At 45.0% G+C, this 144,179-nt stretch overlaps 1 protein-coding gene across 6 annotated transcripts; it reads right to left on the bottom strand.

The window, feature by feature from the left end:
• Positions 1–4,011: 4,011 nt before the first annotated feature.
• Positions 4,012–102,108, bottom strand: vath (Vacuolar proton pump subunit H). Of its 6 annotated transcripts, none has more exons than XM_045693601.1 (14): positions 101,877–102,107; positions 97,622–97,772; positions 89,920–90,019; positions 80,121–80,210; positions 71,815–71,928; positions 67,709–67,813; positions 58,759–58,815; positions 42,607–42,704; positions 38,859–39,051; positions 34,491–34,669; positions 33,601–33,726; positions 24,466–24,567; positions 21,930–22,043; positions 4,018–4,879 (listed from the first exon to the last, which is right to left on the bottom strand). In XM_045693601.1, exons 2-14 carry the CDS (start codon positions 97,723–97,725, stop codon positions 4,810–4,812), a joined length of 1,452 nt encoding a protein of 483 aa, XP_045549557.1. In that variant the 5' UTR covers positions 97,726–97,772; positions 101,877–102,107; the 3' UTR covers positions 4,018–4,809.
• Between the last annotated feature and the right edge of the window lie 42,071 nt (positions 102,109–144,179).

Consider the following 144,179-nt stretch of genomic DNA (forward strand, 5'->3'; position numbering starts at 1 on the left):
GTGTATAAGAGGTCATACAATAAGTTTTGTAGTGATTCATATGTTGATGATGTAAATAATATTTGTTGGTCTGTGGTGTGTAATGAGGAGCAACCAGACGTTGCACTGGACACATTTATTAAATTGCTTATTCCAGTTACTAATAAGCACCCATTAAGGAAATGACTATAAAAACTGTTAAATCCCTGTGGATTGATGAGGAATTGAACAACTGTATGGTTGAGAGGGACGAGAGGGATGAGAGACGAGAGGGACGAGAGGGATGAGGGACGAGAGAAGAGAGGGATGAGAGGGACGAGAGGGACGAGAGGGACGAGGCAAAAGGAATATCAAAGGTCTGGCTGCACAACCGATTGGTAAACGTGCTGCAAACGGAGAAATCATGTGACTAAACTGAATAAAAAGAAGAAACTACACTATGAAACAAAGATAAATGACAAAGAATGATAGTAAAAAGCTTTGGAGCACCTTCAATCAAATGTTTGGGGAAAAAAGGGCAAACTCAGCTCCATCATTAACTGAATCAGATGGGTCATTCATCACAAAACCCACTGATATTACCAACTACTTTAATGAATTCTTCATTGGTAAGATTAGAAAATGTAGGCATGACATGCCAGCAACAAACACTGACACTACACATACAAGAATATCTGACCAAATTATGAAAGACAAGAACTGTAATTTTGAATTCCGTAAAGTGAGTGGGGAAGAGGTGAAAAAAGTATTGTTCTCTATCAGCAATGAAAAGCCACCGGGGTCTGATAAACTGGATGGAAAATTACTGAGGATGATAGGGGACGATTTTACCACTCCTATTTGCCATATCTTCAATTTAAGCCTACTAGAGAGCAGTGCCCTCAGGCCTGGAGTGAAGCTAAAGTCATTCCGCTACCCAAGAATAGTAAAGCCCCCTTTACTGGTTCAAATAGCCGACCAATCAGCATGTTACCAACCCTTAGTACACTTTTGGGAAAAATGGTGTTTGACCAGATACAATGCTATTTCACAGTAAACATATTGACAACAGACTTTCAGCATGCTTATAGGGAAGGACATTCAACAAGCACATCACTTACACAAATATAGAAGCACAAGCATTTCGCTACACTCGCAATAACATCTGCTAACCAAGTGTAGGTGGTTGTGGTGTCTCTCTTGTTGTGATGTGTGTTTTTTCCTATAAATATTTTTTTTTAAATACTGGTTCCCAGCAGTACAGACAGCCCCTCACAACAGACCAGTGGCTCTATACTGGTTCCCAGCAGTACAGACAGCCCCTCACAACAGACCAGTGGCTCTATACTGGTTCCCAGCAGTACAGACAGCCCCTCACAACAGACCAGTGGCTTTATACTGGTCCCCAGCAGTACAGACAGCCCCTCACAACAGACCAGTGGCTTTATACTGGTCCCCAGCAGTACAGACAGGCCCTCACAACAGACCAGTGGCTTTATACTGGTCCCCAGCAGTACAGACAGCCCCTCACAACAGACCAGTGGCTTTATACTGGTTCCCAGCAGTACAGACAGCCCCTCACAACAGACCAGTGGCTCTATACTGGTCCCCAGCAGTACAGACAGCCCCTCACAACAGACCAGTGGCTTTACACTGGTTCCCAGCAGTACAGACAGCCCCTCACAACAGACCAGTGGCTCTATACTGGTTCCCAGCAGTACAGACAGCCCCTCACAACAGACCAGTGGCTTTATACTGGTCCCCAGCAGTACAGACAGGCCCTCACAACAGACCAGTGGCTTTATACTGGTTCCCAGCAGTACAGACAGCCCCTCACAACAGACCAGTGGCTCTATACTGGTTCCCAGCAGTACAGACAGCCCCTCACAACAGACCAGTGGCTTTATACTGGTCCCCAGCAGTACAGACAGGCCCTCACAACAGACCAGTGGCTTCATACTGGTCCCCAGCAGTACAGACAGCCCCTCACAACAGACCAGTGGCTTTATACTGGTTCCCAGCAGTACAGACAGCCCCTCACAACAGACCAGTGGCTCTATACTGGTCCCCAGCAGTACAGACAGCCCCTCACAACAGACCAGTGGCTTTATACTGGTTCCCAGCAGTACAGACAGCCCCTCACAACAGACCAGTGGCTCTATACTGGTTCCCAGCAGTACAGACAGCCCCTCACAACAGACCCGTGGCTTTATACTGGTTCCCAGCAGTACAGACAGGCCTTCACAACAGACCAGTGGCTCTATACTGGTCCCCAGCAGTACAGACAGGCCCTCACAACAGACCAGTGGCTTTATACTGGTCCCCAGCAGTACAGACAGCCCCTCACAACAGACCAGTGGCTTTCTCTCTAATTCTCTTTCTCCATGCCTCAGGACTACCTGGCTTGATGACTCCTTGCTGTCCCCAGTTCACCTGGCCATGCTGCTGCTCCAGTTCCAACTGTTCTGCCTGCAGCTATGGAACCCTGACCTGTTCACCGGACGTGCTACCTGTCCCAGACCTGTTGTCCCAGACCTGCTGGAACCCTGACCTATTCACCGGACGTGCTACCTGTCCCAGACCTGCTGTTTTCAACTCTCTAGAGACAACAGGAGCGGTAGAGATACTCTCAAAGATCGGCTATGAAAAAGCCAACTGACACTTACTCTTGTGTTACTGACTTGTTGCACCCTCGACAACTACTATGATTATTATTATTTGACAATGCTGGTCATTTATGAACATTTGAACATCTAGGCCATGTGCTGTTATAATCTCCACCCGGCACAGCCAGAAGAGGACTGGCCACCCCTCATAGCCTGGTTCCTCTCTAGGTTTCTTCCTAGGTTTTGGCCTTTCTAGGTAGTTTTTCCTAGCAACCGTGCATCTACACCTGCATTGCTTGCTGTTTGGGGTTTTAGGCTGGGTTTCTGTACAGCACTTTGAGATATCAGCTGATGTAAAAAGGGCTATATAAATTTGATTTCATTTATACTGGTCCCCAGCAGTACAGACAGCCCCTCACAACAGACCAGTGGCTTTATACTGGTTCCCAGCAGTACAGACAGGCCCTCACAACAGACCAGTGGCTTTATACTGGTCCCCAGCAGTACAGACAGGCCCTCACAACAGACCAGTGGCTCTATACTGGTCCCCAGCAGTACAGACAGGCCCTCACAACAGACCAGTGGCTTTATACTGGTCCCCAGCAGCACAGACAGCCCCTCACAACAGACCAGTGGCTTTATACTGGTTCCCAGCAGTACAGACAGCCCCTCACAACAGACCAGTGGCTCTATACTGGTCCCCAGCAGCACAGACAGCCCCTCACAACAGACCAGTGGCTCTATACTGGTCCCCAGCAGTACAGACAGGCCCTCACAACAGACCAGTGGCTTTATACTGGTCCCCAGCAGTACAGACAGGCCCTCACAACAGACCAGTGGTTCTATACTGGTTCCCCAGCAGCACAGACAGCCTCCAATTCTCTAATGGAGAGAACTCTGTCCTGAAAGAACTTGTTGTTCTGAGGCTCATCGATAGGCTCTGTATATACAAACACCATGCTCTACCAACTGAGCCACAAGGGACCAGGTATATATACACGTTTGATCATAGTTACGGTTGCTCTATTACAATATTACTTGTCAACTGCTCTCAGGTCTCCTGCATGTGTGTGAGTTGCAATGTCTGTTTCAGATTTGTATAGGTTTACTCCCAGATGTGGTCAGTTTCTGTTCAGCGGTGATTTTCTTGTAGACGCTCTTCACCAATGTTAACCACACACACACACACACACACACACACACACACACACACACACACACACACACACACACACACACACACACAGCTGAGGTCTAAGTTGCCATGGGGATGCCTACCCAGTGGTCCAATGTTTGACAGAATGTTAATAAGGACCTTCAGGTTTCAATGGCCTACAGATTCATATACACACATCTTAAACTAACCAAGGCACTTCATAAAATAATATAATTAACGGTAAATGAGCCATGCCTGCAGGCAACAAACAGACGCAGTGAAGAAACAGTCTACCAGTCCTTCTAGATTACACTTTATTGGAATGCATACTCATAACGTTTTAACAACACATAAGTAACTTTATCAATTTTACATTTATCACAACATCAAGTACTACTCAAATCACTGACATCACTTAGCTGTGAGGTCACTTCACATAATATCATTAATAAACCACAAGCAGGAAATCAAGCTACAGTCAGTAGAGAGGAGACCAGAGGAGAGGAGACCAGAGGAGAGGAGACCAGAGGAGAGGAGAGAGAACAGAGGAGACGAGAGAGACCAGAGAGGAGGAGACCAGAGGAGACAACAGAAGGGTAGAGAACAGAGGAGACGAGAGGAGAAGAGAGAGACCAGAGGAGAAGAGAGAGACCAGAGAAAAGGAGAAGAGACCAGAGGAGACAACAGAAGGGTAGAGAACAGAGGAAAAGAAAACAGGACATGTACATGTAAGTAGAGCCACACATTTTAACTCATCATGACATAAACTGGACTGTTAATTTCATTGGACGACACACACACAGTCAGCCAGTAACACACTCAGTCAGCCAGTAACACACTCAGTCAGCCAGTAACACACACAGTCAGCCAGTAACACACACAGTCAACCAATAACACACTCAGTCAACCAATAACACACTCAGTCAGCCAGTAACACACTCAGTCAGCCAGTAACACACTCAGTCAGCCAGTAACACACTCACAGTACAGCCCACTACATGTCTGTATGACCCAGACACCCAGTAGGTTTCATGCAGGGGTCAGGGGTTAGAGTTCAGCTTCTGGCGGCCATGGCCTGTAGTCAGGGGTTCAGGTCCTAACGGCCACAGCCTGTTGCTGCTGCTGGTCTGATGACTGGAGCTGCTTTCCCAGGTACTCCCTGCAGAGGAAAGGAGAACGTTCAATCATGCATAATGTATCTTCCATAATCATTACTATAGTATGGACCAGGTACTCCCTGCAGAGGAAAGGGCAGAGGTCAATCAATAAGACATTCAAATCAGAACAAAAACGTGACATTTAAATTCCTCTTTTTTTATTATTTCACCTTTATTGAACCAGGTCGGCCAGTTGAGAACAAGTCCTTTATTTAACCAGGTCGGCCAGTTGAGAACAAGTTCTCATTTACAACTGCGCCCTGGCCAAGATAAAGCAAAGCAGTGCAAGACAAATAACACAGAGTTACACATAAACAAACATCCAGTCAAATAACACAATAGAAAAGTCTATACAGTGTGTGCAAATGTAGTAAAATCATGGAGGTAAGGCAATAAATAGGCCATAGTGGCGAAATAATTTCAATTTAGCAATTAAACCCTGGAGTGATAGATGTGCAGAAGATGAATGTACAAGTAGAGATATTGGGGTGCAAAGGAGCAAAAATAAATAAATAAATAAATAAATAAATAAATAACAATATGGGGATGAGGTAGTTGGATGGGCTATTTACAGATGGGCTATGTACAGGTGCAGTGATCAGTAAGCTGCTCTGACAGCTGGTGCTTAAAGCTAGTGAGGGAGATATGAGATATGAATTTGATCATATTACTCCAGTGCTAGCCTCCCTACACTGGCTTCCTGTTAAGGCAAGGGCTGATTTCAAGGTTTTACTGCTAACCTACAAAGCATTACATGGGCTTGCTCCTACCTATCTTTCCGATTTGGTCCTGCCGTACATACCTACACGTACGCTACGGTCACAAGACGCAGGCCTCCTAATTGTCCCTAGAATTTCTAAGCAAACGGCTGGAGGTAGGGCTTTCTCCTATAGAGCTCCATTTTTATGGAATGGTCTGCCTACCAATGTGAGAGACGCAGACTCAGTCTCAACCTTTAAGTCTTTACTGAAGACTTATCTCTTCAGTAGGTCCTATGATTAAGTATAGTCTGGCCCAGGAGTGTGAAGGTGAACGGAAAGGCTGGAGCAACGAACCGCCCTTGCTGTCTCTGCCTTGCCGGTTCCCCTCTTTCCACTGGGATTCTCTGCCTCTAACCCTTTTACAGGGGCTGAGTCACTGGCCTACTGGTGTTCTTCCATGCCGTCCATGGGAGGGGTGCGTCACTTGAGTGGGTTGAGTCACTGACGTGGTCTTCCTGTCTGGGTTGGCGCCCCCCCTTGGGTTGTGCCATGGCGGAGATCGTTGTGGGCTATACTCGGCCTTGTTTTAGGACGGTAAGTTGGTGGTTGGAGACATCCCTCTAGTGGTGTGGGGGCTGTGCTTTGGCAAAGTGGGTGGGGTTATATCCTGCCTGTTTGGCCCTGTCCGGGGGTATCATCGGATGGGGCCACAGTGTCTTCTGATCCCTCCTGTCTGAGCCTCCAGTATTTATGCTGCAGTAGTTTATGTGTCGGGGGGCTAGGGTCAGTCTGTTACATCTGGAGTATTTCTCGTCTTATCCGGTGTGTATTAAAACATGCTCTCTCTAATTCTCTCTTTCCCTCTTTCTGTCTTTCTCTCGGAGGACCTGAGCCCTAGGACCATGCCTCAGGACTACCTGGTATGATGACTCCTTGCTGTCCCCAGTCCACCTGGCCGTGCTGCTGCTCCAGTTTCAACTGTTCTGCCTGCGGCTATGGAACCCTGACCTGTTCACCGGACGTGCTTGTTGCACCCTCGACAACTACTATGATTATTATTATTTGACCATGCTGGTCATTTATGAACATTTTAACATTTTAACATCTTGACCATGTTCTGTTATAATATCCACCCTGCACAGCCAGAAGAGGACTGGCCACCCCTCATAGCCTGGTTCCTCTCTAGGTTTCTTCCTAGGTTTTTGGCCTTTCTAGGGAGTTTTTCCTAGGGAGTTTTTCCTAGCCACCGTGCTTCTTTCACATGCTTTGCTTGCTGTTTGGGGTTTTAGGCTGGGTTTCTGTACAGCACTTTGAGAATATCAGCTGATGTACGAAGGGCTATATAAAAATAAATTTGAACTTTGATTTGATATAACGTTTACATTGTCAGGATATGTTACTGGGGGAGAGAGGGTAATGTATAACGTTTACATTGTCAGGACATGTTCTTGTTAGCCATCAGGGATCTTCTAGGAGGAGAAGAGACACAGTCTGGTATCAATAACCATGACAGCCTTGAGTTGGGGAGGAGTGAGCACTTTGGGGTAGAGGTCAGGTCAGATGAAGTGAAGAAGAACAGATATCACTAAGGTTCTGCATTGGCTGTTCGGTTGTGGAGGAGGAGACTCAGCCTAGGAGAAAGGGTTAAATATCAGTGCTTGTGTGAAATGTTTTTTGTCTGAATTACAGCTGTAACGACCCTTTGGGAAGAATTAAACTTGGTTAAGCTTCTCTAGTGTCCGTGAGTTATTTACTCTGAAAAATAAGAACCTAACACTAGCAAAGACTTATAGATGACCTGGAGCCAGTGGGTTTGGCGACGGATATGTGGTGAGGGGCAGCCAACAAGAGCATACAGGTCGCAGTGGTGGGTAGTATATGGGGCTTTGGTGACAAAACAAATGGCATTGTGATAGACTGCATCCAGTTTGCTGAGTGGAGTGTTGGAGGCTATTTTATAGATGACATCGCCGAAGTCAAGGATCGGTAGGATAGTCAGTTTTACGAGGGTATGTTTAGCAACATGAGTGAAGGATGCTTTGTTGCAAAATAGGAAGCCAATTCTAGATTTAACTTTGGATTGGAGATGCTTAATGTGAGTCTGGAAGGGGAGTTTACAGTCCAACCATACACCTAGGTATTTGCAGTTGTCCACATATTCTAAGTCAGAACCGTCCAGAGTAGTGATGCTAGACGTGCGGGCAGCGATCGGTTGAATAGCATGCATTCAATTTTACTTGCATTTAAGAGCAGTTGGAGGCCATGGAAGGAGTGTTGTATGGCATTGAAGCTCGTCTGGAGGTTTGTTAACGCAGTGTCCAAAGAATTTTATTTTAACTTTATTTAACTAGGCAAGTCAGTTAAGAACAAATTCTTATTTTCAGTGACGGCCTACGAACAGAAGGGCCAGCAAATCAAATCAAAGTTTATTTGTCACGTACGCCGAATACAACAGGTGTAGACCTTACAGTGAAATGCTTACTTACAGGCTCTAACCAATAGTGCGAAAAAAGGTGTGTGTGTGTGTGTGTGTGTGTAGGTAAGTAAAGAAATAAAACAACAGTAAAAAGACATTTAAAAATAAGAGTAGCAAGGCTATATACAGACACCGGTTAGTCAGGCTGATTGAGGTAGTATGTACATGTAGATATGGTTAAAGTGACTATGCATATATGATGAAAAGAGAGTAGCGTAAAAAGAGGGGTTGGCGGGTGGTGGGACACAATGCAGAGAGACCGGTTAGCCAATGTGCGGGAGCACTGGTTGGTCGGCCCAATTGAGGTAGTATGTACATGAATGTATAGTTAAAGTGACTATGCATATATGATAAACAGAGAGTAGCAGCAGCGTAAAATAGGGGTTGGGGGGGGGGGGGCACACAATGTAAATTGTCCGGGTAACCATTGGTTACCTGTTCAGGAGTCTTATGGCTTGGGGGTAAAAACTATTGAGAAGCCTTTTTGTCCTAGACTTGGCACTCCGGTACCGCTTGCCATGCGGTAGCAGAGAGAACAGTCTATGACTGGGGTGGCTGGGGTCTTTGACAATTTTTAGGGCCTTCCTCTGACACCGCCTGATGTAGAGGTCCTGGATGGCAGGCAGCTTAGCCCCAGTGATGTACTAGACTGTACACACTACCCTCTGTAGTGCCTTGCGGTCGGAGGCCGAGCAGTTGCCGTACCAGGCAGTGATGCAACCAGTCAGGATGCTCTCGATGGTGCAGCTGTAGAACCTTTTAAGGATCTCAGGACCCATGCCAAATCTTTTTAGTTTCCTGAGGGGGAATAGGCTTTGTCGTGCCCTCTTCACGACTGTCTTGGTGTGTTTGGACCATTGTAGTTTGTTGTTGATGTGGACACCAAGGAATTTGAAGCTCTCAACCTGCTCCACTACAGCCCCGTTGATGAGAATGGGGGCGTGCTCGGTCCTCCTTTTCCTGTAGTCTACAATCATCTCCTTAGTCTTGGTTACGTTGAGGGATAGGTTGTTATTCTGGCACCACCCGGCCAGATCTCTGACCTCCTCCCTATAGGCTGTAGAGGTCGACCGATTAATCGGAATGGCCGATTAATTAGGGCCGATTTCAAGTTTTCATTACAACTGGTAATCGGTATTTTTGGCCACCGATTTGCCTTTTTTTTTTTACATCTTTATTTAACTAGGCAAGTCAGATTAAGAACATATTCTTATTTACAATGCCTAGAAACGGGGGTTAACCTCTATGGGCTAGGTGGGACGCTAGCGTCCCACCCACTCAGCAGCCAGTGGAATCCTGTGGCGGGCTATTCAAAATCCTTCGAAATACTATTTCTTCCATTTTTCAAACATATGACTATTTTGCAGCTATTTAAAGACAAGACTCTCATTAATCTAACCACACTGTCCGATTTCAAAAAGGCTTTGCGGTGAAAACATAGATTATAATAATCTGAGGACAACGTCCCGCAAACAAGCATTAGAGTAGCATTTCCCAACCAAACATTAGCGTCACTAAAGTCAGAAATAGCAATAAAATAATCAATTACCTTTGAAGATCTTCTTCTTTTGGTGATATAAAAGGCCCAATCTTCACAATAAATGGTCGTTTGTTCTATCAAATCCATTTTTATAGCATAACACGAAACATTTCCGAACCGGCTAGTGTCATGAATTCTGATTCCTTCAACTTTGGCCGAAGCATTCGATGTAATTACTCCCGCTAAACTGACGTTTATCCAGTCATGGTTAGCTTTGTTGCAATCTCCTGTTTGCCAGTAACACAACCATACTTGATTGTTCTTTTTGCGGGACGTATTGACCGAAAATACCTGATTCGAACACACCTAACAATGACCTCCTTGCGCGCCAATGATATGACCAGTGCTTCGTTGATTGACTGTATTTCGGACCAATCACCACTGATCGTCTTGAAATCTACCTTGGCAGATAGCCAATGAGCTAAGGTAAACGCCAGTATGAAATGGTAATACCCTGAATGACCAGCTCTTGAACGAAAGCCGTGCGTAACGCAGCCATTCGCCATTGAAACTTCCAGCCGCCGGAGCCACATCTGTTTGCGCGCAGCAGTTTTGAGTAGAGATATTTTCCAGCTATTTTATCGTTATAATTATGGCTAGTAAATCTGTAAAATCTAAGGCTAAGTCCGGGTATACAGATGTACAAGACATAATAGATGAAATAGATAGAGATAGTGAAACGGAGCTTCTTGAAGAAGAATCTGATTTTGAGTCCAGTGTGGACTCGGAATTTGAGGACATGTTTCTGCATGGAAAGGACGCGATTTTGGACGGGTGAGTAATATCAAATGTTGATAATATCAAATGTTATTCTTTTGAGTTGTTTGGAGATATATATATATTATTTTGTATGTATTTATTTGACATATATATGTAATGAACTGTGTGAAACACATGGCTAAACATTATGAGTGCGTGTCTGTGTCTGTATATATTAGATACATGTACAAAAATATGTATTTTATCTAGACATGGCCTTTCCAACTCTGTATATAATCTCTGTATATCTAAAATATTTTTTCCATGTATTTTATCTAGACATTGGTTTCACAACTCTATATATAATCTGTCTGTATATATAAAATATGTTTTCCATGTATTTTATCTAGACATTGGTTTCACAACTCTATATATAATCTGTCTGTATATATAAAATATGTTTTCCATGTATTTTATCTAGACATTGGTTTCACAACTCTATATATAATCTGTCTGTATATATAAAATATGTTTTCCATGTATTTTATCTAGACATTGGTTTCACAACTCTATATATAATCTGTCTGTATATATAAAATATTTTTTCCATGTATTTTATCTAGACATTGGTTTCACAACTCTATATATAATCTGTGTGTCTGTGTCTTCACAGTCCTTCTGATTCTGATTGGGAGCCCCCACTGCCAAGGTGCCCATCCCCCACAGGAGCTGGTTCATCTAGCCGGACCCCTGCTGTCTCCGGCTCCACACCTACCCCCACCCGGCCAGGTGTGAAGTCTGTGACAAAGAAGAGGAGATGGGGCAAAGCTAAGCCAGCAATCAGAGAGGAGGAGGGTCGTTGGCACTCTGTGACGGTGGACGTTGTGGGCCCACCACCTCCAGTATTCAGACCTAAAAGGCCACCAGGACCTCAGCTGGACATGACCTCCAACTACAGCCCCATGCAACTTTTTCAACTGTTTTTTACGTCTGCAGTGATTGATTCCCTTGTCTTGAACACTAATAAATATGGTGCAAAGAAGCAGGCAGGCAAAAAAGATGCATGGAAGCCTATTTCCATGACAGATATTTTCTGTTATTTATCTATGGTCATGTACATGGGTCTAGTCAAGCTGAAAACCCTGAAACAGTATTGGAAAACTGCACCCCTCTATCAACTGCCTTTCCCCTCCACTGTCATGTCGTGTAAAAGGTTTCTGACAATCTCACGGGCGCTTCATATTAGTGACCCAGAAGTTGACGGGGACAACGACAAGAAGCGAGGCACAGCAGGGTATGACAGGCTATGCAAAATTAAACCTCTCTACCACAGTATGGTTGAGGCCTGCAAGACCTATTTCCAGCCCGCCCAGAACCTGTCCATAGATGAGAGAATGGTAGCCTCAAAGGCCAGAATCAGCCTAAAACAGTACATGCGTAACAAACCAACTAAATGGGGTTACAAACTGTTTGTTTTGGCTGATTCTGCGTGTGCATACACGTGCAATTTTTTTGTTTATGAGGGGAAGAGCAGTTGTGCGACCGGTAAGGGACTCAGCTATGACTCTGTCATGGCATTATTAGATTTTCAACTGCTGGGGAAGGGCTACAAACTGTTTGTGGACAATTTCTACACAAGCCCTACCCTGTTCACAGACCTGAGGAGGTTGGATATGTGGGCTTGTGGCACCATTCGGCCCAACAGAGTGGGCTTTCCTAAAACCAAGGTGAACGACATGCCTAAGCGGGCTGAGCGGGGTACCATGCGGTGGATCCGTGAAGATGGCCTTCTCTTTGTCAAGTGGATGGATACCAGGGAGGTGGTCATGTGCTCCAGTATCCACAAGTCCTTCAGTGGAGATCAGGTCATCAGGCGTGTGAAGGACGCTACTGGGGCATGGACAGCCAAAACTGTCCCCATTCCTGCAGCCATCAAAGACTATAACAAGAGCATGGGGGGTGTAGACCTGTCGGATGCACTTATAGGCTACTATAATGTGCTACACAAGACAATGAAATGGTACAATACTTTTTTTTATCATTTTATCGACATTGCTGTTGTCAATTCATTTATCATGCAGAAGGAAATGGCCAACAGCTGTGGAAAGCCCCCATCTCACAGCTAGCCTTCCGAGAGCTGCTAATCCAGGAGCTTGCTGCCTACAGCAAGACCACTGCAGCACCTTCTGTCCCCTCTAGTTCTTCTGCTCCTTCAACCAGTGGTGTTCACCTGCCTAAATTCATCTCTGCAGGCATGAATGTGCCTCAGGGCAAAAAGGGCACAGTGGGGAGGCGACGCTGTGCCCTTTGTCACAGGAAATGCCCCATCACCTGCACTAACTGTTCAGTAACCCTCTGCTTTACAGCAGAAAGAGACTGCTATGGGCCATGGCACAAGCAGCACAATTTTGTGTAGTGGACTGAGGGTCCTCACAATACTGTACATTTAATGTATGTAAATGGTTACCCTTGTAATTAAAATTTTTCAACATTTTATATTTGTATTTTTTTGGTACTTTATTTGAGTGGTGTGTTAGAATATAATTTTTGTATTTTGTATATAGTTTTTACATCAAAATGTATCACTGTACCAATTTGGCCACTTGGGTACATTTGGGTACATTTGTGTGGGACACCTGGATGACTTCATGCTCAATGTCATGTAGCTCGCTCATTCCTGAAGATATGTTTATGAAACTTTTCTCAGATACTGTTGCCCTCTTACATTCTGCATAGAAATTATCCCCAGCATCCTATCTGAATGTTTGGCTGTTCCTTTTCAGTTGAAAGATGGTGCAACAACAATAGAAACCAGAAAACGTATGTTTGTTTCCTTGTATTTTCTTCTACCAGATCTATTGTGTTATATTCTCCTACATTCAATTCACATTTCCACAAACTTCAGAGTGTTTCCTTTCAAATGAAACCAAGAAAATGCATATCCTTGCTACTGGGCCTGAGCTACAGACAGTTAGATTTGGGTATGTCTTTAGGCGGAAATTAAGAGAAGTGGGGGGGTAGCCCTAACAGGTTAACTGCCTTGTTCAGGGGGGATTCGTTTTTGCAACCTTCGGTTACCAGTCCAACGCTCTAACTACCTGCCTTACATTGCACTCCACAAGGATTAACAGGCTGACTACTTGTTACGCGAGGGCAGCAAGAAGCAAAGGTAAGTTGCTAGCTAGCATTAGACTTATAAAAAAACTATCAAGTCATTTAGGCAGGTTGCCTTTGTGTTCTTGGGCACAGGGACTATGGTGGTCTGCTTGAAGCATGTTGGTATTACAGACTCAATCAGGGACATGTTGAAAATATCAGTGAAGACACCTGCCAGTTGGTCAGCACATGCCCGGAGCACACATCCTGGTAATCCGTCTGGCCCCGCAGCCTTGTGAATGTTGACCTGTTTAAAGGTCTTACTCACGTTGGCTACGGAGAGCGTGATCACACAGTCGTCCGAAACAGCTGATGCTCTCAAGCTTGCCTCGAAGCGAGCATAGAAGTGATTTAGCGCATCTGGTAGGCTCATGTCACTGGGCAGCTCGCGGCTGTGCTTCCCTTTGTAGTCTGTAATTGTTTGCAAGCCCTGCCACATAAGACGAGCGTCGGAGCCGGTGTAGTATGATTCAATCTTAGCTCTGTATTGGAGCTTTGCCTGTTTGATGGTTCGTCACAGAGCAAAGCAGGATTTCTTATAAGCTTCCGGGTTAGAGTCCGGCACCTTGAAAGCGGCAGCTCTACCCTTTAGCTCAGTGCGAATGTTGCCTGTAATCCATGGCTTCTGGTTGGGGTATGTACGTACAGTCACTGTGGGGACGACGTCCTCGATGCACTTATTGATAAAGCCAGTGACTGATGTGATGTACTCAATGCAATCGGAAGAATCCCGGAACATGTTCCAGTCTGTGATAGAAAAACAGTCCTGTAGTTTAGCATCTGCTTCATCTGACTACTTTTTTATAGACCGAGTCACTGGTGCTTCCTGCTTTAATTTTTGCTTGTAAGCAGGAATCAGGAGGATAGAGTTGTGGTCAGATTTGCCAAATGGAGGGCGAGGGAGAGCTTTGTACGCGTCTCTGTGTGTGGAGTACAGGTGATCTAGAATTATTTTCCCTCTGGTTGCACATTTAACATGTTGATATAAATTAGGTAAAACTGATTTAAGTTTCCCTACATTAAAGTCTCCGGCCACTAGGAGCGTCACCTCTGGGTGAGTGGTTTCCTGTTTGCTTATTTCCTTATACAGCTGACTGAGTGCGATCTTAGTGCCAGCATCCGTCTGTGGTGGTAAATAAACAGCCATGAAAAGTATAGATGAAAACTCTCTTGGCAAATAGTGTGGTCTACAGTTTATCATAAGATACTCGAATCAGGCGAGCAAATTCTAGAGACTTTCTTAGATTTGGTGCACCAGCTGTTGTTTACAAATATGCACAGCCCGCTCCCCCTCATCTTAACAGAGTGTGCTGTTCGATCTAGCCGGTGCAGCGTATATCCTGCAGCTGAATATCCATGTCATCCTTCAGCCAGGATTCCATGAAACATAAGATATTACAGTTTTTGATGTCCCGTTGGTAGGATATTCGTGACGGTACCTCGTCTAATTTATTGTCCAATGATTGCACGTTGGCGAGTAATATTGACGGTAACGGCAGCTTTCCCACTCGCCTTCTCCGGATCCTTACGAGGCACCCTGCTCTGTGTCCTCTGTACCTGCGTTTCTTTCTCCTGCCAATGAAGGGGATGTCGGCCTTGTCAGGTGTCTGAAGTACATCCTGTGCATCCTGCTTGTTGTAGAAAAAAATCTTTGTCTAATCCGAGGTGAGTGATCGCTGTCCTGATATCCAGAAGCTCTTGTTTCCATAAAATACAGTGGCAGAAACATTATGTACAAAATAAGTTACAAATAATGCGAAAAAAAAAAAACACATAACAGCACAATTGGTTAGACGCCCGTAAAACTGCTGCCATTTCTTCCGGCGCCATTTTAGTTTAGTTTAGTTTAGTGTTGTCTCTTGTCGTGATGTGTGTTTTGTCCTATATTTTTATTAAATGTATTTTTAATCCCCCGTCCCCGCAGGAGGCCTTTTGCCTTTTGGTAAGCTGTCATTGTAAATGTAAACTGACTTGACTAGTTAATAAATTAAAAAAATAAAACATTTGAAAGTTCCCAGAATTTACCAACCATAGTCCTGTCCTTACATGGTGACCACACTGCATTGCGTGTGCGAGCGTTGCAAAATAAACGTACACATACATGTTATTCAATCATTGTAGCCAGGCGCTAAAATAAAACTTGGTTCTAATTGTGACACTTGATACGCTGCAAGTCCCACCTCTCCCATCTCCTCATTGGTTTTTAGGAGCATATCCCCACGTAGGTGATTGAAAGACAAACTGAGGTCCACACTCCAGTCCAGTTGTGGTGGTAATGCACTTTAAAGCTGGTTGCCAACCGCCATATAAATTCCAAAGAAGGAGAGATTACTAGAAACTAACTCAGATTACCCTTTTATCTGTGGATTAATTGTCGGAGTAGAGGACCTTGTGCATTTCAGGTAAAATAACAACCCAATGTTAATACCCCAGGACAAATTAGCTAGCAACAGCAAGCTAGCTAGCTAAATCGACATACATGTTCAGTGCTTTTCAACCTGTCCCCAAATTAATATAGTTGGTTCAGAGTTCGTTTTGATATTTCAACCTGCGTGTCCTGATCGCATCTGGTGTGGGTAGATGAAATCAACATGCACGTGATGGCAGACGTGCGAGCGGTCTGGTCAGCATGTTAGTTGTCATGAAAGCATTGAGGCTTTACCAGGAAGGAGAGAACATGACAAACCACACAGAGAGAACATGACAAACCACACAGAGAGAGCGTGTGAGAGAGAGAGAGAGAGAGAGAGAGAGAGGTGATGTAGGAGCCATCCACAGTACAGTATGTATACAGATACAGTGCATTTGGAAAGTATTCAGACCCCTTGACTTTTTCCACCTTCTGTTACGTTACAGCCTTATTCTAAAATTGATTAAATCGTTTTTTCCTCATCAATCTACACACAATACCCCATAATGACAAAGCAAAAACAGGTTTTTAGAAATGTTTGCAAAACTGAAATATTACATTAACATAAAGTATTCAGACCCTTTACTCAGTACTTTGTTGAAGCACATTTGGCAGCGATTACAGCCTTGAGTCTTCTTGGATATGACGCTACAAGCTTGGCACACCTGTATTTGGGGAGTTTCTCCCATTCTTCTCTGCAGATCCTCTCACGCTGTGTGTTGTTGGATGGGGAGCGTTGCTGCTCAGCTATTTTCAGGTCTCTCCAGAGATGTTCGATCGGGTTCAAGTCGAGGCTCTGGCTGGGCCACTCAAGGACATTCAGAGACCTGTCCCGATGCCACTCCTGTGTTGTCTTGGCTGTGTGCTTAAGGTCGTTGTCCTGTTGAAAGGTAAACCATCGCCCCCAGTCTGAGGTCCTGAGCTCTCTGGAGCAGGTTTTTAATCAAGGATCTCTGTGTACTTTGCTCCATTCATCTTTCCTCGATCCTGACTAGTCTCCCAGTCCTTGCCACTGAAAAACATCCGCACAGCATGATGCTGCCACCACCACGCTTCACCGTAGGGATGCTGCCAGGTTTCCTCCAGAAGGGACGCTTGGCATTCAGGCAAAAGAGTTCAATCTTGGTTTCATCAGACCAGAGAAAGTTGTTTCTCATGGTCTGAGAGTCCTTTAGGTGGCTTTTGGCAAATTCCAAGCGGGCTGTCATGTGCCTTTTACTGAGGAGTGGTTTCCGTCTGGCCACTCTACCATAAAGGCCTGATCCTTGGACTACACTGCAGAGATGGGAAAACCTTCCAGAAGGACAACCATCTCCACAGAGGAACTTTGGAGATGTCAGAGTGACCAATGGGTTCTTGGGCACCTCCCTGACCAAGGCCCTTCTCCCCCGATTACTCAGTTTGGCCGGGTGGCCAGCTCTAAGAAGAGTCTTGGAGCCATTCTTCTTCCATTTAAGAATGATGGAGGCCACTGTGTTCTCGGGGACCTTCAATGCTGCTGACATTTTTTGGTACCCTTCCCCAGATCTGTGCCTCGACACAATCCTGTCTCGGAGCTCTACGGACAATTCCTTCGACCTCATGGCTTGGTTTCTGCTCTGACATGCCCTGTCAACTGTGGGACCTTATATAGACAGATGTGTGCCTTTCCAAATCATGTCCAATCAATTGAATTTACCACAGGTGGACTCCAATCAAGTTGTAGAAACATCTCAAGGATGATCAATGGAAACAGGATGCACCTGAGCTCAATTTCGAGTCTCATAGCAAATTGTCTGAATACTTATGTAAATAAGGTATCTGTTTCTTTATTTTCAATACATTTGCAAACATTTCTAAAAACCTGTTTTCGCTTCGTCATTATGAGGCATTGTGCGTAGATTGAGGAAAGCATTTCATTTAATCCATTTTAGAATGAGGCTGTAACGTAACAAAATGTGGAAAAAGTGAAGGGGTCTGAATCCTTTCCGAATGCACTGTACAGACAGACCAAGGATGAACAACTGACTACTGGTTTTTGTTATTTCTGTTGAAATCAGAAACTAATTTAGATCTGGGAAACCAGGTGTACAATCAGTAAATGGAATGGATGAATGAAGTGGCAGCCTCCTATTCCTGCCCTCTCCTTCTCCCCCCTCTCCTCCTCCTCCTCCTCCTCGCTCTCCCCTCCCCTGTCTCCTCCCCCCCTGTCTCCTCCCCCATATTCCCTCTCCTCCCCCCTCTCCTGTCTACCATCTCCTCCTCCCCCACTTCCCTCTTCGCCTCCCCCCTCTTCCCACTCCTCCCTCTTCCCTCTCCTCCACCGCCTTGCTCTCCCCTCCCTCTCCTCCCCCGCAGTATTGTGTAGAAGACCACGTTTCCTATGAGGCAGACAGAAGTCTGTACAGAGTGAGTCAATAGCCATTCAGTCAATCAGACAAAGCAGCAGCCTAGAGACGCTGAGGCTTCTCCTTCAGACTTCAGACCACTAACAGACAAAGGAAGAGAATATTAAACCTGAAGACCTGACTGACACAGAGGATGTCTATACTTTGAGTTCTGAAACATTCCTAAAGACATTCATAATTCTCTACTACGAGCATCTCTGTTTCAGCAGCAGAGCCATATCAATCCACTACCACACTGAAGCCTCACATCAACCCACTACCACACTGAAGCCTCATATCAACCAATACACCCTAATAAAACTAGCAGCAGAGACATATCAACCCACTACCACACTGAAGCCTCACATCAACCCACTACCACACTGAAGCCTCATATCAACCAATACACCCTAATAAAACCAGCAGCAGAACCATATCAACCCACTACCACACTGAAGCCTCATATCAACCAATACACCCTAATAAAACCACCAGCAGAACCATATCAACCCACTACTGTGGGTTTGTACTGTGTATTTAAATACTGGATTCTCAACATAACTCATTCTAATATTTATACTACTGTACAATGCCTTTTAGTTACAGTGCAGACAGTATTCACACCCCTAGACTTTTTACACATTTGGTTGTGTTACAAGGTGTGATTAAATGGATTTCAATTTTCTTGGTCAACGATCTACACAAAATACTCTGTCAAAGTGGAAGAACATTTCAGACATTTGTTAAAAAAAAATAAAAAAATAAAAAAATAATTATATATATATATATATATTAAAAACAAAACAAGTATATCTTCATTAGATAAGTAAAACAAAACAAGTATATCTTCATTAGATAAGTATTCAACCCCCTGAGTGAATATGATCCTCAACACAGGGGTCCCTCAGGGGTGAGTGCTCAGGCCCCTCCTGTACTCCCTGTTCACTCATGACTGCATGGCCAGGCACGACTCCAACACCAACATTAAGTTTGCCAATGGCACAACAGTGGTAGGCCTGATCACCGACAATAACAAGACAACCTATAGGGAGGAGGTCAGAGACCTGGCCGTGTGGTGCCAGGACAACCTTTCCCTCAAAGTGATCAAGACAAAGGAGATGATTGTGGACTACAGGAAAAGGAGGACCGAGCACGCCCCCATTCTCATCAACGGGGCTGTAGTGGAGAGCTTCAAATTCCTTGGTGTCCACATCACCAACAAACTAACATGGTCCAAGCACACCAAGACAGTCGTGAAGAGGGCACGACAAAACCTATCCCCCCTCAGGAAACAAAAAAGATTTGGCATGGGTCCTCAGATCCTCAAAAGGTTCTACAGCTGCACCATCGAGAGCATCCTGACTGGTTGTATCACTGCCAGGTATGGCAACTTCTCGGCCTCCGATCGCAAGGCACTACAGAGGGTAGAGCGAACGGCCCAGTACATCACCGGGGCCAGGCTGCCTGCCATCCAGGACCTCTATACCAGTCGGTATCAGAGGAAGGCCCTAAACATTTTCAAAGACTCATTTTCAAAGCTACCCTAGTCATAGACTGTCCTCTCTGCTACTGCATGGCAAGCGGTACCGGAGGGCCAAGTCTAGGCCCAAGAGGCTTCTGAACAGCTTCTACCCCCAAGCCATAAGACTCCTGAACACCTAATTAAATGGCTACCCAGACTCTTTGCATTGCCCCCCCCCCGTTGTACGCCACTGCTACTCTCTGCTGTTATCATCTATGCATAGTCACTTTAATAACTCTACCTACATGTACATATTACCTCAACTAACCGATGCCCCCACACATTGACTCTGTACCAGTACCCCCTTGTATATAGTCTCGCTATTGTTATTTTACTGCTGCTCTTTAATTACTTGTTACTTTTCTTACTCTTATCCGTATTTCTTTCAACTGCATTGTTGGTTAGGGGCTCGTAAGTAAGCATTTCACTGTAAGGTCTACACCTGTTGTATTCGGCGCATGTAACTAATATAATTTAATTTGATGTGGTACCGGAGCGCCAAGTCTAGGTCCAAAAGGCTCTCCCAAGCCATAAGAATGCTAAACAATTAATCAAATGGCCACCCGGACTATTTGCAATGGCCCCCCTTTGTTTTTACACTTCTGCTACTCACTGTTTGTGTTGTGTTGGATTTTCCCCAAACAATGCTTTGTATTCAGGACATAAAGTCAATTTTTTTTTCAGTTTTACTTATTGCAAACAGGATGCGTGTTTTGGAATATTTTTATTCTGTAGAGGCTTCCTTCTTTTAACTCTGTCATTTAGGTTAGTATTGTGGAGTAAATACAATGTTGTTTATGCATACTCAGTTCTCAAAACTAATATGAACCGTCTCTGGAACGATTAGGCTCTCAAAAACACGATGGTGTTCTCCGTATTTCTATAAGACCCCCACAAGCGTCACGGGACGCGTCTGAAGTTGGTACTGCCGATCTGCAAACTTCTGTCTGTAGCGTCTGAACATTTTGGGTTATATTCTATTGAAAGGTGAGACTCACAAACACGTATATGTTGTTTTGATGAAACATCGAATTTGGCCTGACTGCTATTAGCCCATGGGAACGCATTTAATAACAGAGTACTTCATGGAAAAACAGATGTGTACCTGTTTGACATTTCACTGTATTTTTAGGAGCTAGTAACATACTAATTTCACTACACTCACTATAACAACTGCTAAACTGTGTACACAACCAACAAACCTTGATGTGTGTGTGTGTGGGGGTTAGTGGTTAGTAAAATACTAGTAAGTACTAGTAGTAGCAGCAGCAGTAGTATTAGTATTACTAGTAGTAGTAGTAGTAGTAGCAGCAGTATTAGTATTACTAGTAGTAGTAGTAGCAGAAGCAGCAGCAGTAGTAGTATTAGTATTACTAGTAGTAGTAGTAGTAGTAGTAGCAGCAGCAGTATTAGTATTACTAGTAGTAGTAGTAGTAGCATTAGCAGCAGCAGCAATGGCAACAGTAGTAATAGTAGTAGCAGTAGCAGCAGTAGTAATAGTAGCAGTAGTAGTAGTAGCAGCAGTAGTAATAGTAGCAGTAGTAATAGCAGCAGCAGTAGTAATAGCAGTAGTAATAGCAGCAGTAGTACTAGTAGTAGCAGTAGTTAATAGTAGCAGCAGTAGCAGTAGTAGTATTAGTAGCAGTAGTATTAGTAGCAGCAGTAGTAGTAGCAGCAGTAGTATTAGTAGCAGCAGTAGTAGTATTATTATTATTATTATTATTATTAGTAGTAGTAGTAGCAGCACTAGCAGTAGTAGCAGCAGCAGTAGTAGTATTAGTAGCAGCAGTATTAGTAGTATTAGTAGTAGCAGCACTAGCAGTAGTAGCAGTAGTAGTATTAGTAGCAGCAGTATTAGTAGTATTAGTAGTAGCAGCACTAGCAGTAGTAGCAGCAGCAGCAGTAGTAGTAGTAGTACGTACCAGTTGTGGACCATGAGTTTAAACTAGCACCTGGCAGTAGTAGTACGTACCGGTTGTGGACCATGAGTTTAAACTAGTATCCAGCAGTAGTATAGTAGTAGTACGTACCAGTTGTGGACAGTGAGTTTAAACTAGTATCCAGCAGTAGTATAGTAGTAGTACATACCAGTTGTGGACCGTGAGTTTAAACTAGTACCTAGTAGTAGTACGTACCAGTTGTGGACCATGAGTTTAAACTAGTACCTAGCAGTAGTACGTACCAGTTGTGGACCATGAGTTTCTGCACGGCCAGCAGGGCGTTGTAGCGGACCAGCTGATCTTCATGGTGCATGTGGTTCATCACCAGCTGTTTACCTCCAAGCTGCTCGATCACCCTGACACAGAGATAAACACTGGTTAGACCCACAGACAGACAATATAGGCAGAGGTAACCATTTAATACCTTAGGAAATGAGAACCTTTCTGGTGAAGAACAGAACAGATGCAAACAGCTTATCCATTCATATTAAATCGGTGGGAGAGAGATGAAGAGCTGTGTTAGAGTGGTCTAATTGCAGTGCATTCGTATTCAGACCCCTTGACTTTTTCCACAATTTGTTACAGGCTTATTCTTTTCAAATGTATTACAAAGAAAATACTGAAATATCACATTTACATAAGTATTCAGACCCTTTACTCAGTACTTTGTTGAAGCACCTTTGGCAGCGATTACAGTCTCTAGTCTCCCAGTCCCTGCCGCTTAAAAACATCCCCACAGCATGATGCTGCGACCACCATGCTTCACTTTAGGGATGGTGCCAGGTTTCCTCCAGAAAGGATGCTTGGCATTCAGGCCAAAGAGTTCAATCTTGATTTCCTCAGACCAGAGAATCTTGTGGTGTTGTGGTCTGAATCTTGTGGAATCTTCTCATGGTCTGAGTCCTTTGGGTGCCTTTTGGCAAACTCCAAGTGGGCTGTCATGTGCCTTTTACTGAGGAGTGGCTTCCGTCTGGCCACTCTACAATAGAGGCCTGATTGGTGGAGTGCTTCTCCCCCGATTGCTCAGCTTGACCGGGCGGCCAGCTCTAGGAAGAGTCTTGGTGGTTCTAAACTTCTTCCATTTAAGAATGATGGAGGCCACTGTGTTCTCGGGGAGCTTCAATGCTGCTGACATTTTTTGGTACCCTTCCCCAGATCGGTGCCTCGACACAATCCTGTCTCGGAGCTCAATGGACAATTCCTTCCACCTCATGGCTTGATTTTTGCTCTGACATGCTCTGTCAACTGTGGGCCCTTATATAGACAGTGTGTGCCTTTCCAAATCATGTCTAATCAATTGAATTGACCACAGGTGGACTCCCAACATCAAGGATGATCAATGGAAACAGGATGCACCAGAGCTACATTTCTAAACCTGTTGACCCTTTGTCATTATGGGGTATTGTGTAAATTGAAGAGGAAAAAATTACATTTAATCAATAAAAAAAAAGGTCTGTAACGTAATTGTTTGTTGTTGAAAAAGTCAAGGGGGGTGAATACTTTCTGAATGCACAGTACATAGGGCAGGATGGAGGGAGGAGGAGGCCAGGGAGGTAGAGAGGTAGTGGAGGGAGGAGGCCAGGGAGGTAGTGGAGGGAGGAGGCCAGGGAGGTAGTGGAGGAAGGAGGCCAGGGAGGTAGAGAGGTAGTGGAGGGAGTAGGCCAGGGAGGTAGAGTGGTAGTGGAGGGAGGAGGCCAGGGAGGTAGAGAGGTAGTGGAGGGAGGAGGCCAGGGAGGTAGAGAGGTAGTGGAGGGAGGAGGCCAGGGAGGTAGAGAGGTAGTGGAGGGGGGACAGGGAGGTAGTGGAGGGAGGAGGCCAGGGAGGTAGTGGAGGGAGGAGGACAGGGAGGTAGAGAGGTAGTGGAGGGAGGAGGTGGAGGAGGACAGGGAAGTAGTGGAGGGAGGAGACCAGGGCGGTAGTGGAGGGGAGACCAGGGCGGTAGTGGAGGGAGGAGGTGGAGGGAGGAGACCAGGGCGGGAGGTAGTGGAGGGAGGACGCCAGGGAGGTAGTGGATGGAGGAGGTTGAGGAGGCCAGGGAGGTAGTGGAGGGAGGTGGCCAGGAAGGTAGTATTTTTTTTTATACCCAACTCCAGTCCTCCAGTGCCCCCAACAGCATGTTATTATTGGTAGGTAGAGGGGTAGAGCCCCCAACAGCATGTTATTATTGGTAGGTAGAGGGGTAGAGCCCCCAACAGCATGTTATTATTGGTAGGTAGAGGGGTAGCGCCCCCAACAGCACGTTATTATTGGTAGGTAGAGGGGTAGCGCCCCCAACAGCATGTTATTATTGGTAGGTAGAGGGGTAGCGCCCCCAACAGCATGTTATTATTGGTAGGTAGAGGGGTAGTTCCACCAACAGCATGTTATTATTGGTAGGTAGAGGGGTAGTTCCCCCAACAGCATGTTATTATTGGTAGGTAGAGGGGTAGTGCCCCCAACAGCATGTTATTATTGGTAGGTAGAGGGGTAGTTCCACCAACAGCATGTTATTATTGGTAGGTAGTGGGGTAGTTCCCCCAACAGCATGTTATTATTGGTAGGTAGAGGGGTAGTGCCCCCAACAGCATGTTATTATTGGTAGGTAGAGGGGTAGATCCCCCAACAGCACACAGTTTTGTTGAAGCTCTGACTCAACTCATCGAGGGCTGTATGATTAGTTGGCTAGTTGAATCGGGTGTGCTTGTCCGGGGCTACTGGAGGACTGGAGTTGGTAAACACTACAATAGGATATGGTTACGATCCGATAATAACACTGGTGTATAGTCTATGTGTTCTCACCGTTTCCCCCGAGGGTAGTGTCTGACGTATTCTCCAACATCATGAGCAGCTACAGCAATAACCTGAGGGTCATCAGATACCTCCAACAGACGAGTTAGGATCCTGAGGAGGGAGAACATATAACACATAACTAACATCAGATACCTCCAACAGATGAGTTAGGATCCTGAGGAGAGAGAACAAATAACACATAACTAACATCAGATACCTCCAACAGACGAGTTAGGATCCTGAGGAGGGAGAACAAATAACACATAACTAACCCTAACATCAGATACCTCCAACAGACGAGTTAGGATCCTGAGGAGGGAGAACATAACACATAACTAACCCTAACATCAGATACCTCCAACAGACGAGTTAGGATCCTGAGGAGAGAGAACCACCAACATACACTACATGACCAAAAGTATGTGGACAACTGCTGATCCAACATCTCATTCCAAAATCATGGGCATTAATATGGAGTTGTTCCCCCTTTGCTGCTATAACAGCCTCTACTGTTCTGGGAAAGATTTCTACTAGATGTTGGAACATTGCTGTGGGGATTTGCTTCCATTCAGCCACAAAAGCATTAGTGAGGCTGGGCACTTATAGTGTGTGTGAATTAGGCCTGGCTTGCAGTCGACGTTCCAATTCATCCCAAAGGTGTGCAAGCCAGACAAATTCTTACACACCGATCAACAAACCATGTCTGTATGGATCTCGCGTTGTGCACGGGGGCATTGTCATTCTGAAACAGGAAAAGGACTTCCCCAAACTGTTGCCACAAAGTTGGAAGTGCAGAATCGTCTAGAATGTCATTGTATGCTATAGCATTAAGATTTCCCTTCATTGGAAATAAGGGGCCTAAACCATGAAAAACAGCCCCAGACCATTATTCCTCCACCACCTAACTTTACAGTTGGCCCTATGCATTTGGGCAGGTAGCGGTCTCCTGGCATCCACCAAAGCCAGTCCGTCAGTGCCAGATGGTGAAGCGTGATTCATCACTCCAGAGAACGCCTTTTCACTACTCCAGAGAACGCCTTTTCACTGCTCCAGAGTCCAATGGCGGTGAGCTTTACACCACGCCAGCCGACGCTTGGCATTGCACATGGTGATCCTAGGCTTGTGTGCGGTTGCTCAGCCATTGAAACACATTTCATGAAACTGCCAACGAACAGTTATTGTGCTGACGTTGCTTCCAGAGGCAGTTTGGAACTCGGTAGTGAGTGTTACAACTGAGGCTGAGCCGTTGTGTTACATTTTCTTTGACTTTTTACCCTTTATATCCAATTAGTAGTTACAGTCTTGTCCCATCGCTGCAACTCCCGCACAGACTCGGGAGAGGCAAAGGTCGAGAGCCATGCGTCCTCCGAAACACGACCCTGCCAAGCCGCACTGCATCTTGACACACTGCTCGCTTAACCCGGAAGCCAGCCGCACCAATGTGTCGGAGGAAACACCATACATCTGGCGGCTAAAATCAACGTGAATACGCCCGGCCAGCCACAAGGAGTAGCTTGAGCACGATGGGACAAGGACATCCCAGCCTGCCAAACCCTCCCCAACCCATTCGACGCTGGGCCATGGGTCTCCCAGTCACAGCCGGCTGCAACATAGCCTGGGATCAAACCTGGATCTGTAGTGATGCCTCTAGCACTGCGATGCAGTGCCTTAGAATGCTGCGCCTCTCGGGAGGCCGGCTGTGCTGTTGTTGCTCCTAGACGTTTCCACTTCACAATAACAGCACTTACAGTTGACCGGGGAAGGTCTAGCAGGGCAGAAATTTGACGAACTGACTTCGGAATCCTATGACAGTGCCACGTTGAAAGTCACTAAGTCTTCAGTAAGGCCATTCTACTTCCAATGTTTGTCTATGGAGATTGCATGGCTGTGTGCTCTATTCTATACACCTGTCAGCAACGGATGTAGCTGAAATAGCCAAATCCACTAATTTGAAGGCGTGTCCACATACTTTTAGATTACCTTATTTAACCTTTATTTAAACAGGGAGTCACATTGAGATTAAAAATGTATTTTACAAGAGAGCCCTGTATACGTTACACTAACAGAATAATAAAACATACATGTGTATAAAACAATATAATTCAGCACACAATAACAAAATAAACATATGTAACAAAAGCAATCACATTCAACTACATAGAGGTCCTTAATCAATAACTGAAACGCCTGAGTGACACCAGCACATCTAATTGCACTGAACTCAGCAGATTGTTCCTCAAATTAGGGGCAAAAAACACAACATATATTTTCCCAAATCTATGGACCCTGGAGGGAAATCCATTTAAACTGATGACAACAACAACAAAAAACTAAAATCTGATACCTTATCACACCAATAACTAACATACCTTATCACACTAACCTTAACATCAGATACCTCATCACACTAACCTTAACATCAGATACCTCATCACACTAACAACTAACATCAGATACCTCATCACACTAACAACTAACATCAGATACATCACACTAACAACTAACCCTAATATCAGATACCTCATCACACTAACAACTAACCATAAAATCAGATACCTCATCACACTAACAACTAACCCTAACATCAGATACCTCATCACACTAACAACTAACCCTAACATCAGATACCTCATCACACTAACAACTAACCCTAACATCAGATACCTCATCACACTAACAACTAACCCTAACATCAGATACCTCATCACACTAACATCAGATACCTCATCACACTAACATCTAACATCAGATACCTTATCACACTAACATCAGATACCTTATTACACTAACTAACCATAATATCAGATACCTCACACTAACAACTAACATCAGATACAGTTGAAGTCTGAAGTCTACATTTACATTTACATTACATTTAAGTCATTTAGCAGACGCTCTTATCCAGAGCGACTTACAAATTGGTGCATTCACCTTATGATATCCAGTGGAACAACCACTTTACAATAGTGCATCTAAATCTTTTAAGGGGGGGGGGAGGGGGGGTTAGAAGGATTACTTTATCCTATCCTAGGTATTCCTTAAAGAGGTGGGGTTTCAGGTGTCTCCGGAAGGTGGTGATTGACTCCGCTGTCCTGGCGTCGTTTACATACACTTAGGTTGGAGTCATTAAAACTCTTTTTTCAACCACTCCACAAATTTCTTGTTAACAAACTATAGTTTTCGCAAGTCGGTTAGGACATCTACTTTGTGCATGACACAAGTAATTTTTCCAGCAATTGTTTACAGACAGATTATTTCACTTATAATTCACTGTATCACAATTCCAGTGGGTCAGAAGTTTACATACACTAAATTGACTGTGCCTTTAAACAGCTTGTAAAATTCCAGGAAATGATGTCATGGCTTTAGAAGATTCTGATAGGTTAATTGACATAATTTGAGTCAATTGGCGGTGTACCTGTGGATGTATTTCAATGCCTACCTTCAAACTCAGCGCCTCTTTGCTTGACATCATGGGAAAATCAAAATAAATCAGCCAAGACCTCAAAAAATTGTAGACCTCCACAAGTCTGGTTCATCCTTGGGAGCAATGTCCAAATGGCTGAAGGTACCACGTTAATCTGTACAAAATAGTATGCAAGTATAAACACCATGGGACCACGCATCCATCATACTGCTCAGGAAGGAGACACATTCTGTCTCCTAGAGATTAACTTAATTTGGTGTGAAAAGTGCAAATATAATCCCAGAACAGCAGCAAAGGACCTTGTGAAGATGCTGGAGGAAACAGGTACAAAAGTATCTATATCCACAGTAAAACAAGTCCTATATCGACATAACCTGAAAGGCCGCTCAGGAAGGAAGAAGACACTGCTCCAAAACAGCCATAATAAAAGCCAGACTACGGTTTGCAACTGTACATGGGGACAAAGATCGTACTTTTTGGAGAAATGTCCTCTGGTCTGATGAAACAAAAATAGAACTGTTTGGCCATAATGACCATTGTTATGTTTGGAGGAAAAAGGGGGAGGCTTGCAAGCCGAAGAATACCATCCCAACCGTGAAGCATGGGGGTGGCAGCATCATGTTGTCTAGGTGCTTTGCTGCAGGAGGGACTGGTGCACTCACAAAATAGATGGCATCTTGAGGGAGGAAAATTATGTGGATATATTGAAGCAACATCTCAAGACATCAGTCAGGAAGTTAAAGCTTGGTCGCAAATGGGTCTTCCAAATGGACAATGATCCCAAGCATACTTCCAACGTTGTGGCAAAATGGCTTAAGGACAACAAAGTCAAGGTATTGGAGTGGCCATCACAAAGCCCTGACCTCAATCCTATAGAAAATTTGTGGGTAGAACTGAAAAAGAGTGTGCGAGCAAGGAGGCCGTCAAACCTGACTCAGTTACACCAGCTCTGTCAGGAGAAATGGGCCAAAATTCACCCAACATATTGTGGGAAGCTTGTGGAAGGCTACTCGAAATGTTTGACCCAAGTTAAACAATTTAAAGGCAATACTACCAAATACTAATTGTGTGTATGTACACTTCTGACCCACTGGGAATGTGATTAAAGAAATAAAAGCTGAAATAAATCCTTCTCTCTACTATTATTATGACATTACACATTCTTAAAATAAAGTGGTGATCCTAACTGACCTCAGACAGGGATTTTTTACTAGGATTAAATGTCAGGAATTGTGAAAAACTGAGTTTAAATGTATTTGGCGAAGGTGTATGTAAACTTCCGACTTCCGACAACTGTACTTTATCCCACTAACTACTAACCCAAACATCAGATCCCTTATCACAATAACAACTAACATCAGATACCTCATCACACTAACAACTAACCCTAATATCAGATACCTCATCACACTAACCTTAACATCAGATACCTCATCACACTACAACTATCCCTAACATCAGATACCTCATCACACTAACAACTAACATCAGATACCTCATCACACTAACAACTAACCCTAATATCAGATACCTCATCACACTAACAACTAACATCATATACCTCATCACACTAACAACTAACCCTAACATCAGATACCTCATCACACTAACAACTAACCCTAACATCAGATACCTCATCACACTAACAACTAACCCTAATATCAGCTACATTATTGCCAGCTGTCCCTGCCAGCTGTTCCGGAGCCGTTACTGTCAGCTCACAGTGCTGCTGAATAGAATACATTACATTGTATAGATCGATATATAACTGCTACATTGTGGATAAAGAGTTACCTGTCTAACAGAACACAGAGGGTGTTCTTTAACCTGTTAGGGCTAGGGGGCAGTATTGACACGGCTGGATAAAAAACATACCCGATTTAATCTGGTTACCACTCCTACCCAGTAACTAGAATATGCATATACTTATTACATATGGATAGAAAACACCCTACATTTTCTAAAACTGTTTGAATGGTGTCTGTGAGTATAACAGAACTCAAATGGCAGGTCAAAACCTGAGAGATTCCTTTACAGGAAGTGGCCTGTCTGACCATTTCTTGAACTTCTTTTCCATCTCTATCATTTACTAAGGATCTCTGCTCTAACGTGACACTTCCCACGTCGTCCATAGGCGCTCAGAGCCCGGGAAAAAACAGAATGTCGTCATTCCAGCCCCAGGCTGAAACACATTATCGCCTTTCTCAAGTGGCCGATCAAGGGACACTGGGCTTATGCGCGTGACCCCGACCGCCCCCGCCTTTGCGATTTTTTCCTCTGTTTGCCGAAAAGGAGATTCCCTGTCGGAATATTATCGCTTTTCTACGAGAAAAATGTCGTAAAAATTGATTTTAAACAGCGGTTGACATGCTTCGAAGTACGGTAATGGAATATTTAGAATTTTATTGTCACGAATTGCGCCATGCGCGCGACACTTCTTTACTATTTCGGATAGTGTCTGGAACGCATGAACAAAACGCCGCTATTCGGATATAACGATGGATTATTTTGGACCAAACCAACATTTGTTATTGAAGTAGCAGTCCTGGGTGTGCATTCTGACGAAGACAACAAAAGGTAATCAAACTTTTATAATAGTAAATATGATTATGGTGAGTGCTAAACTTGCCGGGTGTCTAAATAGCGAGCCCGTGATGCCTGGGCTATGTACTTAGAATATTGCAAAATGTGCTTTCACCAAAAAGCTATTTTAAAATTGGACATATCGAGTGCATAGAGGAGGTCTGTATCTATAATTCTTAAAATAATTGTTATGCTTTTTGTGAACGTTTATCGTGAGTAATTTAGTAAAATGTTAGCGAATTCCCCGGAAGTTTGCGGGGGGTATGCTAGTTCTGAACGTCACATGCTAATGTAAAAAGCTGGTTTTTGATATAAATATGAACTTGATTGAACAAAACATGCATGTATTGTATAACATAATGTCCTAGGGTTGTCATCTGATGAAGATCATCAAAGGTGAGTGCTGCATTTAGCTGTCTTCTGGGTTTTGGTGACAAGCGTCCCACCTAGCCCATAGAGGTTAATGGAAGCCTCTCCAACATAATCCAGGTCGAAACAGGAATTCCCCAGGGTAGCTGTCTAGGCCCATTACTTTTTTCAATCTTTACTAATGAATTGCCAGAGTTTCTATGTATGTGGATGACTCAATGCTATACATGTCAGCTACTACAGCGACTGAAATGACTGCAACACTTAAGAAAGAGCTGCAGTTAGTTTCGGAGTGGGTGGCAAGGAATAAGTTAGTCCTAAATATTTCAAAAACTAAAAGCATTGTATTTGGGACAAATCATTCACTAAACCCTAAACCTCAACTAAATCTTGTAATAAATCATGTGGAAATTGAGCAATTTGAGGTGACTAAACGTCCTGGAGTTACCCTGGATTGTAAACTGTCATGGTGAAAACATATTGATACAACAGTAGCTAGGATCGGGAGAAGTCTGTCCATAATAAAGCACTGCTCTGCCTTCTTAACAACACTATCAACAAGGCAGGTCCTACAGGCCCAAGTTTCTACCTTCTAAACAACACTATCAACAAGGCAGGTCCTACAGGCCCTAGTTTCTACCTTCTTAACAGCACTATCAACAAGGCAGGTCCTACATGCCCTAGTTTCTACCTTCTTAACAACACTATCAACAAGGCAGGTCCTACAAGCCCTAGTTTCTGCCTTCTTAACAACACTATCAACAAGGCAGGTCCTACAGGTCCTAGTTTTGTCACAGCTTGACTACTGTTCAGTCGTGTGGACAGGTGCCACAAAAAAGGACTTAGTAAAATTACAATTGGTTCAGAACAGGGCAGCACGGCTGGCCTTTGGATGTACACAGAGAGCTAATATTAATAATATGCATGTCAATCTCTCCTGGCTGAATGTAGAGGAGAGATTGACTTCATCACTGCTTGTATTTATGAGAGGTATTGACATGTTGAATGCACCAATCTGTCTGTCAAAACTACTGGCACACAGCTCGGACACCCATGCATACCCCACAAGACATGCCACCAGAGGTCTCTTCACAGTCCCTAAGTCCATAACAGACTATGGGAGGCACACAGTACTACATAGAGCCATGACTAAATGGAACTCTATTCCACATCAAGTACCTGATGCAGCAGTAGAATCAGATTTAAAAACAGATTAAAAAAACACCTTATGGAACAGCGGGGACTGTGAAGCAACACAAACTTAGGCGCACAAACACACACACACACACACACACACACACACACACACACACACACACACACACACACACACACACACACACACACACACACACACACACACACACACACACACACAGATTTTGTACTGTATATATGTGGTAGTGGTGGAGTAGGGGCCTAAGGGCACACAGTCTGAATGTATTGTAATGTTTTTAAAATTGTATAAACTGCCTTAATTTTGCTGGAACCCAGGAAGAGTAGCTGCATGAACTAATGGGAAACTGCCGAGCAGTTGCCATACCAGGCAGTGATGCAACCGGTCAGGATGCTCTCGATGGTGCAGCTGTAGAACTTTTTGAGGATCTGTGGACCTATGCCAAATTTGGTCAGTCTCCTGAGGGTGAAAAGGTTTTGTCATGCCCTCTTCACAACTGTCTTGGTATGTTTGGACCTTGATAGTTTGTTGGTGATGTGGACACCAAGGAACTTGAAACTCTCAGCCTGCTCCACTACAGCCCTTTGATGTTAATGCAGGCCTGTTCGGCCCGCCTTTTCCTGTACTCCACGATCACCTCCTTTGTCTTGAGGGAGAGGTTGTTGTCCTGGCACCACACTGCCAGTTCTCTGACCTCCTCCCTATAGGCTGTCTCATCGTTGTCGGTGATCAGGCCTACCACGGTTGTGTCATCAGCAAACTTAATGATGGTGTTGGAGTGGTGTTTGGCCACGCAGTCTTGGGTTAACAGGGAGTACAGGAGGGGACTAAGTACACAACCCTGAGGGGCCCTCCATTTTGACATGTGTAACTTTTTAGCCTATATGGTTGTTAGAAATCCATCTAAAATACCTTAAAACAACATATCCACTAATCAGGGCCATCATGCACCACACAAATCTGTAGGGGTGCAAAGTATGTGTAGTTCTGCGTTAACACAACCCCTAATTTTAACTTGCTGCTTAGAAGGTGATGGGGCATCATATTGTGTTAGCTTTCTGCCGTGTTTGAGAAGTCAAAGCCCTTTGGATCAGTTATCTGTACAGCTGCCACTGCTATCTTCATTTCCTTGAATTTGTTCTCAGCCTTTCAGCTCCTCCCCCCTCTTCCTGCAGAGCAGGCAGGCCCGTTGCCGTAGCGACTCCACAAAGACACAGTGTGTAGACATGCTGCTGTCAAACGTTGTTCATTTGCACAATGTCTCTCGTTCACATTTGTTTGAAAATTTCCAAATTCACCAAAAATAACATTACCTATGTATAACTTTATGAGCTGAATAGCCTGTCTTTGCAATTAGTTTATTTTCGTTTGCGCTTATTAGCATATTTAGCTAGCAGCCTCCATGGAAATTCGTTATTACTTGTGCTAATTTTGTTAGCATTCCGGTAATAAACGCCCAAGTGGGCTTTTTTGGCGCCGCCTTGTGTACTAAGCTGGTAATATAAAAAATCCCGGGGTGAGAGAAGGCTGGTATGATGATATGAACATTTGTATCCCGCCCAAACCTAGTGAACACTAGGTGTCTTACTTGAGGAGTTCGTAGTTCTTCTCGTTGAGGCGGACGGCATTCTCACGCCAGAACTTCTCTGACTTGTGGACCGGGCTCCACTCCAGGCGACCGGACTTCAGCTCCGAACTGTATTCATCAAACGAACTGAGAGGGAGAGAGAGACAGAGAGAGAGGGAGGGAGACAGGGAGAGAGACAGAAGGAGGGAGACAAAGAGAGAGAGACAAAGAGAGAGAGACAGAGAGAGAGAGAGAGACAGAGAGACAGAGACAGAGAGAGGGAGGGAGGGAGGGAGAGAGATACAGACAAAGGCAGACAGACAGACAGAGAGAGAGAGGGGGAGACAGAGAGAGGGGGAGACAGAGAGAGGGGAACAAGCTTATAAAACAAGTGAAGTAAACAAATTAGCAGCAGTACTTTGTTGAAGGACTGTCACAGTCTGACAGAGTCTTAGTGCATAAATTTACTCTGGCTATCTACTCCGATTTCAGAGCACTCTCGTCTGAGTGTGCCAGAGCGCAGAATAACTGACGAATTTACGAACGTTCAACACCTGTTGGTGTCAGTTAGCATTGGCAAAAAAGTGTAATGAAATTGTTGACAGCAGCACAGTTACAGTCACCAACGCTCTGGATAACCAGCTCTGCTGGGGCGAGTAAAATGATCACAGTGAGGTGTTCTCTCATTTGTGTCTGGAAGTAGCTAGCAAGCTAGCCAACGTTAGCCAGTTAGCTTGGGTGCTTGACTGCCGTTGTGAGGTCAGAACGCTCGAATCAACCCTATTTTACAAATTTACGAACGCCCAGAGCACTCCGGCACTCCAGATTGAATTTCCGAACACACCCTTAATATAGAGCGATGTTGACCGTATCAGTCTGTCAGGGTGTTAACTGGGTTAGAGGTCACAAACCTGAGGTCCTGAACGCTCTCCCCTAGACTCTCCAGCAGGAACTTCAGGTCTTCAGTGATGTCCTCGTCATCATACTTCTGCTGGTCCAGATTCTCCAGCTGCTTCAGAACCTTGCACTGTATCATGGCCAGGGCATACTCCTGATGGGTCTCCCTCTCCACTGACTTCTCCAACAGGTTCTATAATAATAATAATAGACATACTGAGGGTCTCCCACTCCACTGACTTCTCCAACAGGTTCTATAATAATAATAATAATAATAATAATAATAATTATCATGGCCAGGGCATACTCCTGATGGGTCTCCCACTCCACTGACTTCTCCAACAGGTTCTATAATTACATTTACATTACATTTTAGTCATTTAGCAGACGCTCTTATCCAGAGCGACTTACAGTAGTGAATGCATACATTTCATAAAAAAATTGTAAATCATTTTTCCCCCCGTAATGGCCCACAACCCTGGCGTTGCAAACACCATGCTCTACCAACTGAGCCACACGGGACACTAGACAGCTAGCCTACCATTAGACACTAATGCACAGCCAATCCATCCAACAAGTATACGTTAAGGACAGTAGGCCTATAACGTGACTCTCAGATGAGGTTAAAATTCAGTTAGAAGCATTCGATTTTGCAATGGCATAGGCCTACATTATTTTGGATTTGTGTGCCCTTGAGAACTTTTCACGCTGAAACATAATGAAATGTTACGCAGTAGAGGTCGACCGATTCTGATTTTTCAGCGCCTATACCGATTATTGGAGGACCAAAAAAAGCCGATACCGATCAATCGGACGATTGAAAAATTTTTGGGGAAAAGATATATATATATATATATATATATATATATATATATATATATATATATATATATATATACATACATACACACACACACACAATTACAACAATACTGAATGAACACATTTTAACTTAATATAATACATCAATAAAATCAATTTAGTATCAAATAAATAATGAAACATGTTGAATTTGGTTTAAATAATGAAAAAACAGTGTTGGAGAAGAAAGTAAAAGTGCAATATGTGCCATGTAAAAAAGCTGATGTTTAAGTTCCTTGCTCAGAACATGAGAACATATGAAAGCTGGTGGTTCCTTTTAACTATGAGTCTTCAATATTACCAGGTAAGAAGTTTTAGGTTGTAGTTATTATAGGACTATTTCTCTCTATACCACTTGTATTTCATATACCTTTGACTATTGGATGTTCTAATAGGTACTTTAGTATTGCCAGCCTAATCTCGGGAGTTGATAGGCTTGAAGTCATAAACAGCGCAATGCTTGAAGCACAGCGAAGAGCTGCTGGCAAATGCACGAAAGTGCTGTTTGAATGAATGCTTATGAGCCTGCTGCTGCCTACCACCGCTCAGTCAGACTGCTCTATCAAATCATAGACTTAATTATAAAAACACACAGAAATACGAGCCTTAGGTCATTAATATGGTCAAATCCGGAAACAAAACGTTTATTCTTTCAGTGAAATACAGAACCATTACGTATTTTATCTAACGGGTGGCATCCATGAGTCTAAATATTGCTGTTACATTACACAACCTTCAACATTATGTCATAATTATGTACAATTCTGGCAAATTAATTACGGTCTTTGTTAGGAAGAAATGGTCTTCACATAGTTCGCAACGAGCCAGGCGGCCCAAACTGCTGCATATACCCTGACTCTGCTTGCACAGAACGCAAGAAAAGTGACACAATTTCCCTAGTTAAAAGAAATTAATGTTAGCAGGCAATATTAACTAAATATGCAGGTTTAAAAAGATATACTTGTGTATTGATTTTAAGAAAGGCATTGATGTTTATGGTTAGGTACATTGGTGCAACGACAGCTTGTTAAATCACCCGTTTGGTGAAGTAGGCTGTGATTCAAGGACAAATTAACAGGCACCGCATCGATTATATACAACGCAGGACAAGCTAGATAAACTAGTAATATCATCAACCATGTGTAGTTAACTAGCGATTATGTTAAGATTCATTGTTTTTATATGATAAGTTTAATGCTAGCTAGCACCTTACCATGGCTCCTTGCAACACTCGCATAACAGGTAGTCAGCCTGCCACGCAGTCTCCTCATGGAGTGCAATGCAATCGGACATAATCGGTGTCCAAAAATGCAGATTACGGATTGTTATGGAAACTTGAAATCGCCCCTAATTAAATCGGCCATTCCGATTAACCGGTCGACCTCTATTACGCAGGCATAGTTACACTGTTACATAGTGCATTTTCCCGGATCTCCAAGATCCATGATTCGTACAGGGTTTAAGTATGTTTATTTCAAAGTTCAAGTAAATTGTTAAAAGCTTAATAATGACATAACACTGTGATAAATGTAAGGGAAGAAAGGTAGTGTTTTATGTCACGATATGTGAAGACTAAGCATTAACTCATGAATTATGGACTTTCCAGGCTACAAAAGACATCAATTTGTCTGCAAGACATCAATTAATGTAGGCCTAATCAATGGCTGAATGTCATTGGGCATACTTTTTGGTGTTTTGTAAGAGATGTCTATTTCTATTCTTCAAATGGCGTGAGTAGGCTGGCTATACAAGCAGTTTGGATGATGGAATGTTGGAGTGGACGAACACGCACAGGTAGCCTACTTTTTGAAGTGATTTATTTGACAATCAGATGAAAATATCATGACTGGCTGTGTTCATGCCACTTTAAAAAGGTAATATTTTTTATTTAAATGACGTCTATTATTAAATTCATAAATAGAGACCCCCCCCCGGATGTCATTGCGTAATTCGCACACTGCCCAAATGGATCCAATCAAAAAGGGATAGTTAGGCCGAGGCCTGTTGCCTTCCTGTAGCATACATTAGGTAATTCTAGCAACATTGAAGAATACAAACATGGTGGTGCTAGCACAGACAGTACAATGAGACATATTTCACAGGATGTATAAACGTGAAGCATCCAGTTGGCGGTTCTACTCAGGCGGTTCTACTCACTGCCAAATATGATAGTGAGAGGAAGCCCACTGGCAGGCAGTGGATTTTGGCCAACATTCTGCAAATTCTCATCAATTAAACATTTGATCTCAATAAAGTTCTGTTTCAAAAAACTATAATCTGTTATAAACAGAGTGGACTATGTATTATAGACTTTACCCTTTGCAAAATAGTTTTTTACATGTTTTTTTAAAGCAAGCTGTTTAGGAGCACAAACGCAAATTGAGTTATTGTAAACGCGCACTTCACAGTAGGCGTTCGCTAACGGAAATATGTAGATCCATACTAGAACGCGCCAATGGGATATTGCTAGCGAGTGCTTGGCTCTGCCAACCATGACTCATTTGTCCCATTGGAAACAACAACCTGTGGTCTATCTTGGTTAAGTTATAAAAAATCTTTGGTGCAAGTGCAGTATTCAAGCCTCTGTCATAGTCAGTTGATCACATCCGTGCAGGACAATTAGGTCACTGCAGACAGAGAAAAGTGAATCAAAGTATGAGAAGTCCCTAGCAGCCAACAATCAAAAATTGTAATTGATTGAAATACAAAAGGCAATGTATATTTGACTCTTACTTATAATAATAATAATAATAATAATAATAAATATCATGGCCAGGGCATACTCCTGATGGGTCTCCCTCTCCACTGAGTTCTCCAACAGGTTCTATAATAATAATAATAATAATAATAATAATTATCATGGCCAGGGAATACAGGGTGCTGATACTGGGGCCACCAACAGGGTGCTGATACTGGGGCCACCAACAGGGTGCTGATGCTGGGGCCACCAACAGGGTGCTGGTGCTGGGGCCACCAACAGGGCGCTGGTGCTGGGGCCACCAACAGGGCGCTGGTGCTGGGGCCACCAACAGGGCGCTGGTGCTGGGGCCACCAACAGGGCGCTGATGCTGGGGCCACCAACAGGGCGCTGATACTGGGGCCACCAACAGGGCGCTGATACTGGGGCCACCAACAGGGCGCTGATACTGGGGCCACCAACAGGGCGCTGATACTGGGGCCACCAACAGGGCGCTGATACTGGGGCCACCAACAGGGCGCTGATACTGGGGCCACCAACAGGGCGCTGATACTGGGGCCACCAACAGGGCGCTGATACTGGGGCCACCAACAGGGCGCTGATACTGGGGCCACCAACAGGGTGCTGATACTGGAATGGGACTAAATTGTGTGGTTAACTGTACAAGACTGTGTGTGTTGGGGCCATGGACAGTGGATGGTGAATTCATTATCTGACAGAGTCCTGCAGGATGTCAGACAGGGATAACTACACAACTAGCTAGTGTAACCACCTACCTACCTACCTACCTACCTACCGACCGTAACTAACTAACAGTACGTACCCTGAAGGCAGCCAGTATGATGCGCGTGACCTTCTCCTTGATAGACTCCTGCAGGATATCAGACAGGGCCGGCACCACGTTGTAACGACGTAGCTGCTCACAGAGCTGAGAGCTGAAGGCCAGCAGCCACATACAGAACACCATCTGGTACTGCAGCTGGAAACCACACTTGTTACTGAGCACAGCCGTGATGCTAGAGGGAGGAGAGAGAACAGGGTCAGGGGTTAGAAACACACAGAACCCCATCTGGTACAGGAAAGCACACTTGTTGCTGAGTGATGCTAGAGGGAGGAGAGAGAACAGGGTCAGGGGTTAGAAACACACAGAACCCCATCTGGTACAGGAAACCACACTTATTGCTGAGTGATGCTAGAGGGAGGAGAGAGAACGGGGTCAGGTGGTACAGGGGATAGAAACACACAGAACACCATCTGGTACAGGAAACCACACTTGTTGATCACCGTAGTTTTTTGGTGCATCATGGTTTTATTGCATGGTTTTGGTTATGGAGTTTATAGCTTGAGTTACAGATAACAGCAGTGGTTTGGCTAACTTCATCTTGTAGTGTAGTCAAGCAGGTTAAAGCACTGGACCACTCCAACCACACTAATGATAAAAGGATAACAGATAGAAGGTAGTGGTAATAGCAGTATGCAGTGATTGTAACAATGCTAACAGATAAATACATTATTTAGTATTCAGAGACTAGTAGTAATAGTATTAGATGTAGTAATAGTATCCAGACACTAGTAGTAATGATATTAGATGTAGTAATAGTACCCAGAGACTAGTAGTAATAGTGGTAGTAATAGTATCCAGAGACTAGTAGTAATAGTATTAGATGTAGTAATACTACCCAGAGACTAGTAGTAATAGTATTAGATGTAGTAATAGTATCCAGACACTAGTAGTAATAGTATTAGATGTAGTAATAGTATCCAGACACTAGTAGTAATAGTATTAGATGTAGTAATAGTACCCAGAGACTAGTAGTAATAGTGGTAGTAATAGCATCCAGACACTAGTAGTAATAGTATTAGATGTAGTAATAGTATCCAGACACTAGTAGTAATAGTATTAGATGTAGTAATAGTACCCAGAGACAAGTAGTAATAGTATTATATGTAATAATAGTACCCAGAGACTAGTAGTAATGATATTAGATGTAGTAATAGTACCCAGAGGCTAGTAGTAATAGTATTAGATGTAGTAATAGTACCCAGAGGCTAGTAGTAATAGTATTAGATGTAGTAATAGTACCCAGAGACTAGTAGTAATGATATTAGATGTAGTATTAGTACCCAGAGGCTAGTATTATTAGATGTAGTAATAGTATCCAGAGACTAGTAGTAATAGTGGTAGTAATAGTACCCAGAGGCTAGTAGTAATAGTGGTAGTAATAGTACCCAGAGACTAGTAGTAATAGTATTAGATGTAGTAATAGTACCCAGACACTAGTAGTAATAGTGGTAGTAATAGTACCCAGAGGCTAGTAGTAATAGTGGTAGTAATAGTACCCAGAGGCTAGTAGTAATAGTGGTAGTAATAGTACCCAGAGACTAGTAGTAATAGTATTAGATGTAGTAATAGTACCCAGAGACTAGTAGTAATGATATTAGATGTAGTAATAGTATCCAGACACTAGTAGTAACGATATTAGATGTAGTAATAGTATCCAGAGGCTAGTAGTAATAGTATTAGATGTAGTAATAGTATCCAGACACTAGTAGTAATATTACCCAGAGACTAGTAGTAATAGTATTAGATGTAGTAATAGTATCCAGAGGCTAGTAGTAATAGTATTAGATGTAGTAATAGTACCCAGACACTAGTAGTAATGATATTAGATGTAGTAATAGTACCCAGAGACTAGTAGTAATAGTATTAGATGTAGTAATAGTACCCAGAGACTAGTAGTAATATTATTAGATGTAGTAATAGTACCCAGACGCTAGTAGTAATAGTATTAGATGTAGTAATAGTACCCAGACACTAGTAGTAATAGTATTAGATGTAGTAATAGTACCCAGAGACTAGTAGTAATAGTATTAGATGTAGTAATAGTACCCAGACACTAGTAGTAATGATATTAGATGTAGTAATAGTACACAGAGACTAGTAGTAATGATATTAGATGTAGTAATAGTACCCAGACACTAGTAGTAATGATATTAGACGTAGTAATAGCACCCAGAGGCTAGTAGTAATGATATTAGATGTAGTAATAGTATCCAGAGGCTAGTAGTAATAGTATTAGATGTAGCAATAGTACCCAGACACTAGTAGTAATGATATTAGATGTAGTAATAGTACCCAGATACTAGTAGTAATGATATTAGATGTAGTAATAGTACCCAGAGACTAGTAGTAATGATATTAGATGTAGTAATAGTATCCAGAGGCTAGTAGTAATAGTATTAGATGTAGTAATAGTACCCAGACACTAGTAGTAATAGTATTAGATGTAGTAATAGTACCCAGACACTAGTAGTAATGATATTAGATGTAGTAATAGTACACAGAGACTAGTAGTAATGATATTAGATGTAGTAATAGTACCCAGAGGCTAATAGTATTAGATGTAGTAATAGTACCCAGAGACTAGTAGTAATAGTGGTAGTAATAGTATCCAGACACTAGTAGTAATAGTATTAGATGTAGTAATAGTACCCAGAGACTAGTAGTAATGATATTAGATGTAGTAATAGTACCCAGAGACTAGTAGTAATAGTATTAGATGTAGTAATAGTACCCAGAGACTAGTAGTAATAGTATTAGATGTAGTAATAGTACCCAGAGACTAGTAGTAATAGTATTAGATGTAGTAATAGTACCCAGACACTAGTAGTAATGATATTAGATGTAGCAATAGTACCCAGAGACAAGTAGTAATAGTATTAGACGTAGTAAAAGCATCCAGACACTAGAAGTAATGATATTAGATGTAGTAATAGTATCCAGAGGCTAGTAGTAATAGTGGTAGTAATAGTATCCAAAGACTAGTAGTAATAGTATTAGATGTAGTAATAGTACCCAGAGACTAGTAGTATTAGATGTAGTAATAGTACCCAGAGACTAGTAGTAATAGTATTAGATGTAGTAATAGTATCCAGACACTAGTAGTAATAGTATTAGATGTAGTAATAGTATCCAGAGACTAGTAGTAATAGTATTAGATGTAGTAATAGTATCCAGAGACTAGTAGTAATAGTATTAGATGTAGTAATAGTATACAGACACTAGTAGTAATAGTATTAAATATAGTAATAGTACCAGAGACTAGTAGTAATAGTATTAGATGTAGTAATAGTATTAGAAGTAGTAATAGTATCCAGATACTAGTAGTAATAGTATTAGATGTAGTAATAGTATCCAGACACTAGTCGTAATAGTATTAAATGTAGTAATAGTATTAGAAGTAGTAATAGTACCCAGAGACAATTAGTAATAGTATTAGATGTAGTAATAGTATCCAGGCACTAGTAGTAATAGTATTAAATGTAGTAATAGTATTAGAAGTAGTAATAGTACCCAGAGACTAGTAGTAATAGTATTAGATGTAGTAATAGTATCGACACTAGTAGTAATAGTATTAAATATAGTAATAGTATTAGAAGTAGTAATAGTACCCAGAGACTAGTAGTAATAGTATTAGATGTAGTAATAGTATCCAGTAACTCACCATTTGTTAATAATACTATAAAAGATATAAGGTAATAGTAGGTAGTAGCAGTATCCAAAGACTCACCAGTTGACCCCGTCAGCCTCCACCCAGGCAAATCTGTACTCATTGACCCTCAGCATCAGATGGAGGCAGCCAGCCACACACTGCACATACTGGGAGCTCTGGAGGGGGGAAGAAAGCGCGCACACACACACAAAGTCTGGTCAGGGAAATGGGAAGGGATTCGGAATGACCTGGACATCCATTCTGAAACATTTGTGGTCAACATCACCATCCTCAATCAATCATTACCTATATAGGCCTTTTAACAAAAACATTAGTCACAGTAAGTGCTCAACAGTAACTGGGAAGAGCGAGCAAAGAGCAAGGGAAGAGAGCGGGAAAAGGCAGCAGCAGCAGTAGTAGTAGTAGTAGTAGCAGCAGTAGTAGTAGTAGCAGTAGCAGCAGTAGTACCAGTAATAGTAGCAGGAGTAGCAGTAGTAGTAGTAGCACTACCAGTAGTACCAGTAATTGTAGCAGCAGTAGCACTAGCAGCAGTAGTACCACTAATAGCAGTAGTACCAGTAATAGCAGTAGTACCAGTAATAGTAGCAGCAGCAGTAATAGTAGCAGCAGCAGTAGTAGTAGCAGCAGTAGTAGTAGTAGCAGCAGTAGCAGCAGTAGTACCAGTAATAGTAGCAGCAGTAGTACCAGTAATAGTAGCAGCAGTAGCAGTAGTACCAGTAGTAATACCAGTAGTAGTAGTAGTAGTAGTAGTAGTAGTAGTAGTAGTAGTACCAGTAATAGTAGCAGCAGTAGTAATAGTAGCAGTAGTACCAGTAATAGTAGCAGCAGTAGCACTAGCAGCAGTAGTAATAGTAGCAGTAGTACCAGTAATAGTAGCAGCAGTAGCACTAGCAGCAGTAGTAGCAGCAGTACCAGTAATAGTAGTAGTAGCAGTAGTAGTAGTAGTAGTAGTAGTAGTAATAGTAGCAGCAGTAGCACTAGCAGCAGAAATAGCAGCAGTACCAGTAATAGTAGTAGTAATAGTAGTAGTAGTTGTAATAGTAGCATTAGTAGTAGTAGTAGCAGCAGCAGCAGCAGTAGTACCAGTCATAGTAGCAGCAGTAGTAATAGTAGCAGTAGTACCAGTAATAGTAGCAGCAGTAGCACTAGCAGCAGCAGCAGTACCAGTAATAGTAGTAGTAGTAGTAGCAGTAGTAGTAGCAGCAGTACCAGTAATAATTGTAATAGTAGTAGCAGTAGTAGCAGCATGTTACGGATACAGGTATCCAGTGTGTGTGTATTTCTTTTCTCTCCTTCTCCCCTCACAGGTGGCAATCATCATTCCCCAATCAGTCACCAATCAGTCGCTAATCACAAGACACCTGCTCCTTTTCCATCACCCAATCACATCCCCTTTCTCTTGGTTTAAAAACCCTGTCAGTTGTTTTCTCTGGAGGTCAATCTCTGTGGCTCATTCGCTCTTTGTAAGTTCGATCTCTCTTTTGTTTTTGCACCTACATGTCACTTTGTCCGGTATCCTGTGAGTATTGTTGTGGTGCATGTTTGATGGTGGGAAAAGGGGGTACCAAGACAAGTCGCCCATGGGCATACACTACCCGTAGGAATACTTTGTCTAAGTACCCTTGTTAGAACTGGGTGGACCACCCACTGTATTTTTGGTTAGTTAGTTTGCTGTATTGAAGTAGGCTAGTTTAGGGGTGTTTTTGGATTGTTTCTTTCCTTGGGTCCAGCTCAGCCCCTCTTCCCACACCCCTTTACCATGTGTCTTAAAATAAACCATTAGTGTTTGACAGTAGATTTATGTTGTCTGTGGTTTTTGTTCTCACTGTTCCTTTTCACTGTTATAATTTGCATGAGTTATGTTACAGGTCTCGTTTCCATCCCCCCCCTTAGACTGCAGGGCCAAAGGAATTCGTAACATAAGTGGGGGCTCATCCGGGATCTGTCTTTACTGACGCCCATGCCGCTCGTGCAACTTATTGTAGTGGTTAGTTCCGTGTTGAGCGTCATAGCTGATGTAGCATTAGTGTTTGCTATTTGTTGGCTCTTGTGTAGTACATTTTACATTTTAGTCATTTAGCAGACGCTCTTATCCAGAGCGACTTACAGTAGTGAATGCATACATTTCATTAGTCGTTCAAAATGGCTACATTTGAGTTGAAATCCATTTTTGGATAAACCTTCGTGGGAGGTCGTTGATTTAACCTGTTGGGGATAGGGGGCAGTATTTGCACGGCCGGATAAAAAACGTACCCGATTTTTAATCTGGTTACTACTCCTGCCCACTAGAATATGCATATAATTGTTTGATTTGGATAGAAAACACCCTAAAGTTTCTAAAACTGTTTGAATGGTGTCTGAGTATAACAGAACTCATATGGCAGGCCAAAACCTGAGAAGAATCCAAACAGGAAGCGCCCTCTCTGACCATTTCTTGGCCTTTGTCATCTCTATCCAAAACACAGGATCTCTGCTGTAACGTGACATTTTCTAAGGCTCCCATAGGCTCTCAGAAGGCGCCAGAACGTTGAATGATGACTCTGCAGTTACTGTCTGAAAAACAGTAGCGCATTTGGTTAGTGGTCGATCTGAGAACAATGAGACGGTTGTGCGCATGCACGTCAAGAGTCCATTTTACTTTCTCAGTCTTTGAACGAAAACAACGACTCCCGGTCGGAATATTATTGCTATTTTACGAGAAATCGCTTACATTTATTTTAAACACAGTTTGACATGCTTCGAAGTAGGGTAATGGAATATTTTGATTTTTTTTTGTCACGAAACGCGCCGGGCGCGTCACCCTTCGTTACCCTTCGGATAGTGTCTTGAACGCACGAACAAAACGCCGCTATTTGGATATAACTATGGATTATTTGGAACCAAACCAACATTTGTTGTTGAAGTAGAAGACCTGGGAGTGCATTCTGACGAAGAACAGCAAAGGTAATCCAATTTTTGTTATAGTAAATCTTAGTTTGGTGAGTACCAAACTTGGTGGGTGTCAAAATAGCCCGGCCATCACAGGCTAGCTATCTACTCAGAATATTGCAAGATGTGCTTTCACCCAAAAGCTATTTTAAAATCGGACACCGCGATTGCATAAAGGAGTTCTGTATCTATAATTCTTAAAATAATTGTTATGTTTTTGTGAACGTTTATCCCGAGTAATTTAGTAAATTCACCGGAAGTGTTCGGTGGGAATGCTAGTCACATGCTAATGTAAAAAGCTGTTTTTTGACATAAATATGAACTTGATTGAACAAAACATGCATGTATTGTATAACAAATGTCCTAGGAGTGTCATCTGATGAAGATCAAAGGTTAGTGCTGCATTTAGTTTTGGTTTTTGTGACATTATATGCTAGCTTGAAAAATGGGTGTCTGATTATTTCTGGCTGGGTACTCTGCTGACATAATCTAATGTTTTGCTTTCGTTGTAAAGCCTTTTTGAAATCGGACAGTGTGGTTAGATTAACCTCTCTAGGGTCGGCGGGACGAAATCGTCCCACCTACGTAACAGCCAGTGGAATCCTGTGGCGCGTTATTCAAATACCTTAGAAATGCTATTACTTCAATTTCTCAAACATATGACTATTTTACACCATTTTAAAGACAAGACTCTCGTTAATCTAACCACACTGTCCGATTTCAAAAAGGCTTTACAACGAAAGCAAAACATTAGATTATGTCAGCAGAGTACCCAGCCAGAAATAATCAGACACCCATTTTTCAAGCTATGGGCTTAGGCGCGTGCCCGCTTCGACCGAATGCTTTCTTTTCCTTTGTCTGTTTATCTAAACGCAGATTCCCGGTCGGAATATTATCGCTTTTTTATGAGAAATTGCATAAAAATTTATTTTAAACAGCGGTTGACATGCTTCGAAGTACGGTAATGGGATATTTAGAATTATTTTGTCACGAATTGCGCCATGCTCGTCACCCTTATTTACCCTTTAGGATAGTGTCTAGAACGCACGAACAAAACGCCGCTGTTTGGATATAACGATGGATTATTTTGGACCAAACCAACATTTGTTATTGAAGTAGAAGTCCTGGGAGTGCATTCTGACGAAGACAACAAAGGTAAGAACATTTTTCTTATAGTAAATCTGACTTTGGTGAGTGCTAAACCTGCTGGGTGTCTAAATAGCTAGCCCTGTGATGCCGGGCTATCTACTGAGAATATTGCAAAATGTGCTTTCACCGAAAAGCTATTTTAAAATCGGACATATCGAGTGCATAGAGGAGTTCTGTATCTATAATTCTTAAAATAATTGTTATGCTTTTTGTGAACGTTTATCGTGAGTAATTTAGTAAATTCACCGGCAGTGTTCGGTGGGAATGCTAGTCACATGCTAATGTAAAAAGCTGGTTTTTGATATAAATATGAACTTGATGGAACAAAACATGCATGTATTGTATAACATAATGTCCTAGGGTTGTCATCTGATGAAGATCATCAAAGGTTAGTGCTACATTTAGCTGTGGTTTGGGTTTATGTGACATTATATGCTAGCTTGAAAAATGGGTCTGATTATTTCTGGCTCGGTACTCTGCTGACATAATCTAATGTTTTGCTTTCGTTGTAAAGCCTTTTTGAAATCGGACAGTGTGGTTAGATTAACGAGAGTTATCTTTAAAATGGTGTAAAATAGTCATATTTTTTGAAAAATTGAAGTAATAGCATATCTAAGGATTTGAATAACGCGCCACAGGATTCAACTGGCTGAGTAGGTGGGACGCAAGCCCATAGAGGTTAAGCAACTGGTGTTAAATGATGTTGGAAGAACAAGTGCTTGTATTACCGCTGCCTGAGCCTACTACCCCTGTAGGGTATGTTGCTGCTCCTGTAAGCCCGTTGGTGTCTGAGGGCGAGGCTAAAGCTCCAGCCACATTGTCCTGTTTTTATCCACTCTCCCCACTGTCAACCGGTGATGCCAGGAGGGATGTCCGTTCAATACAGTTCCAACTGGCGGTGGAAGAGAGCCCAAATTAGGCGAGAGAATCTCCAGTTGGAGATGTGTAACATTGAGGCAGAAAGAGACCAGTGGCAGTTGGAGTTCAAAATACACCAGATGGAACAGAGACAGCGAGGCTAGCCTTCGTTTCTGCTGTACCTGTTAGTGAGACGTCCTCACCAGCTGTAGCTTCCAACACTTGACATTAGTAGGCAGATTGCCTTGGTACCTTTGTTCAGAGAGTCAGAGGTTGACTCCTATTGTGTTTTTGAACGTATAGCCGTAGCATTGAAATGGCCTGAAGAGGTATGGTGCCTATTACTTCAGTGTAAATTAACTGGTAAAGGCCAAGAGGTTTTGTCAGCGCTACCTCTTGAAGACAGTTTGAATTATGAAGTGGTCAAAGCTACTGTTCTTCGCGCCTATGAGCTTGTGCCTGAGGCATACCGACAGAGATTTAGGTCTCATAGAAAGTCTTCTAGTAAGACTTATGGGGAATTTGCTAGAGACAAGGGAAATCTGTTTTGATAAATGACATGCTGCTAGCAAGGTAACTGATTTCGACTCTCTCTGGGAGTTTCTTGTTGGAAGAGTTTAAAAATTGCGTACCCGAACGTATTGTTTACCTAAACGAATAGAAGGTATCCTCCTTGTTGGCAGACGAGTTTGTGTTGACGCACAAGAGTGTGTTTTCGGCTCATACTGAAAGTAGAGCCACTGAATTGCCTACTTTTAGTCCTACTCTGCCAGCAGTATATCAAGCACACCAGAAAAATTAGCGTTCCTGTTTCTATTGCCATAAAGTGGGACATGATTAATGACTGCTTCCTGCTAAAACACAAACAAGGGATGCCTATTCGTGCCAAGCCAATAGGTGTTGGGCTAATTCGTACGGTTGTGAGGTCTGAAACGAAAACAGGTGCCTCAGGGTAAATGTAGTTTGAAAGTCCCAGACCGCAGTTATGAACCTTTCATTTGAGGGGTTTGTGTCCCTAACGAATGACGAAGCATCTCAGCGTCCGGTTAAAATCCTTAGAGAAACTGGTGCGGCGCAGTCGTTTATATATCGTTTATATTGTCTGTGTTGCCCTTATCCGAAAATACCTACTGTTAGTTCAGGGTATTGAAATGGGTTTTGTGCCATTGCACTTTGTGAATGTACACTGAGTTAATCAGTGGAATATTCAGAGTGAGGGTACGTCCTATGTTGCCAGTAAAAGGTGTGACCTTTATAATGGGTAACGATATTTCTGGAGGAAATGTAGTACCCGTATTGGATAAAAGTGACCACTCTCTCTCTCCAATGAGCTAGCACAGAGTTATCCACATGTGTTCCCCGCTTGTGCTGTCACTCGTGCTCAGGCACAACAAGTGGGTGACGTGATAGATTTGTCGAACACTGTTCTGTTCAGAGTTTGCTCAAGAAGATGGGTTGTGTGCTACCTCAGATGCTGATCACCTCTGACAAACAGCCCAGGGAAGAATCGAAGTATGTTGAACTTATTGCTGATGCAATACAGTTACCAGTCACTCGTGAGCAGCTGATTGCTAACCAAAAGATTGACAACAGGCTTGCTAAATGTTTTTCTAGTGTTGTCTCATTGGAAGAGGTGAAGCAGAACGTGGCTTACTTCATTGATGGTAATCTCCTCATGCGTAAATGGACATCCCATGTTGACGCGGGCGGAGATTGGAATGCTGTTTACCAAATAGTGATTCCAACAGCCTTTCGACAAAATGTGTTATCCCTTGCTCGTGGTCCGGTCATTTAAGAATCACCAAGACTCATGATCGGGTCCTTCGACATTTCTTTTGGCCAGGTTTAAAACAAGATGTGGCTCAGTTCTGTCGGACATGCCACACATGTCAGATAACAGGAAAACCAAATTGGGTTATTCCTGCCGCTCCTCTTCGTCCCATACCGGTCATAGGTGAACATGTGTTGGACCGTTAACAAAGACAAAATCGGGTAACCAGTTTATTAACGATTATGTGTATGGCAACAAGAGACCCCGACGCCATTCCTCTGAGAAGGATTACAGCTCCGGTGGTGAGTAAAGCCTTAATTAAATTCTTCACAACATTCGGGTTACCTAAGGTAGTACAAACTGATCAAGGTACAAATTTCCTATCAAAGCTCTTCTAGCAGGTGTTAAAATCCTTGTCCATTACGCACCGGGTCAAGCGCATAGCACCCAGAGTCTCAGGGTGCGCTTGAACATTGGCATCAGACACTGAAGTCTATGCTACGTAAATACTGTTTGGAATCTGAGAAAGATTGGGATGAGGGAGTTCCTCTAGTTTGCTGCTCGTGAAACTGTACAGGAGTCCCTAGGGTTCAGCATGGCTAAACTAGTGTTTGGTCACACAGTGAGAGGACCAATGAAAGTCCTTAAAGAACAGTTTTTGTCCCAAGAGTTGTGTACGGGAGAAGAGAATGTGTTGGACTATGTTAGTCGCTTTCGTGAGCGCCTACACCAAGCCTGTGCTCTCGCTAAGGAAGCTCTGGCTTCCTCACAGAGGCGTATGAAAGGACACTATGATAAACAGGCTGTTTCTCGTCCACTACAGCCAGGTGACCAAGTACTGGTGTTATTGCCTCTTCCAGGATCTTCACTGTCAGCTCGTTTCTCTGGTCCTTATTTAATTGGAAAGAAGTTAAGTGAAACTGATGTGCTTCAAACGCCTGATAGAAAACGCAAATCTCGTGTGTGTGTGTGTGTGTGCCACATTAACATGTTGAAAGCATACCACACACGACCCATCAAACAGGTAGATAGTTCAAAAACAGTGGAAGGTACTGCGGTCTCCTCTGCTTCTACTGCTATGATAGTGGACTGTCATATTGATGATGATGATGATGGATTAGAGTTGCGCAATCCTCAGCAGCAGTGCGTTAGATTGCCCAACTCAGAAATGCTGATGTCTCTCCAGTCAGGTCTGGTTCATTTAACGGACGGACAGGCCGACAATAGTGAGGCTACCACAGTTTTCCACGTCTCTTTAATGACGTTCCTACTCGCACAAATGTGTTGGAACATGACATTAATGTTGGAAATGCTGCCCCTATCAAGCAACACCCATATCGTGTCAATGCTTCTAAGAGGAAGATAATGAAGTGAGATATTTGTTGGAGAATGACCTGGCTATGCCAAGTTCAAGCCCTTGGAGTTCTCCTTGCATTCTGGTACCTAACCCTGATGGTACGTCCAGGTTATGTACGGATTATCGAAAGGTAAATTCTGTCACAATGCCAGATTCGTTCCCGTTACCCAGACTGGACGACTGTATCGACACTGTTGGTGCTGCTACTTATGTAACAAAGTTGGACCTCTTAAAAGGTTACTGGCAGGTTCCATTAACCTCACGTGCTTCTGAGATTTGCCTTTATGACCCCAGACAACTTCCTACAATACTGTCATGGCTTTTGGGATGCGGAACGCACCAGCCACTTTCCAACGACTGGTTAACGCCGTATTATCTGCCGTTCCCAATTGTAGTGCATACCTTGATGATCTAGTGGTTTATTCGTCTGAGTGGTCAGATCATGTTAAATCTCTAAGGGTAGTATGTGAACGTTTGGCAGCTGCTTCTCTAACCCTGAACTTGGCAAAGTGCGAGTTTGGGAAGGCTACTGTTACCTATCTTGGCAAAGAGGTCGGCCATGGGCAGGTGCGCCCTGTTGATGCCAAGGTCTTGGCTATCACTGCATTCCCCGCACCTACCAGCAGATGAGAGCTATGCCACTTTTTAGGGATGGTTGGCTACTACCGTAGTTTCTGTAAACTTCTCTGCGGTAGTTGCTCCCTTGACCGATTTGCTCAGTCCAGCAAGATCATTTGAGTGGTCCCCGGATTGTAAGGTAGCTTTTGATACTGCTAAAACACTCTTATGTAATACCCCTGTACTTGCTGCTCCAGAATTTGAACAACCGTTTAAACTTGAGGTAGATGCTAGTGCCAGAGGTGATGGTGCTGTTCTACTGCAGCAGGACAAGAGTGGAGTGGATCATCCTATGTTATTTTCACAAAAATTTAAATGTCAGGCAAACTATACAACCATCGAGCAAGAAGCTCTAGCTTTGTTGTTAGCTCTGCAATACTTTGAAGTGTATCTAGGTTCTAGTGCCCTACCTGTGATTGTATATACTGACCATAACCCCTTAGTGCTTCTCCACCGGCTGTACAACCAGAACCAGCGCCTTATGCGTTGGGCGCTTATTGTGCAGAATTATAATTTGGAGATCCGCCACAAAGGGTTCTGAAAATGTATTGGCAGATGCTTTGTCTCGTGTTTATAAAAAAAAAAAAAAATATCCCCCCTAGGGTTGCTCTTTTAGCGGTGGGAGTGTTATGGATTCAGGTATCCTGTGTGTATTTCTTTTCTCTCCTTCTCCCCTCAGAGGTGGCAATCATCATTCCCCAATCAGAAGACACCTGCTCCTTTTCCATCACCCAATCACATCCCCTTTCTCTTGGTTTAAAAACCCAGTCAGTTGTTTTCTCTGGAGGTCAATCTCTCTGTGGCTCATTCGCTATCATTCACTCGCTCTTTGTAAGTTCGATCTCTCTTTTGTTTTTGCACCTACATGTCACTTTGTCCGGTATTGTTGTGGTGCATGTTTGATGGTGGGAAAAGGGGGTACCAAGACAAGTCGCCCATGGGCATACACTACCCATAGGAATACTTTGTCTAAGTACCCTAGTTAGAACTGGGCGGACCACCCACTGTATTTTTGGTTAGTTAGATGTATTGAAGTAGGCTAGTCTAGTTTAGGGGTGTTTTTGGATTATTGTTTTTTTTCCTTGGGTCCAGCTCAGCCCCTCTTCCCACACCCCTTTACCGTGTGTTTTAAAATAAACCATTAGTGTTTGATGGTAGATTTAAGTTGTCTGTGGTTTTTGTTCTCACTGTTCCTTTTCACTGTTATAATTTGCATGAGTTATGTTATGGGTCTCGTTTCCATCCCCCTAGAGTGCAGGGCCAAAGGGATTTGTAACGTAGTACTAGTAATAGCATCAAAATAAGTAGTTGTAGCAGCAGATGTAGTACCAGCAACAATAGTAGATGTAGCAGTAGCAAAAGAGCATCAGCAGTAACGTAGTAGCAGCACTAAGACAGTGATTGGTTATGTTATTAAACTGATCTGAGGGTTTCAGAGAATAAATCACCTGGGTAGAATTTCAAATGCATTAAAGACATCCTCTTCCCCTCGCCTTATGACCTTAGGGAATCCCCGCGGCCATCTTTGCCATCAGTCCAAACGATTAGCCAGTTAAGGGAAGTTGGCAACGTAAGCCACTCAGCACTCGTTTGTGATCGAGTGTACAATTCTGTTCACGTCGGGGCCTGAAACGCGCCATAATTCAATTAACGATGATTGTAAATCCGCTAAGAAAAGTCATCCAAAACATAAAACCAACATTAATACGGAGAAGTCAACATACAAGTGGAAGTAAAAAATTTCTGTAAATAACTTTGAAATTGTGCTACTAATGCACAAACACGTATCGTAAAAGTAATTATGTTTTTGTTTGGTTAGCTTTTGGAAACAACTGGCGCATACAACTTTTACTGACATCACACTTATACATTGTAATTTTCAATTTATCTGATGGCTAGCATTCGATGGCTGCGTTGTCTTCTAGCCAAGACATGAAATGCATCATTGTTGACAGAGCTTAAAGCACACAACAGCTACAGATGGTTCCATGACGACTGAAAACAGGACTGTGGGACGAACGAGACAAATTTCCAGGCATGGGCGGTCCATTTAAAAGTAATTCATTCTTCCCTTGCCCTGCAAATGTCAATTCATCACACGTCCTCAGTGTTAATTTGAGAGGAGGGGGAGTCTTTTACATGTTTGGAACGCAGCCCAGATGTGTAAAAGCCCCTAGAACAAGATGGCTGCCTGGTCAATAGGGTAGGGAACATGGTGGTCTGGGTAACAAAACCTTAATTTCCTCTCATTCTCTTCAAGCTAGAAGGGCTGTGCCGGTCATGGTATTTTGGATGACTGTAATTGGCCAGCCTTAATGATATTATTTGGGACACCCATTTTGTCCTTTCTGCTCCTGACTGCATGCGATGAAATAGAATGGCAGCACATGCACAGAACAAGCTGTTGCGCAGCAACTCCATGTCTTCCTGAAGCTAAATAATGAATATAAAACACTTCAGTCTAGTTTTTGACCCCATCATAGCATGGAGACTGCACTTGTGAAGGTGGTAAATTACCTTTTAATGACGTCAGACCGAGCCTCGTACTCCTAGACCTTAGTGCTGCTTTTGGATAATGGTGCCGGAGGGGATGGCTTCCGTTTTACGGGCTCCTAGCCAACTGCTATTGTTGTTTCCCGCATTATTTGTAACTTATTTTGTAAATAATTTTGCTGCTACAGTCTTATGACCAAAAAGGGCTTCTGGATATCAGAACAGCGATTACTCACCTCGAACTGGATGAAGGATATACTACTCCTCAGAGACCAGGCCCAAATCCCTGTCAATAGTGTGAAGACATGAGGGCGGAGATCGGGGTGCGTTGTGAGAATTTGTTGGCGAGTGGGTAACCCGCCTCTACCATCCCTTCTATTGGCCAACGTGCAATCACTGGAGAGTAAACTGGATGACCGCCGTTCGAGACTATCCTACCAACGAGACATTGAAAACGTATGTTTTACAGAATCATGGCTGAACGATGACACGGCTCATATACAGTTGGCTGGGTTTTCTGTGCATCAGCACAGCTACAACTGGTAAGACGACGGGTGGGGGTGTGTCTATTTGTCAATAAAAGCTGGTGCGCAATGTATCAAGGAAGTCTCAAAGTTTTGCTCGCCTGAGGTAGAGTACCTCATGATAAGCTGATTATTTCTGGCTGGGTACTCTGCTGACAATCTAATGTTTTGCTTTCGCTGTAAAGCCTTTTTGAAATCGGACAGTGTGGTTAGATAAAGGAGAGTCTTGTCTTTAAAATGCTGTAAAATAGTCGTATTTTTGAGGAATTTGTAATTCGCGCCACGCCTATCATTGGATATTGGAGCAGGTGTTCTGCTAGCGGAACGTCTAGATGTAAGAGGTTAACCTGTTGGGTCTAGGGGGCAGCATTTGCACGTCTGGATAAAAAAAATGTACCCGATTTAATCTGGTTACTAATCCTACCCAGTAACTAGAATATGCATATACTTATTATATATGGATAGAAAACACTCTAAAGTTTCTAAAACTGTTTGAATGGTGTCTGTGAGTATAACAGAACTCATTTGGCAGGCAAAACCCTGAGACATTTTCTGACAGGAAGTGGATACCTGATGTGTTGTATTGACTTTAAACCTATCCCATTGAAAAACACAGGGGCTTAGGAATATTTTGGCACTTCCTATTGCTTCCACTAGATGTCACCAGCCTTTACAAAGTGTTTTGAGTCTTCTGGAGGGAGATCTGACCGAACAAGAGCCATGGAACGATGATGTCCCATTAGACACCTGGCGCGCGAGTTCATGTTGGGTACCCTCGTTCCAATACGTTATAAAAGAGTATGCATTCGTCCACCTTGAATATTATTCATGTTCTGGTTAAAAAAGGCCCTAATGATTTATGCTATACAACGTTTGACATGTTTGAACGAACGGAAATATATTTTTTCCCCTCGTTCATGACGAGAAGTCCGGCTGGCTTACATCATGTGCTAACGAGACGGAGATTTTTGGACATAAATAATGAGCTTTTTTGAACAAAACTACATTCGTTATGGACCTGTGATACCTGGAAGTGACATCTGATGAAGAGAATCAAAGGTAATGGATTATTTACATAGTATTTTCTGGGCGCAGTGCTCAGTATTTTTCTGGGCGCAGTGCTCAGATTATTGCAAAGTGTGATTTCCCAGTAAGGTTATTTTTAAATCTGGCAAGTTGATTGAGTTCAAGAGATGTAAATCTATAATTCTTTAAATGACAATATAATATTTTACCAATGTTTTCTAATTTTAATTATTTAATTTGTGACGCTGACTTGACTGCCGGTTATTGGAGGGAAACGATTTCCTCAACATCAATGCCATAGTAAAACGCTGTTTTTGGATATAAATATGAACTTGATAGAACTAAAAATGCATGCATTGTCTAACATAATGTCCTAGGAGTGTCATCTGATGGAGATTGTAAAAGGTTAGTGCATCATTTTAGCTGGTTTTATGGTTTTGGTGACCCTGTCTTTGACTTGACAAAACATTACACACAACGCTTGTAAATGTACTGTCCTAACATACTCTAAATTTATGCTTTCGCCGTAAAACCTTTTTGAAATCGTAAAACGTGGTTAGATTAAGGAGATGTTTATCTTTCAAATGGTGTAAAATAGTTGTATTTTTGAAAAATTTGAATTTTGACATTTATTTGGATTCAAATTTGCCGCTCTTGAAATGCACCTGCTGTTGATGGAGTGCACCACGGGTGGCACGCTAGCGTCCCACCTAGCCCCAAGAGGTTAAGTAGGAAATACATTTCACAAATTAACTTAACAAGGCACGCCTGTTAATTGAAATGCATTCCAGGTGACTACCTCAGGAAGTTGGTTGAGAGAATGCTAAGTGTGTAAATGGTGGCTTCATGGAAGAATCTCAATATTTTGATTTGTGTAACACTTTTTTTGGTTACTACATGATTCCATATGTGTGATGTCTACAATGTAAAAATAAAGAAAAACCCTGGAATGAGTAGGTGTGTCCAGACTTGACTGGTACTGTATGTGCCGGGGGCTAGGGTCAGTCTGCTATATCTGGTGTAATTCTCCTGTCTGGTGTCCTGTGTGAATTTAAGTATGCTCCTTCTAAATCTCTCTGTCCCCCTCCCGGAGGATCTGAGCCCTAGGACCATGCCTGATGACTCCTGGCTGTCACTAGTCCACCTGGTCTTGTTGCTGCTCCAGTTTCAACTGTTCTCCCTGCGGCTATGGAACCCTGACGTGCTACCTTGTCCTGGACCTGCTATTTTTGTCTCCCTCTACCGCACCTGCGGTCTCAACCAGTAGGGTCAATCAGAGGTTATCTATGAACTCTTGAACAATCTGGCCTTAATGGCCATGTACTATCTCCACCTGGCACAGACAGAAGAGGACTGGCCACCCCTCAGAGCAGGGTTCCTCTAGATTTCTTCCTAGCCACTGTGCTTCTACATCGCTTGCTGTTTGGGGTTTTAGGGTGGGTTTCTGTATAAAACTGACATCTGCTGATGTAAAAAGGGCTTTATAAATACATTTGATTGAAAAGAACGGGTATCGCCATTGACGTCAATGATGGCGTACCCATAGAAGCAAAGCTGGAAGTCAATTCCTTAAAAGTAACCCCATCACCAGTAAATTCATTACATTAACGCAGGAAGTAACCCCATCAATAAATTCATTACGTTAACGTCTATGGGACGCAAGCGTCCCACCCCTGGTACACCCTATCAACAACAGGTGAAATATCAAGAGCGCCAAATTTGAAAACAATTACATTTCTCAAACATACAACTATCTTACACCCTTTGAAAGATAAACATCTCCTTAATCTAACCACGTTGTCCGATTTCAAAAAGGCTTTACGGCAAAATCATAAAGTTAGATTATGTTAGGAGAGTACATTGACAATAGCTGTGTGTAATGTTTTGTCAATTCAAAGACAGGCGTCACCAAAAGCAGAAAACCAGCTAAAATTATGCACTAACCTTTGACAATCTCCATCAGATGACACTCCTAGGACATTATGTTAGACAATACATGCATTTTTTGTTCTATCAAGTTCATATTTATATCCAAAAACAGCGTTTTACTATGGCGTTGAGGAAATCGTTTCCCTCCAATAACCGCCAGTCAATCAGCATGACAAATTAAATAATTACTATTCGAAAACATTGGTAAAATATTATATTGTCATTCAAAGAATTATAGATTTACATCTCTTGAACGCAACCGGATTGCCAGATTTAAAAATAACCTTACTGGGAAATCACACTTTGCAATACAGACAAAGGGCCATGTTGGAGAGATCGAAAATACTATGTAAATAATCCATTACCTTTGATTCGCTTCATCAGATGTCACTTCCAGGAATCCCAGGTCCATAACAAATGTAGTTTTGTTCGAAAAAGCTCATAATTTATGTCCAAAAAGCTCAGTGTTGTTAGCACATGATCTATGCCAGCCGGACTTCTCGTCATGAACGAGGGGGAAAAAAATATTTACGTTCGTTCAAACGTTGTATAGCATAAATTAGTGCCTTTTTTAACCAGAACATGAATTATATTCAAGGCGGACGTTTGCATTCTCTTTTAAAACGTTTTGGAACGAGAGTACCCAACATGAACTCGCGCGCAAGAGTCTAATCGGCCATCACCGTTCCGTTGTCACAGTATAAGACTCTAAAGACTGGTGACATCTAGTGGAAGCCATAGGAAGTGCTCAACAATTGATAAGCCCCTGTGTGTTTCAATGGCATAGGCTTATTAAAGGTAATTCAACACATCAGGTATCCACTTCCTGTCAGAATTTGTCTCAGGGTTTTGACTGCCATATGAGTTCTGTTATACTTACAGACACCATTCAAACAGTTTTAGAAAATTCAGAGTGTTTTCTATCCAAACATGAACAATAATATGCATATTCTAGCTTCTGAGTTGGTGTAGGAGGCAGTTAAAAATGGGCACATTTTTTTCCAAAATTCTCAATACTGCCCCCTAGCCCCAACAGGTTAACGCAGGAAGTAAACCCATCGATGTGTGCTCGTGATTTGTTGATTCAACTCAACTGACATTACAAAAAAATTCCTTCTTTTGCACGAGCAACGGTTATGAGGGTTATTTTATTTTCATGACAGTCCTCATCCACACGGTTATATGGCAATTGTGTTCCAGTCGTTATTTATTAGACTACCCAGCTCCCATGCTGTGTGAATGTAGATATCAGCCAGCAGTATGTCTCAAACACCCCCTACAGACAACTACTCTAACAGATCAGATCAATGAGAGAAGAGAAGCAGCTGTTGTGCAGAACAGACGCGCCCTACCGAGACGCACAGACAGAGCGAGAAGACAACAAAGTGAGAACAGACAGAGAAGTGAATGTCCAGTGACGGTCAGCCCAGAGAAAGCCAGGGTCACGGTCAGCCCAGAGAAAGCCAGGGTGAAACAAACCAAACAGCCATTTGGCAGTACCAGGCCGACCAGCCATGTAGATTAGTGTGTGTTAGGCTGCATCATGTCATACTCACGTCACTGGGGGATATAGTGCCATGCCCTATGGAGTCTGGACCTGTACCATGAAGCTTCTAATGGAGGACAAATGAAAGGAATGAAACTGTAGAATATTGCTTCGAAGAGAAAAGGCATCTCTTCCTGTATTGGAGTACTGTCCTGTATTGGAGCTGTCAAAACAGCTCTCAGAATGGTTACATGATTATTGTGGCTAGTCAGGTTGATATAACAGTTAATTTAAAGTGTTTACTTGCTTTGCAAGAAGAAACATTTCCCTGAAAATCATGTTTACATGGACAGCTGAAATGAGGCTACCTGATGGGACTTTGATAAATACAGAACATCAGTAATCAAAATAAAGGTTCTACCACGTCATTCTGAGTTCAGACACAAAGTTCGTATGTGAAAACAATTTATAAGCTGCATACTTTCAGTTTTTCCTAAATATTTTCACTCCTGCACAAGAGGGAAGCTTGCGCTACCCAGTGCAGGCACAAGATCAAATACACCACAGGAACGATGGATTAAGCTGTTTTACATGTCCTAATCATTCTAAAGATTGTTCAGAAAAACCAGGTGTTTTAATCAGCGGATGCTTACTTTGATGATGACCTTACGCCTATTAAGATAGTCATGTAAACACCTTACTCTGCGTAATGCCATACTCCTTCTGCCAAAACCATAAGACATGCAGAGTAAGGTGTTTACATGACTAATGCCATACTCCGCCAAAACCATTATTAGTGTGCATGTAAACATACTCATTGTTCCTAAATTAATTATTGACTTTGGCATGAAATAAAGCTGTATCTAAAACACTGGTATGTCTCAACGGGTGGTAAATGCTTTGTACAGCTAGTCTGTTTCTAGTCAATAAAATGTCATTAAAAAGGGGAAATCTGCAATTGCAACATCCAGTTTTAGACAAATGAATTATATTTACCTATTGACCCTTGAATAATAACTTGCCTCATGAGCTTGTTTTACTCCTTTGTTTGAAACCATAATCATTGTCAACAAACACTGTATAGTTTGAAAACATGGTTAAAACTTTAAATCAAATCAAAGTTTGTCACATGCGCCGAATACAACAGGTGTAGACCTTACAGTGAAATGCTTACTTACAGGCTCTAACCAACACTGCAAAAAAGGTATTAGGTGAACAATATGTAAGTAAAGAAATAAAAACAGTAAAAAGGCAGTGAAAAATAACAGTAGCGAGGCTACATACAGGCACCGGTTAGTCAGGCTGATTGAGGTAGTATGTACATGTAGACATGGTTAAAGTGACTATGCATATATGATAAACAGAGAGTAGCAGCAGCGTAAAAGAGGGTTGGGGGGGACACACAATGCAAATAGTCCGGGTAGCCATTTGATTACCTGTTCAGGAGTCTTATGGCTTGGGGGTAAAAACTGTGAGAAGCCTTTTTGTCCTAGACTTGGCACTCCGGTACCGCTTGCCATGCGGTAGTAGAGAGAACAGTCTATGACTGGGGTGGCTGGGGTCTTTGACAATTTTTAGGGCCTTCCTCTGACACCGCCTAGTGTAGAGGTCCTGGATGGCAGGAAGCTTGGCCCCAGTGATGTACTGGTCCGTACGCACTACCCTCTGTAGTGCCTTGCGGTCGGAGGCCGAGAAGTTGCCATACCTGGCAGTGATGCAACCGGTCAGGATGCTCTTGATGGTGCAGCTGTAGAACCTTTTGAGGATCTGAGGACCTATGAAAAATCTTTTTAGTTTCATGAGGGGGAATAGGCTTTGTCGTGCCCTCTTCACGACTGTCTTGGTGTGTTTGGAACATTCTAGTTTGTTGGTGATGTGGACACCAAGGAATTTGAAGCTCTCCACTACAGCCCCGTTGATGAGAATGGGGGCGTGCTCGGTCCTCCTTTTCCTGTAGTCCACAATCATCTCCTTAGTCTTGGTTACGTTGAGGGATAGGTTTTTATTTATGCATTCGTGGGAAAACAGGGAGTACAGGAGGGGACTGAGCACGCACACCTGAGGGGCTCCAGTGTTGAGGATCAGCGTGGCGGATGTGTTGTTCCCTACCCTCACCACCTGGGGGCGGCCCTTTAGGAAGTCCAGGATCCAGTTGCAGAGGGAGGTGTTTAGTCCCAGGTTCCTTAGCTTAGTGACAAGCTTTGAGAGTACCATGGTGTTGAACACTGAGCAGTAGTCAATGAATAGCATTCTCACATAGGTGTTCCTTTTGTCCAGGTGGGAAAGGGCAGTGTGGAGTGCAATAGAGATTGCATCATCTGTGGATCTATTTGGGCGGTATGCAAATTGGAGTGGGTCTAGGGTTCCTGGGATAATGGTGTTGATGTGAGCCATGACCAACCTTTCAAAGCACTTCATGGCTACGGACGTCAGTGCTACGGGTCTGTAGTCATTTAGGCAGGCTATCGTGTTCTTGGGCACAGGGACTATGGTGGTCTGCTTGAAACATGTTGGTATTACAGACTCAAATCAGGGACATGTTGAAAATGTGAGTGAAGACACCTGTCAGTTGGTCAGCACATGCCTGGAGCACACGTCCTGGTAATCCATCTGGCTCCGCGGCCTTGTGAATGTTGACCTGTTTAAAGGTCTTACTCACGTCGGCTACGGAGAGCGTGATCACACAGTCGTCCGGAACAGCTGATGCTCTCATGCATGCCTCAGTGTTGCTTGCCTCGAAGCGAGCACAGAAGTGATTTAGCTCATCTGGTAGGCTCATGTCACTGGGCAGCTCGTGGCTGTGCTTCCCTTTGTAGTCTGTAATAGTTTGCAAGCCCTGCCACATAAAACGAGCGTCGGAGCCGATGTAGTATGATTCAATCTTAGCCCTGTATTGACACTTTGCCTGTTTGATGGTTCGTCGGAGGGCATAGCAGGATTTCTTATAAGCTTCCGGGTTAGAGTGCCGCACCTTAAAAGCGGCAGCTCTACCATTTAGCTCAGTGCAAATGTTGTCTGTAATCCATGGCTTCTGGTTGGGGTATGTACGTACAGTCACTGTTCGGGACGACATCCTCGATGCACTTATTGATAAAGCCAGTGACTGATGTGGTGTACTCCTCAATGCCTTCGGAAGAATCCCGGAACATGTTCCAGTCTGTGATAGCAAAACAATCCTGTAGTTTAGCATCTTCATCTGACCACTTTTTTATAGACCGAGTCACTGGTGCTTCCTGCTTTAGTTTATGCTTGTAAGCAGGAGGATAGAATTGTGGTCCAATTTACCAAATTGGTAGGATAGTCGTGATCGTACCTGGTCTAATTTATTGTCCAATGATTGCACGTTGGCGAGTAAAATTGACGGTAACGGCAGCTTTCCCACTCGCCTCCTGCGGATCCTTACGAGGCATCCTGCTCTGTGTCCTCTGTACCTGCGTGTCTTCCTCTTGCAAATAACTGGGATGTCGGCCTTGTCGGGCGTTTGGAGAATGTCCTGTGCGTCCTGCTTGTTGATAAAAAAATCTTTATCTAATCCGAGGTGAGTGATCGCTGTTCAGATGTCCAGAAGCTCTTTTTTGCCGTAAGATACGGTTGCAGAAACCTTTATGTACAAAATAAGTTACAAATAACGTGAAAAAAAACTAAATAGCAGAATTAGTTGGGCCTCCGTAAAACTGCTGCCATTTCTTCCGGCGCCATTTTAGAATGTGCTACCATGGATGATCAGTCCTTGTATCCATAGCTTGGTCTACGAATTTGAGTTATTACATTTCCCCAACTCCATTCCATAACTTTTTAACAAAACAGTGTCGGGCATCACTTTGATATTGTTTGAACAGCAGATTTCCCCTTTAAGCAGCCTTCACCATGCTGTATCGACCAGAACTAACCAAGCGGTAGGCAGCCTTCACCGTGCTGTATCGACCAGAACTAACCTAGCGGTAGGCAGCCTTCACCGTGCTGTATCGACCAGAACTAACCTAGCGGTAGGCAGCCTTCACCGTGCTGTATCGACCAGAACTAACCTAGCGGTAGGCAGCCTTCACCGTGCTGTATCGACCAGAACTAACCTAGCGGTAGGCAGTCTTCACCGTGCTGTATCGACCAGAACTAACCTAGCGGTAGGCAGTCTTCACCATGCTGTATCGACCAGAACTAACCTAGCGGTAGGCAGCCTTCACCGTGCTGTATCGACCAGAACTAACCTAGCGGTAGGCAGCCTTCACCGTGCTGTATCGACCAGAACTAACCTAGCGGTAGGCAGCCTTCACCGTGCTGTATCGACCAGAACTAACCTAGCGGTAGGCAGCCTTCACCATGCTGTATCGACCAGAACTAACCTAGCGGTAGGCAGCCTTCACCATGCTGTATCGACCAGAACTAACCTAGCGGTAGGCAGCCTTCACCATGCTGTATCGACCAGAACTAACCTAGCGGTAGGCAGCCTTCACCATGCTGTATCGACTAGAACTAACCAAGGCAGGCGTTAGATTACAAGCGTTTTGAAGTGTGGTCCTCAGTAGCTCAGTTGGTAGAACATGGCGCTTGCAACCCCAGGATAGTGGGTTCGATTTCCTGGACCAGCCAGACGTAAAAAAGTGTATGCAAGCATGACTAAGTCACTGTGGATAAAAGGGTGTGCTAAAAGACATATCACCAAGTGCAACATTAATAAAGACGGTTATGGGAAACAGCTCGGAGATTTAACCTGTTAGGGCTAGGGGGCAGTATTGACACAGCCGGATAAAAAACATACCCGATTTAATCTGGTTACTACTCCTGCCCAGTAACTAGAATATGCATATAATTATTGGCTTTGGATAGAAAACACCCTAAAGTTTCTAAAACTGTTTGAATGGTGTCTGAGTATAACAGAACTCATATGGCAGGCAAAAACCTGAGAAGATTCCAAACAGGAAGCGCCCTCTCTGACAAGTTGTTGTTCATCTTGGCTCTTTTTATTGAAGACTAAGGATCTTTGCCGTGACGTGACACTTCCTACGGCTCCCATAGGCTCTCAGAACCCGGGAAAAAGCTGAATGATATCGAGGCAGCCTCTGGCTGAAACACATTATCGCGTTTGGATAGTGGCTGGTCAGAGTACTCTCTTTGTACGTATACAGGCTTTCCCGGTCGGAATATTATCTATTTTTTATGAGAAAAATGGCATAAAAATTTATTTTAAACAGCGGTTGACATGCTTCGAAGTACGGTAATGGAATATTTAGAAATGTTTTGTCACGAAATGTGCCATGCTCGTCACCCTTATTTACCCTTTCGGATAGTGTCTTGAACGCACGAACAAAACGCCGCTATTTGGATATAACAATGGATTATTTGGGACCAAACCAACATTTGAAGTAGAAGTCCTGGGAGTGCATTCTGACGAAGAACAGCAAAGGTAATAACATTTTTCTTATAGTAAATCTGACTTTGCTGAGTGCTAAACTTGCTGGGTGTCTAAATAGCTAGCCCTGTGATGCCGGGCAATCTACTGAGAATATTGCAAAATGTGCTTTCACCAAAAAGCTATTTTAAAATCGGACATATCGAGTGCATAGAGGAGTTCTGTATCTATAATTCTTAAAATAATTGTTATGTTTTTTGTGAACGTTTATCGTGAGTAATTTAGTAAATTCACCGGCAGTGTTCGGTGGGAATGCTAGTCACATGCTAATGTAAAAAGCTGGTTTTTGATATAAATATGAACTTGATTGAACAAAACATGCATGCATGCATTTTTGAGGTATTTGAATATCGCGCCACGGGATTACACTGGCTGTTGAGTAGGTGGGACGCAAGCGTCTTCGTTAACGATGCTCCTACGAAGTTTCTAACGATTAACTTAGCCTTTCAGATGCTTTTAGGAAACCGGGCCCTGGACAGTGTGTCGCAATGAAAGCTAGAGAAGGTTACAAAGAAGGTTGGAGTCCCTGTTCCCGAGCTGTAATGTTTACTCAGACAGAGAGGACAAACACTGACAGAAAAATCTAGCTAGATAACCAGTGAATACAGTTCGAAAACATCTAGCTACAGTGGTTTCTCCACTAAAGGTTTTGTGATTATGCTGTGGTACTTAGAGGTAATTTGTGGATTAGTACGGTACCCTGCATCACCACTTCATTGCTCCAGACCACCACAAGGGGGAGTTAGAGCACTGATTATGCTTTTGGGTCCTACTGTGTCTCTGACAATGAATGGGCAACATAAACCTAAATAGAAACTGATAATTGTGCACAATTCAGTATTACTTACTAAAACTGTTACACTAAGGTTTTTATTATTTTATTTTGCTTTTACTGTAGTTGTGTAGCCCACTCCTGACTGGTCACGTTGTACAGCACCTGAGTGGCGCAATGGTCTAAGACACTGCATAGCAGTGCAAGCTGTGTTGCTACAGATGCTGGTTCAATACCTGTGCCGGCCAAAACTTTTTCACGCTCATTTTACGTTATTTGGAAAAAAAATCTGCAGAATATTGTTATTTTGTAAACAAAGTGATTATTAATTTAGAATGATATAAAAGTCCCTTGGATATTCTCACAGATATATTATTAACCCTGGTATTAGCAGGACAATATATGTTGGTCATGGCTCCCAAGTGGAGCACAATGGGATTTCAGTTCTCCAGCTGTATCCACTGAGATAGCACAATGGGATTTCAGTGCTCCAGCTGTATCCACTGAGATAGCACAATGGGATTGCCTTGCAGTTCTCCAGCTGTATCCACTGAAAGCGTGCAAGGTTCAAGGCACGAGGGCAGGGGGTACGGGATGGGCAGCAGAGCCACGCACAGAAGACAGACCTAGCCCATGAGGAAGAGGAGGAGGGTGGGTGGACCCCCACCCCGCCACACTGGGTAGCACCTAGCAACACTTTAAGGGCCATTGCACTAATAATGGCACAGACTAGGGAAACGTTCCCGCTCTTAGTGCCAGTCCACATGTTCAAACTAAAACAATGTAACTAATAATGGCATCTTTATGCTTCGTTAATAAAATAATGATAAAAATACTCTTTCAAAATGCCGATGTTTATTTAGTTATGGATCTATAACAAATTACTATGGGAATAAATGTCACAATTACAGAAATATCCTCCAATCCTCTATATGTAATTATTTGCGGAGAGTCACGTCATAGTCACGTCATAGCTATTTTAGCACCGTTTTGCGCTGCTCTGAGATAAGCATGGGGACTGGTCTTGATAAATCAATTAGATTTTTATTTTGACTGAATCTCCTTTTGGGTATTGGTTAGACTACAATTAGGGTGTAGAAATGTTATGCTCTTAGAGTAACCTTTATTTATCTAGGCAAGTCAGTTAAGAACAAATTCTTATTTACAAGGACAGCCTACTCCTTCCTCCCTGTCGGGGAATTGAACCCCGGTCTCCCGCACGACAAGGGATTCTTTAGCTAAATAGCCCAGTACTGTACTCCTGACCCTTGTACAGAGCAATATTTTCCGTTCCATCCTAACGCAAACCCAGAGTGTTTTTCGTTTTTCTTGTTATAGAAACACCATAATATTAATCAAATTAATCACAAACTCATTGTGGTTACAATAAAGAATGTAAATAAGATGCTGTGTTTATATTTACAGTAATGACGGACAGCTGGCGGCATTTTGAAAACAGGTTTTCAAACACTTGTAGCCGATTAGCAGGACAAAAGACTCTTTATAGCCCGGCTACTATAGTTGTGAACCTTCCTCTACCTGCAAAAAATGACATTGCGATCAAAGAGAACAGACGAAATGGACATGGTTTTCATCAAGCCAGCTTCTTTCTATGGTGCTACCCGTTCCAGGGTTAGGACCACCACGAGAGGACTTTGAAAATGAGCCAGAGCTGAGAGGATCACCAAAAGTAAAGGTTCCAGGGCATTTTCTCAACAAAAAAAATGTATATAGCCTATCAATGTGTAGGCATACTGTGTAATAAAATCGATAATTAAATAAAGGTTAAATAAAAATAATGCTTTATTATCCAAACGTAAAAGCATATACTGTACAGTACTGTATTTTTTCATCAGCATCTTTATGCTTTCTTTAATAAAATAAGGATAAAAATACTCCTTCGATGTTTATTTAGTTATGGAACCATAACAAATTACCATGGGAATAAATATCACTGAATTACAGAAATATTGGAACAAAGCTGTCTAATGAAGGTAAACAAATTGTTGCTCAGTGAAAAATACTCTTTCAAACACACACATGGTCATGTTTTACAGTGCCATTATGGCTATTAGCAGGTAGCTAGACAATAGACATTCCTAGAAAGAAGGTAGGGAGAGAATTCTACCGTCAAATGTATTTCTTAGTTAGGTTGACCGTGATTTAATCCACCAGAAAAGACAAAACAAATAATACAACAAAAATTATTATTATTATTTATCACATCCGACCGTGATGGGAAGTCCCGTAGGGCAGCGCACAGTTGGCCCAGCGTTTCTCTCCCTCTAAAACCAGAAATAAATGTTTTGGCCTTTATTCAGATTACAATCGCTAGAAATAAACCTCCAAAATATAGTTATATATTATCAAGTTGATGGCACAGTCATATAGCCTGGCACCTACATCAAGCTGAGTGACTCACTCATTCATGGCTTTGGATCAAAATAAATAAGTACCAACATTCTGATAGTCTTTAATAAATAAATAAATGTTTGTTATCCTGACCTGGACACCCTGTACAGTACTATAATAGCCCATTATGGGCTATTAGCAGGACAATGTACCTTTACCAACACCTCTGTATTTTGATACTTTGTGGATGGGGCCTCCCGAGTGGCGCAGCTGTCTAAGACACTATTGGTAGGCCTACAGAAAATATATGACGTGACTCTCCACCAATAATTACATATAGAGGATTGGAGGATTCTACATTAAAACCCGGCATGTGTATGTTCGATACCGGCGTGTGTGTGGAAGTTCAGAGGGTTGGAGGGTTATATACCTGGGAGCTGGGTCTGATATACATGTGGTTTTAGTTCAGAGGGTTGGAGGGTTATATACCTGGGAGCTGAGCTGGGTCTTGATCCAGTTGAAGTAGTAGTTGAGGTCACTTCCCTCCATCAGGTCACGACCCCAGGCTGCTAGCTTAGCAATGATCCTGGCCGCCTGGGAGAGAGGAGAGACTACAAGTGAGACCCTAAAGCCAAGCCTGAGCCTGCTCAATATTAAAGTGGAACTGACAGTTTTAGCAACTTCAAATCTTATAAACATTTCATATACACCCCCAGGAACAATTTTATAACTTCTTTTTACATTTTCTGACAAGCGAGCACTTAGATATGGTCATTTTCAGGTTTTCATGAATTCATAGAATGTTTGGGAATGACGTAGAGTAAGGCATTTGTGAAAATTCTACAGCGATATTGAGTGGGAAAGCGTCTGTGCGTTTGGACAATTAATAGACACTGCAGTAAATAAAACCTAATAAAATCATCTGTCTTGTCCAGGACCAGAGTCTACGCAGACTGGTACGCCATAGCCAATCAGAGCTACAGCAGGCCTATATGCAAATAAGCCATTTGCCACACAGGCCTCAAATCATTCACTTTGAACGGACTAGTTAATTTTTTTATTACAGGAAGTAGCAACAGCGTGACTTTAGATCATTAGAACGCATTCACCAAAAGCAAAAAAATACACCTGAATGGATTACTGCAAATAAAAATATGAACTCAGCAAAAAAAGAAATGTCCTCTCACTGTCAAATGCGTTTATTTTCAGCAAACTTAACATGTGTAAATATTTGTATGAACATAACAAGATTCAACAACTGAGACATTAACTGAACAAGTTCCACAGACATGTCACTAACAGAAATTGAATAATGTGTCCCTAAAAGGGGGGGTCAAAATCAAAAGTAACAGTCAGTATCTGGTGTGGCCACCAGCTGCATTAAGTACTGCCGTGCATCTCCTCCTCATGGACTGCACCAGATTTGCCAGTTCTTGCTGTGAGATGTTACCCCACTCTTCCACCAAGGTACCTGCAAGTTCCCAGACATTTCTGGGGGGAATGGCCCTAGCCCTCACCCTCCGATCCAACAGGTCCCAGACGTGCTCAATGGGATTAAGATCCGGGCTCTTCGTTGGCCATGGCAGAACAATGACATTCCTGTCCTGCAAGAAATCACACACAGAACCAGCAGTATGGCTGGTGGCATTGTCATGCTGGAGGGTCATGTCAGGATGAGCCTGTAGGAAGGGTACCACATAAGGAAGGAGGATGTCTTCCCTGTAACGCACAGCGTTGAGATTGCCTGCAATGACAAAAAGCTCAGTCCGATGATGCTGTGACACCACCCCAGACCATGACGCACCCTCCACCTCAATCCAGCTCCAGAGTACAGGCCTCGGTGTAACGCTCATTCCTTCGATGATAACACCCCTCATGAGACAAAACCGCGACTCGTCAGTGAAGAGCACTTTTTGCCAGTCTTGTCTGGTCCAGCGACGGTGGGTTTGTGCCCATAGGCGACGTTGTTGCCGGTGATGTCTGGTGAGGACCTGCCTTACAACAGACCCACAAGCCCTCAGTCCAGCCTCTCTCAGCCTATTGCGGACAGTCTGATCACTGATGGAGGGATTGTGCATTCCTGGTGTAACTCAGGCAGTTGTTGTTGCCATCCTGTACCTGTCCCGCAGGTGTGATGTTCGGATGCACCGATCCTGTGCAGGTGTTGTTACACGTGGTCTGCCACTGCGAGGATGATCAGCTGTCCGTCCTGTCTCCCTGTAGTGTTGTCTTAGGCGTCTCACAGTACGGACATTGCAATTGATTGCCTTGGCCACATCTGCAGTCCTCATGCCTCCTTGCAACATGCCTAAGGCACGTTCACGCAGATGAGCAGGGAACCTTAATTGCCTACCGTCTGTAAGCTGTTAGTGTCTTAACGACCGTTCCACAGGTGCATGTTCATTAATTGTTTATGGTTCATTAAACAAGCATGGGAAACAGTGTTTAAACCCTTTACAATGAAGATCTGTGAAGTTATTTGGATTTTTACGAATTATCTTTGAAAGACAGGGTCCTGAAAACGGAACGTTTTATTTTTTTGCTGAGTTCTGAGCAGAAATGCCTTCTGGAACATGTGAACTTTCATGTGCCTTAATATCAGAATTGTATGCCATCTGTAAATACGAATAAAGCATTTTAATTACGAGCCTAGTTGGCTTAGCCTAGGAAAAAGTGAGGAACCTTCTCACTAGCCATGATTGGCTGAGATAATGGATGGGCTGGACATGCTGAAACGAGTTTCGGATCGGTCTGCCATGTAGCACGCTTTGGTCTATAACATGAGCTGCTCAGTATGTGTAGATAATCCTTGCTACCGCAGCTTTTTTGACAGATATAACGTTAGCCATAGAGAACTGCAAAAGTTTTGCTACTGTTCTCAACAACATTGCTGCACTGAATTTAGCAGACCCTATCGACAAAGATCAGTGGGAAAAAGTTATGGACTACTTTCTGCACACAGTCAGCGTGAACCGGAGTGACTTGACACAACGAGCCAAACAAGCTGCACAAACAAAACGGAAAAGACACAGGACGTCTTAGTTAAAGGGGTTCCAGTCTGGCGTGAAGATTTCATCCATCTATATGAATAAAAGTCTAACTACATTTACAGATAATATTTGTTTCTAATTTTGTCAGTCGTTTTCATTTTAAATTCAAGCATACTGTTAGCTAGCGAACATGATGCGTGTATGATCTGTGTAGTAATATTATTGGTATCTCAGAAATCCATTTGAATTGCTAGTTATAGCCTAAAGTTAGCAAGCTAGCTAGCATTGAACCTAGTTGGTTAGATTTAGCTTCCTACAGATTCATACTACAGCATTTCATGCATGGTGGCTGACTGTGACAATCCATTTGTTTTGCTTGTGCATGGGTTGGGATTATGGTTCATAGTTTAGCTAGCTAGCTACATATCTAAACAAAAAAAGACTCCACTCTGCCACATGATTACATGACCCATCAAGTTAGCCAGGTGTGTCTGGAGGTTACTACGGCCATCTTGTATTTTATGTACATGTCTAGACAATAGTGACCCATCCACTTAGTTAGATGTGGCACATGGCCTCACATGTGAATCCTTAAAGAGATAGATGGGGCTAAGGCTTAAGAGGGTGTGAATGATGCTGAATAGGTGTAGACAAAGAAGAGCTCTCCAGTAGGTGTACAAAAACATTCAAGGGCCATTTTCTCAAAAGTGGGGTTACCTACTTTATCAACTTTCAAAGCAGAATTACATTCCCATTATGGTAGAGAAATTATAAAATTATCTGGCAACAGCTCTGGTAGACATTTCTGCAGTCAGCATGCCAATTTAACGCTCCCTCAAAACTTAAAAACTGTGGCATTGCGTTGCGTAACAAAATGCACAATTTAGAGTGGCTTTTTATTGTCCCCAGCACAAGGTGCACCTGTGTCATTTCTTTTTTTTCTTCTTTTTATTTAACTAGGTAAGTCGGTATAGAACAAATTATTTACAATGACGATCTACCCCAGCCAACGCTGGGCCAATTGCGCGCTGCCCTATGGGACTCTCAATCTCGGCCGGATATGATACAGCCTGGAATAGAGGGTCTGTAGTGACACCTCTTGCACTGAGATGCAGTGCCTTAGACCGCTGTGCCACTCAGGAGCCCATGATGATCATGCTGTTTAATCAGCTTCTTGATATGCCACCCCTGTCAGGTGGATGGATTATCTTGGCAAAAGGAGAAATACTCACTAACAGGGACGTAAACAAATTTGTGCACAACATTTGAGAGAAATAAGCTTTTTGTACAATTTCTAGGATCTTTTATTTCAGCTCATGAAACATGGGATCAACACTTTACATGTTGCGTTTATATTTTTTGTTCAGTATACTTTATACGAAAGGCCATACAAAAATGTAAATGTAATCTTCATGCAAATAACCTTCTGGTCATTCTGAAAACATAAGCAATATGCCTTTGAATAGTCCATCTTTTCCTCCTCTTCAACTTTTCTTAATCTCTCCCTCAGGACACTTCCTTTCACCATTTCCTCCCATATCCCACCTCCCTCCCTCCCTCCCTCGGTGATAGCTGTAGGCTAGTGGGTGGCGTAGTGATACTAACCATGTGGACGGTAAACAGGTCCTGGCGGTTGAGCATGGGAAGAAAGTAGGACCAGGCAGTGCTCTTTGTCTTCTTGGCGTAGTCAAAGAAGATGTTCACCCTCTGGTGGTTCTCCTACAGAAACACAACAGAACCCTGTTTTAACATCTAGTGGTTCTAAAGGAACACAAGAAATCGGTTTTCTCTTCTAGTGCAGGGATATTCAACTCTTAACCTGCGAGGTCCAGAGCCTGCTGGTTTTCTGTTCTACCTGACAATGAATTGCAAACCTGGTGTCCCACTTCTAAATCAGTCCCTGATTAGAGGGGAATAATGAAAAAATGCAGTGGAACTGGTTTCGAAGTCCAGAGTTGAGTTTGAAGTTTCTAGTAGTTCTGAAGGAACAGAAGAGAACCCTGTTTTAACCTCTAGCGGTTCTCATACAGAAACACTAGAACCCGGTTTTAAACTCAGTTTTTCACAATTCCTGACATTTTAATCCTAGTAAAAATGCCCTGTCTTAGGTCAGTTAGGATCACCACTTTATTTTAAGAATGTGAAATGTCAGAATAATAGTCGAGAGAATTATTTATTTCAGCTTTTATTTCTTTCATCACATTACCAGTGGGTCAGAAGTTTACATACACTCAGTATTTGGTAGCATTGCCTTTAAATTGTTTAACTTGGGTCAAACGTTTCGAGTAGCCTTCCACAAGCTTCCCACAATATGTTGGGTGAATTTTGGCACATTCCTCCTGACAGAGCTGGTGTAACGGAGTCAGGTTTGTAGGCCTCCTTGCTCGCACACTCTTTTTCACTTCTGCCCACAAATGTTCTATAGGATTGAGGTCAAGGCTTTGTGATGGCCACTCCAATACCTTGACTTTGTTGTCCTTAAGCCATTTTGACAACTTTGGAAGTATGCTTGGGGTCATTGTCCATTTGGAAGACCCATTTGTGACCAATGTTGCTTCAATATATCTACATAATTGTTCTTCCTCATGAAGTCATCTATTTTGTGAAGTGCACTAGTCCCTCCTGCAGCAAAGCACCCCCACAACATGATGCTGCCACCCCCGTGCTTCATGGTTGAGATGGTGTTCTTCGACTGGCAAGCTTCCCCCTTTTTCCTCCAAACATAACGATGGTCATTATGGCCAAACAGTTCTATTTTTGTTTCATCAGACCAGAGGACATTTCTCCAAAAAGTACGATCTTTGTCCCCATGTGCAGTTGCAAACCGTAGTCTGGCATTTTTTATGGTGTTTTTGGAGCAGTGGCATCTTCCTTGCTGAGCGGCCTTTCAGGTTATGTGGATATAGTTTACGTTTGTACCTGTGTCCTCCATCGTCACAAGGTCCTTCGCTGTTGTTCTGGGATTGATTTGCACTTTTCACACCAAAGTACGTTCATTTCAAGGAGACAGAACACATCTCCTTCCTGAGCGGTCTGACGGCTGCGGGGTCCCATGGTGTTTATACTTGCTTACTATTATTTGTACAGATGAACGTGGTACCTTCAGGCGTTTGGAAATTGCTCCCAAGGATGAACCAGACTTGTGGAGGTCTACCATTTTTTTTCCTGAGATCTTGGCTGATTTCTTTTGATTTTCCCATGATGTCATGTGAAAAGGCACTGAGTTTGAAGGTAGGCATTGAAATTCATCCACAGGTACACCTCCAATTGACTCAAATGATGTCAATTAGCCTATGAGAATCTTCTAAAGCCATGACATACATTTTCTGGACTTTTCCAAGATATTTAAAGGCACAGTCAACTTAGTGTATGTAAACTTCTGACTCACTAGAATTGTGATACAGTGAATTATAAGTGAAGTAATCTGTCTGTAAACAATTGTTGGAAAAATTACTTGTCTCATGCACAAAGTAGATGTCCTAACCGACTTGCCAAAACTATAGTTTGTTAACCTCTATGGGCTATCCGATTTCAAAAAGGCTTTACAATGAAAGCAAAACATTAGATTGTCAGCAGAGTACTGAGCCAGAAATAATCAGACACCCATTTTTCAAGCTAGCATATAATGTCACATAAACCCAAACCACAGCTAAATGTAGCACTAACCTTTGATGATCTTCATCAGATGACAACCCTAGGACATTATGTTATACAATACATGCATGTTTTGTTCAATCAAGTTCATATTTATGTCAAAAACCAGCTTTTTACATTAGCATGTGACTAGCATTCCCACCGAACACTTCCGGTGAATTTACTAAATTACTCACGATAAACGTTCACAAAAAGCATAACAATTATTTTAAGAATTATAGATACAGAACTCCTCTATGCACTCGATATGTCCGATTTTAAAATAGCTTTTCGGTGAAAGCACATTTTGCAATATTCTCAGTAGATAGCCCGGCATCACAGGGCTAGCTATTTAGACACCCAGCAGGTTTAGCACTCATCAAAGTCAGATTTACTATAAGAAAAATGTTATTACCTTTGTTGTCTTCGTCAGAATGCACTCCCAGGACTTCTACTTCAATAAAAAATGTTGGTTTGGTCCAAAATAATCCATCGTTATATCCAAACAGCGGCGTTTTGTTCGTGCGTTCTAGACACTATCCTAAAGGGTAAATAAGGGTGACGAGCATGGCGCAATTCGTGACAAAAGAATTCTAAATATTCCATTACCGTACTTCGAAGCATGTCAACCGCTGTTTAAAATCAATTTTTATGCCATTTTTCTCATAAAAAAGCGATAATATTCCGACCGGGAATCTGCGTTTAGATAAACAGACAAAGGAAAAGAAAGCATTCGGTCGAAGCGGGCATGCGCCTAAACCCATAGTACTCTGAGTGGCCACTTGCCAAAAGCGATAACGTGTTTCAGCCAGAGCCTGCCTCGATATCGTTCAACGTTTTCCCGGGCTCTGAGACCCTATGGAAGACGTAGGAAGTGTCACGTTATTGCACAGATCCTGAGTCTTCAATAAAAAGAGCCAAGATGAAACACTACTTCTCAGACAGGCCACTTCCTGCTTGAAATCTTCTATTATTAGTAGATTTGGATAGAAAACACTCTGAAGTTTCTAAAACTGTTTGAATGATGTCTGTGAGTATAACAGAACTCATATGGCAGGCAAAAACCTGAGAAGAATCCAACCAGGAAGTGGGAAATCTGAGAATTGTAGTTCTTTTGAATCCCTATCGAAACTACAGTGTCTGTGGGGTCACGTTGCACTTCCTAAGGCTTCCATTGGCTGTCAACAGCCTTTAGAAACGTGTTTCATCCTTCTCCTGTTACTGGGCAGAGAATAGGAGCTCAGTCAATGAGTGGACTGCCTGGGACCAGTGAGTTGTTTACTGCGTGGGCACGTTTGGCGCGCCGCTCCTTCTTTTTCCTCTGTAATGAATACGCTATTGTCCGGTTGGAATATTATCGACGTTTTATGTTAAAAAGACCCTAAGGATTGATTGTAAACAACGTTTGACATGTTTCTACGAACGGTAATGGAACTATTTGACTTTTAGTTTCTGGATTTACGCTCACGCGTTATGCCTTTGGATAGTGATCTGAACGCATGAACAAAACGGAGGTATTTGGACATAAATATGGAGTATTTTGAACAAAAAGAAAATTTATTGTGGAAGTAGGAGTCCTAGGAGTGCATTCTGACGAAGATCAGCAAAGGTAAGAGAATATTTATAATACTAATTCTGAGTTTAGTTGACCCCAGAACTTGGCGGGTATCTGTATAGCTTGCTTTGATGGCTGAGCTATGTACTCAGAATATTGAAAAATGTGCTTTCTCCATAAAGCTATTTTAAAATCTGACACAGCGGTTGCATTAAGGAGAAGTATATCTATAATTCTTTAAATAACTGTTGTAAATTTTATCAACGTTTATGATGAGTATTTTTGTAAATTGATGTGATCATTCACTGGAAGTTTTTGTGGGAATACATTTTCTGAACATCATGCGCCAATGTAAAATGTTTTTTTTATATATAAATATGAACTTTACCGAGCAAAACATGCATGTATTGTGTAACTTGAAGTTCTATGAGTGCCATCTGATGAAGATCAAAGGTTAGTGAATATTTTAGCTGTATTTTAGGTTTTTGTGATGCATGTCCTTGCTTGGAAAATGGCTGTGTGGTTTTTCTTGTGAAGTTTATGTCCTAACATAATCTAATTTTATGCTTTCGCCGTAAATCCTTTTTGAAATCGGACAATGTGGTTAGATTAATGAGAAGTTTATCTTTAAAATGGTGTAAAATAGTTGATTGTTTTAGAAAATGAAATTGAGATTTTTGCTGTTTTGTATTTCGTGCCATGCTATTTCACTGGCTGTTGAATAGTGTGTCCCGCAGGTGGGACGCTAGCGTCCCATGTAGCCCATAGAAGTTAAGCTTTCTGACTTTTTAAGACATGTCTTTGTTCTGGAAAGTTTGCTGTTACTTACAACGTCATGCTAATCACATTAGCGCACGTTAGCTCAACCGTCACGGTATAGGGACACCGATCCTGTAGAGGTTAACTTTTTAAGGCTAGGGGGCAGTATTCAGAAGTTTGGATGACTAAGGTGCCCAAAGTAAACTGCCTGTTACTCAGGCCCAGACGCTAGGATATGCATATGCATGGTAGTATTGGATAGAAAACACTCTAAAATTTCTAAAACTGTTCAAATAATGTCTGTGAGTATAACATAACTGATTTGGCAGGCGAAACCCGAGGACAATCCTCATTGGACTTTTCAATGCTTTTCTATGGGAAAGTCTAATAATTAGGACCCAGATTGCAGTTCCTATGGCTTCCACTAGATGTCAGTCTTTAGAAATTGTTTCATGCTTGTTTTTTGAAAAATGAAGAAGTATTCGTATTCTTTCAAAGTATCCCTCAGAAGGACTCTAGTCTTTTGGCGCGCATGAATGAGTGCGCGCTCCTCGTTCTTTTTCTCCGGTATTGAACACCGTATATTCCGTCTTAAATTTGATCGATTATTTACATATTAGGGTACCTGAGTTTGGATTAGAAACGTTGTTTGAATTGTTTGGACGAACTTTACAGGTAACTTTTTAGACTCCTTTGTAGGCATGTTGGGCGAGTTGGAACAGGTGGATTTCTGAATCAAACGCGCCAAATAAATGGATATTTTTGGGATATAAAAAGGACTTTATCGAACAAAGCGACCATTCATTGTGTAACTGGGACCCTTTGGATTGCAAAATGGTGAAGATCTTCAAAAGGTAAGTGATTTATTTTATCGCTATTTTTGAGTTGTGACATCTGTGCAGGTTATGAATTCATGTTAATGCAGAAAGTGGGCGAGGCGCTGTCCTCAGACGATCAAATGCTATGCTTTCGCCGTAAAGCCTATTGTAAATCGGACAAAGTGGTTCGATTACCAAGATTCTAAGCTAAAGAATGGTGTATAACACTTGTATTTTTATGAATGTTTAATATTACTACTTTTGTTTTTTGAATTTTGCGCTCAGCAATTTCACCGGATGTTGTCGAAGTGGGATGCTAGCGTCCCAATGAGCCGAAAGAAGTTAAATGTATTTGGCTAAGGTGCATGTAAACTTCCAACTTCAACTGTAGATGTGTGAAAGTTAGTGTATAAGCTAATGATCCATCATGTATGACATTCCTGGGAGTGTGTAAACTTAAATGTTTTATTACCGTAGCACTTTTGTATTTTCTCTATAGTTATGTACTTGAAAATGTATCAATTGACCAATTCGGCACATTTGGGCAAACTTAATATAAAATATTGTCCAGTACTGCCATGCTTCACTGGATCAATCTGAAAGTTTACACACACACCACCTAGTGGCCAAAATCAAAATTGCAATATTATATTATGGCCTTTCTCTTGCATTTCAAAGATAATGGAACCAAAAAATGTAAACGCATGTTTTACAAGATCTAATGTGTTATTCTCCTACATTAGTTTCACATTTCCACAAACTTCAAAGTGTTTCCTTTCAAATGGTAACAAGCATATGCTTATCCTTGCTCAGTTCCTGAGCTTTAGGTAGTTAGATTTGGGTATGTCATTTTAGGCGGGGAAAAAAAGGGTCAGATCCTTAAGATGTTAACCTCTAGTGGTTCTACTGTCACGCTGGTATAAAAGATTTTGGAGACAGGAGAGAGAATACACAATAAGTTTTAATTTATTTTACCTTTATTTAACTAGGCAAGTCAGTTAAGAACAAATTCTTATTTACAACTGCCTTGTTCAGAGGCAGAACAACAGAATTTTACCTTGACAGCTGGGGATTGCATCTAGCAACCTTTCGGTTACTGACCCAAAGCTCTAACCACTAGGCTACCTGCTACCCCAAATACAACCAAAACAAACACATATACAAAAACACTGGGCTGTACCCAAACAAAAGAGTGAGGATAAACCTGGTTGAACGACTCGGGACTTTACCCGTAATACACAATATATATAGCACGCAGCATAACAGCTGCACCAACGCATAGGTACTCACACCACCAACGGACATGGGAACAATAATGGACAGCCCAATGGAAACCAAAGGGCACACTTATACAAGTACTAATCAGTGGGAATAGGGGACAGGTGTGCGTAATGAAAGTTCCGGAGGGATCCGTGACACCTACATTGAAATCCCCAGACAAAAGTCAATAAGTGAACTTAACTAACAGTAATAACTGTCCAGAGAGATTCAGGGAGGAAGAACAGTAAAAGTTAATAAGTGAAATTATAGAAGGTTATATGCTAATGTTGAGTACCAGACAAAAGTTTGGACACACTTACTCATTGAAGGGTTTTTCTTTATTTGTAGTATTTTCTACATTGTAGAATAGTGAAGACATCAAAACTATGAAATAACACAAATGGAATCATGTAGTAACCAAAAAAGTGTTTAACAATTCAAAACATTTGAGATTCTTCAAAGTAGCCACCCTTTGCCTTCATGACAGTTTTGCACATGCTTGGCATTCTCTCAACCAGCTTCATGAGGTACTCACCTGGAATGCATTTCAATTATCAGGTGTGCCTTGTTAAAAGTTGATTTGTGAAATGTCTTTCCTTCTTAATGCGTTTCAGCCAATCAGTCGTGTTGTGACAAGGTAGGGGTGGTATACAGAAGACAGCCCTATTTGATAAAAGACTAAGTCCATATTACAGCAAAAACAACTCAAATATTCAAAGAGAAACTTTAAGACATGAAGGTCATTCAATGCGGAACATTTCAAGAACTTTGAACGTTTCTTCAAGTGCAGTCGCAAAAACTATGATGAAACTGGCTCTCATGAGGACCGACACAGGAAAGGAAGACCCAGAGTTACCTCTGCTGCAGAGGATAAATTCATTAGAGTTAACTGCCTCAAATATGCTTCACCGTTCAAGTAACAGACACATCAACATCAACTGTTCAGAGGAGACTGCGTAAATCAGGCCTTCATGGTCGAATTCCCGCAAAGAAACCACTACTAAAGGACACCAATAAGAAGACTTGTTTGGGCCAAGAAAAACGAGCAATGGACATTAGAGCGGTGGAAATCTGTCCCTTGGTCTGACGAGTCCAAATTTGAGATTTTTGGTTCCAACCGCCGTGTCTTTGTGAGACGCAGAGTAGATGAACGGATGATCTCCACATGTGTGGTTCCCACCGTGAAGCATGGAGGAGGATGAGGTGTGATGGTGCTTTGCTGGTGACACTGTCAGTGATTTATTTAGAATTCAAGGCACACGTAACCAGCATGGTTACCACAGCAGTCTGCAGCGATACGCCATCCCATCTGGTATGAGCTTATTGGGATCATCATTTGTTTTTCAACAGGACAATGACCCAACAAACCTCCAGGCTGTGTAAGGGCTATTTGACCAAGAAGGAGAGTGATGGAGTGGTGCATCAGATGACCTGGCCTCCACAATCACCTGATCTCAACCCAACTGAGATGGTTTGGGATGAGTTACACTGCGGAGTAAAGGAAAAGCAGCCAACAAGTGCTCAGCATATGTGGGAACTCCTTCAAGACTGTTGGAAAAGCATTCCTCATGAAGCTGGTTAAGAGAATGCCAAGAGTGTGCAAGCTGTCATCAAGGCAAAGGGTGGCTACTTTTAGAACTTCAAATCTAAAATATATTTGGATTTCTTTCACACTTTTTTGGTTACTGAATGATTCCATATGTGTTATTTCATAGTTTTGATGTCTTCACTATTATTCTACAATGTAGAAAATACTAAAAAGAAAGAAAAACCCTTGAATGAGTAGGTGTGTCCAAACCTTTGACTGGTACTGTATATTTGCATCTCATTTGTCCAAATGTAAGCGTGTATAAGTGTGTGCATGTGTGTCTGTAAGCAGGTGTTACCTGCAGGGTATCATCAATTAGGGTGAGGATGTACTGGACAGTCTGCTCCTTAGAGATGTGAGCCATCAGGTTCAGGAACGTCCTGGCACACTGGAGATGGAAGATAATATACCCATTACTATGACATCCTGAAGACAAACTGATCTGAAAATCATCTTGGAGGAAACAGTGAGCTCCAACAGTATTCGGATAGTGAGAGATTTTTTGTTGTTTTGGCTCTGTACTCCAGCACCTTGATACACCCATGCTAACCTCTCACCATTACAACAGAGGAGGTTAGCATTTTATATCATACCCCCAAGACATGCTAACCTCTCACCATTACAATAACAGGGGAGGTTAGCATTTTATATCATACCCCCAAGACATGCTAACCTCTCACCATTTGCACATTAAGAAGTTTCCACCGCCATTTCTCGCATTATTCATTTTACAGACACAAAAAGATCCCACCATGTTGAACGAACAAATTCTTTGTCAGCATTAATACAATTGTACCGAAACGTCTGTTTCCATCACAGCTGCCATGATTTTAAATATGGTATGACTTCACTCACATAACAACTGTTCACTGTGAAGTGGTTATTGACTCGATGTTGTGTATATACTTTTGGCAGAATTCAGTTTTTCCTCCAGGTTTTCTGCAATGTTGCAAACTAGCAACAACAACTCTGCAAAATGTGTCCTACGCAGGGCCGCCCCGCCCATTAGGAAGGATAACGCAGCCGCATAGGGCGGCAGATTGAGCAGAAGCTAAACTGACAAAGACGCACCTCCGACCACACATAACACCTCATATAATTCTATCCCAAAAACAATAAACTTCTCACCCAGTAGCATATGGACTATTAAGTTGAGCACTGATGCCACCCCATGATAAGCAGTGCCCACTTTGCCAAAGGCCTCAAAATATGTATCTTGTATCCTCTCCATGGTGCTGTTGGAGAGACGCATCACTGTGGCGCTCCACCAATGCTCGGTCAAAGTAGTCTAAAGTAATTAATGCAGCCTATAGAGTACCACAGAATGATTCATAATACCCATAAAACCTAGCGGTCAAACTTCTTGCCACAGCTCACATTGATGTGCCATCCTGGATGAGCTGCACTACCTGAGCCACTTGTGTGGGTTGTAGACTCTGTCTCATGCTACCACTAGAGTGAAAGCACCGCCAGCATTCAAGTGACCAAAACATCAGCCAGGAAGCATAGGAACTGAGAAGTGGTCTGTGGTCCCCACCTGCAGAACCACTCCTTTATTGTGGGTGTCTTGCTAATTGCCTATAATTTCCACCTGTTGTCTATTCCATTTGCACAACAGCATGTGAAATTTATTGTCAATCAGTGTTTCTTCCTAAGTGGACAGTTTGATTTCACAGAAGTGTGATTGACTTGGAGTTACATTGTGTTGTTTAAGTGTTCCCTTTATTTTTTTGAGACTGCACTCGTGAAGGTGGTAAACTACCATTTAATGGCATCAGACCAAGGTTCTGCATCTGTCCTCGTGCTCCTAGACCTTAGTGCTGCTTTTGATACCATCAATCACCAAACTGTGAAGGAACTCGGCGTTACTCTGGACCCTGATCTCTCTTTTGACGAACATATCAAGACTGTTTCTAGGAAAACTTTTTCCCCATCTACATAACATTGCAAAAACCTGAAACTTTCTGTCCAAAAATAATGCATAAAAATTCATCCATGCTTTTAGGTTAGACGACTGCAATGCTCTACTTTCCGGCTACCCAGATAAAGCACTAAATAAATTTCAGTTAGTGCTAAACACGGCTGCTAGAATCTTGACTAGAACCCCAAAATGTGATCATATTACTCCAGTGCTAGCCTCTCTACACTGGCTTCCTGTTAAGGCTAATTTCAAGGTTTTACTGCTAACCTACAAAGCATTACATGAACTTGCTCCTACCCATATGGTCTTGCCGTACATACCTACACGTACGCTACAGTCACAAGACGCAGGCCTCCTAACTGTCCGTAGAATTTCTAAGCAAACAGCTGGAGGCTGGACTTTCTCCTATAGCGCTCCATTTTTATGGAATGGTCTGGCTATCCATGTGAGAGACGCAGACTCGGTCTCAACCTTGAAGTCTTTATTGAAGACTCATCTCTTCAGCAGCGCCATGACTCAGTGTAGTCAGGCCCAGGGGTGCGAAGGTGAACGGCAAGGCACTGAAGCCGGTTCCCCTCTCTCCACTGGGATTCTCTGCCTCTGACCCTATTTCGGGGGCTGAGTCACTGGCTTACTGGTGCTCTTCCATGCTGTCTCTAGGAGGGGTGCATCACTTGAGTGGGTTGAGTCACTGACGTAATCAACCTGTCCGGGTTTGGCGCCCCCTCGGGTTCGTGCCATGAAGGAGATCTTTGCGGGCTATACTCAGCCTTGTCTCAGGGTAGTAAATTGGTGGTTGAAGATATCCCTCTAGTGGTGTGGGGGCTGTGCTTTGGCAAAGTGGGTGGGGTTTTATCCTGCCATGTTTGCCCTGTCCGGGTGTAAAGTTGGACGGGGCCACAGTGTCTCCCGACCCCTCCTGTCTCAGACTCCAGTAATTATGCTGCAGTAGTTTGTGTCGGGGGGCTAGGGTCAGTTTGTTATAGCTGGAGTATTTCACCGGTCTTATCCGGTGTCCTGTGTGAATTTAAGTATGCCCTTTCTATCGGAGGACCTGAGCCCTAGGACCATGCCTCAGGACTACCTGGCCTGATGCATCCTTGCTGTCCCCTGTCCATGCTCCTGTTCCAGTTTCAACTGTTCTGCCTGCGGCTATGGAACCCTGACCTGTTCACCGGACGTGCTACCTTGTCCCGGACCTGCTGTTTTAGATTCTCTCTACCGCACCTGCTGTCTAACTCTGAATGATCGGCTATGAAAAGCCAACTGACTTATACTGAGGTGCTGACCTGTTGCACCCTCTACAACCACTGCTATTATTATTATTATTATTATTATTATTATTAAGACCCTGCTAGTCATCTATGAACGTCTTTGCTTTACTGTTGTAATCTCCACCCGGCACAGCCAGAAGAGGACTGGCCACCCCTCAGAGCCTGGTTCCTCTAGGTTTCTTCCTAGGTTCTGGCCTTTCTAGGGAGTTTTTCCTAGCCACCGTGCTTCTACACCTGCATTGCTTGCTGTTTGGGGGTTTTAGGCTGGGTTTCTGTATAGCACTTTGTGACGTCCGCTGATGTAAAAAGGGCTTTATAAATACATTTGGTTGATTAATTGACAAGTTTCATTAGAACGTTTTGTTTCTGGCCATTTTGAGCCTGTAATAGAACTCAGAAATGCTGATGCTCCAGATACTCAACTAGTCTACAGAAGGCCAGTTTTATTGCTTCTTTAACCAGAACAACAGTTTTCAGCTGTGCTAACATAATTGCAAAAGGGTTTTCTAATGATCAATTAGACATTTTAAAATTATAAACTTGGATTAGCTAAACACAATGTGCCATTGGAACACAGGAGTGATGGTTGCTGATAATGGGCCTCTGAAAGCTATGTACAGTTGAAGTCGTGAGTTTGCATACACCTTAGCCAAATACATTTAAACTCAGTTTTTCACAATTACTGACATTTAATCATTTAAATTCCCTGTCTTAGGTCAGTTAGGATCACCACCTTATTTTAATCATGTGAAATGTCAGAATAATAGTACAGAGAATGATATATCAGATTTTATTTCTTTCATCAAATTCCCAGTGGGTCAGAAGTTTACATACACTCAATTCGTATTTGGTAGCATTGCCTTTAAATTGTTTAACTTGGGTCAAATGTTTTGGGTAGCCTTCCACAAGCTTCCCAAAATAAGTTGGGTGAATTTTGGCCCATTCCACCTGACAGAGCTGGTACACCTCTGAGTCAGGTTTGTAGGCCTCCTTGCTCACACGCGCTTTTTCAGTTCTGCCCACACATTTTCTATAGGATTGAGGTCAGGGTTTTGTGATGGCCACTCCAACACCTTGACTTTGTTGTCCTTAAAACCTGTTGGGGCTAGGGGGCAGTATTGAGAAATGTTGAAAAAAATATGTGCCCATTTTTAACTGCCTCCTACACCAACTCAGAAGCTAGGATATGCATATTATTAACACATTCGGATAGAAAACACTCTGAATTTTCTAAAACAGTTTGAATGGTGTCTGTAAGTATAACAAAACTCATATTGCAGGCAAAAACCTGTGAAAAATAGATTAAAAAAAAATGTGAATTTTGTGACTGTACTATTTAGTGTCATTGTTTTATAGATACCATAGTGAGAAAGGATTCATTTCGCAACTCCTACGGCTTCCACTAGATATCAACGATCTTTATAAAGTTGTTTGAAGCGTCTATGATAAACAGAGAGCAAATTAGAATGCAGGGAAGTTGACATGTCGTCACTTCATTTTTTTGCGCCTGCGCATAAATCTGAGAAGCGTGAGTTTGTCATAATTGTATATCTAGACATAGGATAGGTTGTGTGAAAATATTACTGATGTTTAACGTTAAAAATGGACCAAAAGATTAATGCTAAACAACGTTTGACATGTTTGAACGAACGTAAATAGATTATTTACTAGGTTTTTTTAGCTTTTCGGCGTGATTTTACACCCCCCCACCACGTTTTGTGGGAGCATAATGAACGCTAACTACTTGGTGTTATTTGGACATAAATTATGAACTTTGTCAAAAGAAACCACATTTGTTCTGGACCTGGGATTTCTGGCAGTGCCTTCTGATGGAGATAATCAAAGGTAAGGGGATATTTACAATGTTATTATCGATATTAGATGATGCTAACTGTATAGCATAGCTTATTGTTCTTAGCATAGCACCCCGTTTATTGCAAAATGTGATTTCCCAGTAAAGTTATTTTGAGATCTGGCCATTCGGTAGCAATTACGAGATGATAATATATTATTCTTTGAATGACAATATTATAATTTACCAATGTTTTCGAATAGTAATTTTGTTATGTTCACCGGAAGCATTTCAGAGAAGAAAAAAATCTGAATTTCACGCTACTGTAAAATGCTGTTTTTGGATATAAATATGAACTTGATGGAACAAAAAATGCATGTATTGTATAACATAATGTCCTAGGAGTGTCATCTGATGGAGATTGTCAAAGGTTGGTGCATAATTTTAGCTGGTTTCTGCTTTTGGTGACGCCTGACCTTGAATTGAAACTGGATGTTTGTACTTTTGTGGCTATGTACTGTCCTAACATAATCTAACTTTATGCTTTTGCCGTAAAGCCTCTTTGAAAATCGAACAATGTGGTTAGATTAAGGAGATGTTGATCTTTTAAATTGTGTAAAATAGTTGATTGTTTGAGAAATTGAAATTATTAGATTTTTGATGTTTTGAATTTCCAGCCTTGTTAGCAATCCCGTCTCGGGGTTCATTGCTAACCTGTAGCCCCAACATTAAGCCATTTTGACACAACTTTGGAAGTATGCTTGGGGTCATTGTCCATTTGGAAGACCCATTTGTGACTAATGTTGCTTCAATATATCTACATACTTTTCTTCCTCATGAAGCCATGTATTTTGTGAAGTGCACCAGTCCCTCCTGCCGCAAAGCACCCCCACAACATGATGCTGCCACCCCCGTGCTTCACGGTTGGGATGATGTTCTTCGGCTTGCAAGCCTCCCCTTTTGCCTCCAAACATAACGATGGTCATTATGGCCAAACAGTTCTATTTATGTTTCATCAGACCAGAGGACATTTCTCCAAAAAGTACGATCTTTGTCCCCATGTGCAGTTGCAAACCGTAGTCTGGCTTTTTATGGTGCTTTTGGAGCAATGGTTTCTTCCTTATTGAGCGGCCTTTCAGGTTATGTTGATATAGGACTCGTTTTACTGTGGATGTAGATACTTTTGTACCCGTTTCCTCCAGCATCTTCACAAGGTCCTTTGCTGTTGTTCTGGGATTGACTTGCACTTTTCACACCAAAGTACGTTCATTTCAAGGAGACAGAATGCGTCTCCTTCCTGAGCGGAAAGACGGCTGCGTGGTCCCATGGTGTTTATACTTGCATACTATTGTTTGTACAGATGAACATGGAACCTTCAGCCGTTTGGAAATTGCTCCCAAGGATGAACCAGACTTGTGGAGGTCTAGAATTTTTTTTCCTGAGGTCTTGGCTGATTTCTTTTGATTTTCCCATGATGTCAAGCAAAGAGGCACTGAGTTTGAATGTAGGCCTTGAAATACATCCACAGGTACAGCTCCAATTGACTCAAATGATGTCAATTAGCCTATGAGAATCTTCTAAAGCCATGACATCATTTTCTGGAATGTTCCAAGCTGTTTAAAGGCACAGTCAACTTAGTGAGTGTATGTAAACTTCTGACCCACTGGAATTGTGATAGTGAAATAATCTGTCAACAATTGTTGGAAAAATTACTTGTCATGCACAAAGTCCTAACAGACTTGCGAAAACTATAGTTTAACTTTTTATGGATAGGGGCAGTATTTTCACGGCCGGATAAAAAACGTACCCGATTTAATCTGATTATTACTCCTGCCCAGAAACTAGAATATGCATATAATTATTAGCTTTGGATAGAAAACACTCCAAAGTTTCTAAAACTTTGAATGGTGTCTGTGAGTATAACAGAACTCATTTGGCAGGCCAAAACCTGAGAAGATTCCAAACAGGAAGCGCCCTCTCTGACCATTTCTTGGCCTTCTTGATCATCTCTAACCAAAACAGGGGATCTCTGCTGTAACGTGACATTTTCTAACGCTCCCATAGGCTCTCAGAAGGCGCCAGAATGGGGAATGATGACTCTGCAGGCCATGGCTGAAAAACAGTAGTGCATTTGGATAGTGGTCGATCTGAGAACAATGAGACTGGGGGGCGCGTGCACGAGCCGACACCATGTTTTTATTTTTTCGTCTTTGACTGAAAACAGGGTTTCCCGATCGGAATATTATCGCTTTTTTACGAGATAAATCGCATAAAAATTGATTTTAAACAGCGTTTGACATGCTTCGAAGTACGGTAATGGAATATTTTGAATTTTTTTGTCACGAAACGCGCCGGGCGCATCACCCTTCTTTACCCTTCGGATAGTGTCTTGAACGCATGAACAAAATGCCGCTATTTGGATATAACTATGGATTATTTGGAACCAAACCAACATTTGTTATTGAAGTAGAAGTCCTGGGAGTGCATTCTGACGAAGAACAGCAAAGGTAATCCAATTTTTCTTATAGTAAATCTGAGTTTGGTGAGGGCCAAACTTGGTGGGTGTCAAAATAGCTAGCCCGTGATGGCGAGCTATCTACTCAGAATATTGCAAAATGTTCTTTCACCGAAAAGCTATTTTAAAATCGGACACCTCGATTGCATAAAGGAGTTCTGTATCTATAATTCTTTAAATAATTGTTATGTTTTTTGTGAACGTTTATCGTGAGTAATTTAGTAAATTCACCGGAAGTTTTCGGTTGGTATGCTAGTTCTGAACGTCACATGCTAATGTAAAAAGCTGGTTTTTGATATAAATATGAACTTGATTGAACAAAACATGCATGTATTGTATAACAATGTCCTAGGAGTGTCATCTGATGAAGATCATCAAAGGTTAGTGCTGCATTTAGCTGTGGTTTTGTATTTTGTGACATTATATGCTAGCTTGAAAAATGGGTGTCTGATTATTTCTGGCTGGGTACTCTCCTGACATAATCTATTGTTTTGCTTTCGCTGTAAAGCCTTTTTGAAAATCGGACAGTGTGGTTAGATAAAGGAGAGTCTTGTCTTTAAAATGGTGTAAAATAGTCATATGTTTGAAAAATTGAAGTTTTCGGATTTTCGAGGACTTTGTATTTCACACCACGCCCATCATTGGATATTGGAGCAGGTGTTCCGCTAGCGGAACGTCTAGATGTAAGCGGTTAATTAACAAGAAATTTGTGGAGTTGTTGAAAAATAAGTTTTAATGACTCAAACCTAAGTGTATGTAAACATCAGACTTCAACTGTATAAAAAAATTGTTTGGAACATAATGAATTCCTCCTGGACTTCATGAAATGATGAGAAAATTGAGCTTTTGAGTAGTTGAGAGACTTTACAAAGCCCTCTCTCTTCCCATTCCTAAAACCTTGGGACATAGTAGAAGGAAGAAAGGTTGGGTTGTGGAATATAGGCCAGTGTCTAGAAATCTCATTACTCAGTTTATATTGGCGATGAACATCCCTCCATATCTTCAATGTTAGAGTAATAATTGGGTTTTGTTTAATCCTGTCAATAGAAATAGGTTCTGCTATAAAAAGAGAAGACAATGTAAAGACTAAATTTCAAGCCGTGACAAATCAAGCTGTGTGATTAAGTTGCGCTGCCCAGTAATATGATTTAAGGTTAGGGAGGCCAAGCCCACCCAATTCCTTGACCAGCTGTAGCTTTTATAACTACTACGAGCCTTCTTATTTTGCCATCAAAATGTGCCTATTGCTGCATTTAGGCCAGTAAAGGTTTTAGCAGGAATTTTAATAGGAAGCACTGAAAACCGATAAAGCAGTCTTGGTAAGACATTAATTTTTACTGAATCAAACCGACCTGCTAGAGATATAGGGAAGGGCATCCAAGGGTATAGATTTTCAGTGAATTTACTAATCACAGGGAGGTAGTTCAAAGCATATAGTTACCCATAGTATGATGTAATATTAACACCCAAGTAGTGCATGCTTGTATCAGTCCATTTAAATGCAATTGTCATTGATACTTGAGGGTGCATCACCAAAAGGTGATGGTTGCTGATAATGGGCATCTGTACGCCTATGTAGATTTTCCATAAATAAAAATTAATAAAAAGTCAGCCGTTTCCAGCTACAAAAGTCATTTACAACGTCTACAGTGTATTTCTGATCAATTTGATGTTATTTTAATGGACTTTTTATTTATTTTTTGCTTTTCTTTCAAAAACAAGGACATTTTTAAGTGACCGCAAACTTTTTAAACGGTAGTGTAAATAGCGTTAAATTGGCATGCTGACTGCAGGAATGTCTACCAGAGCTGTTGCCAGATAATTTAATAATTTCTCTATCATAATGGGAATGTAATTCTGCTTTGAAAGTTGATAAAGTAGGTAACCCCACTTGTGAGAAAATGGCCCTTGAATGTTTTTGTACACCTACTGGAGAGCTCTTCTTTGTCTACACCCATTCAGCATCATTCACACCCTCTTAAGCCTTAGCCCCATCTATCTCTTTAAGGATTCACATGTGAGGCCACGTGCTATACAGAGTGAGTAGTGTAGTGATCAACCAAATATGTCAATACTTAAAGCGGTGAAAGTAGTAGCCTGCCTATATCCTAATCTGACTTTGGTGTAGGTCCTGCTGTTCACATTACTGTCTCTGGTAAACACATACTATATAAAATCAATGTTTATTTGTCACATGCACAAGATAGAGAAGTTGTAAATGGTACAGTGAAATGGTTACTTGCATATTTGCATAGTAGCGATATAAAAATAGAAAGTGTCCAGATAATAAAATATTTATACAATATATTTATGATTAGATGATGCTTACCCAGACACATTCTACCTTTCTGGGTCATGTGACAGAGGCTAGGCACTACTACTGGGCACTACTCATTTTACCTATATAGTGCACTAACAGCTAAGATGCATGCATACGGTTTTAGTCATTTAAGTTTACATTGAAAGCGCTTTTTCATTACAAAAATGAATAAAACAAATTTAAATAATGTTTTACACTGTTTGGCCCCACCCCCAAAAAAACTTAGGCGGCCCACCCAAGGATTAAAATTTCTGAAAAATCCCTGTGTGTTGTACCTGATGTCCTTCATTTGTGAGGATGGTCTGTTTCTCCTCAGAATGAGCCACTTCAAACTTCTTAATGAACTCACAGTCCTCGGCAGAGATCATCTGGCCCCTGAGACAAGACACAGCATGATAATTACAATACTACTTCACATTAGTCCTCTCAAATATAACATATGCATGCTTCTATCAAATCCTATCACCTCTGAACACACAAGGTAATAGAAATGATTACATTCATATTCCTCCCCTGAAATAATTTGACCCCAAGGAGACAAGGTACACAGTATGATTGATGACTATTAAAACACTTGTGTCTAATCTAATTAGCATAATGAACAAATTCCCATGAAAACCCAGCGGTGTTTGTCAGACCATCAGTCATCCCAAAAATCAGTCTTCTAAGGAAAACATCTGTAGAGTCTGAACAGTTTGGCCTATAAACCACTATGGTAAGATGACTCATGAACACGCACATGTCAGTGGTTTTGCTCTACGACCCCCACAAGCATCACGGGACTTGTTTGAAGTCAGCCCGGGACCAGAAAAAAAATACAATTAATGGTTTAGTGCCAAAAAAAGGTTTAATACAGTACCAGCCAAAAGTTGACACACCTACTCATTCAAGGGTTTTTCATTATTTGTACTATTTTCTACATTGTAGAATAATAGTGAAGACATGAAAACTATGAAATAACACATATGGAATCATGTAGTAACCAAAAGTGTTAAACAAATCAAAATAGATTTGATTTCTTCAAAGTAGCCACGCTTTACCTTGACGACAGCTTTGCACACTATTGGCATTCTCTTAACCCACTTCATGAGGTAGTCACCTGGAATGCATTTCAATTAACAGGTGTGCCTTGTTAAAAGTTGATTTGTGGAATTTCTTTCCTTCTTAATGTCATTGAGCTAATCAGTTGTGTTGTGACAAGGTAGGGGTGGTATACAGAAGATGGTATTTTACCAAATATGGACTTCGCCCTATTACGGAAAGAACAGCTGAAATAAGCAAAGCGAAACAACAGTCCATCATTACTTTAAGACATGAAGGTCAGTCAATCTGGAAAATTTCAAGAAATATGAAAGTGAAACAATCAAGAGCAAACCGGGAAACCGGTGGATTATTGAATGAAGCACGCCAGCTAAACAGAGTTTTTATGGATATAAAGAAGGACTTTATCGAACAAATGGACCATTTGTAACTGGGACCTTTTGGAGTGCCAACAGAAGATCTTCAAAGGTAAGGCATTTATTATATCGCTATTTCTGACTTTCGTGTCGCACCTGCCTGGTTGAAAAATGTTTTATGTTTTTGTATCCGGGGCGCTGTCCTCAGATAAATCGCATGGTGTGCTTTCGCCGTAAAGCCTTTTTTAAATCAAACAGTGGCTGGATTAACAAGAAGTTAAGCTTTATTTTGATGTATAATACTTGTATTTTCATGAATGTTAAATATTTACATTTCTGACTTCAACTGTATGTATGCATGTATGTACGTACGTACGTACGTACATACACACACACACACACACGTGGTACCCCTTGAGGTATCCCACCCAAAAATATAAATAAAATATTGGATGAAACGTTGCTATTGGACTATTAGCCCATACTAACGCATGGATTGACAGATTCCTACATGGAAAAACAGTTTGTTTTGAAGTCTGTTCTATATATACTGTTTTTCCATGTAGGTATAGAACAACTGTTTTTCCATGTAGGTATAGAACAGACTTCAAACAAACTGTTTTTTCATGTAGGAATCTGTTATTCGATGCATTTCCATGGGCTAATAATAGTAAGGCGAAAAACAACGTTTCATCAAATATTTTATTTATATTATTGAGTCAGATACCTAAAGGGGTCAACACTTCAAAATCAAATAGCTAAATGATCCTTGGTATGATCATCTTCAAACAATTCCATATAGCTTAGTAGAACCCCACCTCCCCTAGTTTGGACTGGAGGGGGGGGTTCTACTAAGCTGACATACACTGAGTGTACAACACATTACGAACACTCTTTCCATGACAGACTGACCAGGTGAAAGATATGATCCATTATTGATGTCACTTGTTAAATCCACTTCAAATCAGTGTAGACGAAAGGGAGGAGACGGGTTAAATAAGGATTATTAAGCCTTGAGACAGTTGAGACATGGATTGTGTATGTGTGCCACTCAGATAGTGAATGGACAAAACTAAATATTTTAGTGCCTTTGAACAGGCTATGGTAGTAGGTGAAAAGCACACCGGTGTGTGTCAAAAACTGCAACGTTGCTGTTTGTATCAAGAATGGTCCACCACCCAAAGGACATCCAGCTAACTTGACACGACTGTGGGAAGCATCAGAATCAACATAGGCCAGCATCCCTGTGGAACGCTTTCGACACTTTTTAGAGTCCGAGCCACAACGAATTGAAGCTGTTCTGAGGGCAAAAGGGGGGCAGTAAGGAAAGTAATGGACGTCATTCACAAGGCAGAATGTGGCTGTGGAATCTGACTGTGCTAATGGAATGTAGCTGAAAAGAGACTAGACGAGGGATAAGAAGAAGTTCATACTATACGTTTTTGGTTGAGAAGTAGACAAAGTTATTAATTAACTGTTTTGGTGACAATCAGCTTTGAAATCAGCATATTTTTGAATCACAAAGTACAAGGGTAGTGAATTCAGCCATAAGCTAGCAAGGAAAGTTAGCCTGCCAAGCTGTAAAGAGTCCTAGCCTGTACTGGACATTGTTTTGCCAACAGTAATGAACAATTTCTACATGCCGTGTTGCATTATTCAAGTGTATTAACCTTTGTGCATCATGAGGAGGAGGATAACAACGAAGCCAGACAGCTCTAGTAATGAATGACAAGGTGAAGCAGACTCTTTGCTCTATAAAGGGGCTGTGCTGATCCTCTCAATCACGTAAGACACATTTGACAGAAGTAGCAAATCTAACAAATTCTAGTACCGACCCGGATGCCATGTTTTCCTCACCGTTCTCCCAGTCTCTGCATCGGAGTATCAATATCATAGGCCTGCATTGACAGGCATAAGCGGTCTTTCAATCATGCAGTCGCAAAATGCGTTTAAGATCAAAGTGAGCCTAGTCGCACTTGCGCATTTGTTGATAACCGCTAGTGAGTTATTTGCCCAGTTATAGCTAATTTCTAGTCAGCAATGAAAATCCTAGAAAAGTCAGTGTGTGCATCACCTGTGTATAATGGCAGTGGGCCGTTGCCAGAGGAGAAAGACATTTGACATTTGTATAATGATATACAGACTAACTAGATAGTAGCCAATTGAAACATATTGTGTAGTTTGACTGGTTAATTATTTAACCATTAGCATGTATTAATGTCATTGTCATGTCCGATGTCCTAACAACTTTCCACCGGAGATCGTATAACTGAGGAGCAGTTGACGAAACCAATGCTGCATACTCCAGTTGTAAAACAGTCTCACAACCGCCCCAACATTGGCCAGGAGTCTCTTTTCAATACTGGCCATGTAACTCTGACAAATATTCTTACAATAGCCTAAATGACAAGTAACTCCTATGCTGTCAAGATCTCCCCTGAACGCTGAATATTTTAACCTTACAAAATAGATCAACATTTTAGTTACTGCTCCCACCTTAGCCATTTGGATCCCTGGTTCATTGAATGAGGGAATTATTTTAGAAAGACAAAAAAAAGTATTTGGTTCTAATTGTAATGTGGCAGGGTGGCCAACAATCCTCCAGGAGAGTTACTGGGGTGCAAGGTGGCCAGCCATCCTCCAGGAGAGTTACTGGGGGTGCAAGGTGGCCAACCATCCACCAGGAGAGTTACTGGGGTGCAAGGTGGCCAACCATCCTCCAGGAGAGTTACTGGGGTGCAAGGTGGCCAGCCATCCTCCAGGAGAGTTACTGGGGGTGCAAGGTGGCCAACCATCCTCCAGGAGAGTTACTGGGGGTGCAAGGTGGCCAACCATCCTCCAGGAGAGTTACTGGGGGTGCAAGGTGGCCAACCATCCTCCAGGAGAGTTACTGGGGGTGCAAGGTGGCCAACCATCCTCCAGGAGAGTTACTGGGGGTGCAAGGTGGCCAACCATCCTCCAGGAGAGTTACTGGGGGTGCAAGGTGGCCAACCATCCTCCAGGAGAGTTACTGGGGGTGCAAGGTGGCCAACCATCCTCCAGGAGAGTTACTGGTCGTGCAAGGTGGCCAACCATCCTCCAGGAGAGTTACTGGTCGTGCAAGGTAGCCAACCATCCTCCAGGAGAGTTACTGGTCGTGCAAGGTGGCCAACCATCCTCCAGGAGAGTTACTGGGGGAGCAAGGTGGCCAACCATCCTCCAGCAGAGTTACTGGGGGAGCAAGGTGGCCAACCATCCTCCAGCAGAGTTACTGGGGGTGCAAGGTGGCCAACCATCCTCCAGGAGAGACACTGGGTGGGCAGGCTTTTACTCCAACCCTGCTCAAACACACCACATTGTAAAAAAACAAAATCAGCTGCTCAACAGGACCATGATAAGATCACTCTGGTGTGTTTGAGCAGGGTTGAATCAAAAGCCTGCACACCCAGTATCTCTCCAGATGGAAGGTTGACGGACCACGTGTTTTATACAGTAGCCCATGAGCGCAGTATTTTACTTTGGGGGGGTTAAGTGCCTTGCTCAAGGACACGACGGCAGGAAATATAATACATGGGACCAGAGATCAGCTGTCTTCCATTGTCAAGACCAGTGATAACAATTGTTACTTTGTGAAGTGGTTATTTTTTTTAAATGCCTTCCTCACCATCTTAAATAAGCATGCCCCTTTCAAGAAATTTAGAACCAGGAACAGATATAGCCCTTGGTTCTCCCCAGACCTGACTGCCCTTAACCAACACAAAAATATCCTGTGGCGTTCTGCATTTGCATCGAACTGCCCCCGCGATATGCAACTTTTCAGAGAAGTTAGAAACCAATACACACGCAGTTAGAAACGCCAAGGCTAGCTTTTTCAAACAGCAATTTGCTTCCTGCAACTCAAACTCTAAAAAGTTCTGGGACACTGTAAAGTCCATGGAGAATAAGAACACCTCCTCCCAACTGCCCACTGCAATGAGGATAGGAAACTCTGTCACCACCGATAAGCCCACTATAATTGAGAATTTCAATAAGCATTTTTCTACGGCTGGCCATGCTTTCCACCTAACTACCCCTACTGCATTCAACAGCACTGCACCCCCCCACAGCTACTCGCCCAAGCCTCCCCCATTTCTCCTTCTCCCAAATCCATTCAGCTGATGTTCTGAAAGAGCTGCAAAATCTGGACCCCTACAAATCAGCTGGGCTTGACAATCTGGACCCTTTCTTTCTAAAATTATCTGCCGAAATTATTGCAATTATTGCTATTACTAGCCTGTTCAACCTCTCTTTTGTGTCGTCTGAGATTCCCATAGATTGGAAAGCAGCTGCTGTCATCCCCCTCTTCAAAGGAGGTGACACTCTTGACCCAAATTGCTACAGACATATATCCATCCTACCCTGCCTTTCTAAGGTCTTCGAAAGCCAAGTCAACAAACAGATTACCGACCATTTCGAATCCCACCGCACCCTCTCCGCCATGCAATCTGGTTTCAGAGCTGGTCATGGGTGCACCTCAGCCACGCTCAAGGTCCTAAACGACATCGATAAGAAACAATACTGTGCTGCCGTATTCATTGACCTGCCCAAAGCTTTTGACTCCGTTAATCACCACATCCTCATCGGCAGACTCAGTAGCCTTGGTTTCTCAAACAATTGCGTCGCCTGGTTCACCAACTACTTCTCTGATAGAGTTCAGTGTGTCAAATCGGAGGGCCTTCTGTCCGGACCTCTGGCAGTCTCTATGGGGGTACCACAGGGTTCAATTCTTGGGCCAACTCTTTTCTCTGTATACATCAATGATGTCGCTCTTGCTGCTGGTGAATCTCTGATCCACCTCTACGCAGACGACACCATTCTGTACACTTCTGGCCCTTCTTTGGACACTGTGTTAACAACCCTCCAGACGAGCTTCAATGCCATACAACTCTCCTTCCGTGGTCTCCAACTGCTCCTAAATACAAGTAAAACTAAATGCATGCTCTTCAACCGATCGCTGCCTGCACCTGCCCGCCTGTCCAGCATCACTTCTCTGGACGGTTCTGACTTAGAATTTGTGGATAACTACAAATACCTAGGTGTCTGGTTAGACTGTAAACTCTCCTTCCAGACTCACATCAATCATCTCCAATCCAAAGTGAAATCTAGAATTGGCTTCCTATTTCGCAACAAAGCATCCTTCACTCATGCTGCCAAACATACCCTCGTAAAACTGACCATCCTACCAATCCTCGACTTCGGCAACGCCATTTACAAAATAGCCTCCAATACCCTACTCAACAAGCTGGATGCAGTCTATCACAGTGCCATCCGTTTTGTCACCAAAGCCCATATACTACCCACCACTGCGACCTGTACGCTCTCGTTGGCTGGCCTTCGCTTCATAATCGTCGCCAAACACATTGGCTCCAGGTCATCTACAAGACCCTGCTAGGTAAAGTCCCCCTTTATCTCCACTCACTGGTCACCATAGCAGCACCCACCTGTAGCACACGCTCCAGCAGGTATATCTCTCTGGTCACCCCTAAAGCCAACTCCTCCTTTGGTCGTCTCTCCTTCCAGTTCTCTGCTGCCAATGACTGGAACGAACTACAAAAATCTCTGAAACTGGAAACACTTATCTCCCTCACTAGCTTTAAGCACCAGCTATCAGAGCAGCTCCCAGATCACTGCACCTGTACATAGCCCATCTATAATTTAGCCCAAACTACTACCTCTTCCCCTACTGTATTTATTTATTATTTTGCTCCTTTGCACCATATTATTTATATTTTAACTTTGAACTTTCTTCAAATTATAATTCTACCATTCCAGTGTTTTACTTGCTATACTTTATTTACTTTGCCACCATGGCCTTTTTTTGCCTTTACCTCCCTTATCTCACATCATTTGCTCACATTGTATATAGTCTTATTTCTTGTCTACTGTATCATTGATTGTATGTTGTTTTACTCCATGTGTAACTCTGTGTTTTTGTATGTTGTCGAACTGCTTTGCTTTATCTTGGCCAGGTCGCAATTGTAAATGAGAACTTGTTCTCAACTTGCCTACCTGGTTAAATAATGGTGAAATAAAATAAAAAAGTGGTTGCACAAAAATCTGTCATACTTGTCTGAAGGACAAGTGGCTAAAAAAGTTAATATTAAGCTCTGGTCTGATCAGAGCTTAAATGGGATGTCAGGGATGTCAGGGTTTTTTGACTTCTCTATTTAACAGTAAGTTCCTAATTACAGAGAGAGCTTCTTATCCAAAGCTGACATTCACACTGGAAATAACACATATACCAGTCCAGCACTATACAACCTGGTTCCATTTCTCAAGTCCGTGATTATGTTAGTGAGGCCACTAAGGCCCTCGACAGCCTTAAGGAGAAGGTCTAAGTTAGAAATCTACCGACAAAAGGAACTAACATTCACAAGGCATTGAGTCACAGAACAGAGAACCAAAGATAACCCATCAGCTACTTTTGTTCAGTATGTAGGGCCTAAAGACCAGAATTCAAAGACATTCAAAGAAATCATAGGCCTAGAGTCTTACAGACAACTGATGAGGAAAATAAATGGTGACAGGAGGACGAAGAGGATGATGACGAAGGTGTACTTACTGCAGGTATGACTGCCAGTTGACCTTGTTGGCTCTGACCTCCGCAGCCTTGGCAGCGATGATGTTCGTGGGCACTGCAGCATCCACCGCCCCGCGGATATCCATCCTGATACACCTGTTCGATACCACTCTGGACTACAATAAATAATTCCCTGGAGGGAGAGAGGGAGGGTTATCAATGAATAATAAACAATCACAAATCAACAAGTCCTTCTAAAACATTGATTTGGCAACATGCTACATTGCTCATAATAGCCCAACTGTTGGTGAGAGTAGTTTGTTAAAGTGTAGGGTATTAATTATGGTGCCAGTCAGGAATTCATGACCAACTCTGCAGACAGATCCTCATTTTTTTCCATCAGCTACCTTGATGCTTTCAAGACAACTCGGGACTTCTGATTTAAAATGTACGTAGGTTTATGCGTAAAGGATCCCATTGGTCGAATCTGATATTTTTCAAGTTGGAAACTCGGGCCTCATCTTTCTACAACGAGTTTACAAGTAAGACATTTCCAGGGCCATACTACAAATTAACAGTTTACATTTAGTTTCCCAATCTAAAAATGTGCCTCGCCATTGAAAATCGTCTATATAGTCGTGGCCAAAAGTTTTGAGAATGACACAAATATTAATTTTCACAAAGTCTGCTGCCTCAGTTTGTATGATGGCAATTTGCATATACTCTAGAATGTTATGAAGAGTGATCAGATGAATTGCAATTAATTGCAAAGTCCCTCTTTGCCATACAAAGGAACTGAATCCCCCAAAAAACATTTCCACTGCATTTCAGCCCTGCCACAAAAGGACCAGCTGACATCATGTCAGTGATTCTCTCGTTACCCTCTTGACGTTACCCTAGGATAGGGGGCGCCACAGCGCATTTTGGAAAAAATGTGTGCCCATTTTCAACGGCCTACTAATCAAACTCAGAAGCTAGGATAGGCATATAATTAATACCTGTGGATAGAAAACACCCTAAAGTTTCTAAAACTGTTTGAATGGTGTCTGTGAGTATAACAGAACTCATATGGCAGTCAAAACCCCGAGACCGATTGAAACAGGAAGTGGAATTCTGAATTGTGGACTCAACTTCACGTCGTTGCCTATTATTCACAACGTGAGCTATCGTTATTTGAGCACTTCCTATTGCTTCCACAAGATGTCGCCAGTCTTTACAAAGTGTTTTGAGCCTTCTACTGTCGAAACTCAGTGAATGAGACGCGTTGGAAATTGGTCACAGGGGGAGGGCCATCACCATTATGACGCCGGCGGCCCTGTCTACCCCCACCTTTGGAAACGTTTTGAAACACAATGAAATCATCCCCCTCGAATCTTATTGGCTCTCTTGTTGAAACAGGCCCTGAAGATTTATGTTATACAACGTTTGACATGTTTGAACGAAACTAAATGGGGAAAAAATGTTTTATTTCGAAATGGCTGTGGCGCGCTCGGCAGAGTAGTTGGATACACCATTCAGACGCGCTAACAACAGCAAGCTAATGGAACATAAAGGATGGACTTTTTCGACCGAAAATACATCTGTTGTGGACCTGGGATTCATGGAAGTGCTTTCTGATGAAGACAACTAAAGGTAAGGGATTATTGACAATATTATACAACATTAGATGTGATATGCGATTGTTCCAAGATGGCGCCGAGCTGTATTTACTAGCTCATTTTCTGAGTATCGCATCCCCTTTTATCGCTAAGTGTGATTACCCAGTAAAGTTATTTTTAAATCTGGTATGACAGGTGCTTTCAAGAGATATTCATCTATAAATCTTAGAATGACAATATTACATTTTAAACATGTTTACGAATAGTAATTCAGTAAATTGTAGCTCTGTTTCCCCGGATTGCATTTGACGGGAAAATAGTTAGTCAACGTCAGACGCCGATGTAAAATGCTGTTTTCATATATAAATATGAACTTTATTGAACAAAAGAATGCATGCATTGTGTAACATGATGTCCTAGGTGTGTCATCTGATGAAGTTTGTAAAAGGTTAGTGCTGCATTTAGCTGTTTTTGGGTTATTTGTGATGCATGTGGTTGGTCGGAAAATGGCTATGTTGCTGCTTTTACGATGGACTCCTCTAACATAATCTAATGATTTGCTTTTCCTGTAAAACCTTTTTGAAATCGGACGACGTGGGTCGATTCAGGAGAGGTGTATCTATAAAACGATAGACAGTCCTATATTTGAAAAAATATATATATTAAATTTCGTTATGCTAATGTCGCTAGGAGTTTTCCCTGGATTTTGATCCCGCTGACGGGACGAGATGCTGAAGAGGTTTTAACACAGGTGTGAGTGTTGACGAGGTCAAGGCCGGAGATCACGCTGTCATGCTGATTGAATTCCAATAACAGGCTGGAAGCTTCAAAAGGAGGGTGGTGCTTGGAATCATTGTTCTTCCTCTGTCAACCATGGTTACCTGCAAGAAAACACGTGCCGTCATCATTGCTTTGCACAAAAAGGGCTTCACAGGCAAGGATATTGCTGCCAGTAAGATTGCACCTAAATCAACCATTTATCGGATCATCAAGAACTTCAAGGAGAGCAGTTCAATTGTTGTGAAGAAGGTTTCAGGATCGGGGCACCAACAGTACAGCGCTTGCTCAGGAATGGCAGCAGGCAGGTGTGAGTGCATCTGCACGCACAGTGAGACGAAGACTTTTGGAGGATGGCCTGGTGTCAAGAAGGGCAGCAAAGAAGTCACTTCTCTCCAGGAAAAACATCAGGGACAGACTGATATTCTGCAAAAGGTGCAGGGATTGGACTGCTGAGGACTGGAGTAAAGTCATTTTCTCTGATGAATCCCCTTTCCGATTGTTTGGAGCATCCGGAAAAAAGCTTGTCCGGAGAAGACAAGGTGAGCGCTACCATCAGTCCTGTGTCATGCCAACAGTAAAGCATCCTGAGACCATTCATGTGTGGGGTTGCTTCTCAGCCAAGGGAGTGGGCTCACTCACAATTTTGACTAAGAACACAGCCATGAATAAAGAATGGTACCAACACATCCTCCGAGAGCAACTTCTCCCAACCATCCAGGAACAGTTTGGTGATGAACAATGCCTTTTCCAGCATGATAGAGCACCTTGCCATAAGGGAAAAGTGATAGCTAAGTGGCTTGGGGAACAAAACATAGATATTTTGGGTCCATGGCCAGGAAACTCCCCAGATCTTAATCCCATTGAGAACTTGTGGTCAATCCTCAAGAGGCGGGTGGACAAACAAAAACCCACAAATTCTGACAAACTCCGAGCATTGATTTTGCAAGAATGGGCTGCCATCAGTCAGGATGTGGCCCAGAAGTTAATTGACAGCATGCCAGGGCGGATTGCAGAGGTCTTGAAAAAGAATGGTCAACAGTGCAAATATTGACGCTTTGCATCAACTTCATGTAATTGTCAATAAAAGCCTTTGACACTTGTGAAATGCTTGTAATTATACAACATCTGACAAAAATATCTAAAGACACTGAAGCATCAAAATTTGTGGAAGTTAATATTTGTGTCATTCTCAAAACTTTTGGCCACGACTGTACTTCCAGACACAAATGAGAGAACAGTTATTCTGCGCCCTAGCACACTCAGACAAGGGTGCTCTTAAATTGACCACACACCAAGTAAATCTAAGATTTTGATTGGTTGATGCGCATTTTGTGACTGAGAAACTGTTCACATTTCAACTGATTGGAATGAGTATAGCACTGCCAAGTCTCCAAGTTCCGAGTTCTCTTGAACGCGGCATGAGCTAACGTTTGCCAGTAGCTTGCTAGCCAACTCAGGACATAAGTAACGTTAGCTAGCTAACTTAGCCAATGCAATATGATTCATGTTGCTGGTGCAGTCCCATCGACTAGCCGACTAAACACAATCGTGGAGTTTAGTTGGCTTGTCATTGACAAAACATAAGCTGTATAATTTGGCTAAATCGACAGCAATTGTCAACAAACCTCGAAATAAATACAGTAAGCGTTGTTACTGAATTGGTTTGAGTCGTTTCTCGACAGTTACGCTAACTGGCTAATGTCAATATTATGGTGCAAGCCAGAGCCATATACAGTTAACGTTAGCTTTATGATTCTGGAGCAGGCTTAGTAAAGTCGTCAACGTAAAGATAATGTAACGACAATACAGAAAATAAATTCTCAAAGAAACATTACAATACTGTCTTCCCACCACTGACACAACCAAAATAAAGCATTAACTGTCTTTTAAAAGCAAAATACCATTAAAACCTCACCTACCTGTCAGCTGACAAACTATAAGGCGACGTCACGAGACACCTATCACGTGATGGTGTCATGCATGTCACGAGCCAGTAGGAAGCGGCTTCTTCTTCTGTGGTTTTTATGGCGGATTACAACTCAAAAAAGTGTGCTGCCGCCACCAACTGGATAGGTTGAAATCCCTCCCAAAAAATACAAAAAAATAATCCATACGTAATAGTGAAACTAACTAATAGTGAAACTAACACCCCAAAAATAATACTTTGCCAAAACAAACAAAACTCCAACTTCTTCCTTCTTTTAATTATCCAAATCTCCCTTCTCAGGCTCTAGGACCTGAGAGGGTGGTACGCCTTGTGCCACTATTCCGTTTAACGCCTTCACTGAGAAATCTTTCAGCACCAGGAACCGCCCCGCCACATCCACTATTTTTTTCTATCTTCCTGGACCTTCTCTCCACCCCGGCAGTGCCATTAATTACTATAGCTATAAAGGCTACAAAGTTCACCTTCTTAACCTTTACAATGTCAGGATCCTGCTGGTGAAAGGCAACCCCTGCATCCATGATGGTGGATATCGGTCTTGTACGTTTTATTTCAATGTGTCCACCATCGTGGACTCTTCTAGTGCACCATTCAAACCCTCAACACTTTTCACAGCTGCTGCATATGAAATGCTCTGTACAACCCTGACTTTGGCCACCTCGTTCTCTTTCACCCTTGTGGGGCATTCGAAAGACGTGGCCATATGGTTTGCAACATGTCACATATGTATCACTTTTATAACACATAATATTATATTTTCCACAACTTGGACAACTCGGCTTCTCCCTTCTGCAAACACTTTATACATTTTTTATTTTATTTTTTATTTAACCTTTATTTAACCAGGTAGGCTAGTTGAGAACAAGTTCTCATTTGCAACTGCGACCTGGCCAAGATAAAGCATAGCAATTCGACACATACAACAACACAGAGTTACACATGGAATAAACAAAACATACCGTCAATAATACAGTAGGAAAAAAAGAAAAGAAAAACTCTATATACAGTGAGTGCAAATGAGGTAAGATAAGGGAGATAAGGCAATAAATAGGCCATGGTGGCGAAGTAATTACAATATAGCAATTAAACACTGGAATGGTAGATGTGCAGAAGCAGAGATACTGGGGTGCAAAGGAGCAAGATAAATAAATAAATACAGCATAGGGATGAGGGAAAAATAGATGGGCTGTTTACAGATGGGCTATGTACAGGTGCAGTGATCTGTGAGCTGTTCTGTCAGCTGGTGCTTAAAGCTAGTGAGGGAGGTAAGAGTCTCCAGCTTCAGAGATTTTTGCAGTTCGTTCCAATCATTGGCAGCAGAGAACTGGAAGGAAAGGCTTTGGGGGTGACTAGTGAGATATACCTGCTGGAGCGCGTACTACGAGTGGGTGCTGCTATGGTGACCAGTGAGCTGAGATAAGGCGGGGCTTTACCTAGCAGAGACTTGTAGATAACCTGGAGCCAGTGGGTTTGGCGACGAGTATGAAGCGAGGGTCAACCAACGAGAGCATACAGGTCGCACGTCTATCAACAGTTGTCACGGCGACATTCTATTGAAGTGGATACTTGCATAGTGGAGTCTTTGTTAAGACATGTAGCTAGCTAAGCAATTAACCATAATCCCAACTCATGACATTATTACCCTGCATGAATCTGCAGGTAGCTAATCAACCAGGTTCTATGTTAGCAACATTAACATTAGGCTATAACTAGTCAAGCAAATGGCTCTGAGATACGAATAATAAGATCATACACGTAATGTTAGTTAGAGAGCTAACAAGCTGACGTTAGCTAGCTTGCTAACAGTACACTTTAACTTGAAATGAAAACGACTTTGTCAAAATGAGAAATGTGTAATATCCTAAAATGTAGCTAGCTAGACTATCTTACCCGTATACATTATGGTTGGGCGCCTCTCCCTGTCACAGATGCCATGTTTGCCCTTAGTTCGAAGATGTAATCCAGACACAGGTGTTTTCTCCATCTCCTTAGCTATCATACTCTAATTCTCAAAACTCGGTCCTCCAGAAAGTGGAGAGCAACACTTACGCAGTTCTACTAAGAAATATATATTTTTTTAAAGCCGCGTTAGACAGGATTACCTAGACATACTAACCAGCTCAAATAGACAGAAGCCTGCTATATGGCAGACTAATCCAAACTCATCTCTCGGCCTGTCAAGCCCACTTATTATCTCAGCCAATCATGAATAGCAGGAAGATAGCTGTCTTTTTCTGTGGCTAAACAAATTAGGCTCGTAGTTTAACAATTTTATTCTTATTTACAGTTGGCATACCATTTTGTTATTAAGGCACATTAAAGTTCACATGTTCCAGAAGGCATTTCTGCCAAAAATGCATTTTGATTAAAAAAAAATTAAAAATACGTTCAAATGGCTCTTGTGTGAAGTAGCGACTTACGCCTGGTTTCCTGAAACTGGTCACAAAATGTGTACACAGGCATCTGGTCAAATGGCACCCCATTCACCATATAGTACACAGGCCTCTGGTAAAATGGCACCCTATTCCTTATTTAGTACACAGGCCTCTGGTAAAATGGCACCCCATTCACCATATAGTACACAGGCCTCTGCTCAAATGGCACCCCATTCACCATATAGTACACAGGCCTCTGGTAAAATGGCACCCCATTCACTATTTAGTACACAGGCCTCTGGTAAAATGGCACCCCATTCACCATTTAGTACACATGCCTCTGGTAAAATGGCTCCTCATTCACTATATAGTACACAGGCCTCGTACCCAAATGGCTACCTCTACCCACAGCCTCTCACCCTTCATCCTACCTCTACCCTACAGCTGCCTCTGTCAAATGGCTACCGTCACCCTACATACACCTCTTCGTCACAGGCAACCTCTCACCCTATAGTCTACAGGCCTCTGGTCAAATGGCACCCCATTCACCATATGGACACACGCCTCTGGTCAAATGGCCCACCTCCACTCTCACGGCCTACCTCTACCCCACGGCCTACCTCTACCCCACGGCCTACCTCTACCCTACGGCCTACCTCTACACTACGGCCTACCTCTACACTACGGCCTACCTCTACACTACGGCCTACCTCTACCCTACAACCTACCACTTCCCCACAGCCTACCTCTAACCCACAGCATACCTCTACTCTACAGCCTACCTCTACCCTGCAACGTACCTCTACTCCACAGCCTACCTCTACCCTACAGCCTACCTCTTCCCCACAGCCTACCTCTACCCTACAGCCCTGCTCTACCCCACAGCCTACCTCTAACCCACAGCCTCCCTACCCCACAGCCTACCTCTAACCCACAGCCTAACTCTACCCCACAGCCTAACTCTACCCCACAGCCTACCTCTACCCTGTGGCCTACCTCTACACTACGGCCTACCTCTACCCTACAACCTACCACTTCCCCACAGCCTACCTCTAACCCACAGCCTACCTCTACTCTACAGCCTATCTCTACCCTGCAACGTACCTCTACTCCACAGCCTACCTCTACCCTACAGCCTACCTCTTCCCCACAGCCTACCTCTACCCCACAGCCTACCTCTACCCTGCAGTCTACCGCTTCCCCACAGCCTACTTCTACCCCACAGCCTACCTCTAACCCACAGCCTAACTCTACCCCACAGCCTACCTCTACCCTATGGCCTACCTCTACCCTACGGCCTACCTCTACCCTACAACCTACCTCTTCCCCACAGCCTACCTCTAACAAACAGCCTACCTCTACGCTACAGCCTACCTCTACCCTGCAACCTACCTCTACCCCACAGCCTACCTCTACCCAAAGCCTACCTCTACCCAAAGCCTACCTCTACCCTACATCTTCCCCACAGGCTACCTCTACCCTACAGCCTACCTCTACCCTACAGCCTACCTCTACCCTACAGCCTACCTCTACCCTACAGCCCACCTCTACCCTACAGCCTACCTCTACCCTACAGCCTACCTCTACCCTACAGCCCACCTCTACCCCACAGCCTAACTCTTCCCCACAGCCTAACTCTACCCTATCGCCTACCTCTACGCTACAGCCTACCTCTACCCCGCAACCTACCTCTACCCCACAGCCTACCTCTACCCCACAGCCTACCTCTACCCCACAGCCTACCTCTACCCTACAGCCCTGCTCTACCCTACAGCCCTGCTCTACCCTACAGCCCTGCTCTACCCCACAGCCTACCTCTAACCCACAGCCTACCTCTACCCTACAGCCTACCTCTACCCCACAGCCTACCTCTACCCCACAGCCTACCTCTACCCCACGGCCTACCTCTACCCCACGGCCTACCTCTACCCCACGGCCTACCTCTACCCCGCGGCCTACCTCTTCCCCACAGCCTACCTCTAACAAACAGCCTACCTCTAACAAACAGCCTACCTCTAACAAACAGCCTACCTCTACCCTGCAACCTACCTCTACCCCGCAGCCTACCTCTACCCAAAGCCTACCTCTACCCTACAGCCTACCTCTACCCTACAGCCTACCTCTACCCTACAGCCTACCTCTACCCTACAGCCTACCTCTTCCCCACAGCCTACCTCTACCCTACATCCTACCTCTTCCCCACAGGCAACCTCTACCCTACAGCCTACCTCTACCCTACAGCCTACCTCTTCCCCGCAGCCTACCTCTACCCCGCAGCCTACCTCTACCCCGCAGCCTACCTCTACCCCGCAGCCTACCTCTACCCCGCAGCCTACCTCTACCCCGCAGCCTACCTCTACCGTACAGCCTACCTCTTCCCCACAGCCTACCTCTACCCTACAGCCTACCTCTACCCCACAGCCTACCTCTACCCCACAGCCTACCTCTACCCTACAGCCTACCTCTACCCTACAGCCTACCTCTACCCCACAGCCTACCTCTACCCTACAGCCTACCTCTACCCTACAGCCTACCTCTACCCTACAGCCTACCTCTACCCTACAGCCTACCTCTACCCTGCAGCCTACCTCTACCCCGCGGCATACCTCTTCCCCGCGGCCTACCTCTTCCCCACGGCCTACCTCTAACCCACGGCCTACCTCTAACCCGTGGCCTACCTCTAACCCGTGGCCTACCTCTACCCCGTGGCCTACCTCTACCCTGTGGCCTACCTCTACCCTGTGGCCTACCTCTACCCTGTGGCCTACCTCTACCCTGTGGCCTACCTCTACCCTGTGGCCTACCTCTACCCTGAGGCCTACCTCTACACTACGGCCTACCTCTACACTACGGCCTACCTCTACACTACGGCCTACCTCTAACAAACAGCCTACCTCTAACAAACAGCCTACCTCTACGCTACAGCCTACCTCTACCCTGCAACCTACCTCTACCCCACAGCCTACCTCTACCCTACAGCCTACCTCTACCCCACAGCCTACCTCTACCCCACAGCCTACCTCTACCCTACAGCCTACCTCTACCCTACAGCCTACCTCTACCCCACAGCCTACCTCTACCCTACAGCCTACCTCTACCCTACAGCCTACCTCTACCCCACAGCCTACCTCTACCCTACAGCCTACCTCTACCCTACAGCCTACCTCTACCCTACAGCCTACCTCTACCCTACAGCCTACCTCTACCCTACAGCCTACCTCTTCCCCACAGCCTACCTCTACCCTACAGCCTACCTCTTCCCCACAGCCTACCTCTACCCTACATCCTACCTCTTCCCCACAGGCAACCTCTACCCTACAGCCTACCTCTACCCTACAGCCTACCTCTACCCTATCGCCTACCTCTACCCTACAGCCTACCTCTACCCTATCGCCTACCTCTACGCTACAGCCTACCTCTACCCTGCAACCTACCTCTAACCACAGCCTACCTCTACCCTACAGCCTACCTCTACCCACAGCCTACCTCTACCCACAGCCTACCTCTACCCTACAGCCCTGCTCTACCCCACAGCCTACCTCTAACCCACAGCCTCTCTACCCCACAGCCTACCTAACCCACAGCCTGTCTCTTCCCCACAGCCTACCTCTTCCCCACAGCCTACCTCTTCCCCACAGCCTACCTCTTCCCCACAGCCTACCTCTTCCCCACAGCCTACCTCTTCCCCACAGCCTACCTCTTCCCCACAGCCTACCTCTTCCCCACAGCCTACCTCTTCCCCACAGCCTACCTCTTCCCCACAGCCTACCTCTTCCCCACAGCCTACCTCTACCCGACAGCCTACCTCTACCCGACAGCCTAACTCTACCCCACAACCTACCTCAACCCTATGGCCTACCTCAACCCTACAGCCTACCTCAACCCTACAGCCTATCTCTACCCTACAGCCTACCTCTTCCCCACAGCCTACCTCTACCCCACAGCCTACTTCTACCCTATGGCCTACCTCTACCCTACAGTCTACCTCTAACCCACAGCCATCTCTACCCTACAGTCTACCTCTTCCCCACAGCCTACCTCTACCCTGTGGTCTATCTCTACACTACGGCCTACCTCTACCCTACAACCTACCTCTAACCCACAGCCTACCTCTAACCCACAGCCTACCTCTAACCCACAGCCTACCTCTACTCTACAGCCTACCTCTACCCTGCAAAGTACCTCTACCCCACAGCCTACCTCTACCCTACAGCCTACCTCTTCCCCACAGCCTACCTCTTCCCCACAGCCTACCTCTACCCTACAGCCTACCTCTACCCTGCAGTCTACCGCTTCCCCACAGCCTACCTCTACCCTACGGCCTACCTCTACCCTACGGCCTACCTCTACCCTACGGCCTACCTCTACCCTACGGCCTACCTCTACCCTACGGCCTACCTCTACCCTACGGCCTACCTCTACCCTACGGCCTACCTCTACCCTACGGCCTACCTCTTCACAAAAGTCTACCTCTAACAAACAGCCTACCTCTACCCTGCAACCTACCTCTACCCCACAGCCTACCTCTACCCAAATACTACCTCTACCCTACAGCCTACCTCTACACTACAGCCTACCTCTACCCTACAGCCTACCTCTTCCCCACAGCCTACCTCTACCCTACAGCCTACCTCTACCCTACAGCCTACCTCTACCCCACAGCCTACCTCTACCCTACAGCCTACCTCTACCCCACAGCCTACCTCTACCCTACAGCCTACCTCTACCCTACAGCCTACCTCTACCCCACAGCCTACCTATACCCCACAGCCTACCTCTACCCCACAGCCTACCTCTACCCCACAGCCTACCTCTTCCCTGCAGCCTACCTCTACCCTGCAGCCTACCTCTACCCTACAGCCTACCTCTACCCTACAGCCTACCTCTACCCTACAGCCTACCTCTTCCCCACAGCCTACCTCTACCCTACAGCCTACCTCTAGCCTACAGCCTACCTCTACCCCACAGCCTACCTCTACCCTACAGCCTACCTCTACCCTACAGCCTACCTCTACCCTACAGCCTACCTCTTCCCCACAGCCTACCTCTACCCGACAGCCTACCTCTACCCGACAGCCTACCTCTACCCCACAGCCATCTCTACCCCACAACCTACCTCAACCCTATGGCCTACCTCTACCCTACAGCCTACCTCTTCCCCACAGCCTACCTCTAACCCACAGCCTACCTCTGACCCACAGCCTAACTTTGACCCACAGCCTACCTCTACCCTATGGCCTACCTCTACCCCGCAGCCTACCTCTACCCCACAGCCTACCTCTACCCCGCAGCCTACCTCTACCCCGCAGCCTACCTCTACCCCGCAGCCTACCTCTACCCCACGGCCTACCTCTACCCCACGGCCTACCTCTACACTACGGCCTACCTCTACCCTACAACCTACCTCTTCCCCACAGCCTACCTCTAACAAACAGCCTACCTCTACCCTGCAACCTACCTCTACCCTGCAGCCTACCTCTACCCTGCAACCTACCTCTACCCTGCAGCCTACCTCTACCCAAAGCCTACCTCTACCCAAAGCCTACCTCTACCCTACATCCTACCTCTTCCCCACAGCCTACCTCTTCCCCACAGCCTACCTCTTCCCCACAGCCTACCTCTACCCTACAGCCTACCTCTACCCTACAGCCTACCTCTACCCTACAGCCTACCTCTACCCTACAGCCCTGCTCTACCCCACAGCCTACCTCTAACCCACAGCCTCTCTACCCCACAGCCTACCTCTAACCTACAGCCTCTCTACCCCACAGCCTACCTCTAACCTACAGCCTCTCTACCCCACAGCCTACCTCTAACCTACAGCCTCTCTACCCCACAGCCTACCTCTAACCTACAGCCTACCTCTACCCTACAGCCTACCTCTTCCCCACAGCCTACCTCTACCCCACAGCCTACATCCTACCTCTTCCCCACAGGCAACCTCTACCCTACAGCCTACCTCTACCCTACAGCCTACCTCTTCCCCACAGCCTACCTCTACCCTACAGCCTACCTCTACGCTACAGCCTACCTCTACCCTGCAACCTACCTCTACCCTACAGCCTACCTCTACCCCACAGCCTACCTCTACCCTACAGCCCTGCTCTACCCCACAGCCTACCTCTAACCCACAGCCTCCCTACCCCACAGCCTACCTCTAACCCACAGCCTAACCTCTACCCCACAGCCTACCTCTACACTACGGCCTACATCTACCCTACAACCTACCTCTTCCCCGCAGCCTACCTCTAACCCGCAGCCTACCTCTACCCCGCAGCCTACCTCTACCCCGCAGCCTACCTCTACCCCGCAGCCTACCTCTACCCCGCAGCCTACCTCTACCCCGCAGCCTACCTCTACCCCACAGCCTACCTCTACCCCACAGCCTACCTCTACCCCGCAGCCTACCTCTACCCCGCAGCCTACCTCTACCCCGCAGCCTACCTCTACCCCGCAGCCTACCTCTACCCCGCAGCCTACCTCTACCCCGCAGCCTACCTCTACCCCGCAGCCTACCTCTACCCCGCAGCCTACCTCTACCCCGCAGCCTACCTCTACCCCGCAGCCTACCTCTACCCCGCAGCCTACCTCTACCCCGCAGTCTACCGCTTCCCCACAGCCTACTTCTACCCCACAGCCTACTTCTACCCCACAGCCTACCTCTAACCCACAGCCTAACTCTACCCCACAGCCTACCTCTACCCTATGGCCTACCTCTACCCTACGGCCTAACTCTTCCCCACAGCCTAACTCTACCCTATCGCCTACCTCTACGCTACAGCCTACCTCTACCCTGCAACCTACCTCTACCCCACAGCCTACCTCTACCCTACAGCCTACCTCTACCCACAGCCTACCTCTACCCTACAGCACTGCTCTACCCCACAGCCTACCTCTAACCCACAGCCTCTCTACCCCACAGCCTACCTCTAACCTACAGCCTACCTCTACCCCACAGCCTACCTCTAACCCACAGCCTCTCTACCCCACAGCCTACCTCTAACCTACAGCCTCTCTTCCCCACAGCCTACCTCTTCCCCACAGCCTACCTCTTCCCCACAGCCTACCTCTTCCCCGCAGCCTACCTCTTCCCCGCAGCCTACCTCTTCCCCACAGCCTACCTCTTACCCCGCAGCCTACCTCTACCCCGCAGCCTACCTCTACCCCGCAGCCTACCTCTTCCCCGCAGCCTAACTCTAACCCACGGCCTAACTCTAACCCACGGCCTAACTCTACCCCGTGGCCTACCTCTACCCTACAACCTACCTCTACCCTACAGCCTACCTCTTCCCCACAGCCTACCTCTACCCTACATCCTACCTCTTCCCCACAGGCTACCTCTACCCCACAGCCTACCTCTACGCCACAGCCTACCTCTACCCTACAGCCTACCTCTACCCTACAGCCTACCTCTACCCTACAGCCTACCTCTACCCTACAGCCTACCTCTACCCCACAGCCTACCTCTACCCCACAGCCTACCTCTACCCCGCAGCCTACCTCTACCCCGCAGCCTACCTCTACCCCGCAGCCTACCTCTACCCCACAGCCTACCTCTACCCCACAGCCTACCTCTACCCCACAGCCTACCTCTAACCCACGGCCTAACTCTAACCCACAGCCTACCTCTGACCCACAGCCTACCTCTACCCTATGGCCTACCTCTACCCTACAGCCTAGCTCTAACCCACAGCCATCTCTACCCTACAGTCTACCTCTTCCCCACAGCCTACCTCTACCCCACAGGCTACCTCTACCCTACATCCTACCTCTACCCTACCTCTTCCCCACAGCCTACCTCTACCCCACATCCTACCTCTTCCCCACAGGCTACCTCTACCCCACATCCTACCTCTTCCCCACAGGCTACCTCTACCCTACAGCCTACCTCTACCCTACAGCCTACCTCTTCCCCACAGCCTACCTCTTCCCCACAGCCTACCTCTACCCTACAGCCTACCTCTACCCTACAGCCTACCTCTACCCTACAGCCTACCTCTACCCCACAGCCTAACTCTACCCTATCGCCTACCTCTACGCTACAGCCTACCTCTAACCCACAGCCTACCTCTAACCCACAGCCTACCTCTAACCCACAGCCTACCTCTACCCCACAGCCTACCTCTACCCTGTGGTCTACCTCTACACTACGGCCTACCTCTACCCTACAACCTACCTCTTCCCCACAGCCTACCTCTAACCCACAGCCTACCTCTAACCCACAGCCTACCTCTACTCTACAGCCTACCTCTACTCTGCAGCCTACCTCTACCCTGCAACGTACCTCTACTCCACAGCCTACCTCTACCCCACAGCCTACCTCTACCCCACAGCCTACCTCTACCCCGCAGCCTACCTCTACCCTGCAGTCTACCGCTTCCCCGCAGCCTACCTCTAAGCCACAGCCTACCTCTAAGCCACAGCCTACCTCTACCCCACGGCCTACCTCTACCCTATGGCCTACCTCTACCCTACGGCCTACTTCTACCCTACAACCTACCTCTAACAAACAGCCTACCTCTAACAAACAGCCTACCTCTACGCTACAGCCTACCTCTACCCTGCAACCTACCTCTACCCTGCAACCTACCTCTACCCCACAGCCTACCTCTTCCCCACAGCCTACCTCTACCCTACATCCTACCTCTTCCCCACAGGCTACCTCTACCCTACAGCCTACCTCTACCCTACAGCCTACCTCTTCCCCACAGCCTACCTCTACCCTATCGCCTACCTCTACGCTACAGCCTACCTCTACCCTGCAACCTACCTCTACCCCACAGCCTACCTCTACCCTACAGCCTACCTCTACCCTACAGCCTACCTCTACCCTACAGCCCTGCTCTAACCCACGGCCTACCTCTAACCCACGGCCTACCTCTACCCCACGGCCTACCTCTACCCCACGGCCTACCTCTACACTACGGCCTACCTCTACCCTACAACCTACCTCTTCCCCACAGCCTACCTCTACTCTACAGCCTACCTCTACCCTGCAACGTACCTCTACCCCACAGCCTACCTCTACCCTACAGCCTACCTCTTCCCCACAGCCTACCTCTACCCCACAGCCTACCTCTACCCCACAGCCTACCTCTACCCCACAGCCTACCTCTACCCTACAGCCTACCTCTACCCACAGCCTACCTCTACCCACAGCCTACCTCTACCCTACAGCCCTGCTCTACCCCACAGCCTACCTCTAACCTACAGCCTACCTCTACCCTACATCCTACCTCTACCCCACAACCTACCTCTACCCCACGGCCTACCTCTACCCCACGGCCTACCTCTACACTACGGCCTACCTCTACACTACGGCCTACCTCTACACTACGGCCTACCTCTTCCCCACAGCCTACCTCTAACCCACAGCCTACCTCTACTCTACAGCCTACCTCTTCCCCGCAGCCTACCTCTACCCCGCAGCCTACCTCTACCCTGCAGTCTACCGCTTCCCCACAGCCTACTTCTACCCTACAGCCTACCTCTACCCTACAGCCTACCTCTACCCTACAGCCTACCTCTACCCTACAGCCTACCACTACCCTACCTCTTCCCCACAGCCTACCTCTTCCCCACAGCCTACCTCTACCCTACAGCCTACCTCTAGACTACGGCCTACCTCTAGACTACGGCCTACCTCTACCCTACGGCCTACCTCTACCCTATGGCCTACCTCTACCCTACGGCCTAACTCTTCCCCACAGCCTAACTCTACCCTATCGCCTACCTCACGCCTACAGCCTACCTCTACGCTGCAACCCACCTCCACCCCACAGCCTACCTCTACCCCACAGCCTACCTCTACCCACAGCCTACCTCTACCCTACAGCACTGCTCTACCCCACAGCCTACCTCTAACCCACAGCCTCTCTACCCCACAGCCTACCTCTAACCTACAGCCTCTCTACCCCACAGCCTACCTCTAACCTACAGCCTCTCTACCCCACAGCCTACCTCTAACCTACAGCCTCTCTTCCCCACAGCCTACCTCTTCCCCACAGGCAACCTCTACCCCACAGCCTACCTCTACCCCACAGCCTACCTCTACCCTACAGCCTACCTCTACCCTACAGCCTACCTCTACCCTACAGCCTACCTCTTCCCCACAGCCTAACTCTACCCTACAGCCTAACTCTTCCCCACAGCCTAACTCTACCCTATCGCCTACCTCTACGCTACAGCCTACCTCTACCCTGCAACCTACCTCTACCCCACAGCCTACCTCTACCCTACAGCCCTGCTCTACCCCACGGCCTACCTCTACACTACGGCCTACCTCTACCCTACAACCTACCTCTTCCCCACAGCCTACCTCTAACCCACAGCCTACCTCTACCCTGCAACGCCACCTCTACTCCACAGCCTACCTCTACCCTACAGCCTACCTCTTCCCCACAGCCTACCTCTACCCCACAGCCTACCTCTACCCCACGGCCTACCTCTGCCCCACGGCCTACCTCTACCCCACGGCCTACCTCTACCCCACGGCCTACCTCTACCCTACGGCCTACCTCTAACCCACGGCCTACCTCTAACCCACGGCCTACCTCTAACCCACGGCCTAACTCTAACCCACGGCCTACCTCTAACCCACGGCCTAACTCTGACCCACGGCCTAACTCTGACCCACGGCCTAACTCTGACCCACGGCCTAACTCTGACCCACGGCCTACCTCTACCCTATGGCCTACCTCTACCCTATGGCCTACCTCTACCCTATGGCCTACCTCTACCCTACAGCCTAGCTCTACCCTACAGCCTAGCTCTAACCCACAGCCATCTCTACCCTACAGTCTACCTCTTCCCCACAGCCTACCTCTACCCCACAGGCTACCTCTACCCCACAGGCTACCTCTACCCTACATCCTACCTCTACCCTACCTCTTCCCCACAGCCTACCTCTTCCCAACAGGCTACCTCTTCCCCACAGGCTACCTCTACCCCACATCCTACCTCTTCCCCACAGGCTACCTCTACCCTACAGCCTACCTCTACCCCACAGCCTACCTCTTCCCCACAGCCTACCTCTACCCCACAGCCTAACTCTACCCCACAGCCTACCTCTACCCCACAGCCTACCTCTACCCCACAGCCTACCTCTACCCCACATCCTACCTCTTCCCCACAGGCTACCTCTACCCCACATCCTACCTCTTCCCCACAGGCTACCTCTACCCTACAGCCTACCTCTACCCCACAGCCTACCTCTTCCCCACAGCCTACCTCTACCCTACAGCCTAACTCTACCCCACAGCCTACCTCTAACCTACAGCCTACCTCTAACCTACAGCCTACCTCTTCCCCACAGCCTACCTCTACCCTTCAGCCTACCTCTAACCCACAGCCTACCTCTACCCTACAGCCTACCTCTACCCCACAGCCTACCTCTTCCCCACAGCCTACCTCTTCCCCACAGCCTACCTCTACCCTACAGCCTACCTCTGACCCGCAGCCTACCTCTGACCCGCAGCCTACCTCTGACCCGCAGCCTACCTCTGACCCGCAGCCTACCTCTACCCTGCAGCCTACCTCTAACCCACAGCCTACCTCTAACCCACAGCCTACCTCTAACCCACAGCCTACCTCTAACCCACAGCCTACCTCTACCCCACGGCCTACTTCTACCCCGTGGCCTACCTCTACCCCGTGGCCTACCTCTACACTACGGCCTACCTCTACCCTACAACCTACCTCTTCCCCACAGCCTACCTCTAACCCACAGCCTACCTCTAACCCACAGCCTACCTCTAACCCACAGCCTACCTCTAACCCACAGCCTACCTCTAACCCACAGCCTACCTCTAACCCACAGCCTACCTCTAACCCACAGCCTACCTCTAACCCACAGCCTACCTCTAACCCACAGCCTACCTCTAACCCACAGCCTACCTCTAACCCGCAGCCTACCTCTAACCCGCAGCCTACCTCTAACCCGCAGCCTACCTCTAACCCGCAGCCTACCTCTAACCCGCAGCCTACCTCTAACCCGCAGCCTACCTCTACCCCGCAACGTACCTCTACTCCACAGCCTACCTCTACCCTACAGCCTACCTCTACCCCACAGCCTACCTCTACCCTACAGCCTACCTCTACCCTACAGCCTACCTCTACCCTACAGCCTACCTCTTCCCCACAGCCTACCTCTTCCCCACAGCCTACCTCTACCCTGCAACGTACCTCTACTCCACAGCCTACCTCTACCCTACAGCCTACCTCTTCCCCACAGCCTACCTCTACCCCACAGCCTACCTCTACCCCACAGCCTACCTCTACCCCACAGCCTACCTCTACCCACAGCCTACCTCTACCCACAGCCTACCTCTACCCACAGCCTACCTCTACCCACAGCCTACCTCTACCCACAGCCTACCTCTACCCTACAGCCCTACCTCTAACCTACAGCCTACCTCTACCCTACATCCTACCTCTTCCCCACAGCCTACCCCTACCCTACGGCCTACCCCTACCCTACGGCCTACCCCTACCCTACAACCTACCTCTAACCCACAGCCTACCTCTAACCCACAGCCTACCTCTACCCTACAGCCTACCTCTACCCTACAGCCTACCTCTACCCCACAGCCTACCTCTACCCCACAGCCTACCTCTACCCTACAGCCTACCTCTACCCTACAGCCTACCTCTTCCCCACAGCCTACCTCTTCCCCACAGCCTAACTCTACCCTACAGCCTAACTCTTCCCCACAGCCTAACTCTACCCTATCGCCTACCTCTACGCTACAGCCTACCTCTACCCTGCAACCTACCTCTACCCCACAGCCTACCTCTACCCTACAGCCTACCTCTACCCTACAGCCCTGCTCTACCCCACAGCCTACCTCTAACCCACGGCCTACCTCTACCCCGTGGCCTACCTCTACACTACGGCCTACCTCTACCCTACAACCTACCTCTTCCCCACAGCCTACCTCTAACCCACAGCCTACCTCTACTCTACAGCCTACCTCTACCCTGCAACGTACCTCTACTCCACAGCCTACCTCTACCCTACAGCCTACCTCTTCCCCACAGCCTACCTCTACCCCACAGCCTACCTCTACCCCACAGCCTACCTCTACCCCACAGCCTACCTCTACCCCACAGCCTACCTCTACCCTACAGCCCTGCTCTACCCCACAGCCTACCTCTAATCTACAGCCTACCTCTACCCCACAGCCTACCTCTACCCCTCAACCTACCTCTACCCCACGGCCTACCTCTACCCTACGGCCTACCTCTACCCTGTGGCCTACCTCTACCCTGTGGCCTACCTCTACCCTGTGGCCTACCTCTACACTACGGCCTACCTCTACACTACGGCCTACCTCTACACTACGGCCTACATCTTCCCCACAGCCTACCTCTAACCCACAGCCTACCTCTACTCTACAGCCTACCTCTTCCCCGCAGCCTACCTCTACCCCGCAGCCTACCTCTACCCTGCAGTCTACCGCTTCCCCACAGCCTACCTCTACCCTACAGCCTACCTCTACCCTACAGCCTACCTCTACCCTACAGCCTACCTCTACCCTACAGCCTACCTCTACCCTACAGCCTACCTCTACCCCACAGCCTACCTCTACCCCACAGCCTACCTCTTCCCCAAAGCCTACCTCTTCCCCAAAGCCTACCTCTAGACTACAGCCTACCTCTACCCTACAGCCTACCTCTACCCCACAGCCTACCTCTACCCTACAGCCTAACTCTTCCCCACATCCTAACTCTACCCTATCGCCTACCTCTACGCTACAGCCTACCTCTACCCTGCAGCCTACCTCTACCCCACAGCCTACCTCTACCCCACAGCCTACCTCTACCCCACAGCCTACCTCTACCCACAGCCTACCTCTACCCTACAGCCCTGCTCTACCCCACAGCCTACCTCTAACCCACAGCCTCTCTACCCCACAGTCTACCTCTACCCTACATCCTACCTCTTCCCCACAGCCTACCTCTACCCCACAGCCTACATCTACCCTACAGCCTACCTCTACCCTTCAACCTACCTCTAACCCACAGCCTACCTCTACCCTACAGCCTACCTCTACCCTACAGCCTACCTCTACCCTACAGCCTACCTCTACCCTACAGCCTACCTCTTCCCCACAGCCTACCTCTACCCTACAGCCTACCTCTTCCCCACAGCCTACCTCTACCCTACGGCCTACCTCTACCCTACAGCCTACCTCTAACCCACAGCCATCTCTACCCTACAGTCTACCTCTAACCCGCAGCCTTCCCTCTACCCCGCAGCCTACCTCTACCCTGCAGCCTACCTCTACCCTGCAGCCTACCTCTACCCCGCAGCCTACCTCTACCCCGCAGCCTACCTCTACCCCGCAGCCTACCTCTACCCCGTTGCCTACCTCTACACAACGGCCTACCTCTACCCCGCAGCCTACCTCTACCCCGCAGCCTACCTCTACCCCGTTGCCTACCTCTACACAACGGCCTACCTCTACACAACGGCCTACCTCTACCCTACAGCCTACCTCTAACCCACAGCCTACCTCTACTCTACAGCCTACCTCTACTCTACAGCCTACCTCTACCCTGCAACCTACCTCTACCCCGCAGCCTACCTCTACCCCACAGCCTACCTCTACCCCACAGCCTACCTCTTCCCCACAGCCTACCTCTTCCCCACAGCCTACTTCTACCCCACAGCCTACTTCTACCCCACAGCCTACCTCTAACCCACAGCCTACCTCTAACCCACGGCCTACCTCTACCCCACGGCCTACCTCTACCCTACGGCCTACCTCTACCCTACGGCCTACCTCTACCCTACGGCCTACCTCTTCCCAAAGCCTACCTCTTCCCAAAGCCTACCTCTTCCCAAAGCCTACCTCTACTCTGCAGTCTACCTCTACCCTGCAGTCTACCTCTTCCCCGCAGCCTACTTCTACCCCACAGCCTATTTCTACCCCACAGCCTACCTCTACCCTACAGCCTACCTCTTCCCCACAGCCTACCTCTTCCCCACAGCCTACCTCTTCCCCACAGCCTACCTCTTCCCCACAGCCTACCTCTTCCCCACAGCCTACCTCTTCCCCACAGCCTACCTCTTCCCCACAGCCTACCTCTACCCTTTATCCTACCTCTTCCCCACAGGCAACCTCTACCCTACAGACTACCTCTACCCTACAGACTACCTCTACCCTACAGACTACCTCTACCCCACAGCCTACCTTCTACCCTACAGCCTACCTTCTACCCTACAGCCTACCTCTACCCTATCTCTACCCTACAGCCTAACTCTTCCCCACAGCCTAACTCTACCCAAAGCCTACCTCTACTCTACTGCCTACCTCTACCCTGCAGTCTACCTCTTCCCCACAGCCTACTTCTACCCCACAGCCTACCTCTACCCTACAGCCTACCTCTTCCCCACAGGCAACCTCTACCCTACAGACTACCTCTACCCCACAGCCTACCTTCTACCCCACAGCCTACCTTCTACCCTACAGCCTACCTTCTACCCTACAGCCTACCTTCTACCCTACAGCCTACCTTCTACCCTACCTCTACCCTACAGCCTAACTCTTCCCCACAGCCTAACTCTACCCTATGGCCTACCTCTACGCTACAGCCTACCTCTACCCTGCAACCTACCTCTACCCCACAGCCTACCTCTACCCACAGCCTATCGCTACTCTACAGCCCTGCTCTACCCTACAGCCTACCTCTAACCCACAGCCTCTCTACCCCACAGCCTACCTCTAACCTACAGCCTCTCTACCCCACAGCCTACCTCTAACCTACAGCCTCTCTACCCTACATCCTACCTCTTCCCCACAGCCTACCTCTACCCCACAGGCTACCTCTACCCCACAGCCTACCTCTACCCCACAGCCTACCTCTACCCCACAGCCTACCTCTACCCCACAGCCTACCTCTACCCCACAGCCTACCTCTACCCCACAGCCTACCTCTACCCCACAGCCTACCTCTACCCCACAGCCTACCTCTACCCTACAGCCTACCTCTACCATACCTCTTCCCCACAGCCTACTTCTGCCCTACAGCCTACCTCTTCCCCACAGCCTACCTCTTCCCCACAGGCTACCTCTACCCCACAGCCTACCTCTACCCCACAGCCTACCTCTACCCTACAGCCTACCTCTAACAAACAGCCTACCTCTAACAAACAGCCTACCTCTAACAAACAGCCTACCTCTAACAAACAGCCTACCTCTAACAAACAGCCTACCTCTAACAAACAGCCTACCTCTAACAAACAGCCTACCTCTACGCTACAGCCTAGCTCTACCCTGCAACCTAATTCTACTCCGCAGCCTACCTCTACCCTACAGCCTACCTCTACGCAAAGCCAACCTCTACCCTACGGCCTCTCTCTACCCTACATCCTACCTCTACCCCACAGCCTACCTCTAACAAACAGCCTACCTCTACCCTGCAACCTACCTCTACCCTGCAACCTACCTCTACCCTGCAACCTACCTCTACCCCGCAGCCTACCTCTACCCAAAGCCTACCTCTACCCAAAGCCTACCTCTACTCTACGGCCTACCTCTACCCTACGGCCCTGCTCTACCCCACAGCCTACCTCTACCCTACAGCCTCTCTCTAACCTACAGCCTACCTCTACCCCACAGCCTACCTCTACCCCACAGCCTACCTCTACCCCACAGCCTACCTCTACACTACAGCCTAACCCTACCCTGCAACCTACCTTTTCCCTACAGCCTACCTCTACCCTACCTCTACCCCACAGCCTACCTCTTCCCCACAGCCTACCTCTACCCAAAGCCTACCTCTACTCTACGGCCTACCTCTACCCTACGGCCCTGCTCTACCCCACAGCCTACCTCTACCCTACAGCCTCTCTCTAACCTACAGCCTACCTCTACCCCACAGCCTACCTCTACACTACAGCCTAACCCTACCCTGCAACCTACCTTTTCCCTACAGCCTACCTCTACCCTACCTCTACCCTACGGCCTACCTCTACCCCACGGCCTACCTCTACCCCACGGCCTACCTCTACCCCACGGCCTACCTCTACCCCACGGCCTACCTCTACCCCACGGCCTACCTCTACCCCACGGCCTACCTCTTCCCCACGGCCTACCTCTACCCCACGGCCTACCTCTACCCCACGGCCTACCTCTACCCCACGGCCTACCTCTACCCCACGGCCTACATCTACCCCACGGCCTACATCTACCCCACGGCCTACCTCTGACCCTATGGCCTACCTCTACCCTATGGCCTACCTGTACCCTACGGCCTACCTGTACCCTACGGCCTACCTCTAACCCACAGCCATCTCTACCCTACACGCTACCTCTTCCCCGCAGCCTACCTCTTCCCCGCAGCCTACCTCTACCCCGCAGCCTACCTCTACCCCGCAGCCTACCTCTACCCCGCAGCCTACCCTCTACCCCGCAGCCTACCTCTACCCCACAGCCTACCTCTACCCCCGCAGCCTACCTCTACCCCGCAGCCTACCTCTACCCCGCAGCCTACCTCTACCCCGCAGCCTACCTCTACCCCGCAGCCTACCTCTACCCCGCAGCCTACCTCTACCCCGCAGCCTACCTCTACCCCGCAGCCTACCTCTACCCCGCAGCCTACCTCTTCCCCACAGCCTACCTCTAACAAACAGCCTACCTCTACGCTACAGCCTAGCTCTACCCTGCAACCTAATTCTACTCCACAGCCTACCTCTACCCAAAGCCTACCTCTACCCAAAACCAACCTCTACCCTACGGCCTCTCTCTACCCTACATCCTACCTCTACCCCACAGCCTACCTCTAACAAACAGCCTACCTATACCCTGCAAACTACCTCTACCCCACAGCCTACCTCTACCCTACGGCCTACCTCTACCCTACAGCCCTGCTCTACCCTACAGCCCTGCTCTACCCTACAGCCTCTCTCTTCCCCACAGCCTACCTCTACACCACAACCTACCTCTACCCCACAGCCTACCTCTACCCCGCGGCCTACCTCTACCCCGCGGCCTACCTCTACCCCGCGGCCTACCTCTACCCCGCGGCCTACCTCTACCCCGCGGCCTACCTCTACCCCGCGGCCTACCTCTACCCCGCGGCCTACCTCTACCCCGCGGCCTACCTCTCTACCCCACAGCCTCTCTCTACCCCACAGCCTCTCTCTACCCTACATCCTACCTCTTCCCCACAGCCTACCTCTACCCCACAGCCTACCTCTACCCCACAGCCTACCTCTACACTACAGCCTACCTCTACACTACAGCCTACCTCTACACTACAGCCTACCTCTACACTACAGCCTACCTCTACCCTACAGCCTACCTCTACCCTACATCCTACCTCTACCCCACAGCCCACCTCTACCCTACAGCCTACCTCTACCCTACCTCTTCCCCACAGCCTACTTCTACCTCTTCCCCACAGCCTACCTCTACCCTACAGCCTACCTCTACCCCGCGGCCTACCTCTGCCCCGCGGCCTACCTCTGCCCCGCGGCCTACCTCTTCCCCGCGGCCTAAATCTACACAACGGCCTACCTCTACACAACGGCCTACCTCTACACAACGGCCTACCTCTACACAACGGCCTACCTCTACACAACGGCCTACCTCTACACAACGGCCTACCTCTACACAACGGCCTACCTCTACCGTACAGCCTACCTCTAACCCACAGCCTACCTCTAACCCACAGCCTACCTCTACTCTCTAGCCTACCTGTACCCCGCAACCTACCTCTACCCCGCAGTCTACCTCTACCCCGCAGCCTACCTCTAACCCGCAGCCTACCTCTAACCCGCAGCCTACCTCTAACCCGCAGCCTACCTCTAACCCGCAGCCTACCTCTACCCCGCAGAGTACCTCTACCCCGCAGAGTACCTCTTCCCCGCAGAGTACCTCTACCCTACGGCCTACCTCTACCCAAGGCCTACCTCTACCCAAGGCCTACCTCTACCCAAGGCCTACCTCTACCCAAGGCCTACCTCTACCCAAGGCCTACCTCTACTCTACGGCCTACCTCTACTCTACGGCCTACCTCTACCCTACAGCTCTGCTCTACCCTACATCCTACCTCTTCCCCACAGCCTACTTCTACCCTACAGCCTACCTCTTCCCCACAGCCTACCTCTTCCCCACAGCCTACCTCTACCCTACAGCCTACCTCTACCCTACCTCTTCCCCGCGGCCGGCCTACCTCTTCCCCGCGGCCGGCCTACCTCTTCCCCGCGGCCGGCCTACCTCTTCCCCGCGGCCGGCCTACCTCTTCCCCGCGGCCGGCCTACCTCTTCCCCGGCCGGCCTACCTCTTCCCGCGGCCGGCCTATCCTCTTCCCCACGGCCGGCCTACCTCTTCCCCGCGGCCTACCTCTACCCCGCGGCCTACCTCTACCCCACGGCCTACCTCTACCCCACGGCCTACCTCTACCCCACGGCCTACCTCTACCCCACGGCCTACCTCTACCCCACGGCCTACCTCTACCCTACGGCCTTCCTCTTCCCCACGGCCTTCCTCTTCCCCACAGCGTACCTCTTCCCCACAGCCTACCTCTATCCTACAGCCTTCCTCTTCCCCACAGCCTTCCTCTTCCCCACAGCCTTCCTCTTCCCCACAGCCTTCCTCTATCCTACAGCCTTCCTCTACCCCACAGCCTACATGTCCATGTGTATGTTATGCTTTGGATTAAAGAGATAAAGAGGTCAATGGAACGCAGACCGTGGAGGATGGAAGAAAAACACCGGCTTGACTCACATTCAACAAATCAGATCTAACAAAGTGGATTTTCATCAAATCCATCACGATTGTTGTATTGTAACAGACCCACAATGTCGTTACTATAGTGCGATTTGGATACAAATTGTCCCTTTTCAGGTTTAAAAAGAAGTGATTGCTAAATGCTAACTCCTAGCATACAGAAATCAGTAGTGGTAGACAAAATAGTTTTTAACTGAAATGCAGTTGATTGGGGTTGACATCCATCCTGGTATTGGGGTTGACATCCATCCTGGTATTGGGGTTGACATCCATCCTGGTATTGGGGTTGACATCCATCCTGGTATTGGGGTTGACATCCATCCTGGTATTGGGGTTGACATCCATCCTGGTATTGGGGTTGACATCCATCCTGGTATTGGGGTTGACATCCATACTGGTATTGGGGTTGACATCCATACTGGTATTGGGGTTGACATCCATACTGGTATTGGGGTTGACATCCATACTGGTATTGGGGTTGACATCCATACTGGTATTGGGGTTGACATCCATACTGGTATTGGGGTTGACATCTAGAGAGGAACCAGGCTATGAGGGGTGATAATATCCAATGTGGGCACAGTAGAGAGGAACCAGGCTATGAGGGGTGATAATATCCAATGTAGAAACCTAGAGAGGAACCAGGCTATGAGGGGTGATAATATCCAATGTGGGAAACCTAGAGAGGAACCATGCTATGAGGGGTGATAATATCCAATGTAGAAACCTAGAGAGGAACCAGGCTATGAGGGGTGATAATATCCAATGTAGAAACATAGAGAGGAACCAGGCTATGAGGGGTGATACTATCCAATGTGGGCACAGTAGAGAGGAACCAGGCTATGAGGGGTGATAATACCCAGTGTAGAAACCTAGAGAGGAACCAGGCTATGAGGGGTGATAATATCCAATGTAGAAACCTAGAGAAGAACCTGGCAATGACAGGTGGTAATATCCAATGTAGAAACCTAGAGAGGAACCAGGCTATGACAGGTGGTAATATCCAATGTAGAAACCTAGAGAGGAACCAGGCTATGAAGGGTGATAATATCCAATGTGGGAAACATAGAGAGGAACCAGGCTATGACGGGTGGTAATATCCAATGTAGAAACCTAGAGAAGAACCAGGCTATGAGGGATGACAATACCCAATGTAGAAAGCTAGAGAGGAACCAGGCTATGAGGGGTGATAATATCCAATGTGGGCACAGTAGAGAGGAACCAGGCTATGAGGGGTGATAATACCCAATGTGGGAAACTTAGAGAAGAACCAGGCTATGAGGGGTGATAATATCCAATGTGGGAAACCTAGTGAGGAACCAGGCTATGAGGGGTGATAATATCCAATGTAGAAACCTAGAGAGGAACCAGGCTATGAGGGGTGATAATATCCAATGTAGAAACATAGAGAGGAACCAGGCTATGAGGGGTGATACTATCCAATGTGGGCACAGTAGAGAGGAACAAGGCTATGAGGGGTGATAATACCCAGTGTAGAAACCTAGAGAGGAACCAGGCTATGAGGGGTGATAATATCCAATGTAGAAACATAGAGAGGAACCAGGCTATGAGGGGTGATAATATCCAATGTAGAAACCTAGAGAGGAACCAGGCTATGAGGGGTGATAATATCCAATGTAGAAACAGAGAGGAACCAGGCTATGAGGGGTGATACTATCCAATGTGGGCACAGTAGAGAGGAACCAGGCTATGAGGGGTGATAATATCCAATGTAGAAACCTAGAGAGGAACCAGGCTATGAGGGGTGATAATACCCAATGTAGAAACCTAGAGAGGAACCAGGCTATGAGGGGTGATAATACCCAATGTAGAAACCTAGAGAGGAACCAGGCAATGAGGGGTGAAAATACGCAATGTAGAAACCTAGAGAGGAACCAGGCTATGAGCGGTGATAATATCCAATGTAGAAACCTAGAGAGGAACCAGGCTATGAGGGATGACAATACCCAATGTAGAAAGCTAGAGAGGAACCAGGCTATGAGGGGTGATAATATCCAATGTAGAAACCTAGAGAGGAACCAGGCTATGAGGGATGACAATACCCAATGTAGAAAGCTAGAGAGGAACCAGGCTATGAGGGATGACAATACCCAATGTAGAAAGCTAGAGAGGAACCAGGCTATGAGGGGTGATAATATCCAATGTGGGAAACCTAGTGAGGAACCAGGCTATGAGGGGTGATAATATCCAATGTGGGATACTTAGAGAGGAACCAGGCTATGAAGGGTGATAATATCCAATGTGGGAAACCTAGAGAGGAACCAGGCTATGAGGGGTGATAATACCCAATGTAGAAACCTAGAGAGGAACCAGGCTATGAGGGGTGATAATATCCAATGTAGAAACCTAGAGAGGAACCAGGCTATGAGGGGTGATAATACCCAATGTAGAAACCTAGAGAGGAACCAGGCTATGAGGGGTGATAATATCCAATGTAGAAACCTAGAGAGCCACCAGGCTATGAAGGGTGATAATATCCAATGTGGGAAACCTAGAGAGGAACCAGGCTATGACGGGTGGTAATATCCAATGTAGAAACCTAGAGAGGAACCAGGCTATGAGGGGTGAAAATACGCAATGTAGAAATCTAGAGAGGAACCAGGCTATGAGGGGTGATAATATCCAATGTAGAAACCTAGAGAGGAACCAGGATATGAGGGGTGAAAATATCCAATGTGGGCACAGTAGAGAGGAACCAGGCTATGAGGGGTAATAATACCCAATGTGGGAAACCTAGAGAGTAACCAGGCTATGACGGGTGGTAATATCCAATGTAGAAACCTAGAGAGGAACCAGGCTATGAGGGGTGACAATACCCTATGTAGAAAGCTAGAGAGGAACCAGGCTATGAGGGGTGATAATACGCAATGTAGAAACCTAGAGAGGAACCAGGCTATGAAGGGTGATAATATCCAATGTGGGAAACCTAGAGAGGAACCAGGCTATGACGGGTGGTAATATCCAATGTAGAAACCTAGAGAGGAACCAGGCTATGAGGGGTGGTAATATCTAACGTGGGCACAGTAGAGAGTTACCAGGCTATGAATGGTGATAATATCCAATGTGGGAAACCTAGAGAGGAACCAGGCTATGAGGGGTGATAATATCCAATGTGGGCACAGTAGAGAGGAACCAGGCTATGAGGGGTGGTAATATCTAACGTGGGCACAGTAGAGAGGAACCAGGCTATGAGGGGTGATAATATCCAATGTGGGAAACCTAGAGAGGAACCAGGCTATGAGGGGTGATAATATCCAATGTGGGAAACCTAGAGAGGAACCAGGCTATGAGGGGTGATAATCCCCAATGTAGAAACCTAGAGAGGAACCAGGCTATGAGGGGTGATAATATCCAATGTAGAAACATAGAGAGGAACCAGGCTATGAGGGGTGATAATATCCAATGTGGGCACAGTAGAGAGGAACCAGGCTATGAGGGGTGATAATACCCAATGTAGAAACCAAGAGAGGAACCAGGCTATGAGGGGTGATAATATCCAATGTAGAAACCTAGAGAGGAACCAGGCTATGAAGGGTGATAATATCCAATGTGGGAAACATAGAGAGGAACCAGGCTATGACGGGTGGTAATATCCAATGTGGGCACAGTAGAGAGGAACCAGGCTATGACGGGTGGTAATATCTAACGTGGGCACAGTAGAGAGGAACCAGGCTATGAGGGGTGATAATATTCAATGTGGGAAACCTAGAGAGGAACCAGGCTATGAGGGGTGATAATATCCAATGTGGGAAACCTAGAGAGGAACCAGGCTATGAGGGGTTATAATACCCAATGTGGTCACAGTAGAGGAACCAGGCTATGAGGGGTGATAATACCCAATGTAGAAACCTAGAGAGGAACCAGGCTATGAGGGGTGATAATATCCAATGTGGGCACAGTAGAGAGGAACCAGGCTATGACGGGTGGTAATATCCAATGTGGGAACGTAGAGAGGAACCAGGCTATGAGGGGTGGTAATATCCAATGTAGAAACCTAGAGAGGAACCAGGCTATGAGGGGTGATAATATCCAATGTAGAAACATAGAGAGGAACCAGGCTATGAGGGGTGATAATACCCAATGTGGGCACAGTAGAGAGGAACCAGGCTATGAGGGGTGATAATAGCCAATGTGGGCACAGTAGAGAGGAACAAGGCCATGAGGGTTGATAATACCCAGTGTAGAAACCTAGAGAGGAACCAGGCTATGAGGGGTGATAATATCCAATGTAGAAACCTAGAGAGGAACCAGGCTATGAAGGGTGATAATATCCAATGTAGAAACCAAGAGAGGAACCAGGATATGATGGGTGGAAATATCCAATGTGGGCACAGTAGAGAGGAACCAGGCTATGAGGGGTGATAATACCCAATGTAGAAACCTAGAGAGGAACCAGGCTATGAAGGGTGATAATAACATATGTGGGAAACCTAGAGAGGAACCAGGCTATGACGGGTGGTAATATCCAATGTAGAAACCTAGAGAGGAACCAGGCTATGAGGGGTGATAATATCCAATGTAGAAACCAAGAGAGGAACCAGGATATGAGGGGTGAAAATATCCAATGTGGGCACAGTAGAGAGGAACCAGGCTATGAGGGGTGATAATATCCAATGTAGAAACCTAGAGAAGAACCAGGCTATGAAGTGTGATAATAACATATGTGGGAAACCTAGAGAGGAACCAGGCTATGACGGGTGGTAATATCCAATGTAGAAACCTAGAGAGGAACCAGGCTATGAGGGGTGATAATATCCAATGTAGAAACCTAGAGAGGAACCAGGCTATGAAGGGTGATAATATCCAATGTGGGAAACATAGAGAGGAACCAGGCTATGACGGGTGGTAATATCCAATGTAGAAACCTAGAGAGGAACCAGGCTATGAGGGGTGATAATACGCAATGTAGAAACATAGAGAGGAACCAGGCTATAAGGGGTGATAATACCCAATGTGGGAAACCTAGAGAGGAACCAGGCTATGAGGGGTGATAATATCCAATGTAGAAACCTAGAGAGGAACCAGGCTATGAGGGGTGATAATATCCAATGTAGAAACATAGAGAGGAACCAGGCTATGAGGGGTGATACTATCCAATGTGGGCACAGTAGAGAGGAACAAGGCTATGATGGGTGATAATATCCAATGTAGAAACCTAGAGAGGAACCAGGCTATGAAGGGTGATATTATCCAATGTGGGAAACCTAGAGAGGATCCAGGCTGTGACGGGTGGTAATATCCAATGTAGAAACCTAGAGAGGAACCAGGCTATGAGGGATGACAATACCCAATGTAGAAAGCTAGAGAGGAACCAGGCTATGAGGGGTGATAATATCCAATGTGGGCACAGTAGAGAGGAACCAGGCTATGAGGGGTGGTAATACCCAATGTGGGAAACTTAGAGAGGAACCAGGCTATGAGGGGTGATAATATCCAATGTGGGAAACCTAGTGAGGAACCAGGCTATGAGGGGTGATAATACCCAATGTGGGAAACTTAGAGAGGAACCAGGCTATGAAGGGTGATAATATCCAATGTGGGAAACCTAGAGAGGAACCAGGCTATGACGGGTGGTAATATCCAATGTAGAAACCTAGAGAGGAACCAGGCTATGAGGGGTGAAAATACGCAATGTAGAAACCTAGAGAGGAACCAGGCTATGAGGGGTGATAATATCCAATGTAGAAACCTAGAGAGGAACCAGGATATGAGGGGTGAAAATATCCAATGTGGGCACAGTAGAGAGGAACCAGGCTATGAGGGGTGATAATACCCAATGTGGGAAACCTAGAGAGTAACCAGGCTATGACGGGTTGTAATATCCAATGTAGAAACCTAGAGAAGAACCAGGCTATGAGGGGTGACAATACTCTATGTAGAAAGCTAGAGAGGAACCAGGCTATGAGGGGTGATAATACGCAATGTAGAAACCTAGAGAGGAACCAGGCTATGAAGGGTGATAATATCCAATGTGGGAAACCTAGAGAGGAACCAGGCTATGACGGGTGGTAATATCCAATGTAGAAACCTAGAGAGGAACCAGGCTATGAGGGGTGGTAATATCTAACGTGGGCACAGTAGAGAGTTACCAGGCTATGAATGGTTATAATATCCAATGTGGGAAACATAGAGAGGAACCAGGCTATGAGGGGTGATAATATCCAATGTGGGCACAGTAGAGAGGAACCAGGCTATGAGGGGTGATAATATGGGAAAAGAGAGGAACCAGGCTATGAGGGGTGATAATATCCAATGTAGAAACCTAGAGAGGAACCAGGCTATGAGGGGTGGTAATATCTAACGTGGGCACAGTAGAGAGGAACCAGGCTATGAGGGGTGATAATATCCAATGTGGGAAACCTAGAGAGGAACCAGGCTATGAGGGGTGATAATATCCAATGTAGAAACCTAGAGAGGAACCAGGCTATGAGGGGTGATAATATCCAATGTAGAAACATAGAGAGGAACCAGGCTATGAGGGGTGATAATATCCAATGTGGGAAACTTAGAGAGGAACGAGGCTATGAGGGGTGATAATATCCAATGTGGGAAACCTAGAGAGGAACCAGGCTGTGAGGGGTGATAATATCCAATGTATAAACCTAGAGAGGAACCAGGCTATGAGGGGTGATAATATCCAATGTAGAAACATAGAGAGGAACCAGGCTATGAGGGGTGATAATATCCAATGTGGGCACAGTAGAGAGGAACCAGGCTATGAGGGGGTGATAATATCCAATGTAGAAACCTAGAGAGGAACCAGGCTATGAGGGGTGATAATACCCAATGTGGTCACAGTAGAGAGGAACCAGGCTATGAGGGGGTGATAATACCCAATGTAGAAACCTAGAGAGGAACCAGGCTATGAGGGGTGATAATATCCAATGTAGAAACATAGAGAGGAACCAGGCTATGAGGGGTGATAATACCCAATGTGAGAAACCTAGAGAGGAACCAGGCTATGAGGGGTGATAATATCCAATGTAGAAACCTAGAGAGGAACCAGGCTATGAGGGGTGATAATACCCAATGTGGGAAACATAGAGAGGAACCAGGCTATGACGGGTGGTAATATCCAATGTAGAAACCTAGAGAGGAACCAGGCTATGAGGGGTGATAATACGCAATGTAGAAACCTAGAGAGGAACCAGGCTATGAAGGGTGGTAATATCTAACGTGGGCACAGTAGAGAGTAACCAGGCTATGAATGGTGATAATATCCAATGTGGGAAACCTAGAGAGGAACCAGGCTATGAGGGGTGATAATATCCAATGTGGGAAACCTAGAGAGGAACCAGGCTATGACGGGTGGTAATATCCAATGTAGAAACCTAGAGAGGAACCAGGCTATGAGGGATGACAATACCCAATGTAGAAAGCTAGAGAGGAACCAGGCTATGAGGGGTGATAATATCCAATGTGGACACAGTAGAGAGGAACCAGGCTATGAGGGGTGATAATACCCAATGTGGGAAACTTAGAGAGGAACCAGGCTATGAGGGGTGATAATATCCAATGTGGGAAACCTAGTGAGGAACCAGGCTATGAGGGGTGATAATATCCAATGTGGGCACAGTAGAGAGGAACCAGGCTATGAGGGGTGATAATACCCAATGTAGAAACCTAGAGAGGAACCAGGCTATGAGGGGTGATAATATCCAATGTAGAAACCTAGAGAGGAACCAGGCTATGAAGGGTGATAATATCCAATGTGGGAAACCTAGAGAGGAACCAGGCTATGAAGGGTGATAATATCCAATGTGGGCACAGTAGAGAGGAACCAGGCTATGACGGGTGGTAATATCTAACATGGGCACAGTAGAGAGGAACCAGGCTATGAGGGGTGATAATACCCAATGTAGAAACCTAGAGAGGAACCAGGCTATGAGGGGTGATAATATCCAATGTAGAAACATAGAGAGGAACCAGGCTATGAGGGGTGATAATATCCAATGTGGGCACAGTAGAGAGGAACCAGGCTATGACGGGTGGTAATATCCAATGTAGAAACCTAGAGAGGAACCAGGCTATGAAGGGTGATATTATCCAATGTGGGAAATCGTAGAGAGGAACCAGGCTATGACGGGTAATAATATCCAATGTAGAAACCTAGAGAGGAACCAGGCTATGAGGGGTGATAATATCCAATGTAGAAACATAGAGAGGAACCAGGCTATGAGGGGTGATAATACCCAATGTGGGCACAGTAGAGAGGAACCAGGCTATGAGGGGTGATAATACCCAATGTAGAAACCTAGAGAGGAACCAGGCTATGAGGGGTGATAATATCCAATGTAGAAACCTAGAGAGGAACCAGGCTATGAAGGGTGATAATATCCAATGTGGGAAACCTAGAGAGGAACCAGGCTATGAGGGGTGATAATATCCAATGTGGGAAACCTAGAGAGGAACCAGGCTATGAGGGGTTATAATACCCAATGTGGTCACAGTAGAGAGGAACCAGGCTATGAGGGGTGATAATACCCAATGTAGAAACCTAGAGAGGAACCAGGCTATGAGGGGTGATAATATCCAATGTAGAAACATAGAGAGGAACCAGGCTATGAGGGGTGATAATATCCAATGTGGGCACAGTAGAGAGGAACCAGGCTATGACGGGTGGTAATATCCAATGTAGAAACCTAGAGAGGAACCAGGCTATGAGGGGTGATAATATCCAATGTAGAAACCTAGAGAGGAACCAGGCTATGAGGGGTGATAATATCCAATGTAGAAACATAGAGAGGAACCAGGCTATGAGGGGTGATAATACCCAATGTGGGCACAGTAGAGAGGAACCAGGCCATGAGGGTTGATAATACCCAGTGTAGAAACCAAGAGAGGAACCAGGATATGAGGGGTGAAAATATCCAATGTGGGCACAGTAGAGAGGAACCAGGCTATGAGGGGTGATAATAACATATGTGGGAAACCTAGAGAGGAACCAGGCTATGACGGGTGGTAATATCCAATGTAGAAACCTAGAGAGGAACCAGGCTATGAGGGGTGATAATATCCAATGTAGAAACCTAGAGAGGAACCAGGCTATGAAGGGTGATATTATCCAATGTGGGAAATCTAGAGAGGAACCAGGCTATGACGGGTAATAATATCCAATGTAGAAACCTAGAGAGGAACCAGGCTATGAGGGGTGATAATATCCAATGTAGAAACATAGAGAGGAACCAGGCTATGAGGGGTGATAATACCCAATGTGGGCACAGTAGAGAGGAACCAGGCTATGAGGGGTGATAATACCCAATGTGGGAAACCTAGTGAGGAACCAGGCTATGAGGGGTGATAATATCCAATGTGGGAAACTTAGAGAGGAACCAGGCTATGAAGGGTGATAATATCCAATGTGGGAAACCTAGAGAGGAACCAGGCTATGAGGGGTGATAATATCCAATGTAGAAACCTAGAGAGGAACCTGGCTATGACGGGTGGTAATACCCAATGTGGGAAACTTAGAGAGGAACCAGGCTATGAAGGGTGATAATATCCAATGTGGGAAACCTAGAGAGGAACCAGGCTATGACGGGTGGTAATATCCAATGTAGAAACCTAGAGAGGAACCAGGCTATGAGGGGTGAAAATACGCAATGTAGAAACCTAGAGAGGAACCAGGCTATGAGGGGTGATAATATCCAATGTAGAAACCTAGAGAGGAACCAGGATATGAGGGGTGAAAATATCCAATGTGGGCACAGTAGAGAGGAACCAGGCTATGAGGGGTGATAATACCCAATGTGGGAAACCTAGAGAGTAACCAGGCTATGACGGGTTGTAATATCCAATGTAGAAAGCTAGAGAGGAACCAGGCTATGAGGGGTGATAATACGCAATGTAGAAACCTAGAGAGGAACCAGGCTATGAAGGGTGATAATATCCAATGTGGGAAACCTAGAGAGGAACCAGGCTATGACGGGTGGTAATATCCAATGTAGAAACCTAGAGAGGAACCAGGCTATGAGGGGTGGTAATATCTAACGTGGGCACAGTAGAGAGTTACCAGGCTATGAAGGGTGATAATATCCAATGTGGGAAACCTAGAGAGGAACCAGGCTATGAGGGGTGATAATATCCAATGTGGGCACAGTAGAGAGGAACCAGGCTATGAGGGGTGATAATATCCAATGTAGAAACCTAGAGAGGAAGCAGGCTATGAGGGGTGGTAATATCTAACGTGGGCACAGTAGAGAGGAACCAGGCTATGAGGGGTGATAATATCCAATGTGGGAAACCTAGAGAGGAACCAGGCTATGAGGGGTGATAATATCCAATGTGGGAAACCTAGAGAGGAACCAGGCTATGAGGGGTGATAATACCCAATGTGGTCACAGTAGAGAGGAACCAGGCTATGAGGGGGTGATAATATCCAATGTAGAAACCTAGAGAGGAACCAGGCTATGAGGGGTGATAATACCCAATGTGGTCACAGTAGAGAGGAACCAGGCTATGAGGGGGTGATAATATCCAATGTAGAAACCTAGAGAGGAACCAGGCTATGAGGGGTGATAATATCCAATGTGGGAAACCTAGAGAGGAACCAGGCTATGAGGGGTGATAATACCCAATGTGGTCACAGTAGAGAGGAACCAGGCTATGAGGGGTGATAATACCCAATGTAGAAACCTAGAGAGGAACCAGGCTATGAGGGGTGATAATATCCAATGTAGAAACATAGAGAGGAACCAGGCTATGAGGGGTGATAATATCCAATGTGGGAAACCTAGAGAGGAACCAGGCTATGAGGGGTGATAATATCCAATGTGGGAAACCTAGAGAGGAACCAGGCTATGAGGGGTGATAATATCCAATGTGGGAAACCTAGAGAGGAACCAGGCTATGAGGGGTGATAATATCCAATGTAGAAACCTAGAGAGGAACCTGGCTATGACGGGTGGTAATACCCAATGTGGGAAACTTAGAGAGGAACCAGGCTATGAAGGGTGATAATATCCAATGTGGGAAACCTAGAGAGGAACCAGGCTATGACGGGTGGTAATATCCAATGTAGAAACCTAGAGAGGAACCAGGCTATGAGGGGTGATAATACGCAATGTAGAAACCTAGAGAGGAACCAGGCTATGAGGGGTGATAATATCCAATGTAGAAACCTAGAGAGGAACCAGGATATGAGGGGTGAAAATATCCAATGTGGGCACAGTAGAGAGGAACCAGGCTATGAGGGGTGATAATACCCAATGTGGGAAACCTAGAGAGTAACCAGGCTATGACGGGTTGTAATATCCAATGTAGAAAGCTAGAGAGGAACCAGGCTATGAGGGGTGATAATACGCAATGTAGAAACCTAGAGAGGAACCAGGCTATGAAGGGTGATAATATCCAATGTGGGAAACCTAGAGAGGAACCAGGCTATGACGGGTGGTAATATCCAATGTAGAAACCTAGAGAGGAACCAGGCTATGAGGGGTGGTAATATCTAACGTGGGCACAGTAGAGAGTTACCAGGCTATGAATGGTGATAATATCCAATGTGGGAAACCTAGAGAGGAACCAGGCTATGAGGGGTGATAATATCCAATGTGGGCACAGTAGAGAGGAACCAGGCTATGAGGGGTGATAATATCCAATGTAGAAACCTAGAGAGGAAGAGGCTATGAGGGGTGGTAATATCTAACGTGGGCACAGTAGAGAGGAACCAGGCTATGAGGGGTGATAATATCCAATGTGGGAAACCTAGAGAGGAACCAGGCTATGAGGGGTGATAATATCCAATGTGGGAAACCTAGAGAGGAACCAGGCTATGAGGGGTGATAATACCCAATGTGGTCACAGTAGAGAGGAACCAGGCTATGAGGGGGTGATAATATCCAATGTAGAAACCTAGAGAGGAACCAGGCTATGAGGGGTGATAATACCCAATGTGGTCACAGTAGAGAGGAACCAGGCTATGAGGGGGTGATAATATCCAATGTAGAAACCTAGAGAGGAACCAGGCTATGAGGGGAATATCCAATGTGGGAAACCTAGAGAGGAACCAGGCTATGAGGGGTGATAATACCCAATGTGGTCACAGTAGAGAGGAACCAGGCTATGAGGGGTGATAATACCCAATGTAGAAACCTAGAGAGGAACCAGGCTATGAGGGGTGATAATATCCAATGTAGAAACATAGAGAGGAACGAGGCTATGAGGGGTGATAATATCCAATGTGGGAAACCTAGAGAGGAACCAGGCTATGAGGGGTGATAATATCCAATGTAGAAACCTAGAATGGAACCAGGCTATGAGGGGTGATAATATCCAATGTAGAAACATAGAGAGGAACCAGGCTATGAGGGGTGATAATATCCAATGTGGGCACAGTAGAGAGGAACCAGGCTATGAGGGGTGATAATACCCAATGTAGAAACCAAGAGAGGAACCAGGCTATGAGGGGTGATAATATCCAATGTAGAAACCTAGAGAGGAACCAGGCTATGAAGGGTGATAATATCCAATGTGGGAAACATAGAGAGGAACCAGGCTATGACGGGTGGTAATATCCAATGTGGGCACAGTAGAGAGGAACCAGGCTATGACGGGTGGTAATATCTAACGTGGGTGTTACGCACGCCTCTAGAAAGAGGGAACGCAACACCCTGCTACAACTCAACTCTCCTTGTTGTGAATAAGGTAGGGAAGTGTAGGTGTGAACAAGTATGACGAATAGGCAGAGAATACCGTTAACAGGGAATTTATTCCTTCACGTGGTAAGGTTTGGGAAAAAGGGGCTGGACGGAACCAAAGCAAAGAAAGTAAATATCAAAGCCCCTCTCCTACCTTACCTGACTACCCACTACTTACCTATCTAGCACCACCTGGTGCACTAACCAAAATACAGGGGATGGTCCGCCCAGGTCTTTCCTAGTGTGCATAGACAGCAAACTACTACGGGTATATGTATGCCCGCGGGCCTCTTGCCTAAACACTCCCTAGGTGCCTTCCCCTTCCCCCTGGGAACAAATGAAACAGAATTACACAAATGTAAGTCAATAATCAAAACACTGCATCCTATTGACACACACAACCAATCAGCTCCCTCAGCAACAACGGACACAGTACATACCAAAATTCTTGGAAACAACCAACATGCTATAACCCTCAGCCATTAGCCTTGTCTCTCAGCAATCATCTCCCTTCTGAGCAACAGAACTGGGGCTTATATAGCTTCAGAAGAAGTTAGTAATTGGAGACAGCTGCGTCCTGATGAGGGGGCGGGGTCAGCTCTCCAAACAATCAATGTTGATTGCCCAATCAGCTGCTCGTTGAGAACTTCAGGAATCCATCTCCTGAAATACATACATGATAATACACAAACCACAACAGAAACTGGGGAACGTAACACGCCCAACACAAGAAATGCAAACATACAGTTTGCAATAACAAAAATCAACGCTTCCCCAGTTACTAAACCCGTGATAGAGCGTCGGCAACCACATTTGCCGAGCCCTTCACATAGGCTATCTGTACATTATATCCTTGTACAATCAGAGCCCACCGCATAAGGCGGCGGTTCTGATTGTACATTTGCTTTAAGAACACCAAAGGATTATGGTCCGTGAAGACCATTACAGGCAAGGCACTGGAACCCACATATACCTCAAAGAACTGTAATGCTAGCAATAAAGCCAGCGTTTCCTGTTCAATTGTGGAGTACCTTGACTGACACGAGTTGAACTTACGGGAGAAGAAACTGGACGGGTCGATCCACTCCATCTTCATCTTCCTGCAAGAGAACCGCACCCACCCCCACTATACTAGCGTCTACCTCCAACTTAAAAGGTTTGTCAAAGTTGGGGCGGCAAGCACTGGGGCACTACAAAGTAGCGCTTTAGCGGACTCAAAAGCATAGTTACAGTCCTGGGACCACTTAAATGGTACCGTCGGACTAAGCAGAGATGAAAGGGGAGCTACTACCGTCGAGAAATTCTTACAGAAAGTACGATAGTAACCTACCATCCCCAGGAATCTGCGCAACTGGCGGCGAGTTGTGGGAGCAGGAAAAGCAACAATTGCTTCCACTTTGCCAGTTACTGGGCGCACTTGACCTCGTCCCACTTGTTTCACTAAGTAAGTCACTGTAGCCTTCCCAAACTCACACTTGGCCAAATTGAGGGTTAAAGAAGCATTCGCCAACCGCTGAAACACACTTTTCAAGGTGGCGAAATGATCAGACCAAGTAGACGAATGTATTACCACATCGTCAAGATAAGCAGTACAATTTGGTACATCGGCAAAAACAATGTTAACTAACCGCTGAAAAGTAGCAGGTGCATTACACATTCCAAAGGGCATCACAGAATATTGTACGAGGTTATCTGGCGTAACGAAAGCCGAGATGTCAGAAGCTCGAGAGGTCAAAGGCACCTGCCAATAACCTTTTAGCAAATCTAATTTACTAACGTAAGCAGCAGAGCCAATTCTATCAATGCAGTCATCTAAGCGAGGTAGAGGAAAAGAATCAGACTTTGTAACGGCATTTACGCGACGATAGTCCGTACATAAGCGAGACGTACCGTCAGGCTTAGGAACAAGAATACACGGGGAACTCCAGGAGCTGTTACTGGGTTTTGCCATGTCATTCTGTAATAAATAAGCTACCTCACTTTTCATTACCTCCCTTTTCTTTGCATTAACCCGGTACGGATGCTGACTTATAGGAACAGCGTCCCCCACATCCACGTCATGTTCCAAGATGGACGTGCGACTTGGAACATCCTGAAACACAGTGAGAAAACTGTTTATCAATAAGATAAGATCCTTAGTTTGGTCTTTATCCAAATGTTCCATTTGAGATGGTAACTTTTTCAGCATCTCTGAATTACATAAGCGTTCACACTGCTGTAACGTATGGCGTAACTCCAACCCATCCTCCTTATCCTCCTCTAGATACCAGCCAGGCTTCAGCACCACCGCAGCCACACTGGAAACGGCGGGCTGGACAGGCTTTCTTGAGGAGCTGTTGGGAGAATCACGCATATAATATGCTTTCAGCATGTTAACATGACACATTCGGGAAGAACGCCTCCGATCTGGGGTCTTTATCACATAATTGGTGTCACTGAGTTTCTTTTCCACAAGATATGGTCCAGAAAAACGTGCTGACAGAGATGAGCCAGGGATTGGCAACAAAACTAAAACTTGATCACCTGGTGCAAAAGAACGGCCAACAGCCTTTTTGTCATAATGCAACTTCATGCGTTTTGAGTAGAGGAGAGAGACTTTTGGGCTAATGCACCTGCAGCGTGCAGTCTCTCCCGCATCTTACTGACATAATCCAACACATTTTTAGGGGCGCTACTGGGTGTAGGAGATAAGATATGCTCCTTCAAAACCTTTAGCGGACCCCGTGGGGTGTGTCCAAACACAAGGTCAGCAGGGCTGAACCCTAAGGACTCTTGTATTGTTTCCCTAATAGCAAATAAGACAAAGGGCACCCCCTCATCCCAATCAGTACTGGTATCCATGCAATACTTGCGTAGCATTGCCTTCAGCGTCTGATGCCAGCGTTCGAGAGCCCCTTGACTCTCTGGATGATACGGACTGGAGACCTGATGGGAAATACACAGCGTCTTTAACACACTAGAGAACAGCTTTGACATAAAGTTGGATCCCTGGTCAGTTTGGATTACTTTAGGGAGTCCAAACGTAGAGAAGAACTTCACTAATGCCTTCACCACAGTCTTAGCCGTTATTGTCCGTAGAGGAATAGCCTCTGGGTATCGAGTAGCACTGCACATTATTGTTAGTAAGAACTGGTTACCTGACCTGGTTTTCGGCAATGGACCTACACAATCAATTATCACTTTTTCAAACGGTTCCCCCACCACAGGAATCGGGCAGAGCGGCGCACGTGGAACTGTTTGATTCGCTTTCCCAGTGAGTTGACATACGTGGCATGTCTTACAGAATTGGACAACGTCAGACTTCAAACCTGGCCAAAAAAATGTCGAAGGACTCGGTTATAAGTCTTCGTGATCCCTAAGTGTCCGGACCACGCCTGGTCATGGGCGAGTGACAGCACCTGCTGTCGGAATGGTGTAGGAACAACCACTTGAACACTTCACTCCAGTCACTAACGGTGTCATGAGCTGCCCATTTACGCATCAAAACTCCTGCTTCCATAAAGTAGGCAGTCTCTTTAGTTTTAGCTTCCTCAATGGAAGTTACCGAAGCAAAACACTTGCGAAGGCTGATGTCTCCCTTTGACATTCAATCACCTTCTCGGGGTGACAGTCAAAAGAATGTCATGTAATTGGGGCGCGATTTCACTTCCCCTGGGCTGTTTGTCAGAGGTGATCAGCTTCTTAGAGGTAGTACACAACCCATCCTCTTGATCAACTTCTTTAAACAAAACAGTTTTTGACAAATCTATCACGTCACCCATTTGTCTTGCCTGAGCACGAGTGACAGCACAAGCGGGGAACACATGGGGATAACTCTGTGCCAACTCATTGGAGAGAGAGTGGTCACTTTTATCCAACACTTCCAATACGGGTACTACCTTTCCTCCAGCAATATCGTTACCCATTATAAAGGTCACACCTTTTACTGGCAACTTAGGACGTACCCCTACTCTGAATATTCCACTGATTAACTCAGTGTACATTCACAAAGTGCAACGGCACTGGGACAAAACCCATTTCAATACCCTGAACTAACACACTGGAACCACAGTATGTATTGTCGGATAAGGGCAACACATCAACCAATATAAATGACTGCGCCGCCCCTGTATCTCTAAGGATTTTAACAGGACGCTGAGATGCTTCGTCATTCGCTATGGACACAAACCCCTCAAAAATGAACGGTTCGTAACTGCGGTCGGGTACTGAGACTTTCAAACTACATTTACTCTGAGGCACCTGTTTTGTTTCAGACCTCACAACAGTACGAATTAGCCCAACACCTGTTGGCGGCTTGGCACCGAAAAAGGCATCCCTTGTTTGCGTTTTAGTAGGAAGCAATCATTAATCACATGTCCCACTTTATGACAATAGAAACAGGGACGCTCATTTTTCTGGCGTGCTTGATATACTGTGGGCCGACTGGGACTAAAAGTAGGCAACTCAGTAGCTCTACTCTCAGTATGAGCCGAAAACACACTCTTGTGCGTCAACACAAACTCGTCTGCCAACACAGACGCTTCTGACAGGGAGGATACTTTCTGTTCATTTAGGTATACTACAATGCGTTCGGGTAAGCAATTTTTAAACTCTTCCAACAAAATTAACTCCCGGAGAGAGTTGAAATCAGTTACCTTACTAGCAGCATGCCATTTATCAAACAGATTTCCCTTGTCTCTAGCAAATTCCACATAAGTCTTACTAGGAGACTTTCTATGAGACCTAAATCTCTGTCGGTATGCCTCAGGCACAAGCTCATAAGCACGAAGAACGGTAGCTTTGACCACTTCATAGTTCAAACTATCTTCCAAAGGTAGCGCTGATAAAACCTCTTGGGCTTTTCCAGTTAATTTACACTGAAGTAATAAGCACCATACTTCTTCAGGCCATTTCAAGGCTACGGCTATACGTTCAAACACACAAAAATAGGAGTCAACCTCTGATTCTCTAAACAAAGGTACTAAGGCAATCTGCCTACTAATGTCAAACGTGTTGGAAGCTCCAGCTGGTGAGGACGACTCACTAACAGGCACAGTAGGAACAAAGGCTAGCCTCGCTGTCTCTGCCTCCAATTCCATTTGGCGCATTTTGAAATCCATCTGCCGCTGTTCTCTTTCTTTTTCAGCCTCTATTTTACAGATTTCTAACTGCCGCTGTTCTCTTTCTTTTCAGCTTCTATTTTACAGATTTCTAACTGGAGATTTTCTCGCCTAATTTGGGCTCTCTCTTCCGCTTCCAGTTGAAACTGTATAGAACGGACATCCCTTCTGGCATCACCAGTTGACAGTGGGGAGAGCGGATCAAAACGGGGCAATGTGGCTGGAGCTTTAGCCTCGCCTTCGGTCTCAGAAACCGACGGGCTTACAGGAGCAGCAACATCCCCTACAGGGGTAGTAGGTTCAGGCAGCGGTAACACAAGCACCTCCTCTTCTAACAATACATTTAACACTAGTTTCTTAACCTCCGCCTTAACTAAATTGTGCGAAATAGACAATGAATAATGGTCAGCCAAGGTCATTAAATCACTTTTACGACACTTATTAAACACCTCCCACGACGGGTTATCCAAAAAGGATTGTACATCAAAAGTAGCCATTGTAAACTACTACACCAAACACAAGAGCCAACAAATAGCTAATGCTATGACGCTCAACACTGAACTAACCACAAACTAAACTAGTCACCCTTTACTCACAAATCACAGAAAGCTCAGTGCAGCAGGGTCCGGGGGTTTTAATGGGATCCCGGATGAGCCCCCCATTATGTTACGCACGCCTCTAGAAAGAGGGAACGCAACACCCTGCTACAACTCAACTCTCATTGTTGTGAATAAGGTAGGGAAGTGTAGGTGTGAACAAGTATGACGAATAGGCAGAGAATACCGTTAACAGGGAATTTATTCCTTCACGTGGTAAGGTTTGGGAAAAAGGGGCTGGACGGAACCAAAGCAAAGAAAGTAAATATCAAAGCCCCCTCTCCTACCTTACCTGACTACCCACTACTTACCTATCTAGCACCACCTGGTGCACTAACCAAAATACAGGGGATGGTCCGCCCAGGTCTTTCCTAGTGTGCATAGACAGCAAACTACTACGGGTATATGTATGCCCGCGGGCCTCTTGCCTAAACACTCCCTAGGTGCCTTCCCCTTCCCCCCTGGGAACAAATGAAACAGAATTACACAAATGTAAGTCAATAATCAAAACACTGCATCCTATTGACACACACAACCAATCAGCTCCCTCAGCAACAACGGACACAGTACATACCAAAATTCTTGGAAACAACCAACATGCTATAACCCTCAGCCATTAGCCTTGTCTCTCAGCAATCATCTCCCTTCTGAGCAACAGAACTGGGGCTTATATAGCTTCAGAAGAAGTTAGTAATTGGAGACAGCTGCGTCCTGATGAGGGGGCGGGGTCAGCTCTCCAAACAATCAATGTTGATTGCCCAATCAGCTGCTTCGTTGAGAACTTCAGGAATCCATCTCCTGAAATACATACATGATAATACACAAACCACAACAGAAACTGGGGAACGTAACAGTGGGCACAGTAGAGAGGAACCAGGCTATGAGGGGTGATAATATCCAATGTGCGAAACCTAGAGAGGAACCAGGCTATGAGGGGTGATAATATCCAATGTGGGAAACCTAGAGAGGAACCAGGCTATGAGGGGTTATAATACCCAATGTGGTCACAGTAGAGAGGAACCAGGCTATGAGGGGTGATAATACCCAATGTAGAAACCTAGAGAGGAACCAGGCTATGAGGGTGATAATATCCAATGTAGAAACATAGAGAGGAACCAGGCTATGAGGGGTGATAATATCCAATGTGGGCACAGTAGAGAGGAACCAGGCTATGACGGGTGGTAATATCAAATGTAGAAACCTAGAGAGGAACCAGGCTATGAGGGGTGATAATATCCAATGTAGAAACCTAGAGAGGAACCAGGCTATGAGGGGTGATAATATCCAATGTGGTCACAGTAGAGAGGAACCAGGCTATGAGGGGGTGATAATACCCAATGTGGGCACAGTAGAGAGGAACCAGGCTATGAGGGGTGATACTACCCAATGTGGTCACAGTAGAGAGGAACCAGGCTATGAGGGGTGATAATACCCAGTGTAGAAACCTAGAGAGGAACCAGGCTATGAGGGGTGATAATACCCAATGTAGAAACCTAGAGAGGAACCAGGCTATGAGGGGTGATAATATCCAATGTGGGAAACATAGAGAGGAACCAGGCTATGAGGGGTGATAATATCCAATGTGGGAAACTTAGAGAGGAACGAGGCTATGAGGGGTGATAATACGCAATGTGGAAACCTAGAGAGGAACCAGGCTGTGAGGGGTGATAATATCCAATGTAGAAACCTAGAGAGGAACCAGGCTATGAGGGGTGAAAATATCCAATGTGGGCACAGTAGAGAGGAACCAGGCTATGAGGGGTGATAATATCCAATGTAGAAACCTAGAGAGGAACCAGGCTATGAAGGGTG

Source organism: Salmo salar, chromosome ssa14 (assembly GCF_905237065.1).
Source record: "Salmo salar chromosome ssa14, Ssal_v3.1, whole genome shotgun sequence".
NCBI classification, from domain to species: Eukaryota; Metazoa; Chordata; class Actinopteri; order Salmoniformes; family Salmonidae; genus Salmo; species Salmo salar.

What these genes read in the sequence shown, in the direction of transcription:
- vath (XM_045693601.1), bottom strand. Translation starts at nt 97,725, where the DNA reads ATGGATATCCGCGGGGCGGTGGATGCTGCAGTGCCCACGAACATCATC. An exon ending in GCACTATATCCCCCAGTGAC is followed by an intron (nt 42,705 to 58,758) that starts GTGAGTATGACA and finishes TCCCCCCTCCAG; the next exon opens with AGCTCCCAGTATGTGCAGTG. An exon ending in TCATACTGGCTGCCTTCAGG is followed by an intron (nt 34,670 to 38,858) that starts GTACGTACTGTT and finishes TTATTATTATAG; the next exon opens with AACCTGTTGGAGAAGTCAGT.